Raw genomic sequence first — 109,048 nt, forward strand, 5'->3', positions numbered from 1 at the left:
TCTCCATTTTGTTTCTTCTCTGATTAAACTCTGAAATCAAACCAAAGGATGCAGGAGAAAAGGGTTAAAGGAGTAGGAGATGGTCTTTGAACTGCCATGTGGCAAGGTAATGAGGTATGAATTATTAAAATGACTTCAATTATAACTGGCAGCTGCACATGCTGCTTTCTTCCTCTATTTAATAAGACAGGTTTGCAAGTGCTCATGGCTTCTTGGAAGAGGTATACCCTTCCAGAACTGCTGGGTGTAGATGTGGTGTAATTTGTCACAGGAAAGCTGCTTTTGTGGTTAGAGAAGTAGAAGTGTCAATGAAATGGGCATGGTTCAGCAGCAAGACAAATGTGCTGCTTGAAAACCTACAGGAATGGATTGCTATCATGTTGCTGAAAGGCCACAGGTATTAGTAGCCTCTAAATCATCACGGTGAGGCTCTGCTCATACATTATTAATAATAAAAAAGTTTTGGCGTTAATAGAGGAAGCAGTACTTTCATTTTATGGTTGGGTTGCTGTATTTTATTTTATTTTCTTGCTTGTGCATAGCTTGCTCAGCACCTGAGCGTTGGGTGCATTGGATTCAGATTTGTAGGCAGTGATTGGGCTGATTTACGCTCATCCCCTGTGAAGACAGGCACCTCGCTGCTGGCTGCCTTCTTCATATTTCTTCATGCCTTTAGAGATGGGTGTATTACCAGCAATAGCTCCATCTGGCGACCGCTAGAAAACGTTGCACTGATGCCTGTGTTGTAGATCAGAGTGAATAACCTGAGGTCTGGTGCCTTGGGAGGACTCAGGTGGCCATAAAGCCCGGCCACAGCAGGTCAGGTTGCAGGGTTTGCTGCAGCTGGATGAAGAGATGATAAAACCAGAATTAGCTGAATGTTTCGGGATGATTCATCTAACAGATCTGAAATTGTTTGGTACTCGTGGATTGCAGGGTGGGAGGACAGAAGAACTGAATCTGTGTAGGGCTCTGATCAGTGAGCAGGCTGTGAAATCCTGAAGCTGCACCTCAGTTCCTTCCACTACTTTTCTTCTCCTTAGCATTCAGCTGCACTCTGTCCTGAAAGGTGGCAGCTGAAGTTTGTTGCCACATGAACATCTCTCTCGTTATTTTCTGTATTCTCTATCTTAATGGAGAAAGAAAAGTGAAAGCAAGAAAGTAGCATTTTTAGTTTGACTTGGGTACGTGTGGATCAGGGATCTGAATCCAGTTAGAGTCATAGAATTATTTGAGTTGGAAGGGACCCTTAATGGCCTTTTGTTCCAATTCCCTGCAATAAACACAGCTCAATCAGGTGCTCAGAACCCCAGGCAGCCTGACCTTGTGTGTCTCCAGGGACGGGGCATTATTAGCTCATTACAGAGACCCCAGAGTCCGGTGGTGGCTGTGTTAGTGCATTTCCCACTGGGGGACCTTCTGATCTGTAAAGCAGCCTGGAGAGGGCAAGATGCTAATGAAAACCTGAGCAAAATCGAATCCTTTGGGCATGGAAATGATGCCATGAAGTAGGATGCAGTGCTGTGCCCACTGCCAAGGCTGGGAGCAGTATGGAACTGCAGCCAGGCTGAGCTGGCTGGCCACACCATGAATGAGAGCCCTCTGCGGGTCTGGCTGGTGCCATTGTTGGCAGTCACAGCAGGCAGCCTCCAGTCTGCTCCGCTCGGAAGTATGAGTTATTAAAATGTAACAACAGCAGGAAGGCTTTTGCACTAGCACTTATACAATATTCCTTTTATAGTTCCTGCTCTTTTCCCCTCCTTGGAGCAGAGCTGTTTTCCTTAGCCCCTGGGTGAGATGTGGGTTTGCTGGTGCCACGACCCTGCCAGCAGGTGACCATTTATTTTTGCAGCCTGGGTGGAAATGGAGGCTGGAGCCCCACGGGGTTCCTGGATGACAACTGACTTTTTCCGACCCTGTTCAGCACAGCCTCGCTCAGAGCTGATGGAGGCGCAGGGGGAGAGGAGGGAGCAGCATTCCTTGCTGCTACATTCACGTAGTTCCTGGCAGCAGCCAGCTCCGAGCTCCTCCTGAAACCGCTCCAGACTCTGAAATCATCTCTATTAGGAAACCATTCATGCTGTAGCTGGATGGAGCCCTAGGTGACTCTTTACAGCCCGAAATCCACTGAAATGCTGGTGGTGGTCAGGAGCCTCTGCTGCTGCCTGGCTGTGGGGTCAGAGTTTAGGGTCAGGACTGCAGTGAGAGCAGAGCCCTCTGCTGTGCTCAGGCAGTGGTTTCCCTGCTTATACCTGTACTTCTTACTGCTGAGTACAAAACTGGAAGGAAACTCCAGCTCTGTTTTCTTTGTTACCCTTAATGCTGTGCTTATTCACTTTATCACTATTGTTGCCATACAGCTCTGAAATATAAGAGCTGTCTGCAAATTATAAGCTTCAGTGCTACAAAAAATAAAATAAAAAGCTGGTTTGTAAAGGTTAGGATATCTTCCAAAAGTGTAGAAGATGAAAATAGATACTTAGGCTCCAAGGAGATCTCCTGCAACAGGGCTGGAACTGCCAGTTGTGGGACTTGGAGGACCTGGTGCATGATGAGCCTCCTGTAACCATGGCCCCAGCACGTGCTCCCTCCTTCTCAAGTCTGTTTATGAGTCCCTTTGAGGAGGATACGTTATCCCAGTCATGCTGTTACCTGCTGAGCAGCAGCAGGCTTGTTTCAGTTCTAAATTACTTCTCAGCTTGTCTCTCACAGCGATGATTCACTTTGATTGATCAGTGCAGAGCCAGGCGTGCAGGCAGCCCTGGCTGTTCCAGCACTGGCACCACTGTGCTTTGAGTAAAGCTGATTTTCACCCTGCAAGACACTCAATGTTGTAGCTCCTCTGCCTGTTGGATTTGTTCCTGCCACTGTGAATGGGAAAAATCCCTTAGGCCCTTCTGGAGCTTTCCACAGGTCTTTGTACCCTGTTAGTTTAGAAATCTTGGACTGAGCGTGAGCTTAGGGCTGGTTTGTGTGTGACTGGAAATGAGTGAACTGGTTTTGAGAGGTTGGTCCGTCCACTGCCTGAAGTCTTGTGTGGGTATTTGAGTCACTGATTGCAAAATCAGAATTGTCCTTTTGAATACTGAACTAAAAGACATAGATGGAAGATAAAGAGCAATGGAAAAGAAAGCAATGTCAATGTAAGAACAGAAAACAACAGGGAAATAGTCCTTAGCAAACATGGAAGAGAAAAGACAAGTGATAGGTAATGCTGGATAACTGTATCCCAGATAAGCCTGCGCCAGTTTCCAGGAATACTGGGAGTAATATGTGATATAACAGTCCAGGACTATAACCATAGGTCTGGGCTAAGCAAACTGCTTTCTGTAGCTCTTTTCTGCCTCTGTTTTCCCACCTGTGAAGTTGGATAATAGTAATTTCCTCTCAGAAGAGCTGCAAACACTAGCTAGAAGTTGCACGTGTTATGGCATCAAGGAAACAGTGGCTATTATTAATCACTCCTTATATTTTTTCAACATGCTGCATAAATAATATTTGTTTGTTTTGGTTTTTAAAACCTGGAATCGATGCCTGGACCAAATTAGAGTTGGAAGCTGAGAGGTACGAGGAAAGACATCCAAAATGCTCAGCTTGCTCTGTATGGGACAGAACTGCTGAGGCTGCATCACTTGCAGCTCTCGAGCTTGGTGCCAGCATACAGAATTCCCTCCTTACAGCTTTTCCATGTTGTGTGCCAAGTATCCTGCTCTTCAGTCTGTTATAAATCTTCCCTAATTCTGTAATTGCTTTGGTAGTGATTATAGGCAGGCTCTTGTTGATCCTTCTGTGGTTTTCCTTTATCCACATTTTCTGTGGGCTTTTATTGTTGTTGATTCTCTTTTCTAGTTCCTTTTCTCCCTTTTTCCAGTTCTAGCAGGCCCCACGGCTCTGGTTAAGTGCTTCCCTCCAAGAGACAAGCAGGGTCCATCTGCCTTTTCAAAGCAGGGGAAGGGACACCTTGTGCCTTTGCAAATATGGAAAACAAATGTGTAAGTTCATGCGTTGAAGAGTATGCTGTGAATCATACTGGGGGCTGCATCTGGGGATGGATTCATAAATGACAGCAAGCAGACAATTAAGCACAGCTTTAAGCATGATTGTACTGTTCTCTAAATACCTATGGGTGTCTCCAAGCAAAAGCAGTTACGATAACAGCAAAATGATCCTGTTTGCTTAGCACATGCTCAGGTTGGTTACTGCTCTGAGGGCAGGTTGGCAGTGGGTGCTGTGTGGTCCCCATTCCCTGCAGCAGATTTGCTCCATGCTTTGTGCCTCCCTGCAGCACAGCAGGAACAGTCAGTCCAACTGTTCAGAGCTCAGCACTCCACTTCTTCTCCCTCCCCAAGGACACAGGCTCACTTCTGTAAAGTGCACTTGTGCAAACAGAGCTGATAACCCAGCCTGACCTGGTGCAGGCACTGGGCTGAGCCCCTGCCCTTGGGCAATGCCCATGCTTTGACAAAAACCAGTGGTGTTCTCACTTGGTGACAGGTGAGATCCAAATCTCCTGTGGGCACAGCTGATACAAAGCTTAGTTCCTGCTTCATTCCTGTAGTTTCACTAGAACACAGACCATAAAAGCCATAAAACTGGCTTGTACGTTGGTGACAAATGGATTAAGCTTTGAGGGGTTTGAGAGTTTGACTTTGACCTGGTTTTGTTTTTCAGACTTCCAGCTTGTTCCAGAAGTGCTCAGTTGGCATTTCTGAAAGCAGCCGAGGGATTTCAAAGATTCTTAGGAGGGATATTCCTGTAGGTCAGCTTGTGAAGCACTTCTCAGGAGCTTTATTTTCAGAGGTGGCTGCTATTCAGAATGCAAAATTCTTATGACCTCTCACTCAGACTACCAGAAGCTTTTCTTCTACTGTATGAGTGCTGACTTCTGCCCCTTTTTGTCTGTTAAAAGGCCCTTCAGCTTTAATGTGAGCCTGGAGTGTTCCCTTCCCTACCCATGGGAGGGGCTGTTCTATGAAATAACCATCTGATGTAGCTTGTGGTTGAGCAGATGTTATCTTAGTCAAGGCAGAATTTCATTACTAAGTAATTGGATGTTCTTCCTGGTTCCTCATAATTAAGGCAGGAGAAAAGAACAAAACCTGCTGATTTGATATGAGTAATTGCTTCATTAAGTTATTTGCTTCCTCACCATAACCATCAGCCCAAAGAAGAGAACAGCATGCCCACCGGACTGTATATGACTGTACTGTGACACTGGGGCTTTGTGCTGTGCTGTCAGATGGAATCACAGGCAAAAGAGTTGGGAAACACCTTGCTAAGTTATTTACCTCTCAGCCCTGTGCATTTAAGACTGCAGAGAGAGTCTGGATGTGTCCTAACGGAGTGAATCAGTCCCTAGGAACAGCAGAGAGCTAATGCACGAGGCTTTAGATAGCACACTTGCCTTGCTTCCTTTGTCTGAGCACTGTGAATTGATGTTTGGGAGCTGAGCAGCTGTGTCCTCTTACTGAGGAGCAGGCAGAAAGGAGGCTGCATTAAATCCAGGTCAAAGTGGCTCAGAACTGGAATATGGCAATATCTGAGCTGTGCTCCCTGGCAAGGGCTCGTGTCCCTCCTGTTCTTTGCATTTGTCCTCCTTGGGCTGCATTTGCACGCATGTTTGTACACATGTGGACCAAATGGTGAACACTACCTTGTACCACGGGACAGGTAGATGGGCTTTGTTTGCTTCTTCAGTGACATGGATTCAGCCAAAACGTCAGACATAATTTTAAGTAAGAGATTCTCCATCTGTGTGGACCTGAGCTCCTCTCAGACAAATCTTGCTGCCCTGTCCCCATTATTCATCACCCCAAATGTACTTTATAACTCTTTTCCTTAATTTCCTCCTTGCAAGTCTGAGAACCAGGCTTCTGAATGGAGCAGACGCAGGATTTGTGTGTGCCTGTGCTCAAAGTCAGGGCTCAGAGGCTCTGTGGATGTGACCTGTGCTGGATTACCCCCAGGTGTGGGAGAAGCGGGCAAGGCAGTTCCAGGTCATTGCCCATCACTGTGTGAGGCGTTCCAAGTGCTGTGCTCTGCAAAGCCCATGTTTTCCAGGAACGCCATCAGAAACTTTGCTTATGGAGCTGATTTCTATCACCCCCTCAAAGATCAGGGGAGGTGTGCTGTTGAAAGAGACCAACGCAAAGTTCGGAGCTGACAGGCCTCAGGTTCCTCCAGCTGCAATGCTAAATAGTAACAAGTCAGCCCTGAGCTGTAACTTCTGCTTAGATAACCTGGATGCTGTGCTGCTGCCTCCCTGTGCTGGGGAGGATGGGATGCTGGCAGAGAGCAGGGTGGAAAACTTTGCATTCTCTCTCCTAGTCATGCAGCCAGAAAAGAGCAATTGGGCAGGAGAACGTTGCTGGGAGGATCATATATAAAACAAACAGAGCTGGAGGAGATGTGGGTGGTTTATAGCCCCAGCACCTGAGTTTCCACCTCTAAATCACTCAGATACTGTTCCCCAAAGAGAGGCCTCAGCCCTGCTCTGTGCTGACCGCGGGTCTCTGCAGCATAAATTCTGCCTTCTCATTGCTGATCACCTGGGGAGCTCTGCTCTGCTATAGCAGTGCCTTTTGCCTACCAGCAATGCCTGGGAGCCCCAGGGCAGCACTGAGCAACACTCAGCATCCCTGCACCCTGAGAAAACTCAGCTTTCCTCCCCTTTTGCAAGATGGGAAGCTCAATTGAATGAATCAATAGAAGAGGCATTGCACAGCTCAGCATACCCTTATGTCCAATTTCATTCTAGTCCACAGGATTCTATTTTATTTTTTCCCCAGGTGCCCACTCTCTCCTTCTTTCTGTGCTCCTGGTTGCATTATGCATTGCTTGTTGCTGCTATCTCCCTGGTCTCTCCCTCTCTCTGACCCTTTGAGTTCCTGGCTCGCTGCCCCAGCCCCACCAGCCGGAGCTGGCGGTGCTCAGCTCCCCCTCCTCTGCTCACTGCATGATGTTTAGCTTGGGAGATTGCATATCTCAGTGCAGGACCCCCACATGCTGGGGAACGTGCTTGCCTGGAGGATGCTACTGGGGGAGAGAGAGCACGTTCTGCTTGCAGAAAATGCTTTTTGTGCCTGCTGTGAAGCTACAGCATGTATGCTGCAGGCAAAGCCATGAGATGTATCAGCTGGGAAGGGCATCACAGCTGGGGTAGGCTCAGCAGATGCAGCTTTAGTGTGTGTGGGTAGAGCATGTGCACGGAGCAGGGCATTGCCAGACAGAAATGAATGAGGTTGGTGCAGCCTCTGACAACAAGCACTGGCGCTTATGCCACAGTGGGATGTGTGATTAGAGGGGATTCCCACAGGGGCTGGGGCAGGACAGAGGGAGAGTTGGCATGTACACCAGCTGAGAGTGGGGTTGTCCTGCAGGGCTGGTGCAGGAGGCTCAGTGGTGCCTGCCTGTGCTGTGGCTGGGCTGAGCCAGGAGCCTGAATCCTTTGCTTTCAGGAACAATAAATTCCCTCACTAATCTTAGGAAACAGAAGAAAAGCTACAAATGCCTTACCTATTTGAGGCCTGTGGGCTCTGCATTGTATTAAACATTAACCTGCCTTTCTGAGCTGAAGTACTGACTCTCTCGGTAATTCTGAGGCCCAGGCAGCCAAAGAAAAGGATCCTTTGTTGGGTGATATTTCAGGAAAAATCCTTTCAGCCATTTTCTGTCTCATCGTGTTTGTTTGGCCCCGCAGCAGAAGGGCTGGCTGCACAATTTGTGGTTTGTGTTTGTGCAGCCGGGCTGATCAGAAGGCTGTGCCCGCATTGCAGCTCTGATAGTGCTGTCAGCAGTAGGCACACGTGTGTGACCATGCACTGCGTTGCACGCTTAATCAGACACACATGCACATACACCTGTATGAGAGAGGAGCAGAAACGCTGTCTTCTGACATCTTACAAAAATATATCCCCATGAGCACTGAGTGTTAAAACTAACTGTGGTCATCAGAGAGGCGTGGGCAAGAACAGAGCAACAGGATGAGTGCTGGGAGTGGGTTTTGCTCCTGGCTCTGCCCTTGCTTGGTGTGTGAGGCAGGGCAAGCCATTGTGCATTGTTTCTCCTCCATGGATTGTGACTAACAATTTCAAAAGAACTTGTGAAAAGAATCAAATATTGTTACCATGGGCTTGGATATGTATTTAAGCCTCACAGTCCTGCTCACCTGCTCTGTTCCTGTGGGATGCCAACATTAGGGCTTGGGGCATTAAGTGTTTTTTTTCCTACTGCAGAGAAGTCCAAAATGCCAAAAGCAAGCAGAAATCCCTTTGTATTGAAGTCCTGCCTGAGTCTGGTGAAGTTTCTCATGTGGATGGGACCCGTGCTCTGTCCCTTTGTGTGGGTGAGTCATCCAGCAGGCAGTGGAAATCCTGGTAGCAATTGCTCAGCACTTCAGTCTGCCTTTAGTCGCAGCAAGTCTTGTTTTCTCTTGCTGTCTGTGTTCATAGTGCCCCCAGCTTTATTGCATTTACATAACTAATTGTCTGAGGGGCATTTCACAAGGGGGTGACCTGGCACATTCCTGCTCTGCTGACAGAGCTGCATGCTGAGTCCCCTCCCCAGTAACAGCCAGGTGACAGGGCTATGCCAGATCCCTTGGGAACTGCTCATTCCATATGGGGCTCCCCTATATCTCTCCTCAAGGCATGAGCTTGCACGAGAGTTTCACTCGGCTTGCAGCCTTGCACGGGCCCTTTACGACTGGACAGAAAGAGGAAAGAGATGTTTACACTGCCGGGTGCTGCCGGGCCAATAATGCACTTTGAACTAGAATCAGCCGGGCTGCAGAGCAGCACTGATCAGAGCTGTTTTGGCAGCAAAGGGCCGAGTCAAAGCCGTGGGGTGTGCTGGGCTGGAGGCATGAAATTTGCTTTCCATCCATTGCCACGCTGACTGACAGCAGCAGTTTTCCCAAGGCTGGAGGTTGGCAGCAATAACTCACAGCTCCTGTTTGTTTTCCGAGGTGACAACGTGCGACCACCAGGAAGGCTGCGTCCTGCTCTACCCCTGTCCGTGCCAGGAGAGTTGGAACAGCCCAGAACTGTGTGCGAGATTAGGAAAGGTGTGCGCTAATTAATGGGAGTGCTGCGCTGCCCCTCGGCTGCACCCGCACATGTGGATGTGGCACTTGGTGTGTCCCCTCCCTGTCTGTGCCCACACTGACAAAAGGACTGAGCTTTGACCACGCTACGTTCCTATGAGCAGCCCGAAGGGACAGCATGAGGAAATCGACGTACTCAGGTGAGCTGTGGTTCTCTCCTCTCTCGGCTCTCTCCTTTTGTGTCTGGACTGGGAAAAGAAAAAGGTTTCAAAACAGAAGTACAACTTGAATCAGCCCCTCTCCCTCCGACTGGTTCTGTGGTGGAGAATGGAATGAGTTTGCTGTGTATAAACAGAACCTGCTGACTGATGGAAAAGGTTTAAAGAGTAGAACAAATCCAGGGTGGCAGCTTGTGCCAGCCTTGGTGGCATGCAGCTTGTTTGGAGGACACCTTTCCCAGCACAGGACAGACTCGGTGCTGAGCTGCAGTTTGGAATTAAAACAGAATGGTGGCACTGCTTGTGACACCTTCAGGGCAAACCCCCATGTAGGAGAGCTGGGGCCCAAACGCTGTGCAGTTCTCTCCCTGCTCCCTGTTCCAGCTTTGCAGCCTTGTCCTGCAGGGTGAGGGCTCTGTGCCTTTGGCTTCTGCAGGCTCAGTCAGGTTCCTTCCTCCCTGGCTGCTTGGGAGCAGGTAACCACAGCTGACAGCTTTTCTCTAAGCTTCTTCTGAAACTTTGCTGGCAGACTGAGAGATGGCTGCTGCATGATGGTGTGAATCCATGCCCACCAGTGGCTCCTCCAGGTGCAGGATATGGCTGTGCTCTTCAGCTCCAGCTTCCTGCCCGTGGCTGCTCTGTAGGTCTGCTTCTGTCCTGGCTTCATCTAGGTGACTTTGGGGACACAGTCCATGCTGGCCTCTGTCCTGAGTCATGTGTCTGGGCAGCCTCTGTGCTGAGAGCCCCTCCAGCCATGCAGCAGCTGGGAGGGCTCAATGGGACCTGGTGGTTTTCTGTGCTCAGAGCATCCCCCCGTGATGCAGCCTGGTTGCTGCTAAATGGATCAGGGACATCTCCCTTGTGTATGTTTCTCTTATTAGAATCACTGAATGGACTGCCAGGGAGGTTTTGTTAGGGTGTGTATGCCAAGAACAACAGAAGACTTTACAACACGTTAACAACAGTGTTCATTGATTACAGTTGGTATTAATGGAATTGCATGTAGGGAAGCCTGTTGCTGGCACTTACATCCTAAAGTGCATGTAGTGGCTAAGAGGCCTTGGAGGGGGGTAACTGTGGGCTCTAAGGACCTGAAATTAAGGCTCCCTGCAGAAGGGGCTGCATGATCCCGAAGCATTCTGTTTGCTTTGGGCTGACTGTTGGGGTGAAGCAGTGGCCCTGCAAAGCTCCTGATGTGAGTGATGCATCTCTGATCAACGTTTGCCTCCATGTCAGTACAGTGTTGTAAAATTAAGATCAATCAACACCTGATCAATACCTTTTAATTCAAAAGGGACTACTGCAGTTATATTTTGGAAAAACTGTTTGTGTGGGGTTTTGACTGGTATGTAGCAGCCACTTATGGAAAAAAGAAGGGAAGAATTGCATCATTGCACTGTGGCCACCACTAATCTCTGGAAAAAGCACACGCAGCCCTTGTGAGTGCTATGAAGGCTCTGCCTTCAGCAGTGGTGAACTGGGCTCTCACCTCTCCTGACTCATAGGGAAGGAAGGTCCTGGGTGAGTCATTTACCATGCTGGGAAGGCCTTGGAGTGCAGCCAGCAGCGAGCTGGGCAGAGGCAGTCCTGATTGTCCTGTACATCTGATGGGTTCGTACATGGGGGATCAGCAGTGGGTGACTTCCTTCAGGAAATTCTGTTGGAATCCAAACTACTTCTCTAAGAGATGAGCGTAAAGTGCTGCTGAACCTCTAGGCATCCTACTGATAGAGAGATCCTGGAGATGAAGACAAGTAACTAATCAGTTAAAGGCTGCACTGCTGACAGCCCTTGACAGGCTGGAAATAGTGTTTTGCTTTTTGCCAAAGTTGGGATAATTAGCTGCTTCTGAACCCTTTTTGAGGTTAGGGAGCACTTCTTTCACATCTTCCATATATTCCAATTTAATATAGAATCATAGAATGGTTTGAAATGGAAGAGCCCCTTAAAGGCCATGTGGTCCAACCTCCCTGCAATGAGCAGGGACACCCACAGTTTGAGCAGGAGCTCTGAGCCCCGTTCAGCCTGACCTTGGGTGTCTGCAGGGATGGGGCACCACCACCTCTCTGTGCAAAGTATGGTGGACCAGGTGCCACTGAGCCCAACTGGAAGGCTTCACTTCTCAGGGCTGAAGCTCCAGCTCTGCCCTCTGTTAGCACATCATCATTCTGTTACCAGGTTGTTCCTCACTCCACGCAAGTTTTCTGAAGACCTTCAGAGGAAATGATCTGCTACAACTTTTCAGCACATGTCACATAGGTGTGGTTGGGCTGCAGCTTGCCTGCAGATGCTTTACCTCTTACTGGTAAAGGGAGGTTCAGACCTTTGTGCCATAGCTGCAGGCATTGCAGCTCAGCCCAGCAGTGCTGTTTTCCTGGAAATTCCTGGAAGGAGGAGGGCAAAAAGGAGGTTTTACACAGCAAGTTAAAACTGAGAAATAACCACCGTTGAATGAACTCCTAAATGCTTTCTTCTGCAATGTCTATTGTTTCAGATCCTTCTCCAGAGGAGAAACACAAGGGTTGAAACACAGGGGTTAAAAGGGTTTTTGGATTCTCATTTTCCATTTCTTAAATACGATAACAATGCCAGAGAAGAAACAGTCAGGATTCATGACAAATGATTTTATAGTTGTTTTCAAGGATGATACAAATTGCTTTGGCCGAGGACTGCTTGCAGTTTCAGGTTTGTAAGTTGTTGGCACGCACTGAAATAGGGATTACATTAATTAGGGCACCCCCAGAGCCTTCTCGCGTGGTTGTGTCTCACCTCAGCTATAGAATCCTCATGAAGTGCTAAGGCACGTGTAGAGAGATGACTCCTCATATTGAGCTAGGCTTATAGGGAAGAAACTGAAGAGTATGAGAATGGTGACCCGATCATTGCTTTAGGGTTAGGATCTTTTTCAGGCTGGTACCCACTGAGAGAGGCATAATTCCATCAGTGGTTTTTAACCCCACTGTTTTAAAAGCTGTGAGGTGTGGCAGTTGATGACAGCTTTTGCAGAGTCCTGTTGTTCTCCCTGGGCTGGACCTGCTGTCCCCTGAGCTATCTGGAACTCTGTCAGGCTGACCCATGGGGGAACATGCAGGGTTGTTCAGGCAGTTTTTCCTTAGCTCACCAGTAAAACATCGAGAGGAAAAAGATAAGGTTTGGATCCAACAAAAGCATTCGTTTAATTAAAATTGTCATTTTTAACAGAAACATGAAATATTTTGTTTTGAGGTATGGAAAAATAAAAAAGCCATTTCCTTGAGCTTAACTACAGATAGCTCCTGATCCTCAAAACCTGCATTGCTGGGCCAAGAAACTGTCATTAAAATAAATGATTGTCTCAAGGATTCCCGGTCAGCCACAGGAACTGGATCCTTCAAACTTAGTATTCAAAGCCTGAATTCAGTGCAAGTGTTCCTCTACCAGTTCAGAGGCTCTCCCTGAGGTTCTGCAAGCTCTGTGGTACTTGGTTTTGTGAGGGCATTGTGATACCTTGTGTTACTGAAGTAACAGGAAGGAAAATAAGGATTACAGAATGAACTTGTTTATTGATAACCCAAGAATAGCAGGAGGCTGGTGCACAAAAGGCTTTGTACCCTATTTTCAGGATGCAGGTTGGCTTGCTCAGCTGCATGGTTTAGAAGCCATAAATGTGACCCGCATGAAAGCTAGTTGATATCCAATGGCCATGGCCTCCCATCCTTATATAAATCCCCAAACAAAAGAGAAAACAGGCACGATCCAGTTTCTGTATGGCAAACACTTGCTTATTGTTTCAGGAACTGCATCACCAAGTAGTCCATGCCTCACGCTCACATTTTCCAACCAGTAAACAACAGCCCTGGTCCCAGTCCTGTTTACACATTCTGCCTGCTGGATTTCTTCCCCAGGATCCTTCACTTAATTTTTTTGCCACTCAAACCATCACATCATACGAATGGCTGCGCTGTCCCTGCTGAGTCGCTTTGCTGTGTGGCTGTCATGTTTCTGATGGCCCCTGATGCTGATGTAATACTGTCAGGGAGGTTCTCCAGCAGCAGTGCCATGCTGTGGGGGGTGGCAGGATGGGCAGGACAGGTTGGGTTGGGTGCTTTGCTGCTGTCAGATCTGGCTGGCATGTGTGGGCAGTGGTGGAGCGTTGCTTCAGGTAGCAAAACATCCTCGTGCCTGATAGGAAATCTTCCCATGCCCAATTGGAGTAAGCAAGGCTGAGATGTGCCTTGCAGAGTGAGGAAACCTTGCGCTCCCCAAACTCCCCATCCACTTCAAGCACAACTTGGATGTTATCTCTTGCTGGCACTGGGGGTCCCAGCTCTGTCTGTGCCACCTCTTTCCCTACAGCAGCCATGTGCTGAGAGCAGTGGAGCAGTGTGAGGGAGGTAGTGCTGCTCTGTTGAGTCAGCCTGTTCCCATGCTGTAGTGGCTTTGCAATGATGATGGCTCAAAGCACTTTTTAAAGATGTTATGTTGCAGAGAGGGAATCAATGGTGCATGGGGCATCTGGATCCTGCACAAACCCAAAAGAGATTCCTGGCTTTGTGCTTACAGTGCAATTTTCACATTCACGTATTTGAGATAACCCCTCCCAGAGCTCAGTGGGGTCCAGACATCCAGAGATGCTTCTAGAGCAGAGGACAGCATTGGTGTGTGATGGCACCAGGAGGAGGGGAAGGTAACTTTGTCCAATGGTAGGAAAGTGGCTGAAAGCTGAGCAGAAGGGGCTTGCTGGGAAGTTACTGTTCACCCTTTAACACCAATCACTGTGTTACATCAGTCTGAGGTGTGGCACAAACTTCCTCTGTGACATAAACTTTTAGTTTTGGGGAGGGCAGGTTCAAATCTGATGCCCAGAGCATAAAATCATAGAATCATTAAGGTTGGAATGACCACTAAGATCATATAATCCAACCATCAACCCATCCCCACCATAGCACTAAACCACATGGCTCAGTGTTGCATCTGCCCTTTTCTTGAACACCTCCTGTGATGGTGATCCCACCACCTCCCTGGGCAGCCCATGCTGCAGCTGTTCCTTCTGTTTCCCTCCAGCACTGTGCTGCCTTCAGGGCTCCCAGGTGGAAGTTGAGCTGTGAGCTGCTGCAAGCTGGAACCAGTAGCAAAAGCTTTTTCTTATTATGTTTTTTCCTTGTCCATGTCAGATGAGTATTATTTACAAGAAACAGTTTGTGCAGCTTGGAGATTTGTTTAGAGAAGGAGTGTAGAAGGAGTCAAAAGCATAATGGAAATAAAAAAGGTCACAGTAGTGCTGCAGAAAGTCCGTAGTTTCCTGGTGTGGGAGTACTGCTATTCTGGAGACTGGGGGCACAGCAGAACAGATTTGTTCCTCTGGTTCCCAGCAGGAACAAGGCTGATCTCAATGGGTGCTGGAGGCTGCTGTCTCCTCACTGTGCCCAGAGCCATGTCCTCTTGCGGGCTGCAGCAGTGATGCCAAAGAATGCTGAGTGCATGTGCCTGGGGAGCAAGTGGGAGTCCTATCCTCCTGAGCAGCCCCTGGGTGTGAGTTTGTTTTTGATGTTATCAAGGGAAATGGGGATTGCCTATAGCTTTATATAATGCACAGAATAAACAAAGGAAATGAGTACAAGGTGCCCTCAGCCATTACTGTTGAATGACTCAGTGGCTGAGCTGCAATGCCTGGACACGTACAGATAGAGAAGAATAACAGATCTCGGGGGGTTACAAGTCAGGACAAGGGACCTGCACACGTTATAGACCATGGGAGGTTGCGGAGATTTATTCAGGTGGGTTTAAGGCTGTTGAAAAGCTGTGAGCTAGCACGGCTGCAGGCTTTGGTTTGCCTGCAGGAGAGGTGTAGATGTGGGTGTGCAGAGCACGTGTGGGCATGCAGAGCGAGTGTCCCATGTGCACAGTGGGTGCCCTACACCAGCACGGTGTGCAGTGCTGTCCCTAGGCTGCCACGCTCTGGGGTTTTGCTTCCTGATGCTCCGTTTCAGTTTTCCTTCTGAAATGACTTCCCATTTTTTTAAAATTAAAAGCAACGTTTTTTATTTTCAACTCAAGTGATGATGACTTATTGCTCTCATAGAAGTTCACTTCCAGCTTGGAAACGTGACAGTCCTGAATGGCCATCATCCTCGCTGCCCTCTGCTTTGCTTTAGGGAATCTTTCTGTTCTCACTGATCTTCAGTGCTCTGACAATAAAAGGAGTCAGATGTGATGCATTGCTTTTATCTAAGCTCCATTGCTAGAAGCACCAGGAAATCCTTAAAATCAGACTTCTCTGTGCTCTCACAGCTCTGTTTGCCACATGAAGGGGTTTTATGTTTGGTGTCCTCCCTCCATGTGTTTAAGAGAGCAAGTTTTATCAAGCTGGGTGTAATGCTGTCATGTAAGGTTGAGTTGTGCCCAAGCAGCACCAAGCCCACTGCATTCTGCCCTTGGATTTCAAGCACCTATTTTTTATATTTCTCCCAGTTGATAGCTTACAACTCTCAGAACTGCTGACTATTGACTGTATAGTTCAGGCTCACGCAGCCTGAGGGGCTGACATTACTGGAGCTAATTGTCCCTTGATGCTAATTGTCATTCAGCTACATGTGCATCTGTAAACAATTTCTCAAATTGCTGCACTGACAAGTGAGATGCTTTGGTTGGCAGGTCCCACATCTGAGCAGGGGAAGGTTGCTGGTGCAGTGCGGTTGTAGGGGGATGTCATGGTTTGGGTGGTCTTCCCCTTCCTGCTTGGCAGCTGCAGCACGAGGCTGTGATTTATTTCCTGGAGTGGATTTTTGTCAGATAAACCCCTGAACAGTGATGTGAAATAAACTGACAGCTGATTTTTGCAGCTCGTGTGGTGAGGGATGAGCTGAGCCATTGTGTGTTTGATGCATCTGCAAAGGCTCCAGCCCTCACCACGGGCTCCTGCATGTGCCAGCTGCTGTCCTGGATGGTGGCATCAGCCAGTCAGGCTTTGATATATGTAGTGCTTTTGGAGACAAGTAATGCTTTGGGGGCAATGTGGGTAGGCAGGGGGAGAGGAGGATGACAGAACTATGATTTTTTTTGTTCAGTTTTGTTAAATTTATAAGGATAATCATGGGAAAACAAGAGCCCCTGTGCTTGCTTTGTGGTGGAAAACAATGGTAAAAGGTTGTTTCATAATCTGTCTGGAGCCTGGATTAATGCTCAGATCTTACTGAGCCTTTTATGCCCTTTGGGTTGTGATTATAAACACAGGAGTGCCATGGCCTATGGCAAAGCACAGGTGCTTATTATGACAAGCATGTCTTTTACAAACTGCTCCCATTCCCTAGTGGAAAGTTTGTGGGCTGCTCTTGGCATGGTTTGTAACACAGCTATAGCAGTGTGCTGGGATGAGAGGAGCTGGAAGGTTGATCTGAGATGTAGCCATAGCCCCAGGAAGAAAACCCAACCTTAGTCCTGGGTGAAAGTGAAATGCCCTCATTCCCTGCCCTGTGCAAATGTTTGTGTGAAGCCCCTCCATCTCTTGTTTCTGCAGTGTGTTCTCAACATGCACTGGAGATAGAGGAGATGGGGACCACGCGTTCTGGGAGCTTCTGGGCCAAACCTGGTCAGCTCTGGGGCAGGAAGAGGAGAAAGCATGAAATTCTGTAAGGATGCGGAAGAAAGCATCAACAGCAAAGGCAAACAGTGTCTTCAGAGAGGTGTGCTAGAATGAATGAGAATAGCCAAAAGTTGTACTGGGTTGTACTGAGTGGGTGCAGGAAGGGTGCTGGGATGTGTTCTGAGAAGGTTGGGTTGGCAGCTGGACTCAATGATCTTAGTTGTCTTTTCCAACCTTAATGATTCTATGATTCTAAGATAAGAGCTCTTCAGGTAGCACCTAAATCATTTTACAGTTTTTCTTTCTTCTTACAAGTGTTACAGATATGCTGGTGAGGTAGTTTGAGTTCTCTGGAGCAGCAGGGCATTTATTGATTTCTGCTCTTTGAACATATTTTACTGCGGGGTTAAACACCTGCCCAGGAATTCACCTTTCCCACACATAGCAGAGGTGCCATGAACGGTTTGTAGGGTTGTCCTCAGGGCTTCCCTTGTATGGTCAGAGCACAGGTAGAGGACATACGGCTCTTTTTGCTCGTCATGCAGACCCCATGCTAGCCTTGCTCAGTGAGGAATGCTTGCCTATAAGCCCTGTGCTGAGGGATGGTGAAGGCTCTGGAAGCATCATCTGATGGGAACAATCCAGTGTGTTGGGATTAAGTTGAATTCTAATATTGTCTAACATAGTGGCATTTCATCCCAGCATGGGATCATCTTCATCCTTTATAGCACTGTATTTCACATTTCAGATGGTGAATGAATGTTGTGTCCTTAGGTCAAAACACAGCTGGGACATCAAGCTTTAGATTAAAAATTGCCTTGGCAGAGTCCCACGGAGCATCCTGGAAGCATCCAAGCCCTGATGCCTGTAGATTACGGGCAAAATAAGACAACTAAACAAAGCTCTATGTTCTGGAAGCTCTGCTTTTCAAATCATGCAATAATAATCTTTGCAAGATTAAACACTGGTTCAGCTGGTTTTCTGTTTGTTTTTAATTCCACTTCTTATGGAATAAGCTACTGGTGGCAGATGCCCATTGCCCTGGAGGTTACAGATGGAAACTTGGGGTCTGATTGGTGACGTTACCCCCCAGGCAGGGATGGGGCTGTCCTGGCAGAGGTTGTACTCACTGGGGCTGGAGCAGTGTGGCTGAGCATTGACTTTTTCCTGTGCTCCCCAGGCTGGCAGAGGCACCTTGCAGATTCCGGGTAAGAAATATGATTGTACCAGCTGTTGCTAAGAAAAATGAGCTGCAGAGAAATATGTTGTTTCATTCGGTTTGTGGGGTCACATTCAGGCATAATTAGATCTCCCGCCTCCTGCTTCTTGTCTAATGAGTGTGCAGAGAACCCAAGGTGTGCTTATTACTGTAAATGTAAGCCCTCAGTCTTTCATATATCGATTTAAAGCTAGAAAAGAGCTAATATCCCGTATTACAGAGGATTGAGGCCAGGAAAATCCAAGGTGGAATTAAGTTTTGCCTTGGTTCAAAGAAGTATCTAAAAGCAGATCTCAGCTGGGGACTGTTGGATAAACCATCCTATCTTCCACAGTGTCTTGGGACAGAGGTAAATCAACCACTACAGTGCCTCATTCTCCCCAGGAGGGATGTCTGGGGTTCTTGAATGTGTTTTGTCTAAGTGCTCAGCAGGTGCTGCCTGAGGCTCAGATCCTGGCCTTGAAACCTCTGCTTGTCATGCTAATCCTAGCAGACATCCTTCCTGCATAGGCAATCCCCAGCTCAAAGCAAGTGGCTATAAACTGTATGGGAGGTGACAGCTTTGTGTCACCTGGGGCAGCATCCCCCAGGCATGGGTGCTGGGGCTGCTCCCACGGACCTGGTTGTGATGGAGCTGTTTGGGGAACAGCTGTGTCGCATTAAGGATAAGCACCATTACAGAGCCAGTGCCTCAAAAGTGGTCAATATGTTTAGTCTGTACCAACGAACGTTATTCTCTGGCTCCAAAACTCTTCACAAAGAGGTGCTTTTGTGGAGAGAGATGCCAGCAGGAAATAGGCTGAAACAACGCAGAAATATTTTCCACCCATGATCTCAGCCCCTGGAGATAAGGGTGGAATTCCAACCCCTAAGCATCCTCCTTGGCCTCATGTTGGTCCCTCAGCCATAGCTGGCATGGAGGTCCCACCTAGCAATGAGTAGCTCCTGGAATTATCTCCCAGATGTCAGGCAAAGGAGAGGAAAATTATATTTTCCTGTCCCTAAAGGTGAAGGGGAATCAGGCTGGATCACTCGGTTCCTTCAGTTTAATCTGTATCTCCTCTCCAACCCTACTCAGTGTCTCAAAATGCCTGAAAACCATCCAACTTGATCCATGGCAGGTTGCACAGCATGTTTAGTGACTCATGGTGCAAGTCCGCATGTCTCACCATGCCTGGAAGCCTCCCTCGTGCTGCTGGGGGGCCTGGCAAGTGCCCAAGTCATGATGCTATGGAGTGTGCATGGGCTGAGATGTTCCGTGGTTGCAGATGGGCCTGGGGAGAAGCCACCACAACCCAGAGCCCATCTCCATCCTGGGTGTATGTACACGTATATCTGTGTTACACAGATAGCAGCATTTGCATTTTCGGTGAAGGATTTCATAGTGGAGGCTGAAAATTTGTATCTCTGCGGTGAGCGACTCGTGGAAGGAATTTTGGTTTCTGCCCTGACCTCTGCCGCCTGGCTCCGATGCACCGAGCCTGCCCTGCACAATGCTGCCTTTCAGCAAGACCCACAGAATGGGCTTTGTGCCTCTTTGTGTGAGCCCTCTTGTAAGACAGAAAAGCTTCCTTGGAGGCTGCAGGCAGTGCTCCATGCCTTGAAAAAGCTTCCACCTGTGCCAGGAGTGATTTCACTGCCTCTCACCAGCGCTGAGCCATGCTGAGGTGTCAGGTGCTCTACCTTTCCCTATAGAATCCTGCTCCTTGCTGGCAGCTGCAGGAACCCACACAGCCCTGAGCTGCTCAAGAGCTGACTTCAAGGCTGCTCTGTCCTTCCACAGGTCCCTCTGACTTGGAAGAGGGGAACTGTAGATGCAGCATCAGCGTTGTAGGATGCACTCAGGATAGAGATGGAGTCGCACTACAGTTTGTAAAGGAACTTTTGCAAACTCCAGTGTAAGCTGATCCATGATATTAGGCACTCCAATACTTCCTAAAAATTGGCTGAAGTTCTCCTCTAGTCCGATTTCCCCACTATAGACACTATTAAATATAATTGTAAGATACAAGGGAAAACATTCAAAGAATGTTACTAGCTTATGAAATTGGATTGCCTTGGCTACTTCTGGATGGATTTTATAGGGAAAAAAAAACCCTCAATTATATGGATGTAGGGCTCCATGGTAGTCTCAAATTGTAATTTCCCTCTTTCCCAGACATTTAAGGACAGTGGACGTTACTTCTGCAGGCTATAGATAGCTGTACCGTGAAGAATGACTCAAGCACTAAAATGTAAAACCATTATATAATGTATCCTTCCTGCTCCTGTGAGCAGAGGAATGTGTTTGACACCTCGTTTTCCAGGCAGAGAGAAGGATGTACGGAGGAGGAAAGTTACGTGCAGAAAGTCATGGCCCAGGGGTCCCTGGCTCCTCGTGGTGCTGGTGATTCCAGGGGCAACTCCTTGCAAAGGGGAAGGATCACTGAAAGCATATAGATGCTTGATGTTCCAAGCTACAATTTAAGCTTAAACTTCTTACCCAGAACTGTCTTGGAAGCTGGTTTCTTTTGTCAGGGTGTTACAGAGGCTGCCCCTCATCTCCTCCATCTGTGATCCAGCAGACCTTGATTAAGGTTGGGCAATGCACAGCTCTGCTCTGGGTGTCCCACTGGCCAAGCAGCCTGGTGGGTCACTTCTGCCCCGTGTTGGCAGCAGCATTTTGCTGAGCTGCCGCCTCTTTGTTCTTGCCTTTTCCCCTTCATGCGGTCCCATCACTCTCTGGGAAAAATCAACATTTGCCTTTCAAAGTCTGGCAAACAGAAGGGGTCTGTATTGCATCCTGATGGCAGCCCTGGCCTTTCAGGGCTGTGACAACGAGTCTAGGATACTCGTAGCAGGAGCACCCTGTGAAGCAGAACTCTGATTTCTGAGTGTCTAAAATAAGAGAAGGAAAGCAGCGTGCACACTGAAAAATAAAATTTATGTTGCACTGAGGCTGCAAAGAGGTGGCAAGAAAGGGATTTAAAATCGAAGTAAGGATGATTTCCTTCTCCCCTCCCTCTGAAATAACATAACGCTGCTTGGTGTGATAAAGCAGAGTGTCAGAGCACAGCAGAGAGCCAGATGCTGGGTTGGGAAGCTTGCACCAGGAGTCCTGCATGGTCAGAGCCTGTGGGAGCAGGGAGGAGAGCAGTGGGGTGTCTGGGGAGTATTTGTTCCATATGGAAATACCACATTGCAGTTTTAAAATTCCTTTCCTCCCTTTTAAATCTGACAGTGGTTTTCTCTAGCTAATCCACGGCTATTGCCAGATGAACCTGGGAAGGTTTGATGCACGCGTGGGTCTGAATGCTGTAAATGCTTGGGGTTTTTTGGAATGCAAAGGGAAAGGGCTGAGCAGAGATCATTTGTTTTATTCTCTGTTTGCACAGTGCTTTGCATGCCATGCCCTATCCCTAGCCCATTCGGGCACTTGGGTACTCTTGTGCTATTAATGCTAATCATTAACTAACACATTTTGAGCTTGCAGAAGCACTGGTGGCAGCTGGTTAATGTAAGAGTTTGATTATTTCCTTCTTTGAGCAAAGCCACAGCTTGGATGAGTTGCGGTGCCTTCTCCCTTTCCTTTCTCTGCAGGAATGCTGCAGGTTCTACAGAAATGAATGGGACCAGGTCCAAGATGCTCTTGTGATGGCTTTGCAAGCCCTGAGCCAGCCTTGCAAAACCCACTCATTTAGCAAAAAGACCATGAGGGCCCTGTGGTTCTCCTTAGGTCCTGCTGCTCTGCTCTGTTGGGTTTCAGAAGCTTAATGCTGTTTGCACATGAGGATAGCAGTGAAGACAGGTTAAATTTAGAGGAACATCTCTTTGGAGATCTGGTTAACCTCAACAGTGAAGTGGAAGTGATTTTAGACTTGTCAGTGGATATAAGGTCCCTTCCCAGTCAGCATGGCTTCACAAGAATGCTTTTCTGTTCCTTCCTTCTTCTACAGAAAAGAACTGCATAAACCAGCAAAACGGACAGCACACACAACTGACCCATTTTTGCCTGTCCCTTCCAATGTGTGGGTTCTTGCATTATAAACACGCATTTGTGCAAATCATCTGATCTGTCAGTGTGGTGACGTGGCGTCCTTTCCGCTGCCCTGTTGGATTACTGGAACACTCCAGCCAGAAGGACCACAGATGATGACTAACATGCTTTTTTCATAAGTAAAAAAACCGCTTGTGCTAATTTTTCTGTGCTTTCATGGTTGTCCAGCATATCTCTCAATGACTATCAGCTGTTCAGGAATTTGTGGGCAATGAAGGCCATCACACACAGCGGTGAAATGATCTTGATATTTCTATCAACTGAGTGCTCAGAGATGAGATTGCTCACCTCAGAATGAAGACCCTGTGCTGCTGGAGAGCTTTTAGTCATTGAGCAATCAAAGCAACTTGGGTTGTCCCAGTGTTTCAGTCTTGCTGAATACAATTCAGTCAATTGAATATCTCTGAACAGCCAACCCTTGGTTGAAGCAAGGTCAGCTGGGCACCATTCAAGATGGAAAGATATGCTGTAGGTTTTGGGGTCAGTCAAAGTGATTTTAAACTCCTCTTTTCCAACCTTGATCTCTATGGATGTGTTAATTGATTTCCTGGGAACTACCGTGGTTGGAGCTAAAAACTTGAATCCATGCCTGAGTTTGATCAAAGGCTCGTGTGCTAACTCCCACTGCATGCAGGCCCTTTCCCTCTGACCCTTGCTGAGCTCTGGGCTGGCCGCTCATTGGCTTGGGGAAACCATTCTGACTTTGGAAAAACTGAGGTTTAATTGCTGCTGCCTCTTATCATTAGAGCATTTTTTAGAGTTAGAATGTATTTGGCTTCTGCTAGGAGTATAATGTTGTGGTAGGAATAGCTGCATCCTGCTAATGTCTATTTTCCTGTGGTTTCTTTGAGGATTATCTGTAATCCTTGGGCCAGATTCTCTCTGTGTGTGAATTCACCGCTCTACTTGTGTTAATGACGCTGTGCCAATTAGCACTGCTGGCTTGCCAAGCCCAGCTCTGTCCAGCTCTCACGACAGGTTGGTGATGGCGCAGGGCATTTAGCAGTGCTCAGCCTTGGTGCACCCAGGTGCTGGTAGCTGTGCTGGAGAAGGGTCTGATGATGTGTGACCTTCACCCCTGGGTGCAGCTGTGTTCCATCCCTGCAAAGCTCAAATTGTTGCTGAAAACGCTTGATTCAGAATGAATCCATGCACTGGGGATGACATCTTTGTCTAGCAAAGTGTCTTTTGTTCTTTGGTGATTAGTGTTCTGATTAGTGTTGGATATAAGCAGGAATTTTTCTTTCTTTTTTACACACTCCTTTTTGAGGTTAATGTTGCAAGTGGATTTTGAGCTAATGGAACTGAGGCTGTAATTGTGTGGTTCACTGGAGCTGTGTTTGAAGCAACAGAGGCATTTGGTCTCTGCTAACAGATGTCCTTCCCTCATGGTCCCCAGCTCCTCTGCAGCCTCTCTGTCACCTGCTGCTCCGGTCATTCCAGGCTATATGCACTGACTGCAATGCTAACATTGGGCTGTGATGTCCAACATTAGACTGCGATGTCCAGATTTGGGCCATGATGTTTCACGTTGAGCTGTGATGTCCAACATTGGGTTATAATTTCCAACACTGGGCTGTGATGTCCAAAATAGGTCTGTGATGTCCAATATCAGCACTATCAGTTTGCAGTTTGGTCTGCAGCTGATACTGGAGGATCCACTGAGGCTGTGCTATGCACAACTGTCTCTGTTAACAGCTTCCATCCTCCTTGTTGATGAAGTCTTCTCCAGCTGTTGTATCCAAAGAGCTTATAGATCTTGTTTGTGTGGAGCAGGAAGGGATACAACTGCTGGTAAAGACAGTTCTCTTGCTATTGGGATGCTACCTGAGATGTAGGTAAAACGAGAGGGAGTTCACACTCTGTACGGTCCAAAACAGATGGTCCTGAGAGTAAATCTGACACTCTGCTGCCTTTATTCTGGGTGAAGAAGGAACCCATGTGATATGAGCTCAGACACACCAGCAACGGAACAGAACAAGGTCGTGCTAGCTGTCTGGAGAAGCTGGGACTGCTTTGGGATGCCTTCTGCTGGTTTTGGCCCATCCCTTTCTAACACAACCCTTGTTTGGTCTGGGTTCATTTGTTATATTCTGGGTTACATCCTCCACTGTTTGTCCTCGCCCCATGTTTTCTCTTGATGATGGAAATTAGTCTCTTGCTCTTTGATTTCTACGTGCTATGAGTGTAGAGGCATGGATCACTTACTGTGAGGAGAAAGTAAATTTCAGGTGGCCTGTCTTGTTACGATTACATTTCATTGGGAATAGGTGAAAAAGTTGGGAATAATTGGGAAAGCTAGTTGGAATAGTTGGAAAGTTTAGGATTTATCATGAAAGACTCTGATTAATTTTGGAGAACGTATGTGTTGACTGTATTGCTGTTGCACATCTCTGACGTGGCTGACACTTTCTAAGTGCTGGTCTCAGGTTCAACCAAGTCAACTGGGAAGGTTGCACTGTAGTATGGATAGTTTGCCCAGATACATCAGCTTCAGTCTCCTAATATTGGAATGCTTTACACCCATGTGAGTTAAATCAGCAGCTGCAAGAAGCACAAAGTAGTAGAACACTCAGCTCCATATTTGCTGGTGGCAGTGACTTAGGGAGCATGCTGGTGATGGGTTGATGGTTGGTCTAGATGATCTTAGTCGTCTTTTCCAACCTTAATGATTCTATGATTTCCACGCGAGCCTGTCTGAGACCTCACTTGCCCTGACATGGCCCTGTTGGAGCACTTTTGGTTTCTGTAGTTGTGTTGGAGCATCCAGCCCAACCCAGTGTGCCTACAGTGCTGCTATGCTGCCTGATGGTCCCAGCCTGCAGGTCTGGAGGGGATTGGTCCTTGATGATAAATGTGAAAACCTACTGCTCAGCCTCTGAGCCAACGTGAGGCTGAGCTCTGAGAAAGTTATGGTGCTGTGCTGCTGTCACACATCTGCTGGGCTGAGTGAACTAATCTCGGATGGACCTGTTTTAGCTGTGGACTCTTCTAGTTTGAAGTCATTCCACTGGAGTGCGGGAAAGCATTCCAAATTTCAACCCAATAAAGCACATTTCATTATGTTTCTTAGTTCAGTGCACTATGTTAAATTTATAGGACGGCCTGAGGGCACTTGAACTGTGTTAAAAGGGAAGGCTCATAGACACCACGTCTGGGGTAGAAGGCATTGATTTTCGTCTCGTAACCCCACGGCCCCAAAGTGGGGCTCAGCCTGCTGCTCCCACACTATAAATAGAGATAACCCCGGAATGCTGTTGGTGTGCTGATGCTCCAGTCCTGCCCACATCACTGGCTTCCTGGAAGCCTGCTCAGAGCAGCATATTTTTAGCTATTGCTTTCTCATTTTTTGACAGAACTTCTCTTCTGTCTTACTGGCTTGCCAGTAACAAGCATTGCTTGTTACTGGCTTTCCAGAGCTGTCTGGATGCTCTCTTGGTGGAGGGGCCATGAGGCATCGTGGTCTGGGGCTGCATGGTGCTGCTTCCTCCTTCCAGATCTGTTGTTGAGGTGATGGACAGGCTGGATGAATTGCTGCTTTGCTCCCCTTCCATTGGAAGGGGATTATTATGCATTGTTATGTATTATTAATACAGTGTGACACAAAGGTTGGAGCAACAGCTGTCGGAAAAACTTCCTCCTAATCCCATCTCCAATACAGAGCGCTTTATCTTGCCCACCTTTTTGCTTATGTATTTAAATACTGCAGATAGCACTGGCAGGGTAGACAACAGGCCTCTCAGAAGTGTTTGCCCAGAGGTACTGCTCAGCCATGCATGGATGCTGCAGCGGTGCCGCGTGGACGCTCCAACCCGTGTGTGTGTTTTTCCACTGCTGAAGGGAATGAAACCCATTTCCTATGTGTGATCCTGTCCAAGCTTGTAAGCTCCTCGCTCCGCTTCCATCCTGCTTTGCCGCAGACTGGATGAAGGCTTTGAACATGAAAAAATGTATTTAACCAGCTCGGCATGGTTGCATATCTGCCTTCCTCAATGTGTCACCAGTCAGGGATGTTTTTCTTTGGGTTTTGAGCGATTTCTAAAGCCAGATTTCAGTGCAGCATCTTGCATGTGCATGTATGGGGCAGAGATGTTGCCTCTGTGCCAGGACCTGAGTGCTCCGTGCCTGGAGAAGGGACACTCAGAGCCCTGCTAAGCACAGGAATTGTGCCTTTTCCCTCTTTGCCAGAGCAGCAATAGGCATTTGAGGATGGAATAATTAAGAAAAAAAATCAGGGACTGTGGTTAAAAGAACAAATATGACACTGGTTAAAAACTTTAATGCTGATTATAGCTCATGAGCCCTTGTCTGTGTGTCAGTAATGGGCAGTGTGGGCTGAGTGATGTGCAGAGCTGCACAGCACCCGGAGCTGCCCTGTGCCACCACAGCTCCCCAGGAGCAGCCCTGTGGTTCAGCTGCGTGGCTTCGTAGGCACAGAGGCTTTTTATGTTAAAAGAGGAAGGCAGAGAGAAAATACACACACACATGCATACACACAAGCAGAAGTTTCTGAGCATGAGGCGTTTTTTCCATGTCGAGTTGCCAGGCAGTGCTTTTCCCTTCCCTCCCTCCATCCCAGGGTCACTGCTATGGACGTTTTCCTGCCTTTTATACTTTTTTTTCCCTCTTTTGTGTATGATGCCAACTCCTGCAGCTGACAAGGTTTGTAAGGTTGAGGCTATGTTCCATACTGCAACAGGGGGATGTGTTGCAGCTTATTTTAATGCTATTTTAATCCTTCTTGTCCAACAGACTGGTGAGAAGATACTTGTTTGAAATCTATGACTCTCAATTAAATAACACCATCACCAAAAAGATTTGGGAGACTTTTAGCACTTTGCAGATTGGAAATTCCTATTTAAAAAAATGGTGTGACCTGGTAGAGTTAGAGCTGAGCTAGGAGTCCACATGGCTGCTATACTCTGGAGGCTACCAGCTCACATCCCTGTGCTGAGATGATGGAAGGAAGGACCCTGGAGCCCATTCTCCTCCTGCAGAGCCCCCAGAAGGAAATCTCTGTATGGGGAAATTACAGTGTTTGGGGTCATTCCAGAACACAGCATCCCACACTGAGGGCTCAGAGCTTTCCTGCCCACTTCTGTTGTGCTTAAGAAAGAGAAACTGAGGCACGTGCCATGTTCACATGCATCCCTTGGCTCATGCAAATCTTCTTGCTGCAGGAATCACCCGGACCTCCAGTGGGAGACTGCGCAGGCTCAGCGACCAGACCAGCCCCAGTGAGTTGCATGGCTCTTTCTTTCTTTCTTTTTGAAACTTCCTCATCCAATAAAAAACAAAACCAATCAACAACAAATGCAGCCAACCAACCAGTTGACAACAAACGGGTTGGGAGAATGGAAGGAGTAACTCCTGGAAAATGCAGCTCCTGCCTCCTATTCAGTGCAGGCTGCTGCTAAGTGCAGAGTTCTCCATGCAGTAGCAGCAGAGCAGTCTATATAAAATAACCGTGAAAAGAGAGAGCGGTGTAAAATAAAAGATTAATTACTTACTGAATAATGGATCCAGAGAGAATAATTAGAAAAGCCCATCTCAATTCCAGGGGTCTGACAGCAGGTAACAGAAAGCAGGAATGGCCCGAGGTTGAAATACAGCTTTAGTAATTAGCGTCTCGTTCTTACTCTCTTTAGCTATTATTTTTTATTGGATGTGGAGATTTATGGATTATATGTGCTTATGACTAAATTTACACTCCTAATTGCAGCGTAATGTTTCTGAAGCTGTTTCTGATTCAGAAGGAAGCAGGTGGGAGGGGTTCCTTCTGGAAGATGTTTGTAGCCTCTGGGAATGCAGTAGAGCTTGGGAGCACCTGAGTCCATCGGCTCTGCAGTTTGTGTGCTGGTTGGGCTGCACAGAATTCATAGAATTACTAAGGTTGGGAAAGACCTTTCAGCTCACCAACTGCAGCCATCAGCCCACCTCCACCGTGCCCACTGACCACAACCCTCAGTGCCACATCTCCATGGTTCTTGGACGCCTCCAGGGACTCTACCACACACCTGGGCAGTGTGTGCTGATGCCTCACCACTCTTTTCAGGAAGAAATTGTTCCTAATATCCAACCTGAGGTCCAACCTCACCTTTGACATCACCCCATCATTTTCCCTGGGATGCTGCTGCTCACGTCTGCTTGCCTGCTCCATACCCAGCACTGCCCATGTTGAGGTTGGGGCTTCCATCCGCTCCCACTCCCTCGGTCTCTGTCACTAACAGTTGCTCCCTGTGGGTTCTGTTTGCTATTTCAATTCATCTTCTCAGCCCTCATATCCTGTCTCAGCTCCCAGATGGATTTATCCAAACAGTTGTTGTCAGCTTTTCCCTTTGTGCTGGGGGGAGGAGAAAGCCACCCTCGGAAGCCTTCCTGGAGCACTGACCTCAACATTCTGCTGTATCTGGGCATGAGCACATGTGGGATGGGGATTAGTCACAGGCATCTGGTTTAGGGTGCTCTTAAGGGCTTTGGAAGTTATGATGCTGCCTGGCTTGCCTTCATCAGAAGTAGGGACAGGCCCAGAGGTATTGCAGGTATGGTACAGACATGGTGACAGGGAGCATGGCACGCTGTGATGTGGTCCTCGCAGCTCTAGAGCTTCACAGTTGCAGAGCACTGAGATGCTGTGATGTATCAGTGGATGTAAATGTGGTCTGACAGGATTATGGCCACAAACTGACATTGCATAGCTGGAAAAACGCATTGTGTAATAAATCAGCGCAGAGTCAGTATTGGTCTGGGTGCTTATGGCAGCAGGAACAGGGAGCTGAGCTGCAGTGCAGTGACAAAAACTGCCTGAAAACGTGGCCACTGGTGCAGAAGCTGCAAGTTTTGAACTGAACTGTATGTTTATTTTCTGTGTGTGCAAAAACAAAACTGCAGTGGTAGCCTTCGCATCCCATGTTTTCCTATACATATGTCCAAGGACAGAAAGGGGAATTGGTACAGCTCCAAAGGTAACTGGAGTGTGGAGAATCTAAATTGGAAGACATAGCACATTTGTTCAATCTTGTTTTCTTTAGACTCTAATTATATACTTTTCCACTTTTTTGGTGAGAGATCTTTTAAATATATATTTTTTTTAAGTTAAAATCAAATGAGCAACTCAGTGCTCCATTTTACACTGCAGTAAATATTTATGACTCTATATAACTGCAACTCAATTTCCCCTTGTTTCAGATCCAAATTTTCCCCTCTGCACATCTGGCCCTGTACCCAGAAGCTTTTATTCCTATGCAAGATAAATTGGGACTGGGATGACTGAGCAGTGGCTGTAAATGAAGCGTCACAGAAGGGGGTTGTTTTGGGCTCTTTGCCACCCTAAACAAAGAAAGGGATGACATGCATTTCCATAGCCACTGGCTCTTGGGATTCAGATAGCTGCACAGTCATCCACAGACCATGCATATCCCTGGGACACGCAGTGACATTGGGACCCCAAATCTGGCATTGGCTTCTTTTTGGGAACCTTATTTCATGACTCCTCTTGGTTTTTCTTGTAACTTTGAAGGCAGCTGTGTGGCTTGGCACCCGGCTCAGGGAGCAGCGATGCTGAGAGTTTAGAGCTTCAGTTTTTGTTTTGTGCAGGACTTCTGTGTAGTCCTGGGTAAGCCATTGTGGTGGGACACATCTGGGCTTCTTGGTGGTCAGTGGAGAGAGCTGGTGGCTATCAGAGTGTCTGAGAGCACCTATTTTAGGACTGGAAACAGGCTTCTTGAAGGAACCCATGTCCCCATGGGATTACAGGGAACTATAATTTCTTTGGGTGGTCTGGCCGTGGGGCTCAAGCTCCCGATGGAGAGCAGCACTGTCCTGAGGTGCAGCCTTCAGCCAGACCTGGGCTGGGAAAGTGATGGGGTTTGGCACCCTCACCCCCCAATTCAGACATGATCCTGCTGATGAGGCTGAGTTTTGTGAGTGGTTTGGAGGCTCTGTTCAATGTGCAATTGGAAACAGGCAGAGAGAGGGAAATGGGAAGCCCTTTATGAAGGGCTCTGTGAGAGTGCAGTGTTGGCCTCTAAAATGCCACCGTCACCTGATTTTTGGTAGCTTGGGGTAATATTTCTGCAAGGATAAGAACTGTGTGTTAGGGAAGTTACTCCCACTTCATTTTCCTATAGCTGCACGTGATGGATTTGAAAGAAAATATTTGCTGACATTTGCCATCCGGAGCAGAGCTGTGTTCCCAAGTAGCAGAGAACAGCCCTGGAGCAGCTGGAGTGGAAGCTATCAGCATTGGGTTCCTCCTGGTTGCCAGCTGCACTTCAGACTTTGATTTTCTTCCAGGTTGCAATTTGGGTTTGCTATGAGGAAGGAACTCCCCATTGTAGAGGCAATATAGGAGGGTCCAGAGAAAGGTATATATTTACTGATTTAACTGAACCAGCACATCCCTCCTGTGCACATAGATGTAGGAGGGAGTGGGATGCCATCCTGTAGTGCTGCTCTTGCACTGCTGCTATTTCAGGTCAGGTGCTTTGTTTGTGAGATAACCCAAAGGTTATCCCCCAAGGAGGGGGACAGGTGCTTCTGCTTTCCTGCTTCAGCCTTTGTCTGGCTGCTGGGCTGTGTGGAGCAGGGCAGCTGCAGCCATGCTCCCATCCGAGACAGGCAGTGCAGCCCTGTCCTGCAGTGTCAGCAGCTGGCTGGGAATCAACCACAGCTTGTCTCAGGGCTTTTTTGGAAGCATGATTTAGAGAGGCATAAAGCTCAAGGCCAGCTATCTGGGTTGCATTATAAAGGGGCACTCATTGATGTCATGAAACCCATCATCGAAGCGGTTGGTTTAATGTTGTTTAAATACTTCTGTTGGGACTCCCTCCAGGCCTTATAGCCATATCAGTCTGCTTGGATTTTGGGTCATCTTGAGCCCCCCGTCCACCCTTTAAGTGGTGCCAAGCTCTAGTACAGCTCTAATTTCAGGGCTTTGTAATTAAACAGGCACTTGCTGAAGGGTTCCATGGCTGATGACACACTCATCTCCTTGTGAAAAATGCTTCAGCAGTGCCAGAAAGAGTCGTGCTTCCTTCATTATCAGTCAGCCAGAGGCAGTGTCTCTGTGTGACTCCTTATCAGAGCTGTTGCACAGATAATTCTTATTTCTTCTCATTTTGCTTTTCCCTGCTTAAGTCGGGTGGTTTCCCTTTGACAGGAATTGACATTCCCATTTCACAGAGGGAGACAGCAGCAGAAATGCTGAAAATAGCACTGTTTGAATTGCCTGTGAGACTGGGAGTCCTTCTGAGGCACTGAAATGAGAAGCTGTGCGTCCTGGTGGAGGGCTGTGGGCACTAGGTTCAATTGGACATCCCAAATTAGTGAACCCTGATGAAGTCAGATGTTGCAGTGAGGATCTCAAATGCTTGTAATGAGTTTATGGTAAATATGGCAATAGGTTGTGCTGTTTCCATCTCTTGGTTTAGTCCTTTGGCCTGAGGACAATCTCTCTCTGTGCTCATTGTTCAAGAGAGCAGCTTTAGAAGGTGAACCAAAATAGTGACAATAAAAGAAATACCAAAAGCCAGCGGCTCCCTAGCCAAGCGTGCATGATTACAGTTACGTAAGCTAATTCAGAGTGCTATAAAAACCATTAGGTCTCCTGAGTTGTTTTTCCCCAGGGAAATACAGCCAGAACTGACAAATCCCTCCTGCAGCTCAGGCGTGGGCACAGCACAACCCTGTATGCAGCCATGGTTCCCCATCCCTGGAGGTGCCCAAAGCCAGGTTGGATGGGGTTCTGGGCAATGTGTTCTGGTGCCTGATCTAGTGGCTGGCAGCCCTGCCTATGGCAGGGAGTTGGAAGTAGATGCTCTTTGAGGTCTTCTTCAGTCCGAGCTATTCTGTGATACTCTGATGCCTGAGCAAGTCGAGCTGAGAGCTTCTGCACTAGGTTTCATCCAGACCTTCAGCTTATCCCAGCCTTGCTGAATCCTGCCTTGGTTTCCTGCTGGCATGTGAGGACCAAGCTGTGAGTGCAATGTGCTGCTGCGAGCTGGGCGGATACACGTCTCTGTGCTGTGATGTTTTCAACACAGACTGCGCCTTTCACCTTGGTAGATCTGCAGAAGGGTTAACCCAGGACTTGTGGCTGCAGCCCGGTTGTGTTGGACGTGTCCCTACATGAGATCATACACATTTCTCCAGGCGGTCTCTGTTCCCCTTTGTTCCCTGCCCCACACTGGGCACACCAGCTGCGCAGCTCTCCGTGCCAGCGTCCCCATGCACACACACTGCTCGTTTCCTCAGGCTCTTGGTGACAAGCCTGGTGACATGTGTCCTCTCTGTCCTCTTCATCCTGAGCAAGCAGCAAAGGGTGAAGCCAGGTCAGCCTGGAGGATTCCTCCTGCAGCAGTGCTGCTCCATGAATGTGTCTCTGCAGGAAAGCCAAACCCTAGGCAGCAAGAAGTTAAAGTGGGAAAACTGCTCTGGGCTCAGGTGCTTGGTTTGCTGCACAGACACACGTCCATGTCCTGTGCTTGCATAATGCAGACATGTGGAGCTGCCTGGGGTGGTCCTGTGGGGATGCCACGTGCTTCAAGTGGAGATGTGCCATTAGTTAGAATGCAGGAGGGAGCGCAGGCTGTTGTGTGCAAGTTGAGAGTTAAGGTATAGTGATTCCTTAATTACTGGAACTGGAGGAGGACTGGTGTGCCTTGGCCTGGTTGGGGTGTGCTAACTCCTGCAGTGCTGGCTACCTACAGTGCTGTGTGTGGTCACATTTCTCTCCATCGGATATGCGCGTCTCCTCGTGGTGTTTTTCTTCCGCATCTTTTTTGTTGCTGAAATGTCAATTTGCAAATTGCCCTTGGGCATGTTGGCAGAGCTCATGGCTGCTCTACTTTCCCTCTTCCCCTCCATCGCGGTGTCCCTCGTCACGTGGGCAGAGGCGAATTCCCCAGCCCTGGCTGCACACCACAGGCGTGCTGTGAGCCTCCTCAGCCACACATCCGGCACTGTCTGGCATTTCCCAAAACCCCTAATTGTGCCTTGGGCAGAGAGCACCAATTTGCTCCTTGCTATATTTATCCCGTGTGCAGGATGGGAGCACAGCCCCCCTCTGGGTCGCAGCGACCTCCGCTATCCGTACAAGCTTGGAGATGAACGTATGGAGCACAGAGAGCCAACCGTACCCTGGGCTGCATCAAACCAGTGTGATCAGCAGGTCAGGAAGGGTATCTGCACCTCTGCTCTGCGCTGTGAGACCTCTCCTGGAGCACTGCATCCAGACATGGAGTCCTCAGCACTGGAGAGACTTGGACCATTAGAGCGCATCCAGAGGAGGGCCTCAGAAATGCTCCCAGGGATGAAACAGTCCTATGAGGACTGGCTGAGGGCTGGGGCTGCAAAGTCTGGAGAAGGGAGGGCTCTGGGGAGAGCTGAGAGCGGCCTTCGGTGTCTCAAGGAGGGCTGTAAGAGAGAGGGGGACAGAGTCTTTAGCAGGATCTGTGTGATAGGACAAGGGGAAATGACTGCAAACTAAAATAGGGCAGATTTAGACTGGATGTAAGGAAGAACTTTTTACACCACAGGCAATGAGGCAGTGGCACAGGTTGCCCACAGAGGCGGTGATGCTCCATCCCTGCAGACAGCCAATGTCAGGGATGGGCTGTGAGCACCGATGGAGCTGTGGGTGCTCCTGCTCAGTGCAGGGGGTGGGACCGGATGGTCTTTAGGGATCCCTTCCAACTCCAACCATTCTATGGTTCTTTGAAGCATGAGTGCTCTCTGGGGCTGGGCCAATGGCAGCAAGCAGTCCAGGCAGGTCGGCATCTGTTGAGGATCCTGGAAGAGTTAACATGCATCAGGAGGGAGAAAGTGGTCCTCCTGCCTCGCCTCGCCTTTCACTCTGCGCTGCCAGCTGCTATTAATACTTCAGCACATGAGTGTTAAAGCACAAGCAGAGAGCCCAGGGAGGATATGCTCGGGATTTCCGGCAGTTTGAAGCTTTCAGGCAGAGAATTTGAGAGCCAGCACAGAGGAGAGCCAGAGCAGGGCTCTTCTTAAAGATACACTCCTCCCTAGTATGCATGGGATGGGACTAGATGCGTGCACTGTTTGAGCTCAGGCCTGTGTTGCCTAGTTGCTGAATGGAATCTGAGTGGTGAGGAACCTCTCGCACCACGTTTCCCTGCCCCTCCAGGCCCTGCAGCTCTCTGGCACCACTGTCAGAGCACTTTGAGGCTCTGCTCCCTGCACCGACTTGCAGCACTGGGCCTTCCCAGCTCACTCAGCAGGAGGGCTGGGTTACACGCTGGTGCCTGGCTGCTGCCAGAGCTTGCAGCTCCACGCTGTAGAGCGGCATGGCTGCACCTTTGAAGGGAATCTGCAAAATTCCCTTGAGGAGTTGAGTCTGGATGAGAGCATCCACCCTGAGGTTTTATGAGATTAGAGTTGAGGTTCATTAATCATCACTGGGATTCACTTCACTGGCTGTCTCGTGCCAGTCTGCAGGAGTGATCCCTTCACTCTGCCGCTCCTGCTCACCTGGTTCTTGATGGGTTAAAATCCCCAGGCTGAAGCACGCCTGCTGCCCATCCCTTCTTCCTTTCCACTCACCTTCTTCCTTTCTTGGTACTTCCTGAGTTTTTCCCTTCCTGTGCAGCGTCAGCCTTCTTATGGCATAAGGCGCACAGCCATGAGGGCTGTGGATGGTGGTGAATGCAGAGGTCTGGGTTTTGTGCTGCACTGGGTCAGCAGCTCCCCTGGGCTCCTGCTTTGTGTTGGGCACCTTCGCAGTCTTGGGCAGGAAGCGTGGTTTTGGGCTGTGCATGGGAAAGTTTTGCTCATTGTCCCCTCTTTAGTGCCTTAGGCACTGGTGGCAGAGACATGCAAAGCATTAATAGGGAAAGAGCAAGAATTTGGGAAGGAATCTAAGCCTTCCTGCCTAACAAATAACTCAAGCTTTGACCGTTGGGGATTAGAACTTTCCTAAGGCATGGAGCATCCTGGAGCTGCCTCCACTTCAGCTTTTTCTATCTGTAGGGTTGCTGCCAGCTTGACTGTCCTGCTTGCCAGATGTCATGCAGCATGTGCTTTGTTCCTCCCTCTGTTGACAACAATGCTCCATCAGCTGCTCCATGGGGAAACACACATGCTAGCTGGGATTTCTCACGTTGCCACTGGAAAGCAGTGCAAAATAGGTGCAGGCTTTGAGCTCCCAATGTCCCAACAAGGGACTGAGGGCTGCAGCTGGCTTGTCTGCTGGCTGGCTGACCCTGGGGACAGAGGCTGTGCCCTCGCATCTGGCTGAGTGACTCAGGCTGCAGGATGTCAATAGGCACTTGCGGTGGGTGGCACGGGGGGGGGGTGGCTGTGGGCAGTCAACTCTGTTGCTCAGTGCTCCCCATCTCCCACCGCAGTTCTGTGTTGCACTTAGGGGGACATCTGCTGCGTCCCTGCTTTTTGGGGGCACGGAGGAGCAGCTGTGACCCCCAAGGCTATAGTGGGGGGACTGTGTGCCCAAAGGCTGGAGGCAGGGAGCACAGGGCAGCCCCATGTTGCAGCCACAGTCCCGCTGCCTGCCCTGGCCGATGGCCAAGTGGAAGTTTCTGCAAGGCCGGCCCATCGCATCCCTCCGTCGAGGCTGTGCAGAGGGGACTTCCAAGGCAGAGCAGGGAATCCTCGCCAGGAGCAGGCGTGAAGCTCTCTGGCGGCTTCAGGGGAGGGTCAACATGTGCAGAGAGCAGCAGCAGCCCGCGGTGCTGCGCCGGGAATGAAGTCAGCCTTCATCAGCAGAATAGTTTATGCATGAATCGAAACTTCAGACCTGGCAGGGTGGAGGGAACGCGCAGGAGCTTTGCTCTTCTCAAACGCTCTCGCCAAGGAAGGAGGAGGGGATAGAGGAAATAGCAGCAAAATCAGGCTGGGGAAGCGGGGAGAGGTTGGAGACGCTGGATGAGTTGTTGGCGCTGTTATTGAGAAGAGCCAAGTTCCCTAAGCATCTCCTGGTGGATATTAACAGAGCGCTGCGGAGAGCGGAGTGCTCCCCCGGACACTCACGAACTGTGGCTTTAAGACTGTTTGACAGAGGACTTGGGATTTCCATTCTTCCTGTGCCTGGTGGAGTATTTCGGGGAGTTCCAGGATTTTGGGGTCATGCACCCCCTTTTTCCTCCTTCTTCCTCCTTTCTCTTCCTCCCTTCCTCTTTCTTTTCATTTCAAAGAGACAAAGCTACTTCAGTTTGGAGCACAAACATATGATCAGCACATGGAAATGTGGTAATTTGGATGCATTCATGATTGCAACAGATTGAAGAAATTAGACCAGACAAAGAGCTTTTTTTGGAGGAGGAGGAGGCAAGGCAAGGAGGGAGGGAGAGTGGGTGAAAGAAGGGGACGCCACCGAAAAGAGGGACGGCCGTGACACGCGGATGCTAAATATATCCTGTAGTAATGGAGAGGGACCGGATTTCAGGTAGGCTATTGATCTTTAATACGTTCTATTCTGCCTCTGCCCTCCTACCTTTCCAGCAGCTTCTGCACTTTAGGAGGAGCAGCAGCCCCGCTCCAGCGCGTTCAGCACATTCCATTATTTATTTATTTTTTTGCAACATTTCCTTTTTGCCTTTTTTTTTTTTTTTTTTTCCCCTTTTCCCTTCCTCCTGAGTCCTCCAGACAGAAGGTGGTTCCAACAGAAACCAGGGGGGGAGCGAGTGGGGGAAAAAAGAAACTGCTCTCCGAGTCTGGATCTCATTTGAGTTTCTCTTTCTCCCCCCCCCTCTGTTCCCATGTGCCGCGCGGCGCGGGGGGATGAATGCTGAGCCTGTTAGCTCTGAGCTGCCACTCGGGAAGAGGGAGGAAAAGCGCCGAGATCTTGGCATGGAGACGAATTTCTGCCCTGAAGGTTGGCTCCTGAGTGCGTGTGTGTGGCTGTGTGCTGTGGTTGAGCTCTCTGCCTGCCCTGTGCTGCCGCCTGCCCGGCTGGGATGGATGTGGCCCCAGCTGCTGCCGGGCATCCTGCTGCTGATGCTGCTGCTCACCTGGTGGAGCCTGGGGCGCTGGGGTGGGCATGGATGGAGGGAACTAAAAGAGGAGTGAGTCACTCCTGTGCAAATCCTGGTGCATGTCTGAGCGGTTCCAAAATGCGCTCCTGGGTGCATCAGCGTCTCAGCAAGCTGCTTCTGCAGCATGTGCAGAGTGGCCGTGACCGTAACCTTTTCCTCTTAGCAGCAGGGAGATGGGGCAGGCTGCGCTGCAAGGCTCCGTGCATGGGACCAAGGAGGGAAAGCGAGGAGCAGGGATTGGTGCTGGGAGCTCCAGAGGGATGTCACCGTGGGTGTCCGTGCTCCGCGCACGGCTGGCGGGCACCAGCCTGCTGCTGGGCGTTCCCAGCCAGTTGCTGGGCATCGCTGCTAAAGGGAAACCACAGGGTGAGAGGAAACGCTCATCCAGGGTGGAGTGAAACTGCGGCCAGAGAAAGCTGCTTCCATGGCCAACCCCCAGGCAGAGCTGCAGGGCCCCATTCTGGGTATATGTGGAGGGTCCCAGGAAGAGCGCTTACCTGCGGGAGCACCCATTGCTCCTCACCACTTCTGCATAGTGTGGGTGATGCCTCCTTGTCCCTCATCTTTCTTGTTCACGCTTTCTCCTCTAGTTTGAGCCACTTCAAAGCATTCCTGAGAGCTGCTCCTAGGGCAGAGGCAGTGCTGCAGGCTGGGAAGTCCTCTACTGCTGCGTGCAGGGATGTGGGGGGTCTAGGGACAGCAGGGTGGTTTTGGTCCCGTTGCAGTTTGGCCTCACACACCTCCTGCTGTGTTCTCCCTGCAGCCCTGGTTCCCCTACAAGGGCTTTACAGAAAGACTGATCACTGGGGTGGTGGTGTGATCTGGGGTTCTTTGTTCCAGAGGAGTGGTGAAGGTGGGTCTCTCCCACCCTTCAGCTGCTGCACGCAGCATGAGCCCTCGCACCTGGGCTGGCTGTCACTGCTCCCAGGAGTGCAGCAGCACAGGGTAGGAAGACCTAAGGTGAGCACGTCTGTGCAAAGATGCTTATGCTCACCTCTGGGGTCACGAGTGATGTATGCAAATTGCCTATATCCAAGTGCATACATGTTTCTCTGTCCCTTGCTGGAAACAGCTTTTCTCTGAGTGATGCAGGTATGGCACCACCAGGGCTGTGGGCAGGCACAGGAGTAGGCGCAGCTGAGCATGACCAGCCCTTATGCTAAGGCACTGTGCCCATAGGGCTTGGCACAGGACGGGCACATGGCTGCCGTGCCCTGCGGGATCAGAGAGGTGTGCCAGCTGTCTCAGCACCATTCCTGATGTGTGGCTCAGCATGAAATAAGGGATAGGGGGATGGGGGAAGAAGAGCTGTTCCTGTCTATGCTGATGTGGAGGGGCTGAGAGAGACGTGTGGAAGAAGACCCTCAGCATGGCAGCAGCAGAGTGGCTGCAGAGAATGTGAAACCCATGCGTGGGGGCATAGGAAATCAGCTTTAATGAGGTTCTTTGTGCAAAATGTGCACTGTCACTGGGGAGAAGAGGAACAGGCTGCAGCTCGCCCCATTCAGAAGGTGCTCCTTGCACTACATGGCCGGGCCGGCACTGCCCCCAGTGCAGCAGCACTGCGGCCTCGGTGACTAAACTGAAACATGACTCAGATGAAAGCAGATTTGTGCAGTGCTGGGGGCTGCGTTCGTCACTGCTCTGGCTCTGAGCATGCTTTTAATTAGTACTCTGCTGTGGGTGGGAAGAGCTGACTCTTGGGCTGACTGTATTGCTGCCGGATGGGGTGAGGGCACCTCGGGGCGGGTGGGAATTGGGCCTTTCTCCTCTTTGAGGGCTGTTTTCCCACAGCTGCTGGAGCTCAGCACGTCCCACAGGGTCTCCTCTGCACAAGGACAGCTCAGGCTTTCCTGGAGGGGAGCAGTGTCCCTGGTCCAGCATCCCATGCTGACAACAAGCGCTTGGGGTGAAGGCACTGTGTGCACAGGGCGATGCTGGAGCTGCTCCATGGCAGCGAGGTTTCCCCGTCCCTGTAACAAGGCACCAGGCTCCGGTGGTTCCTTTGAGTGCAGGTATAGGAAGCGTATCTCATATAACCTGATCTTTCCTCTCAATCTGGTTCACCCCCCTCAAGCACATTTCCACAAACTAATACTGCTTAAAAAGACAAAAATGAGTTTCCAGGCATCCTGCTCCCGTAGTTTGGGGCCAGACAGCTGTGCTCGGGGCCTGCAGTCCCTCTCACATCTGATCCTGCTCTCTGCCTTTCCAGATGGCTCTGGTGGCAGCGGGGTGCTGCTCGGCTAGGGGCAGCTTTCCCCAGCAGATGGCTGTTTTCATTAGCCCACAACTTTCTACAAAGCCTTAATTGTTAGTGCCACGGGGCCTTTTTCTTCTTCTTAAAAGAAAAGGAAGAGTCTGGTTGCTTTGTTGATATAGGGTGGGTGCATGGGAAAGGAAGTGCCATCTCGTAGGTAAACTGTTAATGCCACCTTTATAATTGCACGTAGAAGTGACTGGTAGTGATTGCAACACCTGATTGCAATGATGTGCTAGGCAGGGCCTGAAGCAGGTTGGGAGAACTGTGCATGCTGTGAGAAATCTGCTCAACTCCAGAACAAGTGGAGTGCTGTGTAGCCCACTGGTGATCGTTTTGATTAAGCAAAGTACCACCTATGGATGCATATGCATGTTTGTGTGTGCATATACATGCTTTTGTGTCACACGGTGCATATGTTGCTGCACACATAGTTGGTCAGAGCAGCAAGGCAGACCAAGTGCACGAGGACAGAGCACCTTCAGTGGTCCTCAGAGCCACGTGGGATGTACCGTGTGCCTGGGCAGAAGGAAAGGAGGGGTCCAATACAGTGGTCATTAGGAGAGAATGTGCTGTTTTTTCATCTTTTAACAAAGTGAGTCTTTGCAAAGCGAGAAGTGGGACAGCAGGGTTGGAATTGCTTCTGATCACTTCAGCTACCTTTTCTGCTTCAAGATTTTTGGTGCTGCTCCTATTCCTGCCTAGCACCAACGCGTGTAGTTTGCTGCGTGTGGTGTGTGATGCTGTCCCCAACTGCCATGTGCTCCTAAAACCACATTTATTAAATGGGGAGGTTGGTGGCCCTGCTGTGGCAGGGGGTGTTGGAGATTCATGATCCTTGAGGTTCCTTCCAACCTTGGCCATTCCGTGATTCTGTGAACCACCTGCAGCTTTATTCATCAGCATTCTTCTTCAAGCACCCACCTTCCTCCACCTCCCAGGTGCTGTCACCTGTTGTGACCTTAAACAGGGCCTCCTCTGGGGAAGGCACTGAGTTCCCCCAAGCTGCAGCATTGCCACTGCTGTGTTTGCAGCCTGCTCTGTGCTGCTCCCAGCCTGCTGCTGGCTGCCTGCTCCATCCTGGCCGGTGCGTGCATTCCCGCTGTTGTCTGAGGCATGTCAAGGTATGAAGCATTATCCATTTCCTGATGTCTGCTTTACATTTGCTGGAATCACTGCTCATCCTCGTTAAATATAAGCCCGCTGTGGCACGCCTCCTGCCTGGCTGTGCAGTAACAGTGTGCACTGCTGAGTGTGCCTGATCCTGTGCAAGAGCTGCCCTGCCCCGTGCTCCCCAGCATGGCTCACAGCCTCCAGCAGCACGGTTCCCATGCTGCCAGGCTGAGGGAGGACGATTCTCATGCAAGTCAGGGCTCTTCCAAGGTCCAGCATACCACAATGCTGAGTAGAAGCGAGTACGTAGTTAGGGAAGTATGTCTGGGTCAACACATGTCTTCTGTTGCCTTAATGAGCTCAGAAGCACAATATCTTTGTCCTGTTGGCTTCTCCGCGTGGTGCTTGAGCTGTGTAACTAATGCATAGAATTGCTTGTTAGGGAGCAGTGATACCTCCTGCTGTGAGCACTGCAGCCCCATTATAGGGCTGGTCTGAGACCTGAGAAAACCCAGGTTAAGATTTTATACGGTTGGATTTCATAGCTTCATGGAATATCCTGAGTTGGAAGGGACCCACAGGAGTCATTGAGTCCAACTTGCTGTGCTTCCTTCCAGTATCCATTGGAAAACACACTTGTGCTCCCATTGCCCTGGGATTTTGGGGAAGGATCTTTGGGTGTCTGCCTTGTGGCTGGGGGTGAATGGAAATGGCTTTGCAGGTGAAGAAAATGAATTAGTTTTACAAGCAGTAATCATGCAGTAAGCCTGAAAGTGGATTTGATTTTATTTTTTGCTAAGCCTGATCCACGTCCGTGTGAAGTTGGTGCTACATAAACAGCTCTGTGTCAATTTTGTGATTACATCACTGCCAGATACCTCATAAATGAAAGCAGTAGAGCTTGGGGTGAATTCTGGGTTCCAGGGAAACGGATGTTTGGAGAGATAAGCGTGGTTCCTGGGATGTGAGATTTGTGGGATTTCCGTAAGTGCAGGGCATGCTTTTTGCTCGTTTCAAATTCTCTTTCTGCCCAGGGTTACAAATTGTGGGTTCTGAGTCCTGATGCTGGTGCAGTGGCTGGCATGGGTGAGATGTTGGGGCCAGGCAGTGCTGAGCTGGGAGCATTTTGTGAGAATGGCTCGGTTCCTGGTGTTGCTGCAGCATTGCTGGAGGGAGCCCTGCTCTGATCGGAGTTCTTTGGGTGCTGACCTGGAGACAAGGTCCTGATGCTCTGTGCTGAGATGAAGGGAATTGCTGAGGGCTGCACGTGTCTCCCACTTCCCAGTGCAGAGACCCATTTGACTATGTTTTCCTTAGAGAAGAGGCCATTTAATAACTTCAGCTGGTCGACTCTGTAAAGAGCCCCCCAGAAACTCTCTGCTGCTTCTGGCACCTGAGCAGAAGGGCTGCCTGCAGAAGCCCCTGGGTTGGCTTCACTTTGCACCTGCATCGCTCTGAAGTGTGGCTGGGTTCAGGGCCTGGCAGCCTTGTGTTGACTGCAGGACTGCTCCCAGCCAGGTTACCCACGTGCCAGTGGGTTCTGCAGCTGTGTGGCAGCAGGATTGCTCACTAATTCCCAGCAGGCTAAGGATGGATCACAGAATCATAGGCTCACTAAGGCTGGAAACGACCTCTCAGAGCACCACGTCCAACCTCAGCCCACCTCCACCGTGCCCATTGACCATGTCCCTTAGTGCCGCATCTTCATAGTTCTTGGACAGCTCCAGGAATGGTGACTCCACCGCTCCCTGGGCAGCTGTGCCACTGCATCACCACTCTTTCTGAGAAATTTTTCCTACTATCCAACCTGATCTTCCCCTGGTGCAACTTGAGGCCATCACATCTCATCTTACCGCTGTTTCCAGGGAGCAGAGGCTGACCCCCACCTCACCACAACCTCCTGTCAAGGAGTTGTAGGGAGTGATGAGGTTTCCCCTGAACCTCCTCTTCTCCAGACTGAGAAGGGGAAACCTCATCCCTCCCTGCAACTCATTCACTCAGCTGCTGCATATAGGAAATGTGCTCCAGACCCTTCCCAGCACCATTGCCGCTCTCCGGATGCGCTCCACGGCTCATCCCGGAGCCTCTAGCCCCAGCTCCCCCCCTTGGCACAACCCCTTCACTCCAGGGGCTCTGTCACTCTATCCCCATCCCCACGGCTCTCGGGATGTCTCATCCCACAGTTTTGCGGGATGTCCGTGTGGCCGGGACACGCAAGGCTGGTGGCAGCCATCCGCTGTGCCCCGTGCGGGGCCGTTAGGTGGCGGTGTGCGCTGCGCGGCGGTGACCGGGGACCGGCAGAGCCCGGAATGGGTCAGGATGAAAGCTGAAGCAGGAGGCAGTGATGGTGCAGCAGCTGGGAGCCGGGCTTGGGGTCGTCTGCTAAATGGTTTTGTGTCTTCGTGTAAATCCTTTAACGCGTGGGCTCCAGCTCCCGTGTGGAACGTGAGGTAGAGCAGCACTTTGCGATCCTCTGCTAAACAGCTCTGAGGGGTTTGTCCCTATGGAGCTGGGGATTTGAGGAGCTGGCAAGGATGGAGCTCCTCATGGGGTGGGGCAGTGGCCGGGGCTGGTCTGAGCTGTGGGGCTCGGCAGTAGCTGTGCATTGGCTGGAGACATGAATCCTTCCCAGTGGGGCCATCTTTTCATCCATGCTGGGGAGCACGGGCCAAAGAGCAAGGATATGGGATTTATTCCTGTTGGACTTGAAGTCCATCTGATGGGCAAAGGAGGAGCAGACAGTCTGTTGAATTTCTTACCTAGTCTCCTTCCCATGATCCTACAGCATCACAGCTTTGCTTTCTTGCTGTCCTTTTCCTTGTGCTTTCTCTTGCTTCCATGAGGTCAAAGAGAAGTGGAGCAAGCAAAGCTTGTAGGAATACTCACCAGGAGGGCTTGTGTTTAGTGGTGTATGGGGGTAGGGGCAAAGCAGAGAACCTTAGAGCAGAGGAACTTCTGGGCACCGAGGCAGGAGGTATTCAGTATATAAAATATTTAATATTTCTTTACCATTTTGCACAATTCGAGCAGTTCTCTCCTTGGACTCAAATTTGGCTGCCTAAAAGGTGCTTGTTGCCACCCATGTTGGCAGCTGCTTTCCAGGGAAGGGCCCTCCTGGAAACTGTCAAGGTTGGGGAACAGATAGTTGGTTGTGTTTGGGGTATTTTGTTTTCCAGAAAACTTTAAAAATCCCCAGTGGGTGGAGAGGGAAAGTGAACTATGGAAATTAATTGTGTGTCTCATGCTCTGAAATGAAACACACCCTGGGGAAGGCAATATCCTTCACGGGAGGAACAGCAGTGTTGGCCACAGACCAGGAAACCCTTCCCTCAGCACTGCCCCATGCACAGGGGCTGAGCACTGCAGCAGTGCCTGGATTTCTGCAGAAGGGCTGTGCTGGAGCCCTGCTTGTGTCCCTTTGCCCCTGGGGACACCCATGGCCTTTTATCCCATAGTCAGTCCCTGAACTGGGTAAGATCCACTCCTGGTGTTCTGTGCTCACTTCTGTTGCTGCTTCCTTGCCTAGGAGCTGTGTGTAGATCCACGGCAGCTGCTGTGGCATTGCCAATCACATCAACCCCACGCAGGGCTGTGTCCCTACCATTGAGACCATAGCTGTATTTTGGAAAAAGGGAAACTTCCCTGCTTGCGGGGTCTGGAGACTGCTCGGAAATGGGCCCCTTTGTCTGCAGCTGGAGAAGAACCTAATCTTGCCCGACACACAGATGAGGAGCTGAGCATGCACGGGTGCGGAGGAAGGGGCCAACTGAGAGTGGGCAGTGTGGGTTGTAATGGCTGAAGTGGAGCGAGGAGCTGCATGGCTGGAGATCTGCGAGCTGCTCTCAGCTGGGGGATGGAAAGATGAAGCGCGTTTATTGGGAAAGCCAGATGTGAGAGGCAGGAGGAACATCAGAGTGCTTTGCAGCAGTAGGAGTGGGGCTCACGCTGAACTCTCCCTTTTTTGGCTTGGTGCCCTCCTCCCACTCCTCTCGTTTCCTCCCAGCAGAGCTCAGACCCCGATTCGTTGCTGGCAGAGCTCTGCTCCCCAGCTCTACAAGGAGCCCCTTGTAGGGGGGAGTTTGCTCTGCTTTTAGGGTGATGCAGATAATCAGGGAGCATGAGCAGACAGCACATGCCCTCAGCAGCATTAAGTAACCACCCAAACCCAGCAGCTCACCCCTGTTCCTTCAGGGATTCCCTCATGCAAGGCTGCAGCTCTCTGGACAGCCACTGGTGCTCTGGTTCAGGTTGGAGCCCCTCTGTGCCATGACAGCAGCAGGCATTGTGCAGTGCCAGTAATGGGAAATCCAGTTCTGTGTCAGAAGTCCCATTCAAAGGCACCTTGCCTGTGCTCAGGACATTCTAGCTGATGGACTTTCCCATGAAATAAAAAGTGCTGACAGTTGACGTACAAATGTATGTGAAGTGAAAGCTTTTACCATCACATCTTACTGCTTCTGGCTTAAAACCCTTGGGGCACAGTGGTTTAAAATCAGGGATAGCTTCAGGGGGCAGAAGCTGTCTGAACTCGAGGAGCAGTTCACATTCTGTGCTGAGTTGAACTTCAGAGCACTGCTCCTCCAAACTAGTGTATTTTGCACAACTACCAGTTTAACATCTCTCTGCCTAGACACAAAGAAATAGAAATAAACCCACTGCTGGCTGAGGCTGTGGCTGATGTATGGGTAGGAGAGTTTTCAAGCAAGTCTGTCCATCACTTCAGCCACCAAAAATACCCCCATCACGGCCCTCTCCGTTCATTTTGCATGGTCCGAAGGCACTATACTCAGGTTTTTCCTCTCCGTGGAAGCGTAGGAGTGGTGTTTATCTCCATGCTGGCAGGCAGAGGAGGATGCCCCACCTCTGGGAGCTCCCAGGGCTGCGTGGAGCAGGGAAGCAGGACATGGGCTTCGAGGAGCTGCGTTCCATGGGCTTGCCCCAAAGCCAGGGCACTCTGAGACATGGAATGTGTTTCCAGGGGCCCTGGGGAAGGAGGGTGACAATAAATCTGGGTCATAAATAATGGCTCCTTGCCCTTCTAGGGATTTTTGACACACTGTGCTTTTCTGACAACAAATAGAGCAACAGACTGTAATCCTTGGGGGCTCTTCTTGGCTCTCAAGCTGAGAAAGCTCTGGCTCTGAGCAGGCTTGGCTGTGAGGAACTCCCAGATCTGGTGTGAAGATCGGAAGGGAAAGGCAGCACAGCACAGATAATGCATCGAGGGGTGTTTGTATTGCCAGGCTTGGAGATTTTGTTGTCCACTATGTGATCCTTGGCTCTGTGAGGCTGCTGGGCAATGCCTGGCTGTCCCAGTGACCTGGCAGTGAGAGGCACCCAAGGGGAATGCAGACCAAGCACGCCCTGAGTGCCTAACAGGTCTGACTGCTGGGGCAGGAAATTCATCCTTGGGTGCTGGTGTGGGCTGGGGGAGCCCTGGTGATGAGAAGAAGATAGGCAATCTTGTCTGGCTTTCAATGTGGCTGAAAGATAGTTACAGTCTTGTAAAGTATGAGACATACAAAAAGGTCCCCAGCTTTTGGAGCCGTGCAGGAAGCCCCAGCCAGCATGGACACCTTCACTGTGTCTGGTCTGGGACGATTCTGGCTGCAAGAAGCCCTATTCACCCCATTACTCATCCTTCTTACACACAGAGCACTGAGACCTTCCCAACAGACCCTGGCCGTGCCTCTCCTTAGTGCTTGTGCCCAGTTCCACTTGCTGTCTCCTTACAAGATGAGATTTTTATTTTGCTTTATTCCTTGCCAGCCTTCCTTGAGTTTTGCCAGCTCTTCTCCTTATTAGCTAAAGGCTGCTAGACATAGAAGGAAAGCACTGCATGTAACGTCCCTTTTAAATGCCTAATTCAGGAAAATTGAGAGAATTGTTTGCTAGCGCTGTGAGGGGCGTGCTGGGGGAGATGGCTGGGGATGGGATGGGGATGGGGACGGCTTGTCTTCACATTCTTAAGAACACAGATACTCAGCATTGCTGGCGTGCGAGAACGGGGCTGGACTATTGCCTTCTTTAGCTGCTGGAAGCCATCCAGGCTGCCAGTTCCTGCAAGCTCATCCTGTGGTTTAGTGGATAATACTGATCCTTGTTCGACTCCCACGCTTTTGTGCCTTGCAAACGGGTAGGGGAGGCTTTGCAGGGCTTGTACAGATCCCAGCTGTGGAAAGCAGCATGAGCACTCATTATGCTTTGGAGTGCTTGCTCCATGGTTTTAATAAAACATTAATTGTTACACAGGGATGACCATGAGAACCGTGGCAGGTTGAAGCTGACCAGCGTGTCTGCAGGGTGGAGGGTGGTGGCTGCAACTGAGCAGCAATGGCTATTTCTTTGAACTTAGCAAAGCGTCTTCTCAAGTGTGCTTATAGAAGTTCATCTTCTGCTGGCATCTCCTCTGCTAGGATGGTGTTGATGTCAGGATGTGGTGCAGGGAGCGGTGTGCAGTGGGGTTTCTGTGAGAAAGAGGTGACATTGGCTTTGGTGCTGGGATGTCCCCTGGGCTCTCTGTCCAAACTGGCTGCAGGGTGCAGCTGCATCTCCCATATCAGGTGCAGAAATAGGACTTAAAGTCAGATGGGGCTCCCAAAACTGCGAACACCAAAGCTATTGGTCATGTCTGACCTGGGATGCTGTCATGACCTCAGGCTGTGTTAGCATCCTCATCATGTCCAGGTGTGGACAGGTTGGGGACTTCTGCAAAGCACAGGCAGCACATAACAGTAGAATTTGCAAGCAAGCTGTGCGTTTCTGCCTGTGCTCCAAGTAGATCTTGGGATATATAGCAGATATATGAGGTGAGCAGATGGAGGTGTGAATGTGGCTGGCAGCAGACACCGATCATGGATTAAACATGTGCGTGGCAAGAAAGAGGCTTTCTTGGAGCAGACAGAGAGGGCTGTTGTTGCCGTGCAGCCATATTCATCACCAGCCCCAATGCTGACATCGTTATCAACGTGTTTATATGAAGCTTGGCTGCAAAATAGCTCATCGTCCTCAAGATTTTCCAAGTGAGTCTGTAGCTTTACTAAATGCTTCTTTTGCTGCGCTGCCAGAAGCTCTCCTGAGGCAGTGAAGGAGGTATCCTGTGTGGCCAGAGCCATCCCTGGCCCAGAGCTCTGATTCCTGTGTGTCTTAACTCTGCCTGCAGACTGGTGGTGGCCAACTGGGTACTTTTTATCCCGATGATCATAGAACCATAGAATGGTTGGAGTTGGAAGGGACCCTAAAGGCCACCCCTGCACTGAGCAGGGGCACCCACAGCTCCATCAGTGCTCAGAACCCATCCTCTGACCTTGGCTGTCTGCAGGGATGGGGCACCATCACCTATCTAGGCAAACTGTGCCACTGCCTCACTGCCTGTGATGTAAAAACTTCTTCCTTACATCCAGTCTAAGTTTGCCCTCTTTTAGTTGGAAAGCATTTCCCCTTGTCCTATCACAACAGACTCTGCTGAAGAGTATGTCCCCTTCTCTCTTATTGCTGCCCTTGAGGTAGTGAGAGGCCAGATCTCCCCAGAGCCCTCTCTTCTCCAGACTGAACAGCCCCATCTCCCTCAGCCTGCCCTTGTAGCAGAGGTGTTCGATCCCTTAAAGCATTTTTAGAAGGTATGCAGAACCTCAGCTCAGTTCTGGCCGTTTATTCTCTTGTTTTAATATATGTCATCTTACGGCTTCAAACTGTGCCAGGGGAGATTTAGGCTGGATGTTAGGAAATACTGCTTCTCTGAAAGAGTGGTCAGGCACTGCAATGGGCTGCCCAGAGAGGTGGTGGAGTCACCGACCCTGGAGGTGTTCAAGGAACGGTTTGGATGTTGTGTTGAGGGACACAGTTTAGTGAGTACTATTGGGGATAGGTGGGTGGTTGGACTGGATAATCTTGTAGGTCTTTTCCAACCTTGGTGTTTCTGTGATTCTGAATTGGTCTGCCCCATTATTACATGTCTGGGAATAACAGGATGCCTTCAGCTTACAGACAGAGGCAGTGCAGTGTGCAGGTATCCTAGGAACTCACTTTGATTCATTTCTGGGTGTGATGGCAGCATTTGGTTTTTGCACCCTCCCTTTTCCCTGCTGGTGTCAGGGGTGTGAGCAGAGTTTGGACAGTGTGCAGGTGGAGATAACAGAGCCCTGCAGTGTCTCTGCATGGGAGCCTGCCCAGCCCTGGGCAGGACTGGACCTCGCAGCGGATGAACAGAGCCTTTTCCTGTCCAGAGTTCACACTGTGACAACACCTCATGGAGCCAAATGGGAGCTGACACCCGCAGCCATCCCATCCTGCCCAGGTGTGTGTCCGGATGGCGATGTGCTGCTGGAGAGCCTCCAGCCTGCCCCAAACCTGGGCCCCCAGCTCAGTACCTCCCCAGAATTTCCCCATCCTCTGCTGGGATCTGCCTGCAGGGAGCTGCTCCCCCCCCTCACACTGAGGCAGAGCTGTTCCCCTCCCTGCTCCTGGCTGGCTGCGTGCCACCTCGCTGAGCTGGTGCTCAGCCCCCAGGCCCCTTTCCGTCTAGGGCAAACACTGAGAGGCAGAAAGCTGCTTTTGGCCTGCCTGCAGCAGATCTCTGCGCTGTTTTTGAATCCTTTCTCGTGGAGGCTGAAATCCCCCACTTCTCCCACTTGTATGTGCAAGATGCCAGGGGGCTTGGGGATGCAGCGCTAGGGCTGGCATCATTGAGGAAGCACCAGGTGTCCTGCCCTGGCCACAGCTCTGTGCTGACTATCTCTGTGTCTCCCAGGAGAAGGGAGGGCAATTAGAATTAAAGCAAAGACAAACTCTGCCCACATGCATGGTCTCGCTGCAGGCAGCTGGTCCAGCTTTGGGTACTCTGGGATAGGTGAGCCCTCTCTTTCCCATTTGAGCTCCCCTAGCCCAGAAGCTTGCCACGGGCTGATCTTACCTAGTTTTGTGTGTGCCCATGGCTGAGCTGTGTGCGCTGAGCAGTTCTTGCAGTGGTGGAGATGCGGGTCCCCCAGCCATCCGATAACATCAGCTGCAGGGCTGACAAAGGAGAAACATTATCAGCAATAATTCTCATCCCCGTGGAGAGAGAGGAGGTTTTGTAGCGGTTTTGCAGGGGTCCTTGTGCCCTACATCCATAGCTGGAAGAACAGGAGAGCCTCTGGCACCACTCAGTGTGGTGTGGATGTGGATCACTGCATCTCCACTACAGCTTTGGGGCTGCCGGTGCTGTGTGCTCCCAGGGGGATCAGCGGCTGTTCCACATCATTTTCAAAGGAAAGTGATGTTGGTTTTCCCTTCGCTCCCCTCCGCCTGCCCTCGTTTCCTTCCCTGTCTCAGTGCCGTGCGGGAGCTCCCGGAGGAAGCTGAGTGGGTGTGGGGCTGCGGCTGCTGTGGGAATTGTTCTTATCGAGCTGCTTTCTGTCCACAAAGAAGAAGAAGAAGAAAATCTTTAATGGAAAAAAGAGAGAAAAGGGGCCACCGTTGCCCTGCAGCCTGATCCGTGATGCTTCCTGGACCATTGCTGTGGGTTTTTTGGGCTTTTGTGCTGCTGCAGATTTCATTGCGTGCTTGAAATATCTCAGAGCCAGGAGAAGTAACTGGGGGCTGGTGCAGGGAGTGAGAGCTGCTGGAAATGGCCCACTGGGAAGCAAGGTAGAAGTATTAGGAAAAGCAAGTTTCCTGCCATTAGGTGGTGTATTTATTGCTGGAAAGTTTGGGGTTGAAAAGGTTGTGAGCAGGCAGCTGAAAGAAGCAGAGGTTTGTGTGCTCACACACCTCTCTCTGCCATGGTTACAGAAGAGCCTGGCTGCAATGCACGGGATTGGTGTCCTGGGTGCTGAGTTCCTAATTAGGAAATTTTCAGAAATAAGGATTTGAGGTCCCAGCTGATGCTCATCTCCCCCTTTTTGCATGTAACCACCATGTGGTGGAAGTGGCTGGGGGCTGCCCAGGGCTGGGAGTGGGCACTGTGATTTCCCCTGCAGCCCTGCAGGAGGGCTTTGCAGTTGGAAACGTGCTGTGCCACAAGAATTAAGCCCATACTTAATAATTGAATTACATAGGTTTTCTGCTTGGATCCTGAACGACTGCACTTCCCATTTTCTTCAGATAGTCTGACTTGAAAATGAATGAAAAGAGCAAAGACGTTGGGTTGGGGCTGTTGTGGCTGCCTGAGGTTCAGACAGATGCAATTCATAGGATGATTTGAGTTGAAAGGGAGCCTTAAAGGCCATCTGATCCCACTCCCTGCAATGAACAGGGGCACCTGATCAGGTGCTCAGAGCTCTGTCCAGACTGACCTCGGGTGTCTCCAGCAACAGAGCATGCTTCCCATGAAGGCATTCACTGTCCTTTAACCAACATGAGCCATGTTTCCCTTCTGCTGCACTGGGGACGGCCCACAGCTCCTCACTGACCTGCTGCACCACACTGCATTCTCCAAGGAGCAGCTGTGCCCCACCTTGACACCTGCATGGCTTTTTGCCCCTTCATATCATGGAAGTCCCATCATTGCTCCCATCACTGGCTGTTAATATCTTCTCATTTCCAGCCTGCAGCTCTTACTGACCTGCTTACACCGTCACCAGGGGTTGGCTTTGGATTCAGTGTTTTTGTTCCCCTGGCAACAGCAATCTCTGCCTGTGGTGCATCCGCTGGTGATGTTTCCAGCAGTGACACCCCATGTTCTGTCCCTCCCTCCCCCCGCTGCTCGTTTCCACTGGGGCTGGGTGCTCAGGATGACCTGAGATGAGTGATTTCCCCTTTGCTGCTGAAAGTACCTCATTTGTTTCATCTCAGAATTGCTCTTACTGCATCACATTGGTGGCTTGTGGTCATGCTGGGACCCACACTGCACTGATGTCCTTCGTATGGCTTCGCTCCTCTTGTGAGCAAAGAGCATTAAAAGCCTTTAGGCACTGTCCTTCAGTCCCTCTCCCAGGCTTCACCCATTTCTGTTTTCCAGCCTCTCAGCTCTTTTTGTGCACCAGAGGATGAGGTCTGGCTGCATTTCCTCCACCCAGCAAACCAGCCAATTGTCCAGCAGCCTCAAATCAGCAAACCTGCGCTACGGTTTTAAGCCTTTCCCATGATGCAGGTTTCCTTCCAAAGGAAGAGATGTGTGACCAACACTGAAGTACGGCCGTCCTCACTCTGCTTCCTACTGCATTGGAAGCAGGAAGGGTCTGAATCTGGGAAAGAGCATTTTTCATGACACTTCCTGCGTCATCAGCAGGGCTGAGTTCATGCGTCATCCCCATGAAAGCACAGGCAGAGGTGATGGGAACGGCGTCTGTGTTTCCTGTCCATCCCCACAGCCCCATCACACTGCTACCACCCAAGCAGCACCACAGCCTGGCCATGTCCTCCTGCAACGTTCTCACCGAGGTGGATGCTGTGTGCCTCAGTTTCCCCACCTTTAAAATGGTGTTCATAGAATCACAGAGTATCCCGAGTTGGAAGGGAGCCATAAGGATCGTTACAGCTTTTCCTGGTGGATTTGGAACAAAAGTGTGCTGGGGCAGAGGTGTAGAATCTCAGAAGCTGCAAGGAGCATGAGTGGAAAGGAAGGTCATTGCAACTGCCTACTTCTGCTTTGTTTCTTTTATCTTCTTTTTCTGTTTTCTGTTTGTTTTCTTTTTTCTTTTCTCTTTTTTCTCTCTTTTTTAAACATTCTCTTTCTTAGAACAATTTGACTTCTTGTTTCCCTCACCTTCAAAATGTGCTTTGTATGGGTTGCTGTGCCTTTATTTCTGTGCATTTGCAGTTATCCTGCACTGGTGCTGCATGTGTGGCAGCAGCCACATGCTGGGCAGGGGGTACATCCACCATGGGCAGCAAGAAAAGGCATTGGGTTTTCAGTAGAAACACTGGGAGCAGCTAAATACTATTATGAACCACCTATGCTGTACTTTCGGTCAGTAAGTCTCAAAGCATTTCATTAGAAGCAGCCAGACTAATAAAGAGTTCTGTTTGCTAATTAAAGGAGGAGGTGGAAGAGGAAGATGCTGGGGATGAATGACTTGCTATTATGAGCTGGATCATTTGGTTCTCGCAGCCACAGTGACTCATGGCACCTCGTCTCACCGGGTCTGACGCTCATGACTGCAGCAGATTGTGGGTCTGATAAGAGCTGCTCAGAAAAACCCTGACTTGTAGGAGGAAGAAAATCTGCCAGAAAGAATGCTTTTGTAGCAGCCTGCAAGCAGACTGCACAGTGCTGGTTCGTATGAGTGGATAGGAAAGTCCCCTTTCTGCATCAGCCTGTATTGGTGAGGGTCCTTCTAATGCTGATGCCCTCTGCCTCCTTAGGATGTTCTCTCTCTTGAGGCTTTTTCTCCTTGAGATGACTTTGTAGGTCTTTTCTGCCTTGATGGGCATTGTGGTCCCTCAGATCCACGATCAGGACAGTGATGGTGACAAGAGCCCAGGTTTCTTCCAGCTCTCATGGCATCGTGCCGCTTTCAGCTGGGTGTCTACAAGCCAGTGATCAGCAGATCTCATCAGCTGCATTTTCAGGGACAGGAAACCACTTGGGGGCCAGCAAAGCAACTTTGCAGGAAGCTGACTGCTCATCGGAAGGGCAGAGAGATGGTGGGGAGAAGGGCTGGGCAGTCGGTACCTGCAGTGATGTGGGCTGTGTAGGACACAGGTTGCTGTCACACTGTGAGCAAGCCATTTTTCTCATCCTCCTGCAGCCAGTGGTTTATACAACAGCATCTTGTCCAGCTATCAGCCCATCACCACCATGATGTCACACCACTCAGTGTGACATCTACCCTTCTGTGGGTATACCTCCAGGGACAATGACCCCACCACCTCCCTGGACAGCCCACTCACCACTTTTCCCAGGAAGAAATACTTGCTAATATCCAGCCTGATGAGGAGCTCCAGACACAAAGTGCAGGGAAGCAGTGGTGCTGCATCCCTCTGGGCTGGGTGTCTGCCTTTCTGGGAGCAGCACTGTAGTTAAACACAAGTTCTTGGGTTCTGGATGTAGCTAGCAAACTCAATGACTTGGCATTTGGTTCTTAGCTGTGGCCTGGATAGGAGAGTGATTTTTTGGTTCCATAAAATCTATGCCAGTGTCTGAGCCAGATGAAGGTGCAGAAAGGAGAGAGAAGGGTATGCTGAGCTCCCCAAGGGGAGCTGTGCACTGGGGTAAGCTGTTTACATACCTTCCTGCTTCAAATATTTACTGCAAGAACTCTGGATATTCTTGTTATTCGTTGCTGTACTTTTCCATCTCACTCCCCCCTTTCCGTGCCTTACGTGCATGTGGGTGCAACACCTCCCCTCCTGGCAGCTGTTTTCAATGAACATGGACTCTTATGGTCAGGATTTCTTGCTTCTTGGGACTCTTCTCCAGGTCTGTTGATTCACAAAACCTTCATTAACAGCACAAGTTAGATCCATGGTGATAGCATCATCCATCCTTAGGATACACAGAGGGACACAGCCACTAACGCACAGCGCCCAAACTCTTCTGCAGAACAGCTCTGAGCTTCCTCACATCTTTCCAAGTCCAACCCCTGGCACTGGGACACTCACTGCTCCAAATCAACCACACAATCGTTTTTTCTTCTAGCAGTTCACTTCTCATTGCCTCTGGTGGACCCCATCACAGACCCTCACTGTTCCCCACATGATGTAGTGCAGGGAGGCCGCCAACCTCCAGCACTGGGTCTACAGCTGAACCTCATGGGAGCTATGGAGGTGGGCAGGCTCTGAACATTACAAATGTGCTGCTTGATTCTTCCTAACATTGACCTTGAAACTTATTTTTCTTGCTTACAAAATTGATTTTTAGTTTGTCTTTCTTATTTTGCTTTATTTCCCCCCCATTTTACACTCTGAATAACGGTGAACAAGGGATCAATGATCCTTAATAACCCAATCTCAGCAGTGCAGCTCCAGCGAAGGGACTCATCGCCCATTTCTACCACAGCAGCTTTTTGCTTTGCAGATAAGTAAGGTGAAGTATTGACATCTGCATCTCTGCTTGCTTGGAACGGATTGCGGGTGTGATCTTGCACTTGACAAGAGAGGAAGAAAACCTCTTTCTTTTGAAAATCAATACTGGCGGTGTGGCTCAGCCAGCAATGGGCACCGTGGGACCAGCACAGACCTGGAACCATGGGAGCTGCAGGCTCAGCCCAGGCTGGGTCTTGTGCTCTCCTTTAGGAAGCCCAGAGCTGCTGTCTGTACAGACACTGCATCACACAACGAGACATTGATATTTCCGTGCATGGAGGTGCAAAATGTGCTGCTCTGCACTGTTGTGGTGTGTTGGTTTCTGCCATCACTGTGTGAGCGCAGTGAAAGAGCAGAGTGCTTTTTGTGAAGAGGAGGAGGAAAACCACTGCCCCTACCTTTAGAACTCAATACTTCTGTATTAAAGATGCATTCTCCAGACTAGCTAAGCAGTTTTCATGTTTTAAAATAATATATTAAAACCTCAAGCTATTAACTGTATGTAAAATCTAGGTCAGGAGTGCTTTCTGCTCAGCTTTATTATTATTATTTTTACTCTGCAGTTTTTGGAGTCTGGGTAATCAGTGCCATTGGTTTCGTGTTCTGGGTCACATGTGCTATTGGGAAGTCTGTGGTGTTTGCAGACTGGAAGTGGGAAGGCTGTACAATTGAAAGTACAGCAGAAGTGATGAAACACACTTTCTGCAGAAATGGACAGCAGCAGTACCGCTGTTTTGCATAATTTTTCTTTATGGTTCACCCGAAGTGGAGGGGACCTTAAAGACCACCCAGTTCCAACCTCTGCCGTGGGCCGGATGCACACAGCTCAGGCTGCTCAGCCCCCCCTCCATGTCTTCAGGCACCTCCAGGGATGGGGCAGCACAGCTGTGGACAGTGCCGGGGCCTCACCGCCTCTGTGTAAAGAATTTCCTCCTTAAATACGAGGAGAGGAGGTTTGCAAGAATGGAACCGAGTTGAGCTCACTGATCCTTGAGAGCATCAGCGGTGCAGCCCATTACTTCGGGTTGCTCGGGCACCCCAGGGGCGTCACATTGAGGGCGTTATCCCATCCGCAGCGAGAGTCTGAGGTTGGAGGGCACCTGGCCAGGACCCCGCTTACCGCTGCGCTCCGTACCCACAACCCGGCACGGCTCTGCTCGGGGCGCGGCGCGGTGACGGGCGCGGGCGGCAGCCAGTGTGCGGCGGGGGCGGGCGGGGCCGGGCCGGGCGGGGCCGGGGCGCTGCTGCGGGCCCGGAGCCGCGGGAGGCGGCGGCTGCCGCTCGCCCTCCGCCATTCATTCGGCCGCATCGGCGGCGGCAGCGCTCGGCGCCCGGCCTCGCTATGGCCGACCCGGCCGTCAACGCGCACCTGGAGGGCATCATCTCCGACTTCGAAGGTGGGTAGGGGGCTGCGGAGCTGTTCGGAGCGGTGAGGGGCTGAGGGATGGATGTTGAGGGGCTGTCGGTGACCCTAAAGGCGAAGATCCCCGACGCCGCCCGCATCCGGCCCCCCCCGCCCCAGCTGTGCGGGGCAGAGGTGGGTGAGGCGCTGCCCCGGCTCTTTTGTTTGGAGCGGACTCGCCCCGTCCCTATCTGTTAGCGCAGGATCGTACGGGACGCTTTTCTCTGCTGCTTTTTCCGAGTTGGTTTACGCACTTTTTCAGCCGAAAACGCGGCTGTGACGCAGCGAAAAGTTTGTGAAGGGCCAGGCGACGGCCCTTGTGTGGATTCTCAGATTTTGGATACGAGCACAGCCTCAAAGTAGCCGTGAAGTGGATAATGAACCCAAGTTTCAAAAATATCCCTAGCGGGAGCTGCCTTAGAAAGCTTTGCGTTTGTCGGGTAGCTGAGCTCCAACTGCCCGACGGCACTGCGCGGCTCGGTGCCGGGGGTCCCCTTGCAGCCCGTGCTTGGAGGGATGGATGGATGCCTTCCCCTGGGTGCCCGCTGGCTTTCCAGGGAAGGGAGGAGAACAGAAGCAAGTGGGAAGTGTGCTGCTGCCCATCCGTGGTTCCAGATAGGCTTTGGGGATGTCTCTGATGCAGCCATTGAGAGGGCGGTTCGGGGGAGCTCATCTCAAAAGCAGAGCTTTGGCAAAGCAGCAGCGTCCCCGCACTCAGCGTCCTGGCAGTGCCCCAAACTCAGCTCCGTGCAGCGGTTTTTAGAAGGGGGGAAAAAAAAAATAGAAGAGATCTCGGGGCTGTGATGAAAGCTTATCCAGCGGCCGTGTGTGCTGCTATAGGCTGAGAACTTCACCGCCTCCTGGTGAACTCGTTCTTGCGTTCTGCGAAGGAGCAAAGTATTGTTTTTCCTGCTGGGAAGCCGAAAGCCCCTCGGTTCCTCTTCCAGGTCGGGCAGGAAACGGGTGGCAGGGCTGGGGGCTCGGCGGGCTGTCCTGGGCTCTGCGGTGCCGTCACTCCGAGCTGCAGCCCCATCTGTGCCCCCTCTGTGCAGCCCCTGGGCTCCCGTCTGCAGCCGGAGCGGGGGTGGAGGGTGAGCAGGAGGCCGAGGGAAGCCACATCCTGCAGCAGGGCTGGGGCGAAGGGAATTGGGGCATGGAGCAGCCAAACACGCTGAGGGTTTGGGTTTGTGGCACTGGGCTCGCAGGTGAGTCTGTGAGTGTCCTTCGGGGGCGTGGGAGCTTCACCAGTGTTGGTGTGGTCACAGCCTTTTCCTTCGCCTGCCTCCATTGCATTTAAATCCCTGTGGAGTGAGAAACCCCAGGGAGCCCTGAGGCTGCTTGCTCTGGGCTGTACGTGTCCTTCAGTGGCACTGTGGTGCCCTTCCTCAGCCCCTGGGGCTGTGTGTTCCCTTCCCTATGGAGAGGCTACAAGAGCCTTGCCCTTCAGCGGGGATCCAGGCTGTGTTTCTCAATTTAATTAGTTCTCTGGGTTGCACAGCAGCTTCCCAAGAGCAGGGCAATTAGTTTTTGGCCTGTAGGGCTGTAGATGCAGTATTCATGTCTGCCGGGTGAGTTTCTTATCCTTGGCCAATCAGCCAAAAGTACCATGTGGCAGCAACACCAGATTGCTGGCAGCCAGAGCCCTCTGTGCTCCTGAACCACCTCGTCCTGAACACCTTGTCCTTGTCCCTGCCTGCTTTCCTCCCAGCATCTCCGCCCCACAGGTACCTGTGGCTACTAGATTACAGCAGGCAGTGGTATAAGGTCTTGGATGTGGGCTGGAGCTGTCACCCTCAGCTCTATGAAGGCTGTAGGGGCCCTTTTTGGAGTAGGAAAGGATAACAAACATTCAGCTGTAGTTCAGCTTCCAAATCAAAGCCGTGTGTGAATGGGGAACATAGCACAGCAGGCTGTATCCTGCACGTGATGGAGATGGCCATGTCCAGGCACCTACATGCCCACCAGGTTCCTCAGCACAGGCACTGAAGCCGTTTCTTTGACTGGCAAGAGTTTCTTTGCTTTATCTGGAGGAGAGCAGCACGAGGTCTTGCAGTTTGCCAGTGTTTGCAGAACGTCACCGTTGTGGGTTTATGGATTTTGGCAGATCTTCAGCAGCATTGCCAGTTCAATTCTGCCTGAGCCCTGTCCCTGTGAGCAGTGGGGATGGGGACCTGCAGCAGTCATTGTCTGGGCTGTAGCACACCATGTGTGGGTGTGTGAATGTTGTATGAAGCCCAGACCATCCTTATCCCACTTGGACTGAGCGATGCTGCGGTGTGGGTCTGTCTGGTTGCAGCCCTCCTGGTCTGGGAGAGGTGCACCCTGCTCATACCTTTTGGTTGGTGTGGTCCTCCTGCATCCCATGGTGTGCATACAGGGCTTGGTGTGTAGTTTCTGGGGAGGGAGAAGAGCCCATCCCTTGTGGAGCACAGCCCGTGGGGGGCTGAGGCTCCTTGTGCTGGAAATGGCTCACAGCAAGCAATGCTGAGCTCTTTGCCAGTGCTATCAGTTAACACCAAATCTGTTTCCTTGTAACGATGTTGAAACACAACATTTCCTAGCGGATACAATCTGCTAACAGCAGCTCTGTGGGGCTGTAAGTGCCAAAATCACAGGGTAGCACAGCGGGTTTGGAGGCAGCTTCCATGGCTGGAGCCTGGGTAGGATGCAGAGGCTGCAGCTCCGACAGCACCCAGCAGCCTGGTGGGGTGGCCCTGCTGCACAGCTGCTGCCCCACTGCTAATATTAGCAGCAGCAGAGGGACAGTCACAGCACTGTGTGGGTGATGTGCCCTGAGTGCAGTCCTATATGGAACCCAGGGAGGGGATGGCTCGTGTTTCCCTGTGTGTCCCTCTGGTCTGTGGGTTTGCATGGTGAGCTCTGGCGGGGCTGTGTGATGAATGGTGTGCGAGGCTCAATGCCTGGAAAAGGAAATGCAGAAAGCCTTTTTAGATTGTATCTCGGATCATCGCAGCCCTAGGAGTGAAACGAAGCTCCTGGACTCTAATTGTTGCATTTCCTGGGCTGTCCCTAAAACCTCATGCTGTGGCCAATCCCATCTGACCCTCCTTTATCTCCATCTGCTCATGGCTGCGTTGTTCACAAATGTCCTTGCAGCTCTGGGATGTGGTGGGCTAAGCTTTGCTGAGAGTTTTCTCTCTTTTCTCTTCTTCTCATCCACATTTCTGAGCCCAGATCAGGCAGATGGAAGCTCCCTGCCAACCACCCCACTTCATGCAGAGGTTCAGAAATCACCACTGGAAGGCAGGAGCTGTGTTGTCTCCAGCACGAGTGCTCTTTCTTGTGCCAAGCGGAAAAATTGCCTCTGCCTGGAGCCAGCAGCAGGGATCTGCAGTTGTGGGTTGTTTTTTCCCCGTGTATATTTAGTTCCTTGGGAATACAGAGGCTAGGAGGGAGTGGGAAATGGGAAGCACAGGATGCAGATCTCTGTTCACGTGAGCTGGTCTGTAGGGACAGTCTTTGGCCCATGGTAGAACGTAGGGTCGCCCAGAGATCGGTGTTTACAGCTATCAGATGCAGGGAGGGCTGGGTTGTGTGTCCTTAAGGATGGGCAACCACTGCAGCACGGAGCAGAGTGTCCTTGGCTCTGCGTCATCTTCCAGTGTTGGTGTTACTGGCGAGCTCTCAGTGTGCATTTGAGAGCCATCTTGGACACAGTGTCACATTGTCCCTTCCCTTTGAAAGGTTCCCTTATGATCAGACCGTGGGTGAGTCTTTGCACCTGGACCAGGATACAGCTTTGGCTGTGCCAGCATTATGCTGGTGCCTGAGTTCCTCCAGGTCTTGGATCTCATTGCAGCATCCTCTTCCAAGTGCTTGCTGCATTTGAGAGACCATGCCTACATCTCTTGGCTAACAAATGCTCACTGCAGTGTGAGAGCACTGCTGCCTCCCTTGTCCTGCAGCCTCACTGTTGGGTGCTGCTTTCATTCCTGCTTTGTGGGGTGCTGCTCTGTGCCTTTTCCCAGGAGCCAGAACCCAGGCAGCTCCACGAATAGCCCGTGCTGGGACTTGTCAGAAATCCAAAGGCAATAATGGAAAGCCCATAATCACTCCAAATATTCATGTTTCTAACTCTGATATTTGATATTTAAGGCAATGTCTCTAGGCAGTACCATTGCAAGGCTTGTTTCCTTTCTTGACCTCCTTCCCTGTGCTGCAGTGAACTCTGCAGTGCATCTTCCTCACTGATACAGCGGGACAGGAAGACAGCAATGATGCCAAATTGGGGGTAAGCTTATTTGGAGGCTTTATTCATGGAGCACTGGCAGCTCTCACCCACTGCTGTAGCAGTGCCCCTGCTCCCTCCCCACACAAAGGCCATGGTTAGGAGCAGCCCTCGGGCAGCTAGGAGGCTTACTGCTGTCCTCAGCTTATTCCAAAAACTTGCCCCAGATTGATGAGAACTCTTGTCTCCTGGCACTGTGACTCAGGCTTTTACCGTGATTGCTTTGCAAGACTGCTGGCTGGAGTTCAGCCCTTGGGGCTCCTGGGGACATCCATCCAGGCTGGCTCTTGGCTCCTTGTGTGCCCCAAGGTGAGGCACCATGGGTGGCAACACTGCTTGACTCCTGCACCTGAGTTAGGTGACACATTGGGGACCATTGGTCTCCATGAGTGCTGCTGCTCCTTGGCTGGCTGCAGGCATTGGCCAGCACTTAGAGCCGGTCTGTGTTGAGATGTTCTCTTTGCATTGAATCATTAAGGCTGGAAAAGACCACTAAAATCACTATGTCCAACCCCAGCCAACCCCCACTGTGCCCACTGACTGTGTCCCCCAGTGCCACATCTCCACAGTTTTGGAACACCTCCAGGGATGGTGACCCCACCACCTCCATGGGCAGCTGTGCCAATGCATCACCACTCTTTCTGAGTGGAAATTTTTCCTATTATCCACACTGTGCAACCGTCCTCCCACTGTGGGAGGTGGCAGTTGTGTGACACATTGGGCACTGCCCACACGGACGACCCCCTCCTCTCACCACTTCTACTCATTTATCTTTCTCAGTAGCATTTGAACCAGCATGTTGCAACTCCGCCCATCATATTATCAAGCTGAGATTGAATCACTTCATGATTGAATCACTTTTATCACCCAATCCCCTGCCACCGAGGCTCTTCACCCGCCAGAGTCACTCTGACATCCATTTGAGTGCTTGGAGCTGGGACCTGTGACTCATCTCTGGAGGTGTCTGGCCCAGCAGCTCAGTGCTATAGTTTCCTAAACCCAGCTGGGGCCACGCTTGCTCTTAACCCTTCATAGCTGTGGTACCCTGCAAATCAGCACTGAGGCTGATACGGGGTCTGCAAGTCCATCTGCGTCATCGTTTTGCCTTCTAGGCAGTAATTGTAAAGCATTTTGGAAACATTAGTGAACTAAACCAAATCTGCTCTGTCCCCTGGGAGGCAGAGAAGATTTATTTCCTGCTTCTCTCTCCCTTTATGAAAGGAAACTGGAGCACAGACCGGAGGCAAAAGCTGTGCAGAGAGCAGTTCAGAGCCAGTAATGCAGCCTGTGGGGTACAGGGTACACCCTGTGCTGCATGGGGTTGTCTGTATGGACACACAATGAATATAAGGGATGTAAAATATACTGGTGTGATCTGGAAGCATTTTGCTGAGGGTTAGTGGTTATATAAGCCAAAGTGTAACAGAGAATCAAAGCTAAAACCTTTCTAGAGCTCCATTATAGGGTCTGGAAATCTGAGATTTTGACTTAATCTGTGCGTGGATGCTATTATTTTTTTTCTATTCTTGCTTCCAACTTTGCAGTTGTGCTCCCATTGCTGCTGGATGGGCTTGCTGCATCGGTCTGAGGCTCTCTTTGTAATCTGCTGAATAGGAGCAAAATGCTGCTTGAACAGCTTTGCTCATGTCAGAGCTCTGACTTGCATTTAGCCACAAATTTCCTCCATAATTCAGCTCTTGTTAGGGGCTGCACAGTTCACAAAGCACTGCGTGGTGACAGCGTGGTGCCAGCATTATCCTACATGCAATCTCTGTGTCAGACCATGAAATCTATTAAAGAACTTCTTACTGATGCTGTTGTGAAGTTGGAAAAAGGATTTTTGTGCGTACAAACTATTCACAACAGTAGATCATCATTCCATATACATCGCATAGCTCCCTTCCCTTCTTGCTGCAGGAGCTTTAGGGTTTATACACAGCATCCATACGGCCTGTGGGTACATGAGGAATATTGTGTAGCTGCAGCATCTCATGCCTTTCATTTGCCCAGAAAAGTGGTGAACATCCTATCCCTGGAAACACTGAAGGTCAGGCTGGACAGGGATCTGAGCACCTGATGGAGCTGTAGATGTTGGATAGGCTGGATATTAGGATGTTAGGTTGGATATTAGGAAAAATTCCTTCTCAGAAAGGGTGGTGATGCAGTGGGGGGGGTGGGGGAGTCATTGTCCCTGGAGGTGTTCAGGAACTGTGGAGATGTGGCACTGAGGGACGTGGTCAGTGGGCACGGTGGGGGTGGCCTGGTGAAAGGAGAGGTATTTCCCAACCTTAACAATTTGTGATTGTACGACCCCGTTCATTGCAGGGGGGTTGTGACCGGATGACCTTTAAGGGTCCCTTCCAACTCAAACCATTCAATGATCCCATAGGGCATCCACCTTTGCTTTGGATGCTGGCATCCATCAGCATCAAAGATGGTGCTTTCAGATAAGCAGCACTACAGTGCGTCCCCAGATGTTCCTGTGGTAACACAGGGAACCATCCGAGCTACATGGGGAGCATCCTGCTGCCCATAGGACAGGGCTATGGGCAGCTCTGCTGGCCCTGAACAGTTAATATGTGGGTTTCGGGGGGGGGGAAGACTGCTGAAAGCTGACACCTGCGGCCGCTGCCTCCCCCTTTTTCCTCCCCGGGAACAGGAGGTCGCCATCTGGTAGCAGTTTAGAGAAAGTCAGCGCTCTGAAACGATACCATTGTATCGTGTGAAATGCCGGGACGACTGGCTGCCCTATTCCCATAAGGCTCTTATGTGTCTAAAAACGCAAGGAAAGCTTTCAGTGCTTAAGCAAGCAAGCAAATGTAACCCCTGGGTTACAGAAACCATGTGAGGGGCAGAGGATGTTTAATGGGAAGCAGCAAGCCCGGGGCTCACGTTGCAGAGCAGCTAGCACAGGTCCTGGAGGAACCAGCATCCCTCTCTGTTTATGTTGGTCTCCTCCAGAGCTCTGTGCATAGAGGTTTCCTTGTATAAAGCATCTCCTTGCCTGTTACTTGGGGTGTTCTGTTTAAAAGGAAGAGGGAAGAAAGAAGGAACAGATGTTGCTCTGCTGACTGCTCCTTCCCACGTGCTGCTGTCATTTCTGGTTCCCAGTGCCTGCAGGGACGTGTGGAGCCTTTGGGCAGGAGCTGTGCAGCCTGTTGTGTCCCCTGGGAGCCCCGTGTTCAGGATTTTTCTCCTTGGAGAAGAATTAAAGATGTGTCTGTGCCTCCTCGGGAACCTCTTGGCTGCTGCGTGCACTGCTGGGACTTGAACCAGACCTCTGTCCTAGTCTGCAAGATCCCCAAAGAGCAGCTCTGACCGCTGGTGCCTGACCGCAGTGTGACCGGGAGGGCACAGTGTGAGCATCCCCAGTGCTGCAGCACAGTGCACGGACTGACAGACAAGCACTTTGCTGCTTCCCTGACCCTGGTCTTGCTCAAGGAGTGCTCAAGCCCAGGGTGAGAGCGTGAGTTTGAGCATTTCTTGCCCATGAGCATCCCAGCAGCAGGTAGAGGCGCTGCTCAGGGCTGGGACGTGGCTGTGTTTTTCCAGAAAGGAGCTTTGAGGGAGGAGAAAGCGCAGGCAGCAAAAGGAAATCCTGACTTTGGAAATACAGATTTGCTTTCTTACATGTGTCAAAACATTTTCTGAGGATAAGATTACTTTCCAAAGTGCTGAAGGCCCCTGCACATGCATGTGTTGGCATTCGCTTTGGTAAAGGCTTGGCTGCTGAGTTTGGGGCTGGGGATGCAGAGCTTCTGCAGTTGCCAGCAGAGCCCCACAGCAGGTGCTGCCCACACCACCCTGCATGCAAGGATTAGTGCTGGGGCTGCTCGGATCTGGGCTGCCAGCTGTCCTGTAGCACACTGCTTCCTCACAAAGGGGTTGGCAGCAAGCGGTTTGCAGTCAGGGCATGGGGTCATGAGTAGGGTTGGGTTTGCATCATATAATCATAGAATGGCCTGGGTTGAAAAGGACCGCAGTTATCATCTGGTTCCAACCCCCTGCTATGTGCAGGGTCCCCAGCCAGCAGCCCAGGCTGCCCAGAGCCACATCCAGCCTGGCCTTGAATGCCTCCAGGGATGGGGCATCCACAGCCTCCTTGGGCAACCTGTTCCAGTGCATCACCACCCTCTGGGTGAAAACCTTCCTCCTCATATTTCAGACACCTCATTTTAGGGGATTTCTGGCTTGTGCAGCTGTGCCTTCCAATGGATTGAGTCATGAGTTGCCTGAATTGGGTTGGAACTGGTTAAAAGGAAACGCGTGGAAATGGCAACACCTCTGTGTGTGTACTCCCCGCAGTGCAGGCACCCCGAGAGGAAGAGGAGGAAGGGCGATGCTGAGCGCTGACTGCTTCCACCTCCGCTGCCTCCAGCACCAGCTGGCAGGAGGGTGGTGGGGCTGGAGAGACCCTGCCAGCACCAGAAGTCCCCTGGAAGGTGCCTTAGCAGGGACAGGGCCCTGCAGTCCAGCTCCCTGCTCAGCCCTGGCTGTGGGGATGTGGCAGTGGAGCCTCAGAGAGACCTGGGCACTGCCTGGGCCCCAGCACCGCACGGTGCTGGCCTTGGGCTCCTGTTGTTTTCATTAATAGGCCAGTTCCATGCAGGAAGCCGGGAGGAGGGTCCTGTGGAGCAGAGGTTGTTTGCTTTCCTTTCTTAGCTCTGAGCAGGACGGGCTATTTTTAAGTTTTTCTCTTTTTTCGAGAGCTGTTTTGCTTCCTGAGGTTCTTTTCTCATTTCTGTGCAAAGAGCAGGAGTGAAGTGATGCTGAGCAGGGCAGCTCTGGCCACGCTGGGAACTGTTGTCACTGGAGATGGCATCCCAGAACCAGCTGTGCATTGAGGGTCACCTGTGCTCAGAAGTGGGAGCACAGCCCTCTGGGTCAGGCAGGACACAGAGCAGTGACCAAGCTTGCTGGAAGTCAACCCAGCATCCAACCAACATCCCTATGCAACCAGCAGCAGGAGATGGATGTCCCATCCCAAGAGCTACAGGTGGGCAAGCTTTCATGCTGTCCTCAGTGTCTCCTTTGCAGAAGGAACACCATGGAGGCCCAGGGCTCATTTTGCTGTCATAGGCTGTCCAAGCCATTTCCAGCCCTACTGAGGAATGGTTGCTTTCCCAGCACCCCAGCACTCCCTTGCCACACAGTGTGGGCATAGGAAACAATATTTGGATGGCTTATCATAGAAACATTAACGTTGGAAAAGACCTCTAAGATTATTAAGTCTGACCCCAGCCCATCCCCACCATGGCCACTAACCATGTCCCTCAGTGCCACATCTCCATGGTTATTGAACACCTCCAGGGATGGTGACTCCACTGGGCAGCTGTCTGTGACCCTAATCACAGCTTTGCAGCTCTTCCTTAGACTTTCTGAACCCTTTTTGTGTCTGGGCTTTGACCTTCTTTTCATTTTTGCAGCGGGGCCCAGAAAGACTTGGAGAAAAGCCATTTCTGGGTGTTGTATGCAGCCCAGCCCTCCGATAAAGGCAGGGGATGGCTGTATTCCAGGAGCTGTGCTGAGGGCTGTGGGCAAGTTTGCCTTGGGCTTGGGGCACTTTAAGGGGCTTGATGTCAACGGAAAGGACTGTGTGTTCCCCACTGATGATCACTAGTGCCATCTTTGCTTTTGGTGATAGCAAATGGACAGAAAGGAGCTGAGATGGCAGAGGTGGTTCACAGCATGAGCCCTGGAGAGCAGCAAGGTTGTTTGACTTGGTAACAAGCTTTTGATACAAAAAGAAATCCCCAAAACACACGGCGTAGGGACATTTCCAGAGGGGCGTTTGCAAAGAAAAGAAGCTGGCCAGTATTTCCTTTGCTCTCAGGTTCCTTGAGAGCATTTACTTTAACTGTCTGTTCCTGCAGACACATCTGTCATTAGGTAATTAGGCTTCTTTATTGAGGGAAATAAAAAGGAACTGAATAGGCTGGCAGGAGGAGTGATGAGCAGGCTTTAATTGCCCACCATGGACAGAAGTGTGATCACAGCCATCAGGGAGCTGGTGGTGTGTGGCTGTGCTCCATCCCCTGCCGACGTCCCCTTCCTGCAAAACTCAGCCTAGGCTGGCCTTGCACATTGTTTGGAAGCTGGGGTTGGGGAGAAGAATGGTTGAAGTGTTGTTAGGGATGTGACAGAGAAAGGAAGTGGTGAAAAACTCTGTTCTGGTGAGCCCGAGCTCGGTGCTGAAGAGCTGTGGACCTGCCAGATTAAATCTCGGCTATTTAAAATTGATTCAGTGTTTTTAGAGTGTGATAACTGAGAGTTAGATGCAGATCTCTGCTTCCTCCTGAATATATGGAAGTGCAGGACGAGGCATTGGCACAGGCTGCCCAGGGAGGTGGTGGAGTCACCATCCTTGAAGGTGTTCAAGAACCGTAGAAATGTGGTACATAGAGACGTGGTTTAGAGGTTGTGGTGGGGATGGGTCAGCAGTTGGACTGGGACTCTGTGCTCAGGTGTTGATCACCAGGGAGATATAAATGAGTTGGCTGGGTGCCATACCCCAATGGCAGCACAGGATTTTCGTGCTCAGGTTGCCTGCACCCATGTCCCTGGCACAGCCTGTCCCAGGCACACCGTTGCTCCCCAGCACTTCCCCTGCTGGAGACTGAACAGTGTTTTTGGGTATTCCCCCTAAAAAGGCAAAAGAGCCCTGAGCTGCTTGTGTCAGCAGCTGTGATCACGATCTGCTGGTGAGGCTGAGCCGCAGCGGCTGCCACGTGGACGCTTCCCTGCCCTTCCCTGCCGGCAGCTGCAGCAGATGGTTCCCATTGCTGAGCACAGGAGCTGCTCTGCAGCACCCCGATGTGTCCCAGGGGCTCTTGGCTGTAGGAAATGGGGTACCAGGGGTGCCGGGAGGGAAAGCTTTGCTCAATTCTCCCTGACGTTTCTGGTGTCTTGTGTGATCCCAGTGTGGCTTTCAAAGGACTGAAGCTCACCCGTAGTGTGCTGTTAGAGGAAAGGATGGGTGGGCTCATTGTGTTGAGTGGCACAACCCAGCTCAGCCATCCCAGGGAGTGTACAGTGGGGCAGGGAGCATCGCCTGGCGGATGGAGGCTGCCCTGCCCTTGGTGATGCTCTGTCCCCTTTGTCAGGCTGTGGCTCGGAGCCAGCAAGCTGACACTGTTGTCCATCAGATTTCCTTGGAAAGATTCCTGGCTATAGAATCCGGGCCTCCCAGCTTGCTCCTTCCTGCACTGGGGGGTCTCACGTTATTGTTTTTCAAGCACTTTGGCTTGAATGATCTCTAAGAACCGTTTTTAAGGATATGAGCTTCTGTGACTGCCACCTTTGTTTTTATGCAGTGTTATTTGGGTTCGATGCTCTTCTGAGATTTTCACTTTCCGGATTTGGATTTGGATGGCAGCAGCCAGCGGGAAACTGGTGTTTATCCTTTGGGTGGGAGAGGCAAAGGGAAGTGTTTGGAGTGTTTGGTACTGTACCCCATTGGGCTGGGAGCTGCTCCAGCTTTTTGGGGCTGCATTTCCTGCTTCACGTTCCAGCTTTGTTTCTGGGTTTGTTGCTTCTCTGTCCCTCTGTCCCCTGTGTGTTAAATAGGATTGTGAATCCTCATGGCAGAGCGGAGGAGCGGTAATGGGACCACAGTACCAGAGGTTTCTGGAAGCATCTCTTGAGATGCTCAGATGGATGGTAACTAAATTCTGAATTCCTCTTAATTTCTTTCAGCTCTGAAAAGATCTTTTGAGGTCGAGGAGGTAGATCAGTCTTCAAATTCCTCCACCCCACAAAGACGGACCCCGAACCCTCTCCTCAGGTCCACCGTGTCCAGCTCCACGCAGAAGTTTCAGGAACTCGGTGCCAGGAACTCGGAGCCATCTGCCAGACATGCAGACCCCACAGCCCAGCGATCCCCCAAGGCCCCTCTGAGGAGAGTGGAGCACTCCGGACCCAAACTGCCAGAGCCGGTGTCCAGAAGAACAGAAATCTCCATTGACATCTCATCCAAGCAGGTGGAGAACTCCACTTCGGGGTTGTCGAGGTTTGGCCTCAAAAGAGCAGATGTGCTGGGGCACAAAGCCCCGGAGCCCACCCCGCGCAGGACTGAGATCACGCTTGGCAAACCCCAGGAGCCAGGACTGCGGCGGGCGGACGCCCCAGCATCGAAGATCCCTGAGATGCCCCAGCGCAGAGCGGAGCCGCCCAGCGCTCCCGTGCCCGACGTGGCCACCAAGCGCGTGGAAATTCAGGTAGCCAAGGCTGCCGAGGTGCCAGCCCCGCTGGCACGGCAAGTAGAGAGCATGGAGCATGTGCCGGCCCCGCAGCCTCCCCAGGCAGAGCCAAAGCCACAGCCGGTGCTGATGGAGAGCCCACCAAAGAGAGAGGAAGGTGAGTACGGCCGCACTGTGGGTTGGGAGCTTGGAGCTTCCAGCTTGAGCAGTGATGGCTTTCGGGGCTGAGCTTGCATCTTGTCTCGTGTGTCTACATACATGGCTGTTAGACTTGGTTTTATGTTGGCTGAAAGAGCTGTCAGTTGGAATAAGACGTGCTGTCAAGCTTATAAGAAATAAAATGAGCAAGTGCCAAAAGCTTGGGTGCTTGCGGAAGAAGACACTTCTGCCAGCACAGACCCGCCTGCCTGTGCAGCAGCTCAGAGAGCCTCTGACATGCTGGAAAATGTGATGGTTGTGGAGGTGTTGTTGTGATGGCTTGTTGTTTAATGTTGTTGTTTATAGTTGTGGGGCAGAAACAGCCTCTTCATTAGCAGGAGTCAGGGTTTTTTTTTCCTGCTGGTTGCTGGAGCCAAAGTCTAATAACACCATGGATCAGAGCCAGTATTAAACTGGAGCCCTGCCTTCTATTAGCTGCATCTTGTTTTCGATTAATCCTGTATTAGACATGAAAGCCAGCTTCCCTCCCCCACTGGCCGTCATTTACCCTCCTTAATGTTCTAGAGATTTTTCTCTTTTAGCCTTTAATTATGTTTCCATTCCTCATCACATGCTTGCTCTGTCCTCTCCGGAGCTGTGGTGGGGAGTAGTGCCAGGTTGAGACCCTGGGAGCTCCATGCCTGCCCTGGGGTCCATCTCCTGTGTTCTTGGATCCCATGGCTGGCCCAAGCCTTGCCCTGCTATGTGCCCCAGCTCTATTGCTGCTGCATGCAGCCAGTCTCAGATTGCTCCTACCCAGGAACCATCATCTGCTGCGAGGTTCAGATGTGCCCTGCTGCTGGGGTTTGGGGTTTTGGTATATATGTGTAATTTGGAAGCAAGGTGTCCACGCTGATGTTAGACCTCTAAGACAGGGGTGGTTTTCTCTGACTGTGAGCACGGATGGAGAGAATGAAAGGCTCCAGTAGGCAGCAGGCTGGTGCAGCTCCATCATGGGCATGGCTGGGGATCAGCAGTGGGCTTGGTCATGGGCTCAGCTGGGGCCTCTCTGCCGGGTTTTATCCCCAGAAGCAATGAGGAAGGTGCCAAGGCCTCTGTTGTGCCCTGTGCCTGACCTCACCCTGCTGAGTTTGGGCTGCTGTGAGCTCCTAGCTCTGAATGCAGCTGGGCACTTTAAGAGCAGAAGAATCTGAGCTGCTGAACGCCCCAGCTGCACAGGGGGGAAAGGGAGGGCTCTCTGCATCAAAAAGGACTCCAGAAACTCAGGACAGCTGCTGGGGATGGGTTTTAGCAAAGAGCCCGGCTGTCTGGGGTCTGCCTTACAGAGCAGGCCAGGCTGGTGCTGGTACAAAAGGGGCTTTCAGTTTGGGTACATCTAAAAAGAGCCAGGAAAAGAGGCTGAAGGAGCAGGAAGGGCTCTGGCTCCTTCTGCCTGCTGGTCAGCTCAGGCACGCACCCTGACCTCGTGGCCATTGCTCACCAGGCAGGGATGGCATCTCCTCAGGGTGCCCAGCAGGTGAATGCAGGCTCATTGCCGATCTGAGCACAACCTCTCAGGTGAAAACATGCTGTGCATGGCAAAGGCTTGGAGTCTTGTTCCCACTCACTCTGAAACATAGGATGCTCCCGTGGCACAGACACCCTGGCACCTTGTGCCTTGCAGCTCTGGCACAAGCAGCTGCACCGGGGATGTGCCAGCTGCCCCCAGCCCCATGCCAGGACACGCAGCCCCCAGCTGCTGGGCTCAGCTGTGCTCTCTTGTGCTGAACCCTGTGTCCCAGAGGAGGTGGCTGGAGGACGGCCATCTCCCTCACCAGACCCTGAAGGAAAGCAGTGGTTGCAACTCTGAGCTTCATTCGGGTGGAAGCAGTGGTTCTCAGTGTCAGAAAAGTGCAGGAGGAGCTCTGATGGGGCACAGGAGCAAGAAATATTCGTTCCCACCTCTGTCTGCCCTCTCTATCTCTTCCTCCTGTGCTCCCTGAGGTGCATCCCCCATTCTCTTGCAGGGCTTAACGTTGAGTTTGGGGGGCTGATGACAGGAGGAACACAAGCAGCCCAACATGGGGCTGGCTGTGCTCCACGCTCTGCTGGGCACAGAAACATGTTTTCAGAGGCGTGTTGGAAAATTCACAAGTTTACTGTTGTTGTTTGAGGGCTTGTGAATTCATTGAGTTTGCTTTCGATGTTGGCTTATTCATCTGGGAAAACATGTTGATCTTTGCGTCTTGCAAGTCTGTGGTGATTGGGAGGGAAGAGCAGAAAAGTTCATGCTTTTCATGCCAGCTTTCTGCTCCGTCTCTGCTTCCCCAAGATGTGGACCTGTTTGTATCTGGGGTTCTGGGATCGCAGTGATGGGTTAAAGGGATCCCAAGTGAGAAGTGGAAGCCCTTCTGACCTGATGGTCTTTCTGATCTCTGCCCATGGCCTCGCTGCCCATGCCTCCTATTGCTGTAGCTAGAAAGGGAGATGGGGGTGGATGATGTGAGTGCTTGGAGCTGTCACCCGAAGCAGAAGCTTGACTTGTGCTACAGCCACATCTGAATGAAGCACATCTCTGTGCTGACACGCAGTGATGGGTAAAGCAGTCTGCAGTGTGCACAGGAGTGCAGCTCTTATGGAGTTTTCTCCCATCGCTGCCCCCTCTGGGACAGCTGTGTGGGTGCCAGGATCCCTGAGAAAGCAGCAAGCTCCCCTCTGCTGCTGCAGGAAAAGCACAAGGACTTCAGTAGAATGAAACAATTCAACTTTTCCACTCTTTTTTTTTTTTTTTTCTCCAGCCTGGACCCCTAAGGCAAACTTTGTCCTTAGAACTTTATTTTTCATTTAAAAGCTCCATTAGAGTTAGCTAAAAAAAAAAAAAAAAAAAAAGAGAGAGAACTTTCCAATCCACAGAACTCCTCGTGAAGGACATCTCCAAAAAATAGGGACCCACTGCAGTCCCAGTTGTCCTGCACTGGTCCTTAGTGAGCCTTGCATTTGGTGTAGATCTGTAGGGACAATGCTGAGCACAGAGGTGGGGTTCAGAGGGACCCAGGGACCGCTAGCACAGCAGCCCTGCCACAAAAAAGGGGCCAGGCCTGTGCGGATCAACAGTGAGTAATCATTTCCAGCTCCCTGAGCTGCACAGCAATTTAACTGTATGAGGAGATTAAAGCTGCAGGGAAACGTTTCCTTAAAACCAGCTGACACATTTGGGCTAGATTATGAGTCGTCTTTTTTTTTCTTCTTCTTCTTTTGCTGCCGTTGTTATTATTTTTAACAGGAAAAGCGCCTACAGCCTGAGATACCAAATGGAGAGGCTGAATGAGAAACACAGAGTCCAAATCCGCGTGCTCAGGGCAGGTGCCAAAAATGAGATAATCTGGAAAAATGGAGTCCTGGAGGAGCAGGGACTTGGAAGGAGAGCACGTGAGGAGCCTGCGTGCAGAGGGGATGCTTGTGTCCCATCGCAGGGATGCACGGCCACGTGCTGAGTATCTGCATCTGGGGATGGCAGCAGTGCATGCCCTGTCTGTGGCTGTGCAGGGAGCAGCTGGGGCAGCTCATCCAGTCTCATTTTGGGCTGTATTTGGAGCAGGAAGGCGGCTGGGTGATGTGGTTGTGCCACACTGCTGTACATTCTTGGCCATCAGGATGTTGCTCCCAAATGTGTGGGCTGCTGTTGCCTTCAGCTCAGGTCATTGCCATGTGAGACCCATTGGGGATGTAGGATTTTCTCTGGAGACAAATGCAAACAAACGGAGAATTCATTGTCCCTCTGGAAGTCCCTGAGGGCCTGTAGGAAAAGCAGTGATCTCACCAGTGGAGGTTCATCGTGTGGATTCCCATCGGAAATGGAACACTTCTCCCTTCCCTGCCCTGCCTTGTCTTCTTTGAAGCCGGATGAGGGTGAAACTGTGGTTGCTGAGCATCAGAGAAATCGTGACCCTTCTCCTTCTCAGCTGGCTCTGTGCACGAGGCCATGCATCCATGTGCTTACTCCCAGAAGCTTGCAGGGACTATAAAGGCTGAGCTTCCTGGCCCAGGAGAAAGTAAGCAGGTGTGCCTAGCAACATGCTGCTGCAGTGCCGGTCCCACAACCTGATGGGGTCTGGGCTGTGAGCCCCATGCAGCTGCAGGGCCCTTCCTGCTGTACCCAACCCTCTGCAGCCCTGTCTGGGAGCAGTGGGTGTCATGCACAGAGCAGAATGAGGGGTTGCTGTGTTTATCTTGTGCTATCTGTGTGTCTGGAGCCCATAGTGGTTGTGCTCTGGAACACGCTCCCCGCCCTACAACTCCTTTGGCATCCTCCAGCTTTCTCACATTTGGGTTAATCATCCTACAGGCTGATAAGGCAAATAAAATCCGTTATCTTGACCAAGATAAAACAAAGAGTTTGCTTTGATCTCTTACAGTAAGGGCTGGCCGCTGGTTGTGTGGCTTCTCCCTGTTGGCTGGGGGAGGTGGTGGTAGCAGTGGCGATGAACCTTCTGCAGGGAATAGCTTTTCTCCTATGCTATTTCTAGATCTGTGTCCCAGCCTGAGATGTTTCTGTTGGCCAGTGGCTGGGAGGACACCGTAAGCTGGGTACGGTGCCAGCGCTGTAAACTCTGTGAGAGGAATTGAGGAACTGGATTGAGATTATATGGAGATTACTTTGTTTTGAGAAGATCAAACATTGTCGTGTCCAAAGCAGATAACTTGACAGCAAGCCAGTTGTGTTCTCTACTCCTCCAGCAAACAAACAGAGCCACAAACACTTTTGCATTGTCCAAGATGTTGCAATGAAGTCGAAGTGAATGTGGCTATAAATGGAAGAAGCAGCTCTTCTTGGATTGAAGCCTGTGCTCAGACTCCACTGGACCCAGTTTTTCTTCCATCTGTTACAGCTTTTAGAGGAGGGACTTGGGGAGAGGGCTGCTTTCCTTCAGGTCTGTTGGCCTTTGTTTCATTCTTCTGAGCAGACCTAGGAGTAGAAATTACCTGGATTTCTGTAGGGTCACACACAGATACCTCACTTGGTTGTCTTGTTTCACCATCTCGTGGCACGAAGGCAGTAGGAGAGACATGTTGAAAGACGAGGCTGGACCAAAGGGACGGTTCCAGAGCATCTCACAAACAGCAGAAGTTTGCAGATGTTTATGTATTTGTGAAAAGCAAACAATGTTAACAAGCTGTACGAGGCTGCTGTGCCAGCTCAGCAGTGACAGCACGGGGCTTTTCGCTTGCTGTCTCCTCCTTGACTTCTATTGCCTGCAGTTTCTTCTGTCGAAGCAGTGGGTTGTTCTTTGCATAGCAAAAGCAATTTGTACAGCAGGGCTCAAAAATTACTAAAACAAAGCATCTTTCAACACCTTGAAGTTCAAAGACTGTTGATTCTTTAGCACATACAAGCAGAACCTTGGATTTATGCTCTGGCTGTGCAGCCCAAGAGGCTGCGTCCAGGTTGTGTGCGAGCTGGGTGGTCCCTGCAGCCCCTGAATGTTCTCAGAGGTCTGGATCTGCTGAGGCTTCCCATGGTGCAGCTCCAGCACGGCCCCTGGCTGGAGTTCACAAGGGGTGCAGAAATATTTAGTGGGAGCTGAGATCTGAACTCCTTCTGCCTCTTTGTGGGTGAGAGAGCTGTGCAGGGAGTGCTCTCAGTGGTGCATGTGGTTCTGAGCATCCGTGTCGGCAAGATGAATTTTCCCCTTGTATATTATTTCCAGAGAGAAAGTGATAGAGGAGAAATAGGACTGTGCCCCAGTCCCTTGTTTCCAGCTGTGCTTTGCAGCCCCTGCAGACCTGTTCCCCTTGGGTCTGGTTGTTCTGCAAACCTCTTGCTGTGCACGTTTACTTAAGTGCGTGGGTCAGGCTGTCTGTGATGCTTATCAGTGTGCTTTAACTTTTTAGGAAGGTTCTGTCTTCTTCCCTTTGCTCCTCTCTTGCTGTGCACAGAGTGGGACACACATTCCGTCCTCAAAGAGAAGTTTAATTTGGGGAGACCTCAGCCAATGAAGATTAGATGGGAATCCCAGAAGGTATGGTGCCTAGGAGGAGAGGGCTGTGATAAAAGTTAATAGTACGTAAGCTCTTTAAAGCAGCTTTCTCAGTGACAGCTGTTTTGCAGCTCACGGCTCTTAAATTGCTTCTTACTGTTGTACCAAAGTGGTGGTGTCCTCTGAACCCTTCTCCATAGCTCTGGTGCATGGAAATGAATTCAGGGTGGATCCCTATAACCAGCTCCTTTGAAGCTAGGAGCTTTGGCAAATTCTTTCAGTAGTAGAAGTAAGTTTGGGAACTGGGAGCCTGGAAAATGTTGAGAAGATGGCTTGAGGCTGGATGGTCAGGATCCTACCTTTGCTGTTTGCTCGTTCATCACCTTGGGTGAATCTCTCTACCTGTTGCAGTTTCATCTTTTGTAATAACAAGCAGGTGAATGTGGCGAAAGGGCTTGGATTCAGTCCTTGCAAGGAGTCCTTTCTCTGTGCAAGAAGTGGCACTGGGCTGAGCCCTTGTGGAGGCAGGAGGAGGGCAGCTGCTCTGCACAGATTATGGGCTGGTTTTGCAGAAAGCTCCTGCAGCTGTCCAGGAGGAGAGCGAGGATATCGGATGGTTTCTTTATCAAAGCCCCCTCCAGTCCACTCTACTCTTCGGTCTGCTTTCTCCTAAATTTAAATATCAGCTGGTGCTCTCCAGAAGCCCATGTGTCTAGTCATTTATTTTCCTTTCCCTGGATATCCTTGGGCAATAGAAAGCTGCTCAGGGCTGACGGTAAGTCCTTTGTGGTCACACCATGTCCCTGTGTAGGACACCATGCTGTCCCCCTGAGCCCCAGGCTGTTTTCCTCCAGCACTCTGGAGTGATGTGACTCATTGAGGTTTGCAGCAGAAGGAAAGTAAATTCTCAACTCGTAGCAAAAAGCCTGGGAAAGGAAACCCAGGTGCACTCGAGAAGGCTGAAAAATCAAAGCAGTAAAAAAGAACTCATGTAATTTGGAAGTGAGAAAATGAGATTTGGAAGGTAACCTTTGGGAGTGTGTAAATGGGAGGGATGAATGCTGGCTCCTGGTCTGTGAGCAATGGGCGCTGCTGGTGCAGGCATTGGTGAGCAGTTTGGGATGCTCTGCCCCATGTCCTCCCTTTTCCATCCTGTTCAGATAGGAAAGAGAATTGAGATTACCTTGCAGTTATCCAGATCTGCCCTGAGAAAAATGGAGTCCATCTGAGCAGCATTTCTGATAAAATATAATTGTTTAGACAAACTCTGGCTGAACTCACTTCCTCCTGCAGCCCAATGCGCTGATAAAATGGGGGTGGAAGTGGGAGACCGAGTTCAGCTGCTGCTGAGCCCTTCCTTGGGATCATCACCCCCCACCCTGAGGTCTCCGTTCTCGTGGCCTTGGAGGAGCCAACAGGATGACTGGGACAGCTGTGGGCAAGGGCTGGGATGTGGCCATGGGAGAGGCAATGTGGGTGCTCATGTTGGGGTCTCCGTGTTGTGGGGTGGGACGAAATGTGAGCTCTTGCCCTACTGCTGGTGTTCCTACGGGAAGCCATCCTCCCTGCCCTATTTTGGGTAGCAAATGGAAGTTAATTAGCAGCGTAGGAGCGCACGCCCTGGGGTTGGGAGGTGAAGGGTTCCTGCACAGCACTGAGGGAGCACTGGGATTTCCTCTCTGCTTCGTTGCTTCGTTTCCTGGGCTGAAATGCAGAGGCCTCCTTGCAGAGGCCAAGCAGGGTGGATCAGGACCTAGGGCTTTGCCCTGCCTCCACCTGGGGGAGCAGGAGGAGCAGCTTTGGGGTTATCTCAGCCTCCCGGCTGGGTGGGGGCAGCAGGTCTGTGGGATGCTCGCTACCACAGTGAGCAAAACCAAAGCCATTGCTTGGGATTTGCTGGAGGAACAGAGCTGGGGAAGCCTCCAATCGTGGCTGCAGAGACTGGGGGAATGGTGCTGTGACTGTGCTGGAGAACATTGCTCTGCCCTCGGGGCGCAGACAGGCAGAGAACATTCAGTTTGTTTTTCCTTCTCATTTTTAGACATGCAAAAGTGATTTTTCTCTTTTATTACCGCTGTTGCTGCTCTGTGGCAAAGGGCATTGGGTAGGTTTCACAAACTGAATTCTCCCTAGAAAAGCCCCTCCTCTGCTTTCACAGCTCCAGCTGCCAGGTCTGGTTTTCAAACAATTTGCAGAGGCCCAAATATTTGCAGGGCAAAGCTGTGCCTGCAGGAAATGGCCGCAGTTTCCGGCTCCAAAGTGGTGCGAGGGTTGGGACAGCATGGGGTGATGCAGGATGTCCTACATCTGGAGAGCGGACCTGAGGGCCATGTAGGGAAAAATGGGCAAAATGTGCCCTGCTCCACTGGGTTTGGCTTTTGTGGGAAGAAAAGTGTCGGCAGAATGATGTTCCATCAGAAAATGGAAGGGTTTTGCATCAGAATGGGAAGGCGCTGATTTTTGATGAAATGTTTGCTGTTGATGTTTGCTGATCTTCCATCCTGAAGTGAAAGGGGAAGGATGGTGAAGATCTGAGTCACTCTGGGGCTGCAGTGGGACCTCCTGCATCTCTCAGCAGAACCAAGGCTGAGTTACTGCGGTAGAGGTGGTGTCTGCTTCCAGCGCTGCGATTCCCCACTTGGTGTGGCTGAGCACCATCTATCTGGCCAGGCAGGGAACAGCAGCTGCCCGGTTGTGCATACAGGGATGTGCAGAGATGGAGAAGAAATGGGAAAGGTTGTGAGCAACGAGGGCAGCAGTCCATGCTGGCTGTGCATCCCTGGGTGATCTGGACAGGTTGATCAATGGGCTGAGCCCAATTGTGTGAGCTTGAACGAGACCAAGTGTCAGGACCTGTACTTTGGTCTCAGCAGCCCCATGCATCACTACAGACTTAGGGCAGAGTGACTGGAAAGCTGCAGGAGGAAAAGAATCTGGGTGTACGAGCTGACAGCTGGCTGAATGTGAGCCAGCTCTGTGCCCAGGTGGCCAAGAAGGCCAACAGCATCCTGGCATGCATCAGAAACAGTGCAGCCAGCAAAGCAGGAGGTGACTGTCCCTCTGTATGGGCACTAATGAGGCCACACGTCAAGTGCTGAGTTCAGTGTTGGGCCCCTCACCACAGGAAAGACATTGAGACCCTGGAGCATGCCCAGAGATGGGCAGTGGAGCTGTGAGGGGTCTGAAGCACAAGTCTGATGGGGATCATTTTGGCCACCTGGAGGAGGGGAAGTTGAGGCTGTGTTTAATCCTGAAAGCAGTCAGATGGCTGAAAGCTGTGTGTACAGCCCAGGGCAGGGCCAAAAGCAGCAGTATCTGCTACTCTTGCATAATGCAAAGCAAAACCTCGAGGAAGAAGTTGAAGCAGTTCCCCACACCACAGCCCCGGGTTGATTCCCATAGGGAACTGAGAGGGAGAGGAAATGTCCTTCCACGGGAGACTCTTGGAGCTGTTGAGGCACTTTGGCATTGCTGCATTCTGCTGAGCAGCTGCAGTGAGAATGCGGGGCAGCCAGAAAGAGGAAATATTGCTACGTAAATTGCTGCACCATTGATTTATTTTTCTTCTTTCTGGCTGACCCCTGGGGTTGCCCCAAGGCTCTCCCCTCCATGCCCCCCTTCCCATGGCTCCACAGGGCTGCAGTGCTGCAAGGGGCTCAGGAGCATCTGGGAAAGGTTTGGACGCAACACATGGGGATGCTCTGCAGAGTCAGCACAGGGGCCAGAGAGCAGCACTCTTCCCTCCTCACTGCAGGGAGGCAGAGCTGCTCGCCAGGCATGCCTGAACGCTCCCGAATTCCAGATCTGGGTCTGTTCTTGGGCCCCTCCACGATGCTTTGCCTTTGGGCCACAAACAGTCCAGCTTCGCCCGTGGCTGAGTGGTGGCTGAGTACTGCTGGTGCTGCAAGAATCTGGAAAGAATAGGAGGTTGCTGTGGGGCTCAGCAGGATGGAGAGCTTCATGGACTTAGGGCTGGCCTTGGGGAGGTGAGATTTGGGGGTCTTATGGGAGAGGACCACAGGGCAGTGGGCGCTACTCTTGTTTATTAGGTAGTTGTAAGAGACCCTGGGGGCTGCCATTGTGGAGCATCCCCAACTCCATGCCTGCAGCAAGTCAACTACCAGACTGTGTGTAAAAGGGAGATGGAGCTCTTTGGTGTCCAATGGGTTTATGTGTAGGGGAGCTCTTCTGAACAAACCCTGTGAAAAGATCTCTTTCCACTGGATCAGAAAGAAGGGGCTGCTCTTGGGTTTGTGGGTGCTGTAAAGCTGGGGGTTAGCTGTAGCAGATCCAAGCACCTGCACAGGTACCCCAAAATCAAAACGTGAGCCAGGCATGCATTTTAAGACCCCCATCTCATGCTCTTCCCTGCTGCTCTTAATGCCCCTAGATAAAAAAGAGGGACTGGGAAATGTCCCTGTGGTGCTCACATTGTGGTTGAGCCCATCACATGTCCCACAAGCAGCCACCTGTGGTTGGCAGAGTTCTGGGCAGTGTGCCTTGGTCCTGCCTCTCTGCCAGCCCAGGGGCAGCAGCAGGTCCTGTGGGCACTGGCAAGGGGCTTTCTTGGAGGGAGGCTGAACAGACCCCAGAGGACTCCCATGCAGAAGGAAGAGTGCTTTGCCAAACCGTAGGAGGAATTCCCACGTTCCTGTTCCTTGCACTGCCTGCCAAACCCTCCTCCTTTCCACAAAAGCTGATGTATTTAGCTGGATTTAACCTTTGCTCGAAGAAGTGAGTAACAAAGGTCTTTTACTTTTGGTTTCTGGGTGTAAATTTACGATTCAGCGATGGTTTTGTACACACAGCACAATGCCATTGTGAGAAAAGCCGGAGGAGAGACAGAGCGAGCATCACTCAGGGGCTCCTTTATAACAGGGGCTTTCCGGCAGCCTGCCCACATCACTCTTCCTTCCTGCTCTGGCAGCCTCTGCCAGAGCAGCGTGAGGTGTCAGACAGCTCTCACAGCTTCAGCACAAGCAGAAGGGTGACGACGTGGGGTTTGGCATCCCCAGTGCCTGCGGTCACTGTGCTGTATTCTGCTCTGCTCTGCCCGGCTGCAGTGAGCACCTGACTCTGCGTTCGAGGTGGTGAGTGAGGTTGGAGGGAGGAGAAATGCTCTTTGTCATTGCTGTTTTCTGTATCTGAATGCTACAAGGTTCTGCCTCCTTGGGATTCCTGCATTTGGGATTTTCAGGCCACGGAGGACCTTTGGGGAATGGCAGAAGGCACAGCTGCTCCTGTAGTTTTCTGCCCTGGATCCTGTCTTATCCTCTGGTTTGACTTGTGTGCCATGAGCCTTGGTGATGATAACAGCTGATCCACAGTCACATAATCAGTTTGGCATTATGTATGGGGAATGCTGGGTGGGATGGGGACGATCCTCTGCTCCTGAGCGTGGACGGATGCATCCCACCTCTTTATACCCAGCATCTGGCCAGGAGAAACCTCCCTGATTGAAGTCAGCTGCATGTAGGGCAGTGTGTGACCTTCAAGGAGCTGGGATGGCCACTTCCAATGCAGTCAGGCTTGGCTTCTGCATTATTTCCAAACCCAAACCCCTCTGCAACTAATTAGGACGCCCACATCGGTGACCCCAGTGCTCCTGGCCACAGCCAGGCATGGAGAAGCTGCTTTGTGGAGCTGAGGTGGGGGCTTTGGAGGCTGCTCCCCCTGACCACCCTTGTCCCCCTGGTGTCCCTTTGGCCACAGGGAGCCCACAGGGCTGGCTCCTTGTGAGCAGTTCCTCCCTGGTGCTGAGCTGTGGGGAGCAGCAGGAGGCAGGGCTGAAGCCAGCCCAATGCTCACAGCCCACGCAGTGGGATTTGAGAGTTTCCCAGTTGGAATTGGAGTAATTGACAAAAAAAGTAATGAGGCTTTGATTGTAGCAAGTGTAGCTTGTGGTATCGCAACCAGCTTGGGATGCTGGCTTGTGTGATAAGCACAGCTTCATATGTATCTGCAAAAATCTGTGCTCCATTAGCTCCTGCCCTCAGCACTCCCTGAAAGTTGCCCAAAAATTCCATCTTGGTGTAACGTAGGATACGCTCCAGCCTGCCCTGAGAACATCTGGTATCTGTGCATGGGGTGATATTAATCAAAGTATAAACACAGCCAAGTGCTGAGCAGCAGAGCCCTCCTACCTCCCCCCCGTTAACCAAAGGTTGCACCGATTTCCCAGTGCTCTGTGCCACGCAGGCTGCGTGGTGCTGCATTCATCCTACTGGCTGCTTACAGGAGGAGGCACGCAGCCCTCCCTTGCCCTTCTTGCTGCTATCACAGTGCTGCACAAAGGGGAGATGCTGTTGTTGTTGTTTGGCAGCTGGAGGCAGAGCTGCAAAGCTTGTTTGTGCTGATGCTATTGTGTGTCTGCTCACTACTGGGGTGCTCAGGTTTGCTCCCTGTGCTCCAGGACGTGCCATGGTTTCCTTTCAAGTTAGGGCACAGGCAGCATTTTTAGCCCCAAATTCCTCTGGAGCAGCCACTGACCACACTAACAATGCTGTCTCCATGACCCGAAATGGGAGCATGGCTCATCTTTGCCCCACATATCCCAAAAAGTGTGTGGCTGAGTTGGAAAAAAACAAAACAAAAGACAGAAAAAGATGAAAATGACGTCTTAAGCACCTTAACCACGGGGCTGCTTTGGGGGGAGGCTGCATGGGGAGGGAGGGGCAGCTGCTGCCTTTGATGTCGGAGGATTTCCCCACACTAGCTGCCCTGTGAGTAACCCAAGTGCTTTTTGTGTGTGGTTGTGAGGGGGGGAGCTGAGCTGTGTGTCCTTCTTGGGGAGAGTCAGGCAAAACTTTGGAGAAGTCTGGGAGCTGCGGGGGCAGCGGGCCCACGTGCTCTGGAGACAGGAGGCAGCTGGGAGCCACATTGCAGCATCCTGGGCAGTGTGTGTCCTCCCACCCTGGTCCTTCTGGGTAAGTCTATCTCTGAGCTGTCCCAGCCTCAGGGAGCAGAAATCTGCACCCAGGGGCTGTGCTGGAGGATCCGCAGCACGTGGGGATTGTGCATCCCCTTGGGATGAGGGGAGAGCAAAGTGAAAGGGCATGGAGAGAGCAGTGCTGTGCTGAGCGGGGGTGGGAAGTGAGAGAAAATACCATGGGCATAACGCAGACAGCGGGATGGGAAAGGGCTTTGTCAGGGCCTGCATTGAGGCTTTTCAGGGTAGAAGGCTGTGTGTGCTCCGTGCGGGCACCAGGCTGCTCCTGCCCATGTTTTGGGGCTGCGCTCCCTGCTTGGGTTTTCCCATGGGGAGGGAAGGCAGCAGAAGGGAATCACAGCGGGGCAACAGGGGCAATGTGGGGCTGTAGCAGTCTGGGCACAGTGCAAGGGATGCCAGCCCAATGGGGGCTCCTTTTGCAGCACCAACACCTCTAAATCCCAGCTCCAAGCTGGCTGGGACCCCACGTTGTGCCCGAGATCCTACAGCCCCGCAGCACAAAGGTGCTGGTGGTGCCAAGCTGGGACCCCCAACAGAAGGGTCTGTACTAAGGTTGAGAGCCCTGTCCCAGCCTGGGTGGGTCAAGTGAGGTCTGTGTCCATGTGGGCAGTGGGAAGGGGCTGATGCAGCATCGCCTGCTGGGGTTGGGATCGCTGCTGGCTCTGTGGAGCTCATCACTGCCTCGTGCTCTGCCTTTTGGGAGTGTTGTGGTGATGGGAATTGTCAGAGCCAGGGAGGAGGGGATGCTTTTCCTCCTTTCTGTTTTTGTTTGTTAATATTTTAACAACAGCTCCTTATTCTTCTCCTGCCACTCGGGACAGCTGCTTGCACAACGGTCATGGGAGAGCAGCAGCTTGCTCTGCTTGTTGGAGCTGCACAAGGGGAGTGTTCAGGCTCAGGTTTCTGGGCAGGGGGCTGGGCACAGCAGGCTTCTAACTGAAGCTGTGTGCTGAGTGCCCACGGGAATTGCTCCTTTTCTGCTCTACCCCAAGGACGTGTTGTCACCCAGCACCTTCACACCCAGTAGTTTGAGGTTTTACTCCTGCCTGTGCCCTCGGATGGGAAGTGCTTTGTGCTGCACTGCACCAGAGCTTCCTTTTTAAACCCATCCCTTGTCTAAATCCACACAGCACCAGGGAGGAAGCATCCAGGCTGGACACACTGGAGCTGATTCCATCCCTGGCTCTGTGAAGGCGCTGCCTGCCCCAGCTGCCTCCAACAGGGCCATTGTCACTGTGTGGTGCCACAGCCTTTGCAGCACACTGAGTCCTGTGTGCAGCTGGTTGGGGCCAGAGGGCACTGACAGCCTGTGGCTGCCCTTCCCCACATCGAGGTCATTGCAGTTTGCCCCTCTTTGGAGCCTGCAGACATCCAGCCCCCAGTGAGCTGAGCACTGTGTGCTGGATTTGCTCTCACTGCCTCAGGGAAGGGTTTGTGCAGAGCAGAGGAGGGCAGGAGCATCCTCCTACAGCAGGTGGCAAGTTTTGGTTTCTGTATCCTGATTTTAAGTGAGCTGCTCCATGTGGTTATGTGAACCAACAAGTGCTATTACCTCATGCAGACATGATTCCAGGCTGTGGGACACAGTATCCAGGCGTGCAGCCATGCAGGAGGTGTGCCTTGCTCACAGCCCCGTGGCAGGAACAGAAAAATACACCTGGAGTACATGGCCCACTGTGCGGCCAATAACTCTGGAGCTGTGGATGCTTTTGTGGATACGTTGCATGGTTTTTTTTGTACTGAGAGCAAAATACCTTTGTGGCTGCGGGGCTTGTGAGTGGTGCATGGAACCTCACAGCTATTAAACATAAGAGTTCATGCTGAAAACACAGCCTGAGGGTTGCCTGCCCAAAGCACGTGGCACACAGCATGGAGCAGTGAGCCCTGGCAGCAAGGTTGGGCTGCAGGTGCTGCTCACTGCAGGGATGTGGCTGGCCCTGCTGTGCTGGGGGTGAATGCAGGGATGGCTGATTTGCATCCCTGGGGTGGGAGCACCGTCTGCTCCAGGCAGTGTCTTGGTGAGAAGGCTGGGTGGTGCTGGAAATGCTCCTCTGTTGATCACCGCTGTGGTCCAGCAGCCTGTGTGCATGCATCATCAAGAGTGATGCTCCGTGGTAAATAATGTGAAAATGGTGCTGAGGTCTGGGGGTGTTTGGGGCCATGGCCAGGCCAAGATGGCTGTGTCTCTGTGCCCCCAGTGCAGGCGCTGCTTGGGGACTGCTGCCCTCCTCCAACTCGCCTTCTCCTCAAACCCATGCAGAAGTGATTCCCCTTCCCACCCCCGCCCAGCTTCCACTTGCCATGGATTCAAAAAAAGCAGGTCTGTAAAAGCCACATTTTCTTTGGGAATCGGATTAAGGCCCCTTGTTCTGCACTGGGGACGCCGTGGCATGAAGCCTTTCTTTGTCCCGGGCATTGCTGGCCCAGCTGCAGTGCATTAACCCTTTCTGATCCTGGGGCAACACAAAGCCAGGGATGAATGGTGCTTTGCTAAGCAACAGGGACTTCTCCTGGGCTGTGTGATGGCAGGAGGAAGATGGTTGGGGAAATTAGGTGCTGGCTGTGTGTCTCCAGGCTGGGCTGTGATGGAGGTGACCAACCCTAAGAACAGATGGTGGAGTGTCCATCAGCATCTCCTGCTCACACCCGGGGCTTGTGTTTGTTGGATTGGTATTTCTTTTAGGCAGTGCTTGGAAGACAATCCGACTGCATTGCTCCTCTCAGGTCTGCTTATATACATCTCTGTGAAAGACAAATAGCAGCAGGGCCCATCCCGTTCTGGCACAGGCAGAGGTGGCTGGGGCAGCTCCGTGCTGTGGGGGACCCAATACCCGTTATCAGCCAGCTCTGATAAGAGCACAGCAGGGATTTCCCCATCGGGGCTCTGGACTGAGTCAAACCGGCACCAGAGCAGCTCGCAGGCTCCTGACAGCCGGGCTGTGGCAGATGCCTGCTGCATTTTCCCATTGCTCTGTTAAATGTGAAGATGCAATCGCCCCACAGCAAAGAGATGTAGTCCCCCTGTCCCAGGCAGCTGCACCCAATTATCCTTCTGACCCCAGCCCTGCGGAGCTGGAGCAAAGGTTTCCTTCTTTCCACGGTTAGGGTGCCCTGAATTCCTTCTTCTTTACCTCTGAAGGGAAATAAAAAGGAAAGCGCACAGCCTGGCAAAGGAACTTATCCCTGGTCACACAGCACATTGCTGGGAAGAGTGTCCTTGAAGATGCTGAGTGCACTCTGTCCCACTTGGCACATTGGTGGCCAAACCATTGCCCCCCTGCAAGCAGGAGGATGTTGGGAGAAATCTCTTTTTCCTGCTTTTTCCAAACATTCCTGACCCTGGAGCGACCTTCTAGCAAAGTCTATTCCCCACTGGGAAATGATGGATTGCCCAAGCACAGCCTGCGAGCAAGCTGCAGGAGGGAAGGGCACTGCTGGGGGGTGATACTGGGAGCATGTGGTGACTCATGGCAAGGACGTGGTGCCAGCTGCACGCCTGCAAAATGATCCTTCCTTCCTTCCTTCCTTCCTTCCTTCCTTCCTTCCTTCCTTCCTTCCTTCCTTCCTTCCTTCCTTCCTTGGGGCTGGAGAGCTGCACTGCCCCACTCAGGACACTGGGTGCTGTGGGCTGCAGGGCTCTTTCAGCATTAATAACCTCAATTTTGGTTTTCTGGTCTGGGTGGCCATGTCCCTTCTCTCAGTCACACTGAGTTTGCTGATGCTCCCCAAGGTTGCTGGCTATGCTTTTCCCACTGCTATTGATCTGCGATCAGAATAAATACAGCTGGCAGCACTTCCAGGTGGTTGAGAGCCCACAGCATCCATCCGAGTCACGGGGACCATGTAGTGAACAGCACTGCTGCACTATTAGGGCCATAAAAACAAGCCCCTAAGCCCTTATGCTGCAGCGCTTCAAACTGGGGAGCGGTGCGGTGCAGCGAACCTGGAAATGTTTCATCATCATTTCTGCAGGGAAGGACATTGCTGCGCCCTGTGCTCGGTTGGTTTGGTGTCTGCTGCCCAGTGGGGCTGTGGGATGGAGCCATGCGGTCGTGGTGGTTCTCTGCTGTAGGATGAAGGACAATGGTTGGGATTTGCCCCAAAACTTGCTGCAGTTTGTTCAGATCCCTTGGTAGCGCTTGCAACACCAAGAGGGCCTCACCAGCACTGCTCCTAACCCAGAATTTTTTATTTAAGCGAGGAACAATGACTTTGTGGTTAGAAGCTGAGCAGGGGGTTTGGCTGCAGTTCTTGGCTCTGCTGTATGTGACCCTGGGCAGTCCTCCTCTCCTCATCTGCAGCGCAGGGATAAGGCTGCTTCCTTCCTCGTGGGCCTGTTCTGCACACCCAGCTCCTGGTGCAGGAGCGGAGAGGTGCCCCTAGAATAACAAATCCTAGGGGTGGCCATTGTGCAAAACCCACGTGTATCTGAGCACATCCTTCTTCCTACTGGAAGCAGTGTGGTTTGCAGCCATGCATCCCGTTCCTGTCCTTGCAGGGCTGCAGGGACCTGCATACAGCCCCAGCTGCTCCTTGGGCAAACCCTCCTCTGGCATCCCACGTTGGATTTTCCTGGAGATTAGGGAGATTAAAACCCTAATGCCCATTGATAGGGGTTAAGGCTTTTTTAAGTCATAAAAAAAAAAAAGTGGTGTAATCCAGCAGAAAGCTGCGCACAGCTGCAGTGTAAGCAGATTGAGGCTGGATTTCCTGCCTTGGTGTTAGGGTGGAGGTTTCTCCGAAGCTGTTATTTGTGGCACTTTGCTGAAGCAGAGCAGCGCCAGCCAGGCCCAGTGGCTGCAGGACTTGTGGGTTTGGGGCAGGATGGGGTGAAGAGGGGCCAGCACTGGTGGCTGTGAGGAATGGTGATGGGGTGACACAGAGGGTGACATGGATGCTGGTGGCGTGATGCTGGCGGCAGGTCTCTGCTTCTGGGCATGGAGGGTTGTGGGTGCATCTGGTGATGTTGCTGCTGCGTGCTTTTAGGGGTGGAAAAGAAAGGATGAGGGCATACCTGGTGCTCATGGACAATGGATGGGCCAGGGAGGCTGTGCTGTGAAATGGGGCCCTTTTACGTACCAGGACTGCAAGTGTGACTCTGCTTAACACTTTAACCATTTTCAGGCCCTCCTCTGGACACAGGCATCCTAAAACCAGAGGGCATCAGTTTATAGGGGGGGTCTGTGCCCCTCACAGCCTCTTGCAACACAGTTCCAGCTCTGCTGCTAGAGCGGTGCTGGAGCACTGCTGTAAATGGGAGATGTGTAAGATATGGGGCAGGAAGAGCTCACAGAGACAGATAACATCTTTGTTGAGCTCCACTGACATGATCTTAAAAAAGCAACTGAGCCTGAGGGTGTAGATGCCTGAACTGGGGCTGCCCTGAGCTGGGCATCTTGCAGCCCATGTCCCCTGATTGTCACTATATTGGCCCCACGTTGTCCTCGTGGTAGTGGCTGAAGGCTCTCTGGCTCCCTGGCTGCAAAGCAAGCAGCGTTACTCCCGCTGAATGATGGGGTTTGAGATCTGCTGAGAGAGTTTCGGGATGCCCGAGAGCAAGAGATAAAGTTTTGGTGAGCGGCGAAGCGTCTGAGTGGGGCTCGGCTGGGTGGGTGCGAGTCTGAGCGCACAATGCATGGGGCTAAGTGGGGATCGTGATTTGGGATACCGGGGGATTGAACGATGGGGAGCAGCCGGCGGACCTCGGTGGGAAGAGGGAGGTGGGAGCCTTTAAGGGATGGTTGGGGCCGGGGCGAGGGGAGGCTGTGGAGGGAGAGGGAGGAGGAGGAAGGGTGATGGGGGAGGAAGAGTGATGTGGGGGGAGGGGGAACGGGGGAGGAAGGGTGATGGGGGAGGAGGAAGCAGCAGGAGGGCAGGGTAAGGAGGAGGAGGAGGGCAGGGGGAGGAGGAAGAGGAGGAGGAGGAGGCGGGGAACCGCGCGCTGCCGGAGCCGCCGCCGCCGCCGCCGCGGGTGAGTCGCCGGTGCCCGGTCGGGGGGAGCGGGCCGGGGTTGGGCTGAGATGGGGTGGGGTCGGCTCCCCTTTTGGGGTGCGACCCCAGGAAGTCGCTGCTGCCAACGGGGCGGCCCTGGGGACCGCTGGTGTGGTCATGGAGGGGGGCAGGCAGCCCAGGTTGGCCGGAGGGCTCTGCCCGCCCCCGGTTCGCTCCATGAGGGAGCTGAGCGGCTGTTCAGCATCTCCCCACCCTCTCCGTGCCGGTGCTGCTGGCATTGTTCGGGATGGAGAGCGGCGGGAGCCGGGCTGCGAGTGGGAGGGGAAAGCCCGCACCCCCCGTGCTGAGCCTGGTCCCGAAACGCGGTGTTCCGGGGCGTCCGGACACAATCGGTCTTTGTGAAAAGGAAGGAAAGAAAAGGAGGAAAAAAAAAAGCCGACCAGGGCGTAAATTTCCCCATGAGAACTCGTTGCTGTGCCGCTGCAGCCGGGAGCATCCCGCAGCGCTCCTGGCCGGTGGGTCGTGCAGCTCCGCGTTTCTGCTCCGTTACAGGACACAGAGCTCAGCGAGGGGGAAGTGGGGACCCAGAAATCCCTCCTTTCACCCTGGGGGTCTACAGGGCCCCGTGTCCCTGAGCAGCATCACCCGGTGGGTGCTTGTGGGGTGTCCCCTCCCCGGTGCCATGGGGCAGCAGCTTTGCGTACCACCAAAACTCCCTCCACCGGTGCTGACCCACACAGTGTGCTTCCACGGGACTGTTGGTAGCGTGAGCATCCTGCAGAGCTTGCCTGCCTCGGGCTGCTCCCTGCACAAGGGGTGTGCCCCACCAGTACCCCAATGGAGCCTAGGGTTCCCAATCCGTAGCCCGACATTCAATTGGTGAGACCACTGGAATGAGCCTTGGGGGTCTTTCTGACCTTTTCTTTCCTTTTTATGTTTGTCCCATTAACGGAAAAAGGACACCAGCTTGCAGCTCCTCCCTGCAGGTCTCTGTGAATGGTTTCCTGTCTGTCAGCCCAGCGTGGGCCTCACGTGGTGGGAGAAACAAGGCTGTGCTGCACTGTGCTACCAGGGCGAGCGCGTGGCTGAGCCGCAGCATTACCCAGCTCCTGCCCAGGGCTGGAACCCGCACCCAGCACTCGTGGCCCCAGGCTGGTGGTGAGCCCGATGCTATCACCAGGTGCCCAGGGCATGGAGCAGATGGGCACAGCATGGCTGTGCCAGCTCGGCTCGGGTGGCTGCAGTGTCCCCTGGGCACCGCCTGCCTCTGCTGCTTGGAATGTATTTGTGGGAGCTGTGCCCATGGGGGCTGAATTTTGGGGGCCATGGGGAATGCTGTGCCATGCCTTGTGTTCCTGTAGCTGTGTGCCCGAGCCAGTGCAGATGGGCTGTGGGCAATCCCTATGCCATGATAGGTCTGCAACTCTGCATCCAGCCTGGCTCTGCTGCCTGCCTCCTGCTGTTCTCTCTGAAAACAAAGTGGTTTTGCAGTGTGCTGCGTAGGCTGCATCCACTTCTGTGTATCGTGTCAGGGATGCAGAGGGACTGCAGGTTTGCCTTGCCCAGGAAGGCTTGGCCTCCCCTCATCCTCATCGTGGTAGCTTGGGCCAAGTGGATGCACTCGCCTTGGCTTGAGAGAGCATGGTGCCAAGGGCAGGTCAGTGGGAGCGTTGCTCTCCTCCGTGGCTCCTGCAGAATTACTGTTCCCCTGTGCTCCAAAGATGCCAAAGCATTGGGAGCTTGCAAGTTTGGCGTGTGAGGTAGAAAAGCCCCCTGAGCAGTGAGTGCTGCGGTCCTGCCCATCTGCTGGGACTGGCTGGGAGCTATAAATTCACTCCTTGCTTCTAAAAATGTCTCTGTTACACCCAGCAGCCATAATTCTGGAGGATTGTTGCTCCACATCACTGGAAGGTTGGTTGGGCTGCACGACTCTCTTGAAACATCTGTGGATGCTCAGCTGCTTGGAAGCTGTGATGTTTTCACGCCCTCAGCTGACTGATATACTGCCATTGGCTATCCAACTGGCTATGCTAACCCATCCAACTGACCTGGCAGCCTGCGGTGTTTCCAGTCTAGCACGGAGGAAAGGGAGCTATCCCCAGTCTAGAAACCTCTGTGCAGCATTCTTGTTTGCTGGGTGCTGCTGCTTGGGATGCCTGGGACAACATCTGCAGCCCAGAGCAGTTGGATGCCCTCTCTCATCCTCACTGGCAGTTCCCAGCGTTGCTTCCCCGAAGGCTTTTTGCAGAGGGACCCTCTTGCTGCAGCCCTTTGCCCTGGGGGTGCTTCTGAGCAGCTGCTGCGCAGATGTTGGATTTGGCTCGCATCTGATGCGCGTTAATTATGGTGCAACAGCCCAGAGCCTTTGGCAAAATAAACTTGGGAGCAGCTGTCCGAAGTCACCCTGGAGCTGTGGGCTGGTTTGTGCTGGTGTTCTGCACACTCTGCATCTCCAGTACCCACGTGGAGGGGATTTCCCCAGCAGAGAGGACGTTTGTGCACAAGTTCCCATGCACCTCATGTTTGTTTACCCATGGGCATCAGCAGAGCGAGCAGGCCCCATGCTTCCCCAGGAAGCAGCTGTGCTACAGAGAAGCAGTGGTGGTTGAGGTCTGACTGCTGTTGGAGGCTCAGTGGCACTCAGGCGTTCCTGACAGCACTGTGTGTTTCTGAACTCCTGCACAGCCCCTTTGGAGCTGACTGGATGCTCAGGTTCTTGTTAGGAACAGATCTGCTCTTCCCAGGAACATTGTCTCGGTGGGAAGCTGAAAGGAAAGAAAGCGAGAGCGTGGGTTGCAACATTTCCCTGGGGAGTTCTCCAGGCAGTTCGTGTCCGTGCATCCCTGTTGTCCTGCAGAGCCTCCGAGTTGCAACATGTTTATTTATCTTCTCCCCAAACGGGAACCAGATGCTGGGATAGCTTGGCCTTTCACTTACTTTTTCCTATTGGCCAGCTGCGTGGGCCGTGTGCACCTTGGTGGTGGCAGCGTGGCAAACAGGCACACGTGATGTGCATCCTTTTGTGGCTTTTGTCTCACTGTGAGCTGGTGAGTCACGAGCCCTGTGCGGTGCATTGGAGCAGAGCACTGCAGGGCTGCATGTAGAGCCTGCATGGGGCCGGGGCAAGGTTTGTGTGCACGTCCCAGCTGTGCGCTCGGGGAGGGTGCAGCACCTTCTGCAAATTGCATGGTAGCAAGGCTCCGTGCACACCCATGGCTGTAGGGTGCTCCACAGAAATAGCAGTGATGCATTGGCACAGCTGCCGTGGGGGGGAGGGCAGGGGTGTCACCGTCCCTGCAGGTGTCCCAGAACCGTGGAGATGTGGCACTGAGGGATGTGGTCAGTGTGCACGGTGGGGTTGGGCTGATGGTTGCAGTTGGTGAGATGAGAGGTTCTTTTCCAACCTTAATGATTCTATGACTCGCTTAATTCCTCTGCCAGCCCCCAGGCTGCATCCTGTCCTGCAGGACCAGAGCACTCCAGGCTCTCTGTGTGTTACCCTGCTGTTCTGCTCCCGGAGCACAGCGCAGAGCAGTTGCACAACCCTGCGCTTCTGGTGGCAGCATACTTTCCACGTGATTTATTTTTTAGTGGTATGTAGGGATTTTTTTCCACTTTTGGCCTTACCACTTTGAAACAATGCCAACTCAGGACCTATGGAAGGACCTTAGGCATGCTGGACTTGCAATCTGTTCCGGGAGCAGCCTGCAGTGTGCTGCCAGCTGTGCTGGAGCCCAACCGCCTGGTGCAGGGCTGGATGGAGGAGCAGATTGTTGCCGTGTGTGTCAGCTGCTTTGTTGTTCTCCAGCAGGGCTGGGGGTGGAAAAAAGTGCTCAGAGCCACCCCAGCAGTGTTGGCGATTGGTGTTGGATTTGTTTTTATTTTTTATTCATGCTTAGTGTTAAAGGAGTGCAGTGCTTGCAGGACGTGAGTACTACTGCCCCAAAGAGCCGGGGCTTGGTTTGGAGGAAACCCCTCTGCCCCAGCTGCAGGGGAAAGCATGCAGCTCCTCATCAGAGCCAGAAATAACAGTGGGGTGAGGCCTAAGTGAGGATAGGAGCTGACATCCCTATTCCTGTTTTAATGAGTGGGGTTGAGGACCTTCGCAAAAAGCTTAAAGCAAGTAAATCAGTTTGGCTCGGATGCAGGGATGTGGGTGCTCATCCTGCTTGTGCACACTTTGTGCTGGGGATGCATCACCTCGTAGTGCCTTCCTGGTGGTTCTACTTCCCATCTGTGGATCCCAGAGGAGATGGAGCTCTGACTTTTTGTGTGAAGATGTTAAATGAGACTATGAATGTATATTTGTTTCTCTCTCATCCTCCAGAGGCATATGCCTTCTTTGCAGTGCAGTGTTGAAGTGCTTTGGTAATGTGCATGCTCTGCACTGAGCTAAGTACCCTGCTTCTTGGGCAAGTCAAAGGCTTTGCTTTTCCCCTGACAGATAACAACAGAACTAGAGCAGTACTGTGACAGCCCTGTTACTGTGTGGGTGCTCTCTGGTGCGACCCATTTAGATGTGGATGTGTTGTTCTCCATCTCTCAGTGGGCTGCAGTGGGGCTCTGCACTTGTGCTGAGAGCTTCCTCAGTGCTGGGTCTGGCTCAAAGCATTGCGCTGGGATCTGGTGGGACCTGGCAGGGCTCTGCCCATGGAGCAGGGCCCACAGTGCTGGGCTGCATCCTTGTGCTGTGCTTCATAGGCTTGGTAACATGGGCAGGGATTGAGATGCATGCAGTAGGTTAAGAAATGCAAGCCCAAATTCGAGGTGATTCCAGGCAAAGATGCTGCGTGCTGCTCTCTCAGCCCCCAAATGCCCCAAACTGCTCAGCCTTTCTGACCATTCTCCCTTTGCCCCCCAGGTCCAGAGGCCATTCCCAGCCCTGTGCCCAGCATGACGGACGCAGTGCGTGATGCTGGCCCCAAGCAGGCAGCACCGGCACGGCCGGACAAACCAGCTGCAGACTTCGGCTACGTGGGGATCGATGCCATCCTGGAGCAGATGAGACGGAAAGCCATGAAGCAAGGCTTCGAGTTCAACATCATGGTTGTGGGTGAGTGCTCCCTGTGGGCCAGCTGCCTGCAGCGTGCTCTACGGGCTGTTTGTTTTATTCTGTGACAATGTTTGTCCTCTCTGTTCACCCCTTGGGAACAGCAGTTCAGCTCCATGTCGCTGTCTCTGACACGGAAGAGTGCTGTGTGCAGAGTGCTGGTCAAATTCAGCGGTCATTATGGCCAGGATGGGACATAGCCTGGCAATTGCCAGGATCCCAGTGCTGTGTTGGGGTGCATCACTCCCCCTGGGATTGCCTCAGAGGTGTCAGGTGTTTCTGTAGCCTTGCAGAGAGTGACAGCCCTGCAGTGGTTTGGCAGCAAGACAGAGAATCGTCGAATGAATCATAGAATGGATTGGGATGCAAGGGACATCTGTTGGGTTGTTTGCAACCTACTTTAGAGTACTTGCTTTAGCAGGGGGTTGAATTAGATGGTCCCCAGAGGTCCCTTTCAATTCCTGTCTGTGTTTCTGTGATAGTGTGACCTCAAAGATCATCTAGTCTCAACCCCCCATAGCATGAGCAGGGTTGCTGACTCAACGTGGCCTTGAGCACCTTCAGGGATGGGACACCCACAGCTTCTCAGGGCAGCCTGGGATGTGGGCTGGGAGGTCACTGCAAACTCTCTCGCTTCAGAACCAGTTGGTGCAGGTTCTTGTGATGTTTTTCTGTGTGAACCTGGCTGAGCAGCTCCAGGCTTCCCCCTGCACTCCCAGCAGATGCTGGGGGCTGATCAGAAGGGCTCTGCTTTGGCAGCACTCTGTGTGTGGTAGGGAAGCCTTTGCTGTAGCGTGGCTGGAAAACATTGTTCCTCCCTTGGCAGGCTCCAGAGAGCTGTTTACAGGCTGGGGAATTCGTAGCAGCATGAACAAGCTGAGCTGCATCTCTCCCAAGAGATGTGGGGAGGGGTGCAGGAGCACCTGGACCAGACTGTATCACATGTCCCCTCTGCAACCCAGTGGTGTTAGCTGCTGCTGAGCAGCGTGTGCTGTGCTGTACTGCATTGCAGCTCACAGTGGATGCAGAAGCCTGGGGTGTTGGCACTGCTGCTGCTGGGATTCCTGTCCTGCTAAAGGCTCACAGAGCCGCTAGGGGAAGATGTGGGAGTGTGTGGTGGTTCAAGAAGCCACGTGCAGAGGAAGGAACTCCTTTGTATGTGACCACACTGCTGTCCTCCCCCCGCTTTCCACTACACACAGGGTGCAAGGAAGGGCTTTGCCCCAATAACACTGCCCTGTCACAAGCTCTGTGCAGTCTGTGTCCTGGCAGCTTCTCATCTGCTGTCTCCTGCAAAAATAACCCGGAAATGTCACAGTGCTGACGATGGTTTGTCCTGCTGCTTTCCAGGTCAGAGCGGCTTGGGGAAATCCACATTAATCAACACCCTCTTCAAATCCAAAATCAGCCGGAAATCTGTACAGCCAACTTCTGAAGAGCGGATCCCCAAGACCATTGAGATCAAATCCATCACTCACGGTGAGGCTCCACATATCCCAGCTGGTGCTTTGGCTTTCTGTCCTGCTGTGCCTTGCGTCCTGCTGAACCTCTGCTCTCATCTGCCCAAATGGGCGTAGAGCGTCCAGAGATGCTCAGTGGGCTGGGAAAGCACATCGTTTCCTTTTATCCTCCAGCATTGACTTAATTATGATAGAAGAGAAAAAGCAAGTTGGCAGCTGGGGGGACTGCATACAGGGCAAATGCAGTGCTGCATCCCCTCGGAGGGCTGATTTGTGCTTGCTGGAAACTGTAAGGGGAAGCTTAGCCAGAACATGCTTGGCTCACACTGTCTGCTTTCCTCTCCATTTCAGAGATTGAAGAGAAGGGGGTTCGCATGAAGCTGACGGTCATTGACACCCCTGGCTTTGGAGACCACATCAACAATGAGAACTGGTGAGCTGCCTGGGCACGAGGCTGCTGCAGGGAGAAGGCACCTGATGCTGGGGTATCCTGCTTTGGTGCTGGGGCTGGGCTGTAATCCTGTGCTCCCCCTGCCCTATGAAGAGCAGAGCAGAGGGATTGCTGTGGGTGCTCCCTGGCTCCGAAGTGGACCCATAAATATCCTGCTGTTTGTGGCATGAGACAGGCTTTGTTTGGTGCCAGGAGCAGCTGTATGCCAGCACAGCCGGTCCCCAGACCCTGCTCATGTGGCCCAGAGCCCTGCCACATGTCTTTCGGACAGTTGGGGTCTGTGTGGGATGTGGTGCTGGCTGGGCAGTGCTGTGTGCATGCAGAGTGCCTGAGCCCCTGCGTGGTCCCACTGGATAGGGAGGATGGGGCTTCTTGGACACCTCTCTGCTGTCCTGTGCTCCCTCTCTCTGTAGATGGTGCTTTCAAGAAGCAGGAGGGCTCAGGGTCCCTCTCACACCCCAACCTCATGTGTCTGTGCCTCTGCAGCTGGCAGCCCATCATGAAGTTCATCAATGACCAGTATGAGAAGTACCTGCAGGAGGAGATCAACATCAACCGCAAGAAGCGGATCCCTGACACCAGGGTGCACTGCTGTATATACTTCATCCCCGCCACCGGCCACTCGTACGTACACACCCATGGGTTCCAGCCCCTCTGCTCCCCTCTGTGCCTTTGGTCCTACATCTCAGCTGCTTGGGGCAGCCCATCCCCAAAGATGGAGGTCTGTCAAAGGGTTTGGAGGAGCTCAGAGTCACCCATGTGCACCTGGAGTTGCTTTAGCCAAGGAGGATGGGGTGTTTTCTCCCGAGGCCATGAAAGCTTTCATTCAGGTTTGCTTTGATCACCTTTGCTCAGCTGAGGCTGGGCAGCAGGCAGCGTGTTCTTGGATGGGATGATTGCCTCTGCAAACAGGAGAACTTGCTTTTCTGCTCCCCCACCTTTGTAAGTGCTGCCGTACCGAGGGAGCCAACGTCGTAACCCTTTTAGGGCATTCTGTGGGTTGTTTGATTAGTCTGCACATGGGATGCAGTTTACTCTGTGCAGAGCTCTCCTGTCTCTGGCACTTCTCAAATAACAGCATCAAAGGGCTCCATCTCCATCTCCTGCTTTTCTGTTTTAAAGACACAGGGCCTTTACTGAGAATCTGGGGCACTTGTGGTGTTCTGAAAGCCACAACTCGAAGCGTCTCAGCATGAAGTGAGACCCGAGCTTCCTTTTGATTTGAGTCAATTCCTTCCACTTCTGGCTTTGTCTGCATGGGGAATTTTTGTGTCTGATTTCAGAAGTAAACTCAAACCACCAGCACTGTATTCATGTCAGCCTTTTCCTCTTCATCACGGAGAGATGTATTCCAACAGAAAAAAAAAAAAGAAAAAAAGAAAAAAGAAAAAAAAAGGTTTTGTTTTGCTTCTGTTGGTGGGCAGACAAAAAATGCACTTTTCAGTGGAATACAATGACTGCATGGGGCAGCTATGCTCTTCTTGTATAATAGGCACAGCGTGTGCAGGGACCTCACAGCCTCTGAGAGGGAGCAGGAGCCTCCCTCTGGGCTTGGGCTCTTCCTTTACACCCTGATGAAGTGGAAATGTAGGAGGGGATGATGTGTTGGGCCATTCTGGCTGTTGGTGCTGCTTGTCTTTGGACCTATCCGCAAACTGGGTCGGGGTATTGCAGCGTGAGCTGTGCTCTGTCTTTTTCTCGTCACTTTGGGCATTTAACCCTTGCACATCTGTCAATATGGAAGCACTGCATGCAGCAGATGTGGATGGGAGGTTTGGGGCTGCCGTGGGCTCTGCTTCCCATGCAGCACCCCATGGAGCTTGCTTCACCCCGTCCCCCGCCGGAGCCCCTCGGCGCGTTCTGGTTTCTCTCACTGCTGGCTAGCAGTAATTGCTGGAGGTTCAGCTGCCTTTCTTCTTTCTCTCCAGCAAACATGTGTTTCCAATATCAGCTAGCCGTTGGAGGATGGTGTTGCTGAGCTGTGCACAGCCCTTGCTGCAGCGCTAACAGCCCTGCCCTGTGCCACCCCCAGCATCAGCTCACATCCCCTCCTGCCTGGGGACAGAGAGGCTGAGAGCAATTGAAGCTGTTGCCTGCAGAAAGGGGGGCAGACCCCGTGGAGTGCAAGAAGTCTGTGGGAAACATTGCTTTCTCCAAAAGCTTAGCAAGCATTGGGTTTCCTTTCTGTTCTCCTTTGAAGCCCAAGTCGTGGTGCCTGGTACCCCAGTACTGTGCCCACGCTGCAGCGCTGGCATCAGGCTCTCTGCTCAGTTTGCAGTGCAGGGGCTCACACCACGCTTAGCACAGGCTCAAACCTCCTACCATTCTGCTCAAGGGTTAATCCAGGGAGAATTTTCCCTTCCTAGGGAGGTCAGGGCAGGATTTGCAACCCATCTAGCTCGCACACACCCTGTCCTTCTTGTAACACTCCCGTAAAACCATGTTAGCACAGGCTAAGTAACCTGCTGGCAGGGCTTTTGGCTGCAGCCGCACAAGCCGCAGTCTTTGCCACCCAATAAATTTCTCAGCTGTGACCCCTGTGAAGCACCACCAGGCTTGGAAACGTAGCTCTGAACCACTGCCCAGCCCCAACAGCCCTGCTCTGTGTGTGTGCCAGAGCCACGTGTTGAGAGATAGACACCCTGCAGCCACGATTGGGCCCCTCGTCATGGTGCTGGGTGCTGTGGGGTGGCTACATGCACAGCTCAGCTTCCTGCTGCTGATTTGATCTGGGGCACAACAGAAAGGAAATGGCTGCGGCTCTCAGTGGGTTTTTATTACCATAAAGGTATTTAGAGGCACTCTGCTGTTTCCAGCCCTGTCACAAGAGGGGGTGGGGGGCAGCCAGCATTGCTGGGTGGTGCTGTGCAGCAGGAGTTTGGCAGGAATTAGATCTGGGCTTGCCCCATCGTGACCTTGCCTGTGTCTGTGTGGGTCTGTGCAGAGTTAATTAGTGGATGTTCAAATCAGGCTCTCTTCTTTCATCATCCCCTTAAGGCCTTCATTCTCCTTTGTTGTCTTCAGATGAGTAACAATGACTTCCAGCATCACTTGCTTTTAAATACTTGAGGTTTTGGGGTTCCCCAAAAATTGTGGCTGGGGGCTTTGCAGCAGCTCAGCCCGTGGATGTGGTGTTCAGGGAGGAAACACTGGGGAACTTTGCTCTACAGCATCCTGGGTGCTGCAGCTGTCCCCTCTGCTTCCATTTAGCATCACTGCTCTGCATGTGAGCTGTGCCTTGGGAACAGCCTCAGCTCCTCATCTGGTACTGGGGAGGGCTGAGGGGTCTGCTGGGCTGAATCTCACATGTCTGGTGGGCTGTGAATCCATCGGCTGCGTGCGCATCCCAGGCTGTGCTCTGATGAAAGAGGCAGGAACACAGCCTCAGTGGGGAAGAGGCTTTTAAAGGGGAAAAACTGTTTGAAAAACAGCAAAGAGAAAGGAGGGGAAAGCATTCTGCTGGGAAAGGAACGTAAGTGCATTGCTTCCTTGGAGGTCTGGGAAATACATTATGCAGAGCTCCAAACAATGTTTTCCAGCAGCAGTCTGCTTAGATGTGTCCATGGGGGTTTCCTTGTGTTTTTTTCTTTCTTTCTTTCTTCCTTTTTTTTTTTTTTTTAAATAGCCAAACTCTTTTCTTTTCTGGGGCCCATAGTGATCGGTGGCTCCTGAGCTTATGCTGGGAACTGGTTTGTACTCACACTGCTGGTACTGAGCTGTGTTGGGGTTGGGGAGCAGCTCCATGCAGGGTGTGACCAGACCTTCCTGGGAGGAGAAGGGGTTTGGGCAGGGTACAGCTGGATCTATGCATGGGGGTAGCCTTGAGCTGTGGTTTTAGGATCACAGGAGTGGCATGGTGCAGCTGAACAGCTCTCTATAGACTGTATGTTGCTGCTGGGTGGCCTCGAGGGATGGATATGGGACATCATCAGTGTCTTTCCCTGTGTGCTTGCAAGGCTTTTGATGGGTTTGTAGGAGCCATACAGGGTCTCTGGGGGATTCTGAGCCCTTCATAGGGCTCACAGAGACCACCACAGTGGGGCTTGGTTGGGTGTGTTGGCAGTAGGAGCCGTCTTGACTGTGTTCTCCCCATCTCTGAGTGCTTGGCTTGGCTCCATGTTGCCCCACGCAGGGCTCCAACCTGCTCTTGTGGGTTCCTGGTGGTGTGGGCCTCTGGTCTGTGGAACAGGGCTTCACCAAGGCCTGCCAGGCTGAGGCTGTGTCACCATGGGGCTGTGAGGATGTGGGCATTGGGATGTCTTGCTGCTGCTGAGGTCTGGTGTTGGAAAGACAGTGAGGAGCCAGAGCACATCCAGAGAAGGGCAGTGGAGCTGTGAAGGGTCTGGAGCACATTTCCTGTGGGCAGCGGCTGAGGGAACTGGGCTGGTTCAACCTGGAGAAGAGGAAGCTCAGGGGGGACATCATTGCTCTCTACAACTCCCTGACAGTGGTGAGGTGGGGGTTGCTCCCAGGTTAACTGCAGTAGGATGAGAGGTGATGGCCTCAGGTTGCACCAGGGAAAATTCAGGTTGGATATCAGGAAAAATTTCCTCTCAGAAAGAGAGCTGATGCAGTGGCACAGCCGCTCAGGGAGGTGGTGGAGTCACCGTCCCTGGAGGTGTTCAAGAACCCTGGAGATGTGGCACTGAGGGATGTGGTCAGTGGGCTTGGTTGGGATGGGCTGGGGTTGGACATGGTGATCTGAGAGGTCTTTTCCAACCTTAACGATTAGATGATTCTATTGTGCCTCGTGAGATCAAGCTTTGGCATTTGCCCCAGACCAAGCAGAGATGTCCCTGAGCTGTACAGCTGCATTTAACTCCCAGTGATAAGAACACCTCCTGGGGGGAGTGAGGAGCAGAGGCAGGGTCAGGGCCGGGTGCCTGTGTGCACGCACCCACGAGGGATGGGTTTCCCAAGGAGCTGAGTGCTGGGGTTATGCAGTCACTTCGACTTTGCTCTACTGAGACTTTCACCGTGGAAATTTTTCTACGGAAATTGCACGGCCCCATGTGAGTCCCTCATCCTTCCACTGTGTTTTTCAGGCTCCGACCGCTGGACATCGAGTTCATGAAACGCCTGAGCAAAGTGGTCAACATCGTCCCCGTGATTGCCAAAGCCGACACGCTGACACTGGAGGAGAGGGACTACTTCAAGCAGCGGGTGAGGGGCCAGGAGGCTGTGCAGGTTGGGAGCTGAGCTCTGGGCCGCCAGCCCAGCATTCCTCAGCCGCAGTGCTGAGCGATCCCATGCGGCAGGGAACGGCCTTCACTCTTCTTTGTGTTTCTCTTGGAATTTTGTCAGTGCGGGATAAGTTCTGAACTCGTGGCCTCGGGGCCTGTTTCTCCTGCCTCCTTTGTTGCTGCTGTTGTTATTTTCAGGCTGGTTTGTTATATTTTGGGAGGCTGACGGCGGCGCACGTAGAGGCTGTAAAAGCCTTCGTGGGCAGCACTGTGTGCTCAGCAGCAACCAGGAACGAATGTGTGTGTCTGCTCAGCTCAGCTGGGCCACATTTGTGGGGAAGCAAGGCATGAAATCCCCTTGATTCTGTTGGTGGGGAGCTGAGGAGGGGCTGTCTGACTGCACAGGAGCAGCGTGTGTGCTTTCCTCTGTGTGCACACTGAACTGCACATGGCCCAAATATCCTGGTGTAGTGCAGGGGATGGCTGAGGGCTGGAGGGCACAGAGAGAATTGCTGGGTCTGGAGGACCAGTCAAGATATCAGCGTTTGCTGTGCCCTGGTATAAGTGAACCGATGGGATGGGATGGGATGGGATGGGATGGGATGGGATGGGATGGGATGGGATGGGATGGGATGGGATGGGATGGGATGGGATGGGATGGGATGGGAGCAGCAGCTCCTTTGCCTGAGTTTTCATGTGTATTCATGCTCTACTCTTCCCCTCCCAGATCACGGCTGATCTCCTTGCCAATGGGATTGATGTGTACCCTCAGAAGGAGTTTGATGAAGATTCTGAAGATCGGCTCGTGAATGAGAAATTCAGGGTGAGTGCACGGCACTGCAGATGGATGTCTGTGGTTGGGGGTGTGAGGCTCCATGTTACCATGATGCCCAGGGGTCCTCTTGCAAAAAAGGAAAGCAGCATGGCTCAGGACTTTGCTGGGCAGCCTGGTTTCCTGACCCTTTTTTCAGAAGGAAAAAGTAACCTTGCTTTTGTCTGCCTTCAGGAAATGATCCCATTTGCAGTGGTGGGCAGTGACCAGGAATACCAGGTTAATGGAAGGAGAATCCTTGGAAGGAAGACCAAGTGGGGCACCATTGAAGGTAGCTTGTCCTTGCTTCCCTCCCTCCTGAGCCCATTTCCTGACTCAACAGAAGGTGATAAGGTCCTTTCTTATGGTTAGACTGGATGATCTTAGTCTTTTCCAACCTTAATAATTCTATGATAATGATTCTGTGAATCCTCCATGCATTTAGCAGTGGGATCTCATCATTCTTCCATCTTCATCCCATCCTTTTTTTTTCCCCTCTCCCATTTTAAATTACAGTTTGAAGGTTCCTGGCTCCAATCCATCATCACATTTCCCTGCTCCTGCCTTCTGGCAGCCAGCTGACACATCTCCAATGCCACCCCTCTGCCTTCCTCCCCTTCATTTCAGGGACTGCTCTCATTTATGATTCTTTTTTATAGGATTCCTGTGTTGAGGGATTGCTTAACAAAGCTGCCAGGAAAATTGGTGTATTTTAAATCTCTGCTGCCCTCTTGTGCTCTATCCTTGGAAGCTCTGAGTTTAATGGGGTTTGGAGTGGTTGAGCGTGGGTCTCCCCATGCAGAAGGCAGATGCCACACAAGGACCCAGTGTGCCCATGGGCACCTTGCAGAGCAGTGTTACTTGTTGTCCTGCCATTTCTGAGTTCTCTTCAAAGTTTGCATGGAAAAACAATTTAAAAAGGGGGTTGATGCTCTAAATTCAACTGCCTGGTAAACTGAGAGCTGTTGTGTTTATTGTGCTGGTGCAGCACTCTTTGCTTTTTCCCCCTCCCTCTTGCAAGCACTCTACCCTTGGACTAGGTCTCTGTCCCCATTCTCCACATGCTGGTGAAGCCCCATCACACCCTCCTGCCCCAGGCAGCTGCCACACTCATGTCATGGGTGTACACTGATGGGTTTTTCTCTCTCTCTCTCCCCCTCCCAGTGGAGAACACAACACACTGTGAGTTCGCCTACCTGCGGGACCTCCTCATCAGGTTGGTAGGACTGTGTCACGTCCCCACAGCTTTGGTCATCAGCTGGCATCCAAATGGCAGAGCTCAGCCCACCAGATGCAGCCCTGCTTCGCTTTCCTCCTCCATCCCTCTGTGCTTCCCTCCCAGCCCTCGGTGGGGTGGCCCCATGCCATGGGATGTGGCTGCTGGGGGCTTCTGGACCCAGCTGCCCATAACTGCCTTTGCTTCCCTCCTGCATCCTAAAGATGTAAAGATGTACCATTAGCCAGGGGTGCAAGTGGGGAGATATAGGCTGGAAAGAGAGGGCTGGAAAGCAGAGGGTGAGGTGGCAGCCGGGGTTGGCACAGTGGGTGTTATGCCCTATATGTGACCACCCCCACGTTTCTGTTTCCCACAGGACACACATGCAAAACATAAAGGATATTACCAGCAATATCCACTTCGAAGCCTACAGGGTGAAGAGGCTGAACGAGGGCCAGAGCTCGCTCTCCAACGGCGTGACCGACAAAGAGCTGGTGGCTAACGAAATGTAACCGTCTCGCTCTGTAGCCAGGACCTTGCTCGCTCACGCTCGCTATTTCTACCCCCTTCTCCCTTTATTTTTATATAAATCCTCTGCCACTGTCCCTCTTCCCCCAAAACCCCCCCACCAATGTTAACTGACCAAATAACCAGATGCCGTATGTTGTACAGAGTGGGGTGAGTGCCCGTCCCCCGCTGCTCCCCAGCCCTGGGAGGGGATGGAGGAGCCTCCAGCCATAGGGCTGAATGGATTTGGGCTGTAGGGCAGCAGGTGCTGCGGGGTCTCAGGTTGCAGTTGGTGTCTCCTGCCACCTCTGTGGCCATGCACCCACGGCAGTTTGCCAAAGGCTGAGTACCTCTGTCCCACGTCTGTGCCATTTTTCCTCTCCGTCCATTGGAGGCAAGGGTTGCTCCATGTCATTGTACCCTCCAGAAGCAAAGCATGGTACGGTGGTGTGAAGACAGCAAGACAGTGTCATCCTTGTCTCCTTCCTCCTCCTCGGCAGCCCTGCAGCGCCAGCCCTGACCCAGCCCCTCTTCCCTGCCTACATGCAATAAGCTGGGAGCATTGGGGCGTTACCTTGCCTCACAGCAGCCCACAGCAGCCTGGCTCTGGGAGAAGTGCCTTTAGGACTGTTACCTTGCAATAGTGCAGAATGGGGGCGGGGGGTTGTGTCTGGAAAACGCTTCCCCACGCTGCAGTGCTTTGCAGAGACTCTTTGTCCCTCTCACTCGTGGCTTGGCCCATAGGTATGGCTGGGTTCCTGTGGACCCGCGTGTATTTATTTTTAATCTGTAGGGTGTTTTATTCCACGGAAGGCTCAGAGTGTGTTTGAAGGGGCTGAGAGTGGAACGTCTCTGCAAAGCGGTGCTGGGAAGTGGAGGTTTGTCCTATCTTACCCTTGTCACAGTGGGCTTTTCCCTAAGTCAGAGGAGGCCGTTAGGTGTTATTTTTCTAAACATATTTCTTTGCATCCCTTGTGTGATGTCTCCATAATGCACTCCTCCATGTGAGTAGCCCTGTGCACGGGGCTGTGCCCACACCGCCTGAGCCCTGCATGCCCACATGCATGAGAGCAGCCTGGCCCTATGGCTCTGCCCCACACTCTGTGTTTCCATGGACCTGCAGGAAGAAGGACTCTGTTGGTTCTGCTTTGGAACGTTGCGTGGCTCAGGAGCCCCACATCCCCCTGCCCCTCTCCCAGTGTCAGCTCCATCCATCTCTGCTCTCCTCTGTGGGATGAAACCTCATGCAAATGGCCCTTTTTTTTTTGGCGTGTAATAATGGCAGCGTGGCCCACCCTGCATTCCCTATGGGGCAGAGGAGCAGAGGCAGCTCTCCCCTGCTCAGGATGCCCACAAACTCAGTGAAGGGTTAGGAGGTGCTCCTGCACACCCTGGGGTGCACCGCAAGGAGAACGCGCTCTCCCCATAGCTCACATTTCCCCCTCTGCAGCAGCACTTGCTGAGCTGCTGAGGAAGCACAACCGTTTGCATACTGACTTGCTATATTTTAGCAAAAACAAAATGTATTTAGTGAAAAAAAAAAAAAAAAAAAGAAAGAAAAAAAAAATAGGTGCATTTCAATTGTTACAAAGACTTCAAGGGGAGAAAATCTCCTGCGCGAGGCACTTCTGCAAATGTCATCTTAAATTCTTTTCCCTCCAGTCGATCTCTTAAGCTGGGCCAGGCGAGGAACGCTGCTTTCTCCCTTATAACCTGGGATCTTTCTCTTTCTTTTTTTGGGGGGGAAGGAAATGAAAATACAATAATAAAAAGAACAAACTTCATCCGGATGTATTACAATGGCCTTTCGGGGGTTATAAGCATTACGAGAAATTTAGTCCTTTTTTTTTTTTTTTTTTTTTTTTTATTTGTATAAATAATAGTGTTTAATATGTATTTCCCAAAATAAATGTTTTGAATGCGGATGGGAGGCGGCTTGTTTGGAATTGGCTGTTCCTTGGGGGCAGGATCCAACTGGCTGCTGGACGGGGCTGTGCCCATTTTGGGGGATGGCTGAATGCATTGCTGACCCCTGATCACCATAGAGCTGCAGTGGGGTCCCAGCACTTCCCATGTAGATATCCTGCTTGTGTGCTGTAGTTTTTCTCCCCAACGTGCCTGAGCTGCATTCAAACCAATAGGGCAGAAAGCACCTTGCTTTGAGTTGGGTTTGGGTTCCTTACAGGCATGTGGGGTACAGGACATCTTTAGAGACCTGGTTTTCTGCTGGCACCTGGGTTGCAGAGGGAGACTTCCCTGCCTGTAGCAGGGGGTTGGAACTAGGTGACCTTAAAGGTCCCTTCCAACCCAAACCATTCTGTGATTCTGTGATTCTATGCACGGCATCCAGGAGTGCACTGTCAGTTGGCTCCCAGCCCCATTGCAAAGCCCAGCCTGATGCCTTTCAGGGGATTTCCAAGCAATGTGCTGTGATTTTGTGGTTGCTTTGGCTCAGGCACAGTTCACCCCCAGCTCTGCTGCTCTGCAGGTCCTCACTGCTGGAACAACAGCCAGACCCCAAGCACAACCTCTTTGGGGGGGGGAAAATCAACATACAGTTGTAATTACAAACACGAGCCGTGGGCTTTGCTTCTGGCAAAGCATCTGCAGCAGCTTTTCCCCTACAGCACTTTTTTTCCTGTGCTGGTGCTGCTTTTTGCAACTTTTCTTGGGTTGGGGCAGGGGCTGCACTGGGACAGATGCTGTGCTGGTGCTGGACAGGAATGAGTTCTTGCTGCAGGAAGGGGCAGGTGGGGATAGCTCCTGCAAGAAAACCTCAGCTCGGGAAGGGTTTATGCAGTGAAATCTCCCTGAGCATCCCACGAAGGGCTGCTGGGGGGGGAGTGGGAGGCACTACATGGCCACGTTTCAGTCCCCAGTGGTCCCTGGGGTACGTGTGCTTAACGATGCTGTAGTGATAGAAAGAGCCTTGTGCTAATGGCTTATTGAGTGCCCTCGCTTCAGCAACTGAAGGAAATGAAGATGAGTGAGAGTTTAATTACCGCAGTGATGGGCACCCGTTCCTGTTTGCTTTGCTGCAAGGGGGGAGTCCCTGGGCATTGGGGTTTTTGGGGTGACACCGGAGGGGATGGAAACCCAGGAAGGGGCTGGGGCTGCTCCTGGCCCCATGAGCATCGCGCCCAGCCCAGCTGCTATAAATAATACGAATAAAAGGGAGCATCAATAATTAAAGCAGCTCATAGCGAGTGGTTCCTGAAACGTCTGCCTGATTTAAAAACTAATTACTTGGAGGGTAATCACCAGCACCTTGTGCATAGGAGCCCAGAAGCCAGCAGCACTGCTCAGGGGATGGGCATTTAGGATGAGACATTAGGATGAGCTGCCCAATGCACTGTCCCACGGGTTGCACCACCTGCACAGTGCAAACAGTGCTGATGGATATCCGGGCTGTATCTCCTACACCAACCCGTGGTGCTCATCATAACCCGCACGCAGCCACGTGGGACCCATCCTCATGGGAACTCCTTTTGATGTGCACTGTGCTGTGCAGCAGCAGACACAGCATTGGCTTTCTGAGCTCTAATTGCTGAGGAGCTGCAGAGCTGCAGTCGGCAGCCTGGGGCTTTGATCAGCTCCGTGGCTGCAGCAAAAGGGAGAAATTGTCCATCTGTCCCCACCTGCACCGCCCCAACCCACGCAGCTCTGAGAACTAGAGCAGCAGGGTTTGCTCCCTGCACATGGCATGTCTGAGGCTGCAGCTCCCTGCTCCACGTTTGGCTGCCAACTCCTGATTCTCACCACTGCGCTGCGTTGCTTCATTTAGGAAAACAGAATAATTCATTTCGAACGTCTGGGATTCAGGAGCCTTCCACCCACAGCCCACAGTATTTTCTCATTAACATTACCCAGCTAAGCTAAAAACTGCCATTTCAAAAGTCATGCTTCCATCAAAGGCACATTACCAGCTGCCCAGGGACTCCAAAAGTTTACTGAAGCTTAAAGACATACCTCACAGCACGCAGTAATGAGCCAAATTCCCTCTTCTTATACCTACTGAAACCATCTTTTGTGCACATATCTGTCCCCCAAACCCTCAGCAGAAAAAGGTGTGGGGCTGCTGCAGAGAGATGGAAAACCCATATGGTTCCTGGCCAGCCCCAAAGAGCATGGCCTGGGGCCACCCCAGAGCTGCATGGAACAGGAGGGATCCCATCTAGCAGGGGAGAAAGCTGTCTGCTGAATGCTCAATTCCCAACCTGAGCCCAGACCAAGGCTCAGCTCCAGGACAGGAGCAGACTGGAGGGATGCAGATACAGGAGGAGCTCAGCACTGGTTCAGGGACACAGCTCTGAGCATTGCAGCCTGCAGGAGCAGCATGCCTTGGGAACAGCAGCTGATGCTGTGTGCATTGCATGAGCCCCTTCCCTTTTCTTTGGCATTTCCTCACATCCTCCACCACGGATCAAAACTTGCCCAGAGAAATGTGGGTGCCCCATCCCTGGAGGTGCCCAAGACAGGGTTCAAGGCAGCCTGACTGAGCAACCAGCCCATGGCAGGGGGTTGGAAGTAGTAAAGTCCATTCCAATCTAAGCCATTCTATTACCTTTCCCCCAAGCAGAGGGCTGTGCCTGCAGCACTGCTATAGGGGCTACAGAGGTGCCCATTTCCCCAGACTCAAGTCTGGAAAGCCCAATGCTATGGCTATAAGTACCGTGTCTATAGGATGTGCTTGGAGGACTCTCACACATGTGCTCACCTGGGAGGCCGATGGGTGGTCACTTTGTCATCACATCTGGGTGTCCACCAGGCACTGGATGCGCACCCACACTACTCTGGATCCTCTTCAACAAGAAACATAGAAGAGATCGAAATGTGAGCCCTACAGATGTGATACCGAGCCCTGCAGCTGTGATGCTGAGCCCACAAGGTGTTCCAAGCACAGTGACAAGGGCAGGCTGTCTCCAGGCACATCCCCACCCCCTGCAATACGTGTGTGATGTGTGATCAGACAGCTCCCATAACCTCAGTGAGCACTCAAAGGAGAGCTGCTCCCAACCACTATGGGGACGGTGCTCTGAGCCCGGTCTGCTCTGATTCAGCGTGTTCAGATCAGTGTAACAGCTCTCGGTGAGAGAAACCTGCTGTATCCTCAAGGCAAGTGTGTTTGGGCAAAGCAATAAGAGAGACTTTAAGAGGTTTGGAGGTTACAGTGGGAAATAGCAGTTATTCCCAATAAGCAGTGTTAAATGAAGTGCTGCTGACAGTAGCCTGAGGCAGGTTCAAGAGTTTCAAGATTTGCAACTAAGAGATTAACCAAAATAGATGTCTTATTACAGGCAAGTTTGTATCTAAATCATTTAAAGTGCCTTTAGACGCTGTAATGTTTTTCCTCCTAAGTGCTCATAGTGTATCTGCAGCATCCTCCTGGCTCCGTGCACAGTAATGAGAGAAAGACCTTGATCTCAGTGAGTCCCTGTGCTGGGAGCTGGGCAGGTTGGATTTGGCATGGAGGGCACCCTCTGCACAGCCAATGGCTTTGTTAGTGCTGCTAATGCACGTTGCAAAAGTGCAGTGTGAATGGCAGCACCTCTGTGTGCTGCAGAAGCGTTGCATTGTGCTCTCTGTCCCTTTTTTTTTTTCATAGGTGGATTTCACGCTCTGCTTTGCAGTTGTATTTAATGGGAGCTCTGTGACAGTGTTCTTATTGCTCTTGGGGTCTTTGTAGCCTCCCATTCAAATACTAGCTTTCTGCAAATGCATCTCAAGCTTACAACATCAAAATACCATGAAATTAGCTGTAAAATTAGGCATTTGGAAAACCATGTTTTATTGTTTTGGAGTGCTGGCACTGCCCTGCCGAGCGCCCGCGGTGCTGCTGGCAGAGCCTGGTGATGCATGCATGGGGTGCAACAAAGCTGCAAGCAAGGGCAGAGCACTGGGGCTCCGCAGGGAGTGCAGACAGCCCTGGAACCACGCTGGGTGTTGCAGTAACCCCAAACACATGAGATGTGTGGGGTGTTGGGGTGCTGAGCAGAGCTTTCTCCAAAGGGAGCCTCAAACGTTTGGGTCAGGATCCTGCTGGGAGGAGGGGCACTCTGACCCGGATCGCAGAGCCGACCTCTCGCTGGATTTTTGGCAAGAGGGACATTGATGTAACATGAGGTTTTAAACTGGGAAATGTGAAACAGCTGCTCTGGTTGTAAGCAGGCCAGGAGCTGAGTGGAGGGCAGGGCCTGCGGGTGGTTGGGTTACAGGAGTTGGCAAACAGGAGACTTGGCTTTTCTACCAATAGCATCAGGAAGAACTTCAGGAGCTTGGGATCCCAAACACAGCCTGGGGAAATGGGTGGGTCTGAGCGATGTCTGTGCCAGGAGACCACAAGGGAGGTGTGAAACGAAGTGGGGAGCACAGAAAATGCATGGCTTACACAGGGGTCTATGGGAGGATGAGACCTGAGGGCATCTTTGCGAGGACTTTTAACTCCGGAGGGAGATGTAAGAAACCTGCAGTCCGCCCTGGTTGGGATGCAGCAGGCTTCATGCTTTTCATTAGATGAGCACTGAAATAATTTCACAGGGAATGTTCTCATTCTTCATAGAGCGATAGAGTTGTTTTTGTGGCTCTAATGCTCTCGCAACCTCAATGATATCTTCTGCAAGTGCTTTTCTCAGGTTAATTATGCATTAAGTTTACATAAGGCTTTTTCTTTTTTTAATCAGATTTAAACCTGCAGCCTTCAGCAGTGCTGACTCTCGGATGCTGCCAGGACTGAACCAATCTTCCCACCCTGCCTGTTCCTTTGTCCTTTATTTGTGACCTTGCTAAATAAGCAGTCCTTAGACTTTTGGCTGCTTCTCTTTCTTTTAGATGCCTCCTTTCTCTTGGAGATGCCTCCCTTCTGTTGGAGATGCCTTCTTTCTCTTTACTTTCCTCCTGCTTTGCTCTTTGGTTTTCCAGCCATCTCCCTGGGAGTGGCTAAGCTGTAGCTTTCCCTCTCTGAAGACACCTTGAAACCAAGGATTATTGTCAGATTGCACACAACTGCATTACCCAACTCACACGTTTCTTCAAGGCAAGCATTGTTTGCAAAGTAACTTGGCAGCCTTGTGTATTTTGGGTTTAGGCATCCTAGTGT

The 109,048-nt window shown here is 51.7% G+C and overlaps 1 protein-coding gene and 1 long non-coding RNA gene across 10 annotated transcripts; one reads left to right on the forward strand and one right to left on the reverse strand.

The window, feature by feature from the left end:
• The first annotated feature begins 8,241 nt into the window (after nucleotides 1-8,241).
• SEPTIN9 (septin 9) lies at nucleotides 8,242-103,821 on the forward strand. Of its 8 annotated transcripts, XM_090122073.1 has the most exons (13): nucleotides 8,242-8,344; nucleotides 8,966-9,243; nucleotides 27,258-27,314; nucleotides 67,755-68,414; nucleotides 92,136-92,327; nucleotides 93,675-93,803; nucleotides 94,136-94,217; nucleotides 94,722-94,859; nucleotides 99,281-99,398; nucleotides 100,146-100,241; nucleotides 100,425-100,521; nucleotides 101,394-101,445; nucleotides 101,822-103,821. In XM_090122073.1, the coding sequence occupies exons 2-13, from the start codon at nucleotides 9,222-9,224 to the stop codon at nucleotides 101,955-101,957; spliced, it is 1,779 nt and encodes a 592-aa protein (XP_089978199.1). In that variant the 5' UTR covers nucleotides 8,242-8,344; nucleotides 8,966-9,221; the 3' UTR covers nucleotides 101,958-103,821. The 8 variants fall into 8 exon arrangements, with proteins under 8 accessions (XP_089978199.1, XP_089978200.1, XP_089978201.1 ...); XM_090122074.1 differs by lacking the exon at nucleotides 8,242-8,344 and having other exon boundaries at nucleotides 8,930-9,243; XM_090122075.1 differs by lacking the exons at nucleotides 8,242-8,344; nucleotides 8,966-9,243; nucleotides 27,258-27,314 and adding an exon at nucleotides 35,809-36,499.
• Nucleotides 44,156-51,036, reverse strand: LOC149915356 (uncharacterized). 2 transcript variants are annotated; one of them, XR_016459123.1, is made up of 3 exons: nucleotides 51,005-51,036; nucleotides 49,373-49,473; nucleotides 44,156-46,928 (listed from the first exon to the last, which is right to left on the reverse strand). It is a non-coding gene; the product is annotated as an uncharacterized LOC149915356 (long non-coding RNA). The 2 variants fall into 2 exon arrangements; XR_016459124.1 differs by lacking the exon at nucleotides 51,005-51,036 and adding an exon at nucleotides 49,567-49,871.
• Nucleotides 103,822-109,048: the final 5,227 nt, after the last annotated feature.

The sequence above is a fragment of the Phasianus colchicus genome, chromosome 20 (assembly GCF_987193195.1).
Source record: "Phasianus colchicus chromosome 20, bPhaCol1.hap1.1, whole genome shotgun sequence".
NCBI classification, from domain to species: Eukaryota; Metazoa; Chordata; class Aves; order Galliformes; family Phasianidae; genus Phasianus; species Phasianus colchicus.

Coding starts and splice junctions, on each gene's coding strand:
- SEPTIN9 (XM_090122072.1), top strand. CDS start 36,835: ATGAATGCTGAGCCTGTTAGCTCTGAGCTGCCACTCGGGAAGAGGGAG. Junction 99,399..100,145: donor GGGACTACTTCAAGCAGCGG/GTGAGGGGCCAG, acceptor TTCCCCTCCCAG/ATCACGGCTGATCTCCTTGC. Junction 100,242..100,424: donor TCGTGAATGAGAAATTCAGG/GTGAGTGCACGG, acceptor GTCTGCCTTCAG/GAAATGATCCCATTTGCAGT.